General features: G+C 42.1%; 1 protein-coding gene across 5 annotated transcripts; it reads right to left on the bottom strand.

The window, feature by feature from the left end:
* Positions 1–7,113: 7,113 nt before the first annotated feature.
* Positions 7,114–108,910, bottom strand: plpp2a (phospholipid phosphatase 2a). 5 transcript variants are annotated; one of them, XM_048560003.2, is made up of 8 exons: positions 108,893–108,910; positions 85,507–85,865; positions 85,255–85,352; positions 31,992–32,143; positions 29,927–30,201; positions 22,905–22,962; positions 11,612–11,788; positions 7,114–9,889 (listed from the first exon to the last, which is right to left on the bottom strand). In XM_048560003.2, the coding sequence occupies exons 3-8, from the start codon at positions 85,307–85,309 to the stop codon at positions 9,749–9,751; spliced, it is 858 nt and encodes a 285-aa protein (XP_048415960.1). In that variant the 5' UTR covers positions 85,310–85,352; positions 85,507–85,865; positions 108,893–108,910; the 3' UTR covers positions 7,114–9,748. The 5 variants fall into 5 exon arrangements, with proteins under 5 accessions (XP_048415960.1, XP_048415962.1, XP_048415958.1 ...); XM_048560005.1 differs by lacking the exon at positions 108,893–108,910 and adding an exon at positions 85,979–86,155 and having other exon boundaries at positions 85,720–85,865; XM_048560001.2 differs by lacking the exon at positions 108,893–108,910 and adding an exon at positions 85,979–86,155.
* Positions 108,911–115,382: the final 6,472 nt, after the last annotated feature.

The raw sequence follows: 115,382 nt of genomic DNA on the forward strand, positions 1-115,382 counted from the left end.
TCAATTCTGTACAAGGCTGAGTTAGATAAGACAATTGAGGCAAAAATTGTGAGGTGCAGACAGGAAAGTGGACTTGAGACAAACGTTCTCTGTAATTGGTGGGCAGCCACCCCACTGTGATTATCATAGCATTAACTTTCAGTTTCGCAGGTCACTGAAGACATTGCAGCTGGAGAGAAATGACAGGGAGTGTTTCCTGAGACTATAATCAGACGTCAGGACCTTGTGCGAGCAGCAAATGTCCTCTCCTGTTCCTATGTTGTGGTGGCTTTGGGTGTTCATGGCAATGTGAAGGTTAGAAGGGGATATACTTGATAGACCCTCCGTATATTCTCTTCCTATTTCACATTTTAAAAATCAATGGACACAACCGGCAGAGAGTAGAGAAAAATCTGCACACATGGAGAAACAAGTCATTACTTTTCTTGAGCTTCAGGCCTGAAATAGTATCTATAGGAAAAGGAATGTAATCAGAATAAAAGGTTCAAATAAGCAGAAATTAAAAATTCTTTTGTAGACGAAGCCTTCTTGCAACAGGAAAAGAATTGAAGGAATTTGCATCAGCACAGCAGCAATGACTGGGAGCTGCAAATATGTTAAGTGCATAAAGATAGACACATTAATCTATTTGGAAAGGCAGCATTACTGGCAAAGGATGACAGGACAGCTATCAAAAAGATGGAATTAGGAGGAGGGAGAGAGCTGGCAAAAGCAATAAAGGTAGCCATCAGTAAAGATAAAACAATAATTGGCAACTGTCACACCAAGTCAGATCAAGAAGGGATCAATGGGGAATTATTCAGACAACTGCAAGAATTGTAATGTGGTGATTAAAGGGAATTTCAAACAGTCTGAAAGCAAACTAAGAACAAGTGAGTAGGGAATGAAAACAATAACCAGTCTTATTTAAGGGGCAACGGATAATTGACTCTCATCTCAGTGAAGTTGCTTAGCAGGGAAGACGCCAAATCAGATTTAGCATTTTGCAGATCAATCTTAATGATTCAGTACACGATAGTGGGTGAATAGCTAACTTTTGGTGCAGGTAGAAGATAAATTTGAACATTGATTTGCAGGTGCAAGTGTGGAGGTCTTCTTCGTCTTAGACATCCAGGCAGGGGGTCTCACACAGATTTGGTGGTTTCAGCCCGTTGTGGCAGTTATCTTCATTTTTGTTGCCCAGGTATTCCAGCGGCCTGGCAGGTGGTCTGGTCCAGGAGTGGTGGTCTCGGCCGAGCAATGGCAGCCTTCTTTGGAGAGGCATCGGCCTAATATCCAGTGGCCCAGTGTGGCGGTCTCATCCTGACGATCTTCAGGCTCATCCCATTGTTCCCGAATTGGCTTTTCCCAAGCCCACGATCCATCCTAATGTTACTTTATTTTTATTATTATGTATGACTTCTGTCATTGATGTATGCACCATGGTAGGGTGGCTTATGAAACTTTTCGCTGCATTTTTCATGTAAAACTATGCGACAATAAATTTCTATTCCATTCAAAGTGTACAAAAGTAAAAGCTTGGGAGTGAGGCATGATCTGGATAGATATTTAAATAGGAGCTGCTTACAAAAGAACAGACTATAGAGATAATGTGCTTAATTAAACAAGGACTAACGTCCCTTAATAAAGTGAGCTCAGAGAATGGTCTGAGACCAGACTGTCAACAGTCGACTAAAGATTGAAGTAAAACATTTGTGCTGAAAAAGGCATAAAAAGACAATCAAAATATTACAATCACCGTGGACCCTAGAAAAATCTTCCCTGAGTTGTCTGATAGAAGGCAGGTCCAACTTACAGAGCTGCAAACTCATGGATGCAGCCAGGAGCCAGAGTGGGGACTGAATCCTATGATACTGGCAGTAAGCCTATTTGCATTGGCCATTCAGCCAAACACCTAAGCAGTTTGATTGCTATAGTAAAATTCACTCGTGTGTGTTGCAGCTCAGAGCTATGAATGGCATTGGCAGGCAACCATTTCCCATTTCATCAGATGGCTGACTAGGAAAGTCTCCTGTATTTACTTTCTGCACTTTTTTTTTTACAATTTATCAATTTGTAAATCTGTTTGGCTGTGCTATTAATGTACCTCCTGTGCCTTTTGAGTTCTTGGATGGGACTTGAACCTGGAGTTTCGGGCTCAGAAAGGGACAGTGTACACACTGGGCCACGTGATCTGGCATCTACAGAACTACACAGCTGGCTGCTGTAAGCTAGAACCTCAGTGCTGCTCTGTCATATTGAATGAACTTTCTGGGACGTTTGCTGTCACATCCTCATTCCTGGTGGTGATTTACAGGGCCTTTTTGGTCTCGTTCAGTAAAGGAAATCCATTTGGTAGCATAACAATAAGAGGCTCTTTGACTTAACCAAATAGCTTATTTCATGCTCGCAACTTGGTACAAATTTCAATAAAATGCTAACCTCTGTAACATGTCAATAAGGAAGATCCAGATAGTTGGTGTGACTTCTTCGAGATCCAAATCTATTCTCCCAAGTATATAGGGGCTGGTGCTTACAACATTAATCCTTTCAGGTCCACGTACCACAAGTAACGTAAGGTCATATGGAAAGATTTAAAGCCCCTTCAGCAATCCTCAAGAGAGAGAGATTGTAAAGCATGACGTAGTAAATATATCAAAATAGATTGAAAATGGCAGATTGCAAGGGGAGGGGCAATGGGTCATGGACAAATCAATAAATATGGCATTAGTCAGTATTCATGATGAAGTATCTTCTAAAATATTCCTGTCAGGTAGAACACAAGATGGAAGTGTGTAAAGACCATATTTTTATTTTTTTTAAAATTCTGCCTTTTTGATTAGTCATAGAAGCATACAAATATACAGCATGGAAACTGACTCTTTGGTCCAACTCATCCATGTCAACCAGATATCCAAACTAAATATAGCCCCTTTTACCAGCATTTGGCCCATATCCTTCACAGCCCTTCCCATTCATACACCCATCCAGATGCCTTTTAGATGTCATAATTGTACCACCTTCACCACTTCCTTAGGCAGCTCATTCCATACACACACCACCCTTTGCATGAATAAGTTGCCCCTCGAGTCCCTTTTAAATCTTTCCTTTCTCACCTTAAACCCATGCCCTCTAGTTTTGAACGACGCCACCCCAAGGAAATGGCCAAGTCTATTTATCCTTCCATACTATTGTGATTTTATAAATCTCTACAAGGTCACCCCTCAACCTTCAAAACTCCAAGGAAAATAACCCTCAGTCTATTCAGCTTTTCCCCCTTAGCTCAAACCTTCCAACCCTGGCAACATCCTCAATCTTTTCTGAACCCTTTCAAGTTTCACAACATCCTTCTATTGCAGGTAGACCGGTATTGCATGCAATACTCCAAGTGGCCTAACCATATGTTCTGTACAGCCACAATATGACCTCTCAACTCCTATACTCATTACACTGACCAGTAAAGGCATTATAAATGCTTTCCTCATTCCTACTTACCTGCAACTCCACTTTCAAGAAACTATGAACCTGCACTCCAAGGTCTCTTTGTTCAGCAACACTTCCCAGGACCTTACCATTAAATGTATAAGTCTTGCCTTGTTCTGCCTTTCCAAAATGGAGTATCTCACATTTATCTAAATTAAACTCCATCTGCCACTCTTGGGCCCATTGGCCCATCTGATCAAGATCCCAATGTACTCCAAGGTAACCTCCTTTGCTCTCTGGTACACCTCCAATTTTGGTGTCATCTGCAAACTTATTAACCATACCTCTCACATTTACATGTATATCATTTATATAAATAATAAAAAGCAGTGGACCCAGCACCAATCCTCGTGGCACACTGCTGGTCACAGGCTTCCACTCTGAAAAGCAACCCTCCACCACCATCACCCTCTCTCTTCTACCTTTCAGCTAGTTCTCCCTCTATTCCACGTGATCTAAGCTTCAGTTTATCTCTCTTGCTGCAACTACCATCCATCACACCCCCTATATCCCGTAAATTCCTCATTGCCTCGAGCTGCCATTCCAACCAAACCATGCAATCCCATAGGATTTGCAACCAAGCGCACATTTCCTGCAGACATAATCATCAGTAACATGGAAACTCTCCGTAATCTCCCACATCCAGCAGGAAGAGCCCATCATTCTACTAAAGGCCATCTTTGCCCCCTTACAATCTATAGACTCAGAAAATAACAGTCTTACTGCTCTAAAACCACTGCTCCAGACTAGGTTAGTACTTCCATTTTATATTTTTAAAGTTTAATCAAGAGACAAGTCTCAATAAAACATCAAAAAGAACCCACTCAACTCACTATTGCAGATTTACAAAAAGGGCACCAGCCACTTAGTTGCTCCCCTGCTATGATCTCCCCACACAGGTTTCTCCAAAGCCAGCTGTGAATTTCGCTGTTTTATTTTTCTTAGACAAACTCCAATGTCCAGAGATACTACTTTTTCCAGCAATTCACTTGCCACCTTGTGCTCACTGGCTTTGTCTTCCTTCCTTCATTTTTTTTTAAAAAAAAGTGCGATTGTTTTGATCATTTTTTTCCACCCAAAGTTCTAAAACAATGCAACAGCTTATAAAACAGTAATTATTGCTCCTAGAATGTGCTGAAATCAGCTCCACTGAAAAAGCCCTCAAAAAAAAGCAGCAGCTATTCCAAACACAACTTTTTCCTGTTGTTCATCTTGATTACCCCGAAATAAAAATCTGAAAGAATTGCAGATGCCATGAATCAGGAACAAAAACCAAGTTGCTGGAAAAGCTCAGCAGGTCTGGCAACATCTGCGAAGGCAAAAAGAAGACAGAATTAAACGTTTCGGATCCGGTGACCCTTCCTCAGAACTGGATTATGCCGAAGATTGACCTGAAATGGGAAACGGGATGTTTTAAAGCCAAGGATTATAGGAGGGATTGCTTCACTTTTTAAAAATACTCCATTGTCAGTGCTGTTTAATCTGCTGCTTATTCGAGCAGCAGGGTATGTTATTGCAGACAGCCTGTATACAAAGTGAGATTTGACTTGCAACCAGTAACTAATGAAATTGTGACCTGTTGTTCATGACAAAGGCCTTCTATTTGCAAACAACTATGTGATTGGCTCCCAGGTAGTAAATGATACGGCCACAAGCCTTTACAGCTCTTAAAGGGCAGGTGGTGTCTCTCCGTAGTTAAAATAAAAATCCCTGCTATCTGCAGAGAGCCTATTTGTTGTAAACTATGGATTTTAATTATAACTTCACAATTTGTTCACTAGTTGCTCTGTGCCTCCTGCAAGACAACTGAAAGGTATGTGAAGAGGAGAGATTGATAAACAGAAAGTCCTGGTAAGCAAGGTTCATCTCGGCAAACATTATGGATAATGCCACTGCACTGCCTCCCTGGTTTTGTTCTCCACCCATGACAGTAATTTTTTGCCTGGCTATGTATATAATTATTATTGAGGGGTTGAAGTTTTACCAGTAGGGTTATATGACAACAGTTCATAGATTCTGACTACAGGTTAATAACTGTTTATTAGCAATTCAGAATTTTGGTCTGTACTTTCTGCTAAAAACAGATAAACTGAGGAATTCTGTATACCTCAATAAAACCTTTAACTTTTAAGTCTGGGAATAGCAGGGCTCACGTTCCATTGTACCACCTCAGTGAGACATTACAGATGGTTGGGGCTTTTAGTTGCTTGACATATTTGCATAAGGCACAGGGTGTTCGAAGCTACACAGAAGTCAGTATTTCATGACTAAGACTGGGATTTAGTGCTCACTACAGTAAGTGTGGGGACTGACAACTTCAGGAATGGTTAACTCCTTGCCACCACTAGTCAGTATGTTTGCAAGATCAACTACCAATTAGATACTGAAGGCACTAACTTGTAAGCCCTATTGTGTAGTTGTGAACCTGGACATGTGACCCTGAGGTAGGGACACTACCACTGTGGCACAAAACCCCATTTGACTCGAGGCTCAGTGGCCCAAAGTTACTGATGGATATTCTTGCCCAGAATTTATTTGGTGTGGTACTAAGAAGAGGATGAGCATCTTCATGCGGCCAACTCACCCAATTAGTTACCCTACTTGTCCCTTCCAGAGACAGGGAATGATCATGCCCTAGGTGTGATTTGATTTTCAGTGATGAAAGGTTCTATAGAACGTAAGCAGTCATGGCCTAAATAAGTTTCATGAGGTTTTGTTACTGCTTCTCTTCTCACATTTACCAATTGAGGCCTTCGTAAAAAGAATTGTGAAGATATGGGTGGGACTACATGCTGCCAAGCAAAAGCTGAAGCTTTACTGTGCCTTGACCTGGAAACTGTACTGAAAATAAATACACTTACCAAACAGAAATGCATGGAAACAGAGGCGAGTGGATGGCAGCGAAGATCTCCATGAGGTAAAGTGTCAGATTTACTGTTACGGAGTTGTCCGAGATCACCTGTTGGTCCAGAAGTTGAACATGGTATAGGATAAATGCTTATCTCTTTGTTTAGGAAGGTACACCCAGAGAACACAGTGGTGCTTTAAAATACAGTATACATGAGCATGAATTTCATTGATGGAGCAATCTTGATAAGTTGAATGATTTAACTCTTGCTACTGTGTTCTGAAAGAAATTCCATTGTTGAGAACCCTGAAAAATTGTGTTATTGTAGGAGATGGTTCAAGCAATTATTCACAATACCAAAACAGCACAAATACCAGGAGATGAGGCAGGTGTACTTGGGACAAACGATCTTATAACTGGATTACTAATGCCAGTTTATCTCAAACGCCTAAGCTTTTTGACTTCATTGTTTAGCACGAGATCATCAACAGGTTAAATGTCTATTTATCGAATAGTAACATCATTGCAAAGAAGCTCCACATTGACTGCCAAGCAAGTGAAAGTGCAGCCCAAACATTTAAATGAACTGAACCAACACAAAAGCAGAGGTGCAAAATTCCCTGAAAGAACTAGTCTTCATCAGCTTCCCTTCAGCAGCCTCAAACCTTGATTCACACTCTCTGGTTTAGCTTTGTAGTGGATTAAATTTGAGAGGTGTGCATTCCCTATTGCATTATAGCCAGACTCTCAAAATTAATCAGAAATAATCCAATTGAGAACAAGACCATGCTACCACCAAGATGTTTTAAAAAAACACTTTAATGCATCATTAATAAAATCTCTCATCTTTATATTGCATTTATAAACATAAGAAAATTTAGAAATTTCACCAGAAATACAATTTTTCACCCACAAACCTAAAGCAACTTTACAATTAATTCAGTCAGCTTGACCATGCTATTAACATTTGAATTGTGAACTTTGTTTTGAAAAAAGGCTGCCTTGAAAAATACACAAACACTTGTGAATATTGAGAGAAATTGCGAGAGTTTGTTTTTACTTATTTGATTTTATAAAAAGAGCTCTACAAACTTAACTGGCTCAAATTTCATATCATCTTGTATATTGGTGAAGTTTAATTCCAGACCTTAACAATTTGTTACAACAAGCTAAATTCCATCTCCTAAATCAGGTTCCTCAATGTCTAGAATATATATGCAAATATATACAAAATACCTAAATTAAGAAAAACTTCAATGTTCAGTTTCAAAATAGAAATATCAAGAGTTTTTTTTTCACACACCTGCAGTGGGTGGTATCAAATCTCGTATGGTTTCATCTGCAACATAACAGTTTAATGTGCCGATATAAAGAACACACGCCCTCTAACTTCCAGATTACTGATGTACTAACTTCATATTTACTTATTTCATATCTAAATGCATAGGGTACAAGCAACGTGGAGCCCATCAATCTTCTAATCTCTCCTCAAATGAGTTGCAGAGACAAGTGGATCATGATTCTCCTTTGGGGTGAAAGACCTGGTACATAGAGGATACAATGGTTGCTCACTGGACACTATCCCTACTGGCTTCCCATTTTTGAGAAACTTTAGCAATTCCATTAAGTGTTTAGAAAACAAACCTGCGATATTTATACTTCATGCAGGAAACCTTGGCAATGTCTCACTCTAGGTCTGGAGCTAATTGGGTGCTATTAAGTCCAAAGTTTTGAAATGTACCTCAATGCTCTGCTGGAGTTGTGTCACGACACAAATGCAAAGGCCTGATACAAATGCAATGTTTGCTCATGAGAATTTTCATATGGTTTGATCAGCAAAAGAGACTTGCTTCATAGGGAATCATTACGATTAGCAGTGAGCTTTGATCTGTTGGCAGTTTGAAATATCCTCGCTGTAACATCATATTGGGTACGTAAACTAGTGTCAGACCATTAAGTACACAAAGGTAATTTAAGGTAAGGATCAAGATGGCTAAGAGGTTTCACTGCCAAATAGCTGCCATTTTCTTTTAATGCAGATATTTCTGTTTATGTTCGAGCTAGTGGTTACGTTATTGCTTGGATTATTCAGTCTCTTGTCTTACAGCAAGGAATTAATCTTTGTTCCAGTTCTCAGTGACTCAACACACTCATTAAAAGGTTAACAGGGTAACACCAAAATAATTTGTCTTGCATGCTTCAGAAGATATTGTTACTTAAAGATACTGTAATTTTATTGGATTACAAACAGTAAACACATCAGTCCTAGATTTAGTACTTGGCAGAAAAAACATTCAGATTAAAGTATGTATTCAAAATAGTTTTAATTAAATTGTAGTTGGGTCTCGTAGTTTCAATTTTCTTCCTTCCTCTCTAAAACTCTGGCCATTGTTGCACGGGTACAAGTATCATTCCAAATTCAATCTAGTCAGTGGGCGCTGATTATTTGCTCACAGAAGGATAGGGATGTCAATGTTGAGTCTAATGTTGCTCATTAGTGATGGCTGTGGGTCAGATAAGCCGTGATCAGGAACAGAAACATTTGGCGGCTTTGACTCATTCCCTGGCTTATCCTGAGCACTGGGATCAAACAGTGCTCGAACATTGCCTTTACAGAGAGCAGCTAGCTCAGCCGAGCCCTGAACAGTGCGTTTCCCTATTGTACTTTGGAGGAAGGGTGGGGCTATTGAAATCTTAACAGCACAGGCAATCTAAGTCTTTTTTTGTTAGTGAATTCTCAGTAAGTCCCTTATCAAATCAATATCTCCCTCAGTGATGTTTCTCGGGCATCAGATACAAATCAGGTCAAGTTTTCCACTTAAAGCATGCAATTGCAAGGAACTTGGCATGTTTCCTCCATATTTGACAGCACATGGAGTTAGCTAGCTCACTAGTGAGGGGAAAACAGAGAAAAATACAGCTGGGAGAGGGAGTGGGGGGGAAGAGAGGGAGGGGGGAGGAATCAGTCACCACTATCCTAGGTCATGAACACAAATCAGCTAACAGTGAGTAGTATTAGCAATCATCTGGTAACAGATTCAGCTCTCCGATTCCATCTACATCTTGCATTCAAAACATGACACAGGACATCAAAAGAATGGATTGTCTTTTTCCTGTTGTTTCAAAAACGACAGACATGCAAATTTTGCAGTATTCCTTTAAAATGAAGGCAAAGTTAATATTTTCTGGCAAGATGTTTTTGCAGTGAATAAACAGCAACATGCTTCATCTGTGAGCCTGTGTCCGGTCTCATTGTTACAAGTATATAAAAAGTAAAAATCAGTGCTCCTTTCACCCCAGAGACTGAAATGTGTTTTCAGTGTTGAGCCACAGTAAACAGAACAAAGTTTAAAAATACGAAGGAAGGAAATTCCAGGTTTCCTTTAAATGCTCAATGGGAAAGCACAGTTTCTTGGCGATGGAATGGACATGTATCAGTCAGGGAATGTGTCGTGTTCCATAGTGATTCATAGGCTCAGTTTCACTTAGAGGAATGTTGGGTTTTCTCTCTGGTTCTGAAGCTTCAGATACCTCTCCAAACAGGGGTCTGTCTTTATAGAAATCCGAAACATATCGCACCTGTTGTGGAAAGGAATACATCAAATCAATAACATTTTTTTTTGGGAGGACGACATCACATACACACAAAATCCAAAAATGAAGCTGTGCTTCTGAGGTCCTTTTTTTAATAGAATCTAGTGTTCGTGAATTATAGTGCAATACTAAATCAAAGAAACTATTGTACATTGCCTCAGATTTTAACTGGCAGGCTCCTTCTGTGAAGTCAGGAAGTTGAATGATCAGGATTTGAGCAGAAAACATCAGTAGGCTTGATTGGTTTCACAGATACATTGATCTCTAGTCCTTTTAAAACTGATTTTTTCTTTTTAATGTCCCATGAAATCTCATTTAACTGCTGTTACAGCAGTATCTAGGCCTCTAAAATTCTAATAAGCAATAAGCAAAGACAAAGGAAGCCACCAGAATTACCAGGATCATAAAGGTCCATTAAACCACTGTCAAAGATTTATATGGCACAGTGTGTATACTCTTCTTACTGCAGTTTACACAAAGTGGGAAGACTTAGTCTTGGAAATGGAGCCAAAATGTTAACTTTGATTTCTTTTTCCTTCACAGATGCTGCCATACCTTGTTGAGTTTTCCAGCAACTTCTGTTTTTGCTTCAGATGAAATTGCATTTGGGGTCAACAGTCCCATGGTCATTGGCTGAAGAAATTAAAATGGGTCACTGATACAGTGTAAACTAGCCAGCCTCAGAAATAAAGCACACCAAGAGCTCAGTGTCAGAGGGCAGTCCTCATCTGGGAGCTGTCTTCTTCAGATGGACCATAACAGTAAGGGAAGAGTTCCTTACTACTTTGAGTAAAGAACAATATGCTGCCTTCACAACTTTAATTAGAGACATTCAGTGCCAACAACCTATGCATCCCCTAGTATATGTGAACCATCCTTAATTGTCACAAGTTTGTATGCTCTTCTTTGTCTAATTATTTAAACTACTACTTCTTAAAAAACCTATCTGAAAATTCTTTATGAATGGTCGACTACCAATATTAGGTAATCATGGTCATTAAACCCCCCAAAATGTAACTCCTGACATATAGGCAGCATCACCTGCACACACCTCTCCAAGTAATATACCATCCTGACTTGTAACTCTACTGTAATTTCTTCATTGTTGCTGGGTTGAATTTCTGAAACACCCTTTGTAACAGTATTACGGGCGTACCTGCGTACCTACTCCCTCATGGATAGTAGCAATTCAAAATATTCATCATTGGAGGCTGGTTACAGACGAACAATGGATTCTAGTTTAGCCAGTGACACCCAGAATCCGTGAACAAATAGAACTGGGAACATGAAATGAGGAGCAAGGATGAGAAGACCTGCAGAGAAATGGGAGTGAAACTATTTGACTAATCTTCATCTTTGCTTCCCAGACCCCAAACATCTTTGCCCTTCTTGCTTTCTCCATTAGAAGTCCTCCATACCTCAAACGCTCTTCATGTGCAAGTTTAGGTACAGAGTGCTGGCAGAATGTTTCACTGGAAAAGGACTCTGCAATAAAAATCCAACCTTTGCTCTCATTTGGTATTTGTACACAAGTCAATAGAAATGTACAGAGAACAGAGAAGGAACTGTCGCCGAATTTTAACACCTGCAGCCGGGACATTAAGAAAATCAAACGCATGCATAAAAACTTAGAATGGGCACTGAAGTTAATACATCATTTATTTCAAAGCCATGAAAGATCAGGACAATTGTGCCTTCAATACTCACAACTAAAATAGCAACGATAGCACCTTGGAGGAATCCAACTAACACATCACTCCAGTGGTGTCGGTAGTCAGAGACGCGGGTATAACCCACATAAATCGCAAAAGCTAGCAGGAAGAACTGGATGGTTGGTCGCAAAAGCCTGGCCCATTTTACATGCAAACGGACCTGCAAATACAGCTATAGGAGAACAAAACAAAATACGTTAATAGAAGTTGTATTTTCTTCCCTATTGGTGAATAAAGAAGTGAACATTTTAACAAATGGCTTTGCAAAGTAAATTGCAACAAGTTAGTACAGTACAGAATCTGCAAATGGTACAGATCAATGAACACACAAACTTGTCATTACAAAGTGTTTTTGACATCCTCAGGACCATCTTGTTATGTAAAACCAATTCACAAACAGTGTGATCAGAATAGAACCTGGTGAGAATGCTCTTGGGGCTCAACTAGCATTATGGGATCTTTGACATCCCACTAAAATTGGCACAACCTTCATTCAATATCACGTGAAAGGCAGCGCTTCCGACAGGATAGCGCTCCCTTGCTACCGCATTGCAGTGTCAACCTAGATTACGTGCTTAAGTCGTGGATCGCAGTCTGGACCTTCTGGCTCAAGAAAAGAAACAATTCCATTGAGACAAGGTTGAAACTCCTGTTTCCTACTGAAACTTTATGACTGCGCTGGAAACATATTCAGGAGCACTGAGTAAAATAAGGAAACAAATAGGTTAACGACTAAAATCAATAAGAATGGAACCTAAAGTAGCAATACAAAGGTATACCAGGCCTACACAGACAAGAATTAGTCACTTGCTCCAATACTGCAGCATTATAAAGGCAAACATCTATTTGCAGTCACCTGTTTTAAAGCCAATACCAGATTTAGTAATTGTACCAGAAGGACACACTGACTTCATGTCTCACAGAAAGGAAAACCTGCACTGAAATAACAAATAGCAACTTATCACTATTTTGAAATCCAAAATTGATAATAAATAAATTACATATCATTTATCACAATACATTAAAACACTTGGTTGGTATGGAAGCCTAAGAAATGAGAGATTAAGTTACAACAGTTGTGCCTGGTACCCATTGTTAAGACCTTCCAGGTTTATTGAGGTAACAAGGTACAGAGTTGGATGAACACAGCAGGTCAAGCAGTCTCAGAGCACAGGAAAGATGACATTTCGGACCTAGACCTAGTGTTCATCCAGCTCTGTATCTTGTTATCTAAGATTTTCCAGCATCTGCAGTTCCTACTATCTCTGAACCAGGTTTATTGAGGTTTTCTTTAATCCTTCACTGGATGTGTGAGATGGAGGAAAGGTCAATATTCACTTTCCATCCACACTTGTTGTTGAATGTAGTGACTGGCTAGGCCATTTCAGAGTGCAGTTAAGACTCAACTATACTGTTATGGATCTGAAGTCAGACATAGGCCAGACAGAACAGGTACAGTTCTGAGGAAGGGTCACCAGACCGTCCCTGGAGGAAGTTAGTAAACCAGATGGGCTTTTACAATAAGTTAATGAAGTTTTCACAGTCACTATGACTGGCACTAATTCTATGGGACAGATGACCACTAAATATGTGGGTTGTTTAAATCCAGAAGTGAAATGAGTACAGGCGTCTTTCTGGTCTAACTAGAAAAGTCAGAAGGAAGAGATTTATTGACATTAAAAGATCTACACTACCACAGAAACCGTTAGATGCACACTAGCCACAGGTCAGTCTCCTATAAGCTCCTGGTTGCTGCTCAAAGTCCTGGTAACATGGCCACATTTCTTAATGCACTCAAAGTGTTAACCCCTTCAGACCACACACAAGTAGTCACAACAAAGCAAGGTGAAAAGCTTGGGCTTTGTTAAAGAGAGACATAATGTTTAACTTTTTTATTCCAGATTTATGAATGGAATTTAAATTCAATGAGATTCTGCAGACAAATTTGAACCTATGCCCCCCACAGAGCATTAGCCTGTACATTTGGATTTGTGGCCCAGTTATATTACCATTACATTGCCATATTCCCCCAACAAGAAAGTACTCTCAACAATTGTAGCAAACACTGAGAATTTAATTAAAATTATAATTAAAGTCAATTAATAAATCACAGCACACAAAGAATGATTTGCCTTAACAACAAAAGAATCATAATCTTAGGCACTGTGCTACTCAGGAACATTGCTATGTTGAAGATTGGCTTCAGGAGTCTAGAAAAATGTACAAACATGTTGGAATGTGCTGTTTACCCACACGTATGCACTCAAGATTTGCTGGCTTTCCATCAAGTTCATACCTTAGTTAAAATGTACTGAAGAAAACAGGGATTCAGGCTTGCCAACAGATTTGATTTATGACCTGGGTTAAATCCAGCAAGAAAATGATTTAAAAAGGTCAATGTAAATGGAACCAAATTCACAACAGAATATATACATCTCGAGCCAATGGGCCAGTTGAGGAAAGCTCCAACCTACATGCGATAAAACACTCTTCTTCCCAACAGTTTGTTAACAACACAAAAAAAAACTTATGTAAGCCCTCACAGAAAGCATACTTTCTATCCCAGGGACACTATTTCCAGTGTGGCAAAAGAAAAATATTGCCCATTGAGCATCTGAAATAAAGCACAGAAAATGCTAAAAATCCTTGGCAGATCAGATAGCATCTGTGAAGAGTGTTACTGTTGTGGGTGAGATCACCAAATCAGGTTACAACCAGTTAAGGGACCAATAATCTTTATTTTTAGAAGTATACCAGGAGTGATCCAGGGAAATTACTAAGAGAATAAAGTAGCAAGATTCCACAGTTTTGAACAAACAAATTTGAACAGTAACACAATCTGCAGTAGATATGGAACTTATCACAACACCCAAAATTAACATATGGCAAAAACATAGATAATATCCTGCAATCAAACATTCCATTGCATCCATGAAATTTCAATTACCACCACAATAGAACCCATGGATTTCTTTGCAGCTTCCCTTAGGTAATAATGACATAAAATTTCTTTATATTTCGCAAAGCATTACCATTCCTCATTTTTGCCAATGTGATCTTCAAACACCTGCTCAACAGCTATTCTGCAATGGACTACCACAACAACAACTCCCTTTCTGGTTGCTCACACTCTTGGTCAAGGGTTCAAGTTGCCCTGGACTCCAATAATGCGCTCCAGTATTTATTCACTGGCACAATTCCAGATTTTCAGTAACAGCCAGATCTGCCCTCAGTGTATTCTCTGAGCTCTAATCTCCAGTCGGAGGTAAACACTTTCTCAGCTGCACTGCACTATTAATGCTTTACAGGCTTTTTCAAGCCTCTCACAACTTCCACTAAGACTGACCATTCAATTTCTTTCACTGCCAGTCAAATGTTCAACTCCTTGCTTTTGAAAGACGTGTAGAAAATATTTATAAGGATTTTGCTGGATTGGAGTGTTTGAGCTATGAAGAGAGGCTAAGTGGGCGAGGGCTATTTTCCCTGGAGTGTCAGTGGCTGAAGGGTGACCTTACAGAGGTTTATAAAATCAAAGGGAGTGGGTAGAGTGAATAGTCAAGGTCTTTTCTCAGTGGAGGGGAGTCCTAAAGTTGGGGGCATAGGTATAAAGGTGAGAGGGGAAAGATTTAAAAGGGACCTAAGGGGCAACTTTTTCATACAGAAGGTGACGTGTGTATGGAATGAGCTGCCAGAGGAGGTGGTGGAGGCTGGTACAATTATAACATTAAAAAGGCATCTGGATGGGTATATGAATAGGAAGGGTTTAGAGGGTAATGGTCCAAATGCTGGCAAATGGGATGAGATTACTTTAGGATATGTGGTCAGTATGGACGAGTTGGACCAAAGGGTCTGTTTCTGTGCTGTGCAACAATATGACTGCTCGATTTCTTCCTTGCAGGACAACTTCAAAAAAAAAAATCAGCACCCCAAACATTGGAGTCGACCACTGTTTCTGTCTGTGGAAACTGTCTCTCAAAAACTGGTCATCAGTGACCTGCGAGCAGTTCTGAGGGACTAACCAAAAAAAAAATTGCAAAACCTTACTCTATTGCAGGGCTGAACTGAAGGTTGCTACCAAACTACACTTGGAAGTTCACGTTCTGAAAGTATCTTATTCTCACAGAATGCACGAAACAGATTTCATCACGAGAGCAACAGTGTTTATATTTCACCTTGATGAAATGAAGGGTTTTGGTGAAAGGATTTCTCACTCTCCACAGATGCTGCCTGACCTGCTGACACACACACACACACACACACACACACACACACACACACACCTTTGCTGCATTTCCATAGTTGTGCTTAATGTCAGCTTGTGAATGAATTTCTGAACGACCCAATGTAATGTTTTCCTCTGATTTATGGAAGATAATCACAATATGCTGTCTATTCAGGGAAATATTCATTAAAAGCCACCATAATAGAAGAAGTAGTAGTAAACTTGAGGAGGTGACAAAAGCCATTAACAAAGAAACATATTGAGAATGAGGGACTAAGACAACTGGTCTGGTGAAATTAAAGGAAAGAAGAAAGTAGGAGAAGTAAATATACAGCTCTTTTCATAATCTCAGGATGTTGGCTGAAAAGGATTTTGCAATTGTGTACTTTTGAAGTGTAGTCCCACAAGCAACAATGAGATAATGATCAAGGAGATAACAGGGACGACAGAAGTAAATACAGAGATGATGCTTCCCCTTATGAGTGTGTCTAGGAACAGAGGACGTAGTCTTAGAATAAAGGGGTGTCAATTGAAGACCGAGGCAAGGAGAATTTCTGTTCTCAGAGTTTTGAGTGTGTCTGCAACTTCTTGCCAGAGAGAGCTGTTGGAGGTAGAGTCTTTGACTATGTTTAAGGCTGAGATTGACAGATTCTTGATCAGTTGGGAAATCAAGGGTTACAGGGAAAGATCAGGAAAGTGAATATGAAAAATGTCAGATCAGCCATGATCCTAATGAATAGTGGAGCAGGTTTGAGGACCCATAGGCCAGTTCCTATTTCCTATGGTCTTATAATAACTGGATCATCTGTCCTGAGGGATGTTCATTGGAGGATAACTGTGGGCCAGGAAATGAGGGAGACCAGCTTGTTCTTTTCAAAATTGCACCAGGGGATCTTTTCCATTTACCTGAGGCAGACGGGGCCTTGGCGTAGCTTCTCACCTAAACAGGTAGCACCTCTCTTGCCACTCCCCAGAAGGAATAGTAGGTTACATCTGCAGAATGTGGCTCAAACCTACAACATTTCTCACTCAAGTGGCAACCGTACTGCGGACAGAACAGCAGTTCACACTAAGAGAATACTATCAAGGACAGAGTTCAAAAGATATCCATAACCCAGCTGATTAAAGGTGGAACAGAGCAAATGTGGCGGGGCTGTTGGTGTGATTAAGAGATATGTGAAGGAGGCTTAAGCTGAGGATGGGCAGTGACATACATTAACTACCCCTCACCCCCATCCCAGGCCCCAAGAAAACCTTCCACATCAAGCAGATGTTCACCTGCACATCTGCTAATATAGTATATTGTATCCGCTTTTCCCGATGTGGCCTCCCCTACATCGGGGAAACCAAGCAGAGGCTTGGAGACCACTTTGTCGAACACCTATGCTCAGTTCGCGACAAACGACTGCACCCCCCAGTCATGAAGTACTTCATCCCAGTCATGAACCGCTTCAATTCACCGTCCCACTCCTTAGACAACATGTCCATCCTGGGCCTCCTGCAGTGCCACGACGACACCACCTGAAGGCTGCAGGAACAGCACCTCCTATTTCGCATGAGAACCCTGCAGCCCAAAGGTTCAACGTGGACTTCACAAGTGTCAAAATCTCCCCACCCCCCCAACCGCATACCAAAACCAGCTCGTACCCGCCTCCCTAACTTGTCCGTCCTTTCTCCCATCCATCGGCTCCTCCCACCTGAAACCCCACCCCCTACCTACCAGCCTCATCCCCACCTCCTTGACCTGTCAGCCCACCCTGAACTGTCCAACCCCATCCTAGGTCCCCACCTACCCTCACCTTTACTGGCTCCATCCCCGCCTCCTTGGCCTGTCTGTCTCCTCTCCACCTACCTGCTCCTTTAGCCATTTTCCATCTGCCTCCCCCCCCTCCCTATTTATTTCAGAATCCCCTTTCCCTCCCCCATTTCTGAAGAAGGGTCCAGACACGAAATGTCAGCCTTCCTGCTCCTCTGATGCTGCTTGGCCTGCTTTGTTCATCTATTTCTACACCTTGTTATCTCTATGCTTATTGTGATTTCTATGCATTGTAAATGTATAGAAATCAAACAGTCAACCTTTTAGAGAGCCATAAGTTCCAAAAGTTGCATCATTGTAATCTGTATCAGAATGACCTAACCCTAGGGTTGATCTGTTATAATTAATTATGTTGGCTAAGTCGATTGGAATTAGAATATGGTGGGAAACAGCATTCCTGCCTCTTATGTCTTTGAGAAAATGACTGAATTCTTGGTAATACTTCAAAAGCAACAGTAGCTGAGTGAGGGATCAGTTACAAACTTTCTGTGAACTCTCTCTGATGTGCACATGGGGTATTGCTTTCTTCTAGATCAACTTGAAAACATAACATTGTACACAGACTATTTCCTCTCCATAGCCCTAATATATTAGGATAACATTGTGCAAGTGTATAAAAGCATGAGGAGCATAGATAGGGTAAATAGTCAAGGTCTTTCCCCAGGACAGGGGAGCCAAATCTGGAGCACACAGGTTTAAGGAGAGAGGGGAAAGATTTAAAAGGGACCTAAGGGGCAACTTTTCTACATAGACAGTGGTGCACGTATGGAAGGAGATGCCAGAGAAGGTGGAGACTGGTACAATTACAACATTTAAAAGGCATCTGGATGGCGATATGATTAACAAGGCTTTCGAGGGATATAGGCCAAATGTTGGCAAATGGGACAAAGTTAATGTAGATGTCTGGTAGGCATGGACAAATCTGACTGAAGGGTCTGTTTCCATGTTGCACATCTCTATGACTCTATCGCATTGAGATACAGACAGCCACTTATTACATTAGTATAGAACACTGAAATTGAGTCATTCTTTAATTACTTAGGATGTAGATATTGTGGGCAAGGCTAGAGTTTACATCAATTTCCTGAAAAACAACGGTGAGCCATCACCTTGAACTGCTGCAGTCCATCTGGGGACAGTACTCTGACAGTGTTGTTAAGCAGAGTGTTCCAGGATTTTGATGCAAGGAACAGGGATTTGTTACCGTGTCAGGATGGTGAGCGGCTCTGGAAGCAGGGAGGCGGGGGTTGGGGGTGAGTGTTCCCATGTACTTCCTATCCTCGTCTTTTCCTCTATTTTCACTCAATCCTTTCAAGATCCTTAGGACAATGAAATTCTTTACAAACTTCAACCATTCCTATTTCCCTATAATCTTGATGCCAGATTGCCATTTTAATCACTTGACCCAATCTGCAGTTGGCCTTCCCCTTCTTCTACACTGTTAAGCTATATATCCCTCGGCTCTCTGATCTATCTTGGTTTATTATTTTTGGAAGACTCCTTACCTCCACAATGCATTTGACTGCATTGTCACTGACAGGTTTTGAGAATTCAGAGTATCACAAAGCAACTGGGTTGTGATTAATCAGAGACAGATGGAAAGACATGACCACATAGGCTGGCAGAGATTAACAGCAGGTTGACTAAATCAAGTGAGACTGCGCAAAATGGACAAGGCATTTTCTTTTTGAAGTTCAAGTTTTAGAACAGCTGAAGACATGAAGGCCAAGTCACAAAGGAAAGCTGGCTCAGCAGATAATTGCCAATGAAGAGGAGCAATTGAGTCCAGCAGCCTGGAAATTATATTGCAGATTTATAAATCAAGTCAGATGGTGAGAATTTTGGCTGTAATTCTCTCAACTGGGATGAGTTTCAAAAAATTTTTGCATAGCTCAGAGATTGCCTCAATCGGAACTTGATGCTACCTTGAAAAAGGAATTGTAAAAGGCTAAGGTCACATGAGTCAAGTCACAAGCTCGTCCAAAAAGGTGATACTGAGGTTCAGGGTAAGTTTGTCCTATGCTTAGCTTCATCATTGATGCTAGCACCTTTCCTGACTTTGACACCAGAAATTCCATCTCTATTCTATTCTCCCAGTCATTAAAAACTTCTCTCAGCCAAGCACTCGGTCAAACCATTTAATCTCTTTCACCATGATTGGCTGTATATTCCTTTATGTTTTTCTATTTATTGCCACCTCTTTGACTATAGAAGTCCAGCCAATTCCTACACTAAAGTAGACAAGAGTGTACAAGTTACAAGTTGATGAAGCAGTGGGCAGGAAAACTGCAACAAAAATGAATATGGACCAGTTGTGAGTTTACAGGCCCAAGCAGAGGCAGGGAAACACTGCATGGGCCTTTGTGCTTTTCTCTTCTGGGGGGCCTTGTCTCTCTTCTTTCAATTTGCTCCATCCCTATTTAACTCTCAGATTCAGTTCAGCACCTTTACAGTGGGTTGTAAGCCCAATAGAATACTGGGGCACAGGTAGGAGAGGCTTTGGCCTAGTGGTGTTATCATTAGACTATTAATCCAGAGGCCCATGTAATGTCTGGGGACTCTGCTTGGAATCCCACCTATGAAGAAGGCATTTAAATTCAATAAAACGAACTTTGGAATGAAGAATATAACAATGACCATTGAAACCATTGTTGATTGTTGGGGGAAAAGCCCCATCTGGTTTGCTCATATCCTTGAGGGAAGGTAACTATCATTGTTACCTGGCCTACGTGTGACTCCAGATCCACATAAATATGGTCAGCTCTTAACTGCCCTCTGGGCAATGAATGCCAGTGGCATTCATATCCCATGAATGAAAAAGAAAAGAGAAACCATTTGGTCGTTGAGTCTGAGCAAGTCCTTTCAAAACAGAAATACAGCCACACCCACCATGGAGAACCACTCCATCCCACCTCAAAAAAAAAATTTTCTCTCTGCATTTTGGTTTCTCCATGCACTTATCCAATTTCGTTTTGAATGCTAATTTAAATCCGTGCCCACCTCAATTTCAGGAAGGGACGGCATTCCAACTCCAAACCACTCTTAACGTAAACATTTCTCCTCACACTGACCTCAGGTTCTTTTGCCAATTCATTTAAATAAAGTTAATTCTGGGTCATCTGACTATCAATGTTTCTGCTACTGGAAACACAGTTTCTATTTATTCATTTAAACCTTTCATAAATTTTATACACCTCCATCAAATCCCTTTGGGCTACTTGGTTTTTAGGACAGCAACCTCAATTTCTCTGTAATCCTTCATACCTTAAACCAATCTAATAAAACTCCTTAAATTTCACATATTTCTGGTGCCTGGAATTGGAAACCGGAGTAATGGTGTGTTTTGGATGTTTTTATATCACGTCCAGTGTAGGGCTCAGGCAAGAATTTGAAACCCTCAACATGGCAACTGGCCAGTAAGCATGGAACCAAACCATGGACCCCTGGAATCCAAAGTTGTGCTGAACATTTCAATTGTATGGAAATAAACAAACAAACATTTTTGAAACCACTTGCAGACTGGAAATATTTTAATTGCCCATGGTACCCGCTGACTTAGAATCCTTACAGTGTTGGAACAGGCTCTTCAGCCCAACAAGTCCACAGTGACCCTCAGAACCTTTCCCCTGTAACTCACCTAATTTACACATCCCTGGACACTACGGTCAATTTTGCATGGCCAATCCACCTAGCCTGCACACCTTTGGACTGAGGGAGGAAACCGGGAGTACCTAGAGGAAACCCAACCAGGCACGGACAGAATGGCCATGTGGACAGTCACCTGAGGATGGAATTGAACCCAGGCCCCTAGCGCTGTGAGGCAGCTGTGCTAATCGCTGAGCCACCATGCCACCCATGGAATGCAATGCCAGGAAACGTGGTGAAGATTGCTTCAATTGAAGCATTCAGGAAAGCATAGGATGATTATTTGAATAGAAGGGGTGTGCAGGGATATGGGGGAAAGGCAGGAGATTGGTACTAGGTAACCTCTGGTGCAGTTATGGTTGGCTGAATGGCCTTGTTCTGCACTGCAACAATGTGCTGATTCTGTGATCATGGCAGATAGGTGCATGTTCATAATATTGTCTCACCTGTTATATACAGGTCTCTTAGCCTAGATGTCTTGTGGTGAGGTGATGGTCAGATTGCCGCTTCTGTCCTACCTTTGATTTCTGGCTCTATCTCCTGATCCCAACTTGTTTAGAAAAGCAAAGCAGCTGTGCACTGGAGATTTCAATGTAGCAAAGTAGCATTATGATGGGAGTGAAAGGGGTGGACTCGCCCCGTTTTAACAGCACTAGCTGCCTGAAAGCAAATGAAAAATGTCCAACGTGAATAGGGGAGTGGATGAATGATGGAACGTGTGGCGTGATAAGTGGCAAGGTGGAGAAAAAAAAATGTATTAAGGTAAACTAAAATTAAACAGACATACAACATGGTTCACAACAAAGTTACGTGGCACATGGGTAGTTGGCACTGATTGAAGGACATAAGTGGTTGCCAGTGGTTAATTGGCTAAGATCAGGAGTGAGGCAGTTCGAATGTGAGAGATTGTATGGTCATTTACATATTTACACAGACATTAGGCTAGGACTTTTCTGCCTGTTCTATTTCTTAGGTAACTATTCAAATAAGTAGGTCAGAACTGTTTGATACTCTCTCAGTCCCGAGAAGCAAGGCTTGCCTATAGGAAGTTCCAACTTTTGGAATCACGGATTGGAATGGAATCCCTACTGTGCGGAAGCAGGCTATTTGACCCAACAAGTCCACACTGCCCCTCCAAAGAGCATCCCACCCAGACCCTTCCCCTTCCCCGGATTTCCCCACATCTAAACCCCCTAACCTAAACATCCATGGACACGATGGGCAATTTAGCATGGGCGATCTACCTGCTCTGCATATCTTGGACTGTGGGAGGAAACCGGAGCACCTGGGGGAAATCCACCCAGACCCAGGGAGAACGTGCAAACTCCAAACAGACAGTTGTCCGAGTCTGGAATTGAACCTGGGTCCCTGGCTCTGTGAGGCCGCAGTGCTAACCACTGAGCCACCGTGCCACCCCAATGATGTGCAATTCTTCCACAATCAGTGTGCCAGGACTTCCATGGGATCTCAATGCACAACTTGCATGGTGGGCCCTGTCTTGTTTGTGTCTACAATATTTAGTTATTGGGAACAACATAACATAAAACAAACAGCTGATTTAATAGAAGCTAGTAATTTCAATGAAGAAATCACATGGCTACTTACTGAAAGAAATACCATGCAGTACATTCCAAACGAGGAGTGGCCGGAATAAAATGATAATCTGCAAAACATGCAACAGTTAGTTAATCTGCTGAAGAAAACAGTCAATATCATAAATTCATATGTAACAGCTAGGGTACAAAACTGTGCAAGCATGAGTCTCCAGCTATTATTATACAAGAGCTATACTTTTCTTAATAATGAAATTACATTAACAAGCCATCAATTAATGCATGGTGCATTTGGAATCTGCAGCTAGAAGTAATTTTGAGCCTCTTTCCAGAAAGGGAGAAATAAGATTCTGTTTTTCTGCCTATCTTGGGAAGGTGTGAATTTATGGTTGGTGCACTTTTCAATGACAACTGGCTCCTCTCCCATTGTCATCCAACATTAAACCTCAATAGGGAGTATTAATAGCCCATTTTACAGTGAGGGGTGTCACAATTTAACCTAATCTTGTTGATGCACATTTGAACAGAGGTCATTGAATAACAGTCTGGAGTTAGAGCTTTTTTTTTTACCCTGCCTGATTCAAGGACATTAGAGTTATTATAACATCACTTCTGTTGCATTGCACCTCAGACCAACTAAATCTGCAGAGACAAAAGGAGGGATCTAACTACAAACATCCTTGAGACACACCTGGATCAGGATCTCTGCATCAGTCCAAGATTTGATTCCATTTGTTGACCTTGGTATTTCAAAAAGGTGGAGGGCAAAGTCTTGCATTAGAGTGATTCTCAACATGGATAATTCTCAGCAACACTCAAATAACAAACCACTTAGTTATATGCGTGGCTGCAGCTCATTGCTCTTGTGAAGACGGCAAATAGGGCTGAACAATCAAAGATAATGGAAACTGCAGATGCTAGAGAATCCGAGATAACAAAGTGTGGAGCTGGATGAACACAAGAGGCCAAACAGCATCTTAGGAGCAGGGAAGCTGACGTTTCGGGCCTAGACCCTTCATCAGAAAAAGCTAATGAAGGGTCTAGGCCCAAAACGTCAGCTTGTGTGCTCCCGAGATGCTGCTTGGCCTGCTGTGTTCATCCAGCTCCACACTTTGTTATTAAGGCTGTATAATCAACGCTGGTTTTGCCTACAAGTCTCAAACTCTACAAGTACAGAAGAGTAAGCTACATGTTTATTCAAAAGCAAAAACACCCTGGATGACGAAAACCAAAACAAAAATAGTGGAATATCTCATTGTCAGACAGCAGCTACACAGATGTAACATTTCAGGTCGATGACCTTTCACCAACTAAAAAAGCAAGAGTTTTTAAGCCAGTTAAAGACAAAAGGGGAAGGTTTGCAATAGAAGGGAGGCCAGACGAGACTAAATAAAAGATTCTAAGATGCAAAAGCCAAACAGTGGCACCAGATATAATGAAGAAAAATAGTTTCACCCACATCAGGTGTGATTTTTTGCATAAAAACTATCACAGTGTGACATGAAGAAATAAAGAAAGAACCAAAAGAAGAGCAATTCTGTAAGACAAAAACAAAACTACACATAACACAGATGATGTAGGCAGATGTTATGATCTAAGCTTGTTGAACTCAACATTAGCCCCAGAGATGAAATACAAAGTGCTGATTGTTGAGCTTTCATTGTGCCTCACTGGCAGTAGTAATGATATCTGCACGGAGCAACTTTTCAGTTGAACGCGTTGCTGTAAAAAGCTCAGCACAGCCTTTATTTCCCAGAACATTGTCAGTTACTTGGAAACATCAGACTGTTGGCTAGTTACAGCCTTCAGAGGGCAGCTGTTGGCTGTCTTAGGCAAGATGCTGGCCTTGTAATCCAGGGTGACTGCCAAGTTCGAGTGGGACATTTTTTTTAAGAAGCATTTGTGCTGTGAATGAGATGGAGCCAGGGTGTTTAATCGCAAGTAGGTGACTGTAGAACACGAAGCCTGAGACAAGGTCAATACAATTGGGCAGACTCAACAGCAAACAACAAGGCAATTGATTCACTTGCCAATTCGGCATGAAGTCATCTCTAAAGTGCAGCTTGAGCCTGGTTGGGGCTCATCCTCTAAGTAGAATCTTGTAAAAGTAACTTGCATATCGTTGAAGACAGGCAGTTTGTAAAGTTAAGCTTTCATTACTTGATATCTGTTCAGAACAGTGACGCAGCACAAGGCCAGGAATGCTAGAAAGCACAAAATAATTGCAAATTCCTGTTGATTCATTAACATAGTAGAACACAATCCTTTGTGGATAATTGACAAAGCAATCCCAAATTATTTTCCCATCGATTAAAGTCCTTGAAGCATGGCCTATTGAATGCTTTTGGTAGAGTGGTAATGTCCCTACCACTGAGCCAGGAGACCCAGGTTCAAGTCCTACCTGCTCCACAGCTGTGTAGCAACATGGTGGAGCCAGCTGATGTGGCCCAGCCAATCCACAAGGACACTCCCATGGAAAGAAATAAAAGTGTATGTTGAAGCTTGACCCAATAAAATGCAACTTAAAATAAATGTCTGCAGGCTGACAGGGACAATAGAGACTGTGCTGCTCAACATTACGAGATTGACCAGGCTGGCAATGGAATTAGCTCAAGATTTGAGATCAGTTGAATATAACGAAGGGCCCTTAATGAATGCATGAATGCAGATATCAGCCAATCTAGTTAAATGCAGAGCGGACAGGCTTGGATGATGGTACCATTTCCTGGAACAGACTTTAGGAGTTTAAGTAAGGCCATCTGGAATATCCCACCCTGCTCAGTATCTTCAATCTTGGCTTAAAAGCAAGCCCCAAGAATGTCAGTTTCAGACATTTTTTTTGCAGGTAGATTTGGAGATCACCTGTACACCAAGTGACTTGATCCCTCACATTGAACAGTGGGGTTGAACAGTGGGGTTGCTCAGTGGTATTGTGTGTGGGCTTCTCCAAGTATTCTCCATGGCTTCAAACTTTCCAGAATCAGAGCAAAAATACTGTACCACAAAAAGGCAAGTAGGATGTTCGAGTTATGGACCTGCAGTAGTTTGTTGGACATTTTTATTTAACACTATTTTCTTAATCAACCTGTTCAGAGATGTTATTACACACCTGCATGCAGTGGGACTCAAGGGGAAATTCATTTCAGTACTTTAATTTATCTTTAACCCTCACCTACATTAACCTTTGCATGTGATTTTTACTTAAGCATTTAATTATTATTAATACCTTAAAGGACTCTTGAGAGGCAGAGGTAGTATCCCAACCAGGTGGCCTAGGTTCAAGCCCTACCTGCTCTGGAGATGTATCAGATCTGAGCAGGTTGATTAGAAAATCTCAGAACAATTCAGGTCTAAATTACACAATAAATGGCAGAACTCTTCAGAGCATTGACCTATGTGGGATCTGAACGTACAGGTCCACAGATCTCTGGAAGTGGCAACACAGGTGGATAAGGCGAACAAGAAAGCATAACAGCACACTTAGAGATAGCAAGGACTGCCGATACTGGAGTCAGAGATAACACATTGTGGAGCTGGAGGAACACAGCAGGCCAGGTAGCATCAGAGGAGCAGGAAAGTTGACGCGTCAGGTCGGGACCCTTCTTCAGAAAAGGTACGCTTGCTGTCATCGACTGAGGCATCGAATATAAAGTTGGAAAGTTACATTACAGCTGCATAAAACTTTAGTTAGCCATATTTGGAATACTGCATGCAATTCTGGTTGTCACACTACCACAGGACATGGATACTTTGGACAGGGTGCAGAGGAGATTTACCGAGATGTTGCCCAGCCTGGACGGTTTTAGTTGTGGGGGCAGTTTGGAGAAACTCTGATTGTTTTCACTGGAAGGGTGGAGGTTTAAGTGCAGTCTGATAGAGGTCTACAAAATTATGAGAGACATAGATAGAGTGGATAGTCAGAGGCTTTTCAGACAGTGAAGAGGCCAAATACAAGAGAACACAGGTTTAATGTGAGAAGGGCAGGTACATGAGAGAAGGTGGGGAGGCAATTTTTCATCAAAAGGGTGGTGGGTGCCCAGACTGCACTGCCAGTGGAGGTGGTGGAGGCAGGCACGTTAGCAATGTTTAAGGCTTTTTTGATAGACACATGAACAGGAGCAAACAGAGGGATAGAAGCAATACATGGGTAATAAGTAGTGGGTCTAGGTAAGGATTAAGAATCTGCGCAGGCTTGGTGGGCTGAAGGGCCTCTTCCTGTACTATATTAAATTGAAAAATAATACGTTTGTTTCAAAGACTAAAGTTGTGTGTCTGGTTTATTTCAAAACTGAGCTTCATTGAAACGAAAAATAAATGAGACTACTTTGGCCATTATCCAAATACTTGGCTCATGCATCACTGAAGATCAAACCAAAAGACTGTGGATGTAGGAAATCTAAAAAACAAAATTAAAAGCACTGGAAAAACTCAGCAGATCCAGTAGCATCCGTGGAGGGATAACTGGAGATAACATTTCAAGTACATTTCAAATCTTGATTTTTCTTCAACACTGACAAACATTGTGAGAAAATGCCTTAAATGAGTTCATGACACTTATGAGAAAACTAGATTCATGACTGAACTTCTTCACTATTGAAGTCCTTCAAATTGGACTTGGATTGAGTAGTTGGTGGGGAGTAAGCCTGGAGTGTGGCACTCAGCTTCCAATGTTTAAAACATCACAGACAATCCTGAAAACCAGTCTCTGAACAGGCAAGGATTTTCCTGACTGAAAAGAATGATCTCTTTGGCCTTTGGAGCATCCAGAGCAGACTCGATGAGCCAATTCTGTTCCTGTACCTTTTCTGAAGTCACAACTGTCTAAATTCCACCAACACCCCTAGTTTTTAAAGAGTCAGGGGTATGGCAGGGAATGGTGAATATTGGTGAATGTTGTCCCGTTTTTTTCTGGTGCCAGGCAAGTACCTCTGGGTACACACTTCATAGCTGAAAACAGAAACTCCACTTAAGCCAATTTCTCAGCAACCTTATTTGGAGACTCTTAAAATTTGGTGGGAGATTGTGTGTGTTTGTCAGACATATGACTGACCCAAGTAGTAAAAATAAAGGCACACTGTGGACTGGAATTGAGACTCCTGAGCTGCAGAGATCTAGAATTCAGCCACTAAACCACTGATCCAGTATTTACAGACAAGACAGTACGTAAAGATCAAATTGTACGACGATTTCAACATCACGGAGTATGAAATAATCGAATCCAATACGAAAATGTATTGAATTCACTTCAAGGAAAGTATAAGGTATTCATTGTTCTTTCCATACAAGCTGCTCCAAAACTATGCTCATATGACAACAAATTTGATTGGGCAAATATGCACAGGGTCAAAATTAACCAGTAGTATTTCCTAACAGAGGGGTGTACTAATGGCCATTCAAGCGGCAGAGGTGGAAAAAAAAATATGGAACTGGTCCCAGTGAACAGGATTAATATGTTGGCAAACTAACATCCTCTATTTCTCCTGAGGCCTTTTTCAGACCATTCTTACAAAAGGCAGTGAGAAATATCAATTACGACATTCATAGCTATTGAGGCAAAGGAATATAATCAGTTCATATTCAGAATAAATGGCAGAAACAAGTCAAAGACACCAACAGTTTCATAATGGACCAGAACTTGTACAATACATTACAACATTTTCCCACAAAGCCAAATTTAGGTTCAAAAACAAAGTTGCTGGAGAAGCTCAGCAGATCTGGCAGCTTCTGTGAAGGAAAAAACAGAGTTAACGCTTTGGGTCCGGTGACCCTTGTTCTGAGCTTCTCCAGCAACTTTGTTTTTGTTCCTGGCTTATAGCAACAGCAGTTCTTTTGGTTTTTATTCCAAATTTAGGTTGTTTAGTAAAAAGATTTACTAATACTTTGAAGCACCCAACACCATAAGATATTAAAAATAGAAATTGCTGGAAAAGCTCTGCAGGCCTGGCAGATACAGTCGCCAAGCCTGCTGAGCTTTTCCAGCAATTTCTAATTTTGTCTGATTTACAGTATCTGTAGTTCTTACGGTTTTAGCTTATATTTTTTCCCTTTCATAATAGCCCCTGTATGTGTGTTGGAATTTGAATTCAATATTAAATGTGGAATAAAAAGCAAGCATTCCATGAGGCCAGTGACAAATCCAGAGTCCAAACATTCCCAATTTGAATGGTAAGTATCACTGTGTTCTGAACTTAGTCAATTCTGATGCAGACTAACCTCCTAATGTATTATTGTAACCTATGCAAAACTAACAAGATGACGGACTGCAGTTTTTCAAGAGATTAAACGCTGTGATAATCTACTCAAGTATTATTGGCTGAATGTTAGTTCTATGAAAGCCGATTAATGGAAGTGACCAATGTCCCAAAAGAAGCTTGGAAGAATCCTTTTACTTCGGTGATCATGGTGTTCACAATTACAATAGCATATCAAATACAGCCGAACATTTCCTTTCTAAAATGAGAAAGACTCCAAGTAACTGGGAGAATCCGAACCCTGAGTGGAAAGGATAGTTATCATCTAAGCTGGTCTGTGTGGATTCGTTTGCAATCCACTGCTATAGACCCAACAAAAGGCTGACAATTCTTCTGCCTGTGCTGAAAAGCTAACTCAAGGCTCAGCATTTGGTAAAATCAAACTATTTCCTTTTTTAGATAACAAGGTGTAGAGCTGAATGAACACACCAGGCCAAGCAGCATCAGAGGAGCAGGAAGGCTGACGTTTCAGGCCTAGACCCTTCTTCAGAAATGGGGGAGGGGAAGGGGGTTCTGAAATAAATAGCGAGAGAGGGGAAAGTGGACAGAAGATGGATAGAGGAGAAGACAGGTGGAGAGGAGGCAGACAAGTTAAAGAGGCTGGGAAGGAGCCAGTAGAGGTGAATGTAGGTGGGGAGTTAGGGAGTGGATAGGTCAGTCCAGGGAGGACAGACAGGTCAAGGGGACAGGATGAGGTTAGTAGGTAGGAAATGGGGATGATGGTTGAGGTGGGAGGCGGGGACAGGTCAGGGAGGCAGGGCCAGTGTTGGGTTATGGAAGGAGCAACATTTTACTGTGGCTTAAATATTGATGAGCTACTTACCTTGCCTCTGCAACATCTGCAACTGGCCCTGTGCAAACAAATGACTGGACGTACTGTGAGCAGTTCACCAATGACATGTTAGGTTTACACAACGCCAAAAAGCTTGGCCGAAGACGTCCAACGGTGTATTTTGCAATGTCAGTCAATGACTGGCTCACTGAAGCCCCAAACACGAAGGTTCCTACCACCTTGTACAAAGCAGCCAAATAGTTATTGAACTCGGATCTTGAGTACAATAGTTTTAGGTGAACCATAAATGCTTCTCCAACAGTAATCTAGAAAAAGAAAAAACACACACGTGAGGTAAAGCGTGGAACATGACTTTCAACAGTTGAGCAAGATGTCAGAGAGTCCTAAAATAATACAACAGTAATGGAATGTGCATGAAAATCACTGATCAGAGCCTCCCCAAAATCTCACCATCTTGATCCATTCAAAGGGAGGGCTCCCTGATTCAACCAATAGTTTGTGTGGAGCCAGATGATCCAGTACAGTGACAAGACTGCATAAGGTGGCTCTGAGCTTGGGAGAAGTTACACCAACCAGAGACCGAGACAGCATCAATACTAATGACAGCTATCCAGATGATGCTTTGTCCTCTTGCCTTTAAATGTTCACCCACCCATCCCTCTTACTCTAAACCCTAGTGAATAAATTGCTACCACTCATTAGAAGCATGCTAATTGCTGAGTGACAGCCAATTGGGCTGTGCATCAGAGGGCAGGAGGGGTTGTTTGAACTTTCCTAAAGCAAACTGTAAGTACCTTTTTGTAAAGGAGAGGAGAGAAGAAAGGGACAAAAAATATACAATTTTTAAATTCATTCACAGGATGAGGGCATTGCTGGCTAGGCCTGCATTTATTGCCCATTCCTAATTAGCCAGAGGGCAGTTCAGGGTCAACCACATTGCTGTGGGTCCAGAATCACACGTAGGCCAGACCAGGTGAGGACGGCAGTTTCCTTCCTTAAAAGGGCATTAGTGAACCAGATACGTTTTTCTGAAAATCAACACTGGATTCACGGTCATCATTAGACTCTTAATTCCAGCTATTTATTGAATTCAAATTCCACCATGTGCTGTGGAGGGATTCAAATTCAGGTTCCCAGAACATTACATGGGTCTCTGTTAAGAGTCCAGTGATAGTACCACTAGGCCACTGCCTGCCCACAAGCCAACAGTCAACATTGATGGGCCTTTCTTTTGTTGAACTGTACTGATATCAATAATTAATTACAGCAGTTGGCTTGTGATCTTTTTTATTGATTTGCAAAAGACTAGCCAAATTGTACACAGTTTAAAAAAAAACCCATACTGTTCCCAAATTCGATGCATCACATTCAATTAACAATGCCTTTCCTTCATATCCACTTATTGATCACTATTGTCCTTTAAGGATGTAAATCTGCCACCCTTACCTACTCTGATGAACACAATCTGGTTGGCTTTTAAGTGCCCTCTGGAATGGTCTTGCAAGGGACTCAATTCAAAAGTACTAAAAGCTGAGAAACACAGTTTGTCTCAAAGAGCCCACATCTCATGGAAACAAAATAAAACAATTCTTGAAGACAAAGCCTGGATTGACAGAGTCTCTTATATTTCTATTGTAGGGGTAATCAGAGCCACATCCACCGGAGGTCACCAGACAATGATCAGAAGCAAAACGGTTGTCTACTTATTTTCACTTCTTTAGCCCAGGTATGACAATGGCCAACTGCGATGCCACAGTGACCTGTGACCAAGGTTTAACTAACACAGCGTTACGCTAGCCTGAGTTCTGGACCTTCTGGCCCACTTAAAGCTCCATACCAACATTTTACTTTCTTTATTATGATGTATGACCTTTTTTTGATTGATACAGGCACGTTTCATTGCATTTTTCATATAAAAAGTACATGTGACAATAAATTCCAATTCTATTCTACTCTAATGGATGCTTATCACCACTGAGCTGCAGGGAGTAGCTGCCAGATTTTCAAATATTGTCCAGTGAGAATTTATAATTGATTTGTGTAAAAGAATGCACTCCAGTGGAATTCATAACAAGTAGTAAATGCAGTCACTTACAATGATGATGCAGACTGGAATAATAACTGCTGCCATCAGCCAGTGTGAAATGGTATCCTTTTTATATGGATATTTTATGCTGTCATCATTGCAGTAAAATCCTCGCATGTTTGGTTTACCCTTTAGCGTCAATATGACAAATGGTAATGATGCTGTGGACATAACAATGAAAAAGAGTCAAAGGATTATTGGAGATGATTGTGTATTCTTGTCCAGCATGACTGCAGTACACAGGTAAACGGGTGAAGCCCTGTATCATCACCTCTTCAGAGATGTACTCAGACATGATGTTGTCAAACTCTAAGTTTAGCACATGCACACTTCAGTAAGATCAGATTGATACTCGGGTAAGAGAACATTAACAGGCTTTAATACACCAGAATTGTATACAGGAGGTGATGAGAAAGACCACCTCTGGGACCCACAGGCTCAGGCCTCAGTTGCACGAGGCCTGGCATTGCAACGTCAAGGCTTCTTCCATCTACGCTCAGCAGCTATTCTTAGGTCCCAAAGTTAACCCTTTTCTCCATATGAAGTGGTTTTGCCACCATAGAGGCACTAAACACTGGAGTGGGTAAACAGTCCAGTCATAAGTAACTACTGAGCAAAGTAAAACAAAGCAAAGCAAGATTCTGTGTCCAGGAGACATTTATTTTCATCAGTATGTGCATGTCAGATGGAGCCCTGCGCCAGCATTGTCCCTACACTTGTATTATACCGTCATTGCAAGACCTAAGCCAATCACACAAGTTTAACAGATGCAGAATCTCTACCCCGAATCCCCATCCTCTATCCAGCTGTGTCTTCATCAGCATCTCAGTAACACTACGACCTCAATCGAAACACATACTTAACAACATGAACACCCAGTGGTGGGTCATTTCTAAAAAGAAGTGTTAACATAACACTTTTCACAATGTTTACAACATTCTGAAACATTCCTGGAGGAAACATGAGAGCCACATTTCACTCACAAGAATGTACAAATAGAAGAAATAAACTAATGGCCGATTGTTGTTTGGGATAGCAGGGAGAACACGCCAGCTCTTAATCAAAGTGCGTCAGGGAACCTCATGGAAAGGACAGGTGGAGCAATATCTAAATTTGAAAGATATCACCTCCAGTTTGGCACTGAGCCTAGGTAATGTGCTAAAGCCTACAACTGACTGTCAAGGTGAGAATGCTACCACTGAACAATACCTGACGCACAAATTTCCCCATGATTTTTCTACCATGACAAGCATGGCTTAACCTAGAAGCAGATGGATTTAAACAAAAATAATTTGAACCATAAAGAGAGGCTGGTATCCATTTATGAAGTCACCCTTTATTTACATGTGCACCGCATATGACTCTGACCAGTCAGCTCAAAGCCAGTGCCTGGACTGAAGAGACCTTCTGAATCCTCTGTTTATACCTGTCAGCCAGGGCTTTCTGATTGGCCCAGGTTAACAACCCCACAATCAAGAAGCTCAGACAATGAGATTCAGCTGGCCCTGGTTCTAATCATTACAACCCTTAGAGACAGGAACCAGGAAGGTGAGAGCAACATGAAACTCGAAGGAAGTCAGGAAAGAGAAAGTAAAAATTAGAGTCTGTGAAGACAAGCAGCTATAACAGAGCAGATTTAGAAGAAAGTCAGGTCACTACTCAGCGGCACCAAATCCTTGTGAGAGTGTGTGCTATTTTCATGATTTTACTAGGCAGGAGCAAAACCCAAGACCAAAAGAGCAACCTTACAATATACTATACAACAAGTTATTTTCTGGAAAAAGGAGACTACACGACTGAGGATTACATTACATCTCCACGGTTGGTATCGGTTACTTGTCTGAAAAATGAGATACTCAGATTATCTGAGACAATACAGAACATTGAGACAGTCAATGCAAGTGGAGATTAGTTGTTCAATATCACCAGAGACTTCTGCTCAAAGAACATTTAAAAAAACAAAACACTGTCGGAATATAGGAAACCCTGGCAATGTTAAGAAATCGTTTATCTTGGATCCATTTCATGATTTATATTGACAACTTTTCAAAGTTTACACATTTCTGGAATGGTCTTCAAAGCCTCAGTTCAAAAAAAAACAAGACTCTGCACAAAGATTTATACAGTTGTTCCTTAACAGACCTCAATGGCAGGCAGTTTGAGAACGCCATGGTAAAACTAACAGTTTAGGATTTGTCTTTTCTATTGTCTGACTTGATCCTAAAAAATACTGCTCATGTATTTTCTGGTTGAACAACAGCTCAGTTTTAAGATTCTTATCCTTGTTTTTAAATCCTTGCATGGCTGCACTCCTCTGATCTCTGCACTCCTCCAATTTGGGCCTCTTGCATGGCCCCATTTCCCTTCATTCCATCATTGGCACCGTGCCTTTGGCTTCACAGGCCTCAAGCTCTAGGAGTCCCTCCTCAAGTCTCTGCATCTATTTCTCCTCTTTTAAGATATTGCTTAAAACCTCGAATCAAAGTTTCAGATACATTCCAATATTATCTCATATGGCCCTTTGTTCAAAAGCTTTGGATATTTTGCTGTGAAATGCTTTAGGATATTTTACGATAAAAAGAATAAAACAAAAAAGAAGAAAAACATTGTTAAGCAGTAAGTGGATGCAAATATTTTTATAACTTTAGAAATGACTGATTGCAGTGTTATGAGATCATGCGCTATGGTTAGCTCTGGAATAATCTGAATTTTTAAAAAAATGGAAAAAGACATTCACAACAGGTCACTTTAAATCAAAATGTCTGGAGAACCCAGAAAGTAAAAAAAAGTCTTCTTCCCTTCAGGAAGAAAATGGATTTAGGGTGATGGCTCTAAGCGAATGAAGGTGACCGAATTTGTGTCTTTGTTAGCAAGAAGGTGAGTGGCAAATGTGCAGTGTGATGCACCTCCCCACTAATGCATAGGTCTCTACTCACTGACTGAAATCGGAACTCCGAGACACCCGAATCAGTCATTCATCCACAAGGTAAGCGCACTAATGATAGCCTTTCCCAATTCTCCAGGCCCACAGAAATTAAACAGGGCACAAAAGAAAATAAAAAAGTACAAGAAAGATAGACATAGTGTTTTGAGATTTGTAAACCGAGAGTAAACCAGTTGATGTGGTGTATATGGATTTCAGCAAGGCGTTCGATAAGGTTCCCCACAATAGGCTATTGTACAAAATGCAGAGGAATGGAATTGTGGGAGATATAGCAGTTTGGATCGGAAATTGGCTTGCTGAAAGAAGACAGAGGGTGGTAGTTGATGGGAAATGTTCATCCTGGAGACCAGTTACTAGTGGTGTACCACAAGGGTCAGTGTTGGGCCCACTGCTGTTTGTCATTTTTATAAACGACCTGGATGAGGGCGTAGAGGGATGGGTTAGTAAATTTGCAAACAACACTAAGTTCGGTGGAGTTGTGGATAGTGACGAAAGATGCTGTAGGTTGCAGAGAGACATAGATAAGCTACAGAGCTGGGCTGAGAGGTGGCAAATGGAGTTTAATACAGACAAGTGTGAGGTGATGCACTTTGGTAGGAGTAACCGGAATGCAAAGTACTGGGCTAATGGTAAGATTCTTGGTAGTGTAGATGAGCAGAGAGATCTCATTGTCCATGTACACAGATCCTTGAAAGTTGCCACCCAGGTTGACAGGGCTGTTTAGAAGGCATACAGTGTTTTAGCTTTTATTAATAGAGGGATCGAGTTCCGGAACCAAGAGGTTATGGTGAAGCTGTACAAAACTCTGGTGCGGCCGCACTTGGAGTATTGTGTACAGTTCTGGTCACTGCATTATAAGAAGGATGTGGAAGCTTTGGAAAGGGTGCAGAGGAGATTTACTAGGATGTTGCCTGGTATGGAGGGAAGGTCTTACGGAGGAAAGGCTGAGGGACTTGAGGCTGTTTTCATTAGAGAGAAGAAGGTTGAGAGGTGACTTAATTGAAACATATAAAATAACCAGAGGGTTAGATAGGGTGGATAGGGAGAGCCGTTTTCCTAGGATGGTGACAGCGAGCACGGAGGGGGCATAGCTTTAAATTGAGGGGTGAAAGATATAGGACAGATGTCAGAGGTAGTTTCTTTACTCAGAGAGTAGTAAGGGAATGGAACGCTTTGCCTGCAACAGTGGTAGATTCGCCAACTTTAGGTACATTTAAGTCGTCATTGGATAAGCATACGGACGTACGTGGAAGAGTGTAGGTTAGATGGGCTTCAGATCGGTATGACAGGTCGGCACAACATCGAGGGCCGAAGGGCCTGTCCTGTGCTGTAATGTTCTATGTTCTATTTGATTGACTGGGGTTGGGTTGTAGATGGGGGTAGAAGGAGGCAGGAGCTGCCCAGATTGAACACTCTGGATTTCACAAAATCTGCAATTGGATTAAAACCTTATACATCTTGCCTCAAGTATCTATTACTCTCAATATTACCCCATGTTTTGACATGAACTGTGTCAAGTAATCTAGTTACATAGTCTACTGGCTCAATACCGATGAACATTTTACATTCACTTGGCGTCCTGGCCAACATTTCTCACTATATGCCAGACTGGAGGAGGAGACTTGGCAGATCAATTGTTACTCAAGTCCAAACCTTATATTTCTTCTGTTATACCAGCCAAGACCAGCACTAACTAAGAATCTAATCTCACTCAGAACCTCTAGTAGCATTACCCATCAAGCGATACTAGTAATCACTAGGCCATCGTAGGGAGGAATCAAAATGAATCTATTTTTTAAAAAAATGTACGATCCTGGACAACGTGAATGTAAACATCGATAGAAAAATCGGTTCTGATAAAGAACCTGCACCCGAGTTGTTAACCTGAGCTTCTCTTTAGACCCCTGTGAATGCCCAAAAATGCTTCTTCCAATTTTCAGCAATTTTCCACCTTCCCATTCAGTAAGTCCTTGGAGAAGGATGTAACTTTTCTTAGCATAAGGAAATTGCGGATATTGTAATGCAACAAGATTGGGAAGACTCGAGCTGAGGGAAGTGAGGCAACATATCCTGACTGTCAGTGAGGGTGTTATATTTCAGTGTAATTAATAAATCAAGAACCGAACCACATTTGCGGAAATAAAATTCACTTTTGGGGGGAGAAAAAAAAGATCAGACTGGAAACAGAAACTCTCTGTCTATCTCACAGACATTAATTCTTGACAGGAGACAGGAGTGCCTCCATTAATATGACGAAAGAATTGGCAATTAAATACTCTCATCACAAGTTTCCTTCTTTGCACACTGTGCTCCTACATCTCGGTCACGTAGATGTTGCTTCACATTCTCCACTGAAAATGATCTAATACTTCTGTTCCAGTAAAATTGCTTGCTATTCCAGTTTCTCAGCTGTGAAATACACTGACCAGTACACAGTATGAAACCTTGATATCTTGATCCAGTTCATCTCTGGCTTATGTTATGACAACGTGCTAAAAATTAGCCTTAGCCAACAAATTCCAGTGTGGCAGGAAGGATAAATCAGTTAGAAACCTGTCCCTCCTAATTGTTTGTAACTACTATTAAGAAGTCATGATGTGGAGGTACCTGTGTTGGGTTGGGGTGGACCAAGTTAGAAGTCACATGGCACCATGTTATTGTCCAACAAGTTTATTTAAAATCACAAGCTTTTGGTGTGCTGCCCCATCAGGTGAAGTCACCAGATGAAAGGGCAGCACGCTGAAAGCTTGTTACCTCAAATAAATCTGTGGGACTATAATCTGGTGCTGTGAGCCTTCTGACTTCATCCATTAGGAAGGATCACACATTTAACAACATGTCTAGAAAATTTATCTCAACAACAAAAATTTATTCTGCTTTGAAGAAAGCACAGGCCCAAATTGGTCTCTAAGTTCATCACTGACTAGCGTTGGATGCAAGTTTCCAGGATCCCATCTGATTCAAGAATCACATTTTGCATAACCCTAACCACTCTCCCCTACATCAAAGACATTGCCGAAACGACTGCCAGACTACTCAGACCTCTTGGCAGCAGGGTAGCCCACAAACCCACCAACACACTAAAACAGCAGCTAATGAACTTAAAAGACCCTATACAGACAACAAGCAAAACGAACGTCATCTACAAAATACCTTGCAAGAACTGTGACAAACACTACATTGGATAAACTGGCAGGAAGCTAGCCACCAGGATACATGAACATCAACTAGCCACAAAACGACATGACCCACTATCACTCGTATCCTTACACACAGATGAGGAAGGACACCACTTTGATTGGGACAACACATCCATCCGAGGACAAGCCAGAGACACGCACGAGAATTCCTAGAAGCATGGCATTTCAACCGGAACTCCATCAACAAACACATTGATTTGGAGCTGATCGACCATCCTCTGAGAAAAAGAACAGGAAATGACATCACCAACCCAAGGAAACCTAACCAGATAAATAGAAAGCGGGACATAACACCAGCGCTTCGTCAGAGGCTTACTGTTGATGTAACTAGAATGGTGATGAAACGTCTGGGAACAAACCTTCAAGCTCAGTGAACCAGCTTACATCTGGAACAAAATAAAGACCCACTCTCTTGTGGGCTGAGAGGAGGAGAGCGCTGTGTTGGAGGTGAAAGGAAGACGTTGGGTTGGCTGTGCACCCTTGCGACCAGTGGATCTTAATGCTGGCTTCGGCCTAACGCTGGTTCAGGGGAGCAGCCAACCTGCAACGATGGCTGCGGCAAGTGCTCGTGCCCCAGGTCAGGGGGTCCGGAACACCATCCGTGTTTCCGTAAAGAAGGTGGATGAAGGTGCACCTGTGGACCGCACCTTCTTCGTGAAGAGGGTCCTGTTGGACTGTTGTGGGTTCACTGCTGCGGACATTTACTGCCTGCAGGATTTCCCCGGAGGAGGTTTTTACGACGTGGCCTTCAGGAATGCCAAGCTTTGCGAGCGCTTCCTGGAGGTTTTCAAGGAGAAAGGAGGTGAGGGCCCCCTCTCTGTATTGACCGCTGTCCCACTGTTTGTGATGCCAGCATAGAGGAGCCGTATGGTGACTGTACACATGTACAACCCGCATGTGCCAGCAGTTGATGCCCTGACCTTCCTCGGAAGGTACGTGAAGTTGGAGGGGGACCTAACTGACATCATGGACCCCTTTGGCATCTGGACCAGTAAGAGGCAGGTCAAGGTGACGCTGAGGACGGGCGCGGATGGGAACGTCGTACACCCACCATCCAGCTTCGCGATCGGCGGGAGCAAGGGCTACCTGACCTATGCAGGGCAACCTAAAGTCTGCCATGCCTGTGGTAGGTCAGGTCACGTTGCGGCCGACTGCAAAGCCACCATCTGCAGGAACTTCAGGGAGGAGGGACACCTTGCAAAGGATTGCCCACAAGAGAAAAGCTGCAACCTTTGCGGGGAAGCGGGCCACCTCTATAGGGCATGCCCGCAGCGGGGGACCACCTACACCCAGGTCGCCGGCAGGGGCAATGCGGGGCCAGCCCCCCCAGAGGAGAGGAAGGCACCAGGGCCCAGCAAGGACCCCACTAATGTGCAGGAGGGCCAGGTTATGCAGGAGGGCCCAGCCCCGCAGGATGGGCCCGAGACCAGCAAAGCGACCCTGCAGGCCCTGCTCCCCCCCCGACAACCCGGAGTTGATGGAGGCGGCAACAGGCGACCGAGGGGAGTGGACGACGGTCCGGAAAGCGAGGAGGAAGGTGCATCGACGGGCCTAGGAACCGCAACCATCAGGTGGGAAGAGGCAGCTACAGGGGGGCTATAAGAGCTCCTCTGACGAGGGGGATTCGGAGAGGGCCTGCCCGAAGCAGAAGTTAAAGATCTCAAGGGAGAAGGAAAGCAGCACCACGCTTCCAGGTGACGGGAGGCGTCCTGAGGCTCCCTCCGACACCCAGTCACGTGCCGCTGGGACACTGGAGGGCCCCCCGGAACTGCCAGTCAGGAAGGAGGAAACAACGCGTCCCCAGCCTGACCCTCCTGCCTCCGTACTCCCGACGGGGGGATGCCACCCGGAAGGCAGCACGGACGGTTTCCTCAGCCCGGAGAGCGTCCAGCAGTTAGCCCGGGCAATGGGCATGAAGGGACAGATGGAGGGGCTGGACCTTGGACTCGGGGAGGGTACTGCGGTCACTGCCCACAATGGGGGTACGAGTTGCGAGCATTAATGTGCACAGCGTCAAGTCCACCGCAAGATGTGTATCCACGTTGGCCTACCTGACCACCGTCAAGGCGGACCTCCTGTTTCTGCAGGAGTGCGGGATACTGCACCTCGGCAGGTACGGGAAATGGTCAGGCGCCTGGACCTGTGGGCCTTCGATCTGGTCGGGGGGGGTAACAACTGTCGCTCCTCGGGCCTGGCTATTCTGCTGCGGGGGCACGACTTCACCATCTCATGTTCAGGTGGTGGTGGGGGGGGCGCCTCCTAGTGGCTGACGTCACCTACAGGAACGCTCCCCTGAGGCTGATCAACGTGTACGCCCCAGTGGTATGGAACGAGCGGTTGGCCGTCCTGCAGCGGCTTCCACCCCTGCTGGCTACGTCCAGGCCGGTCATCCTGGGCGGAGACTTCAACTGCATCATCGATGCAGATGGAAGATCCGGCGTGGGGACAGCGGGTGGGGGGAGTCAACTGGACGTCACGTCCAGATTCCTGATGGGCACGGTGAAGGACACCAAGCTGCTCGACGTCTTCAGCATCCCTGCAGACGGAACGCAGCAGAGGTACACCTGGTCGCGGCCAGTCGGGTCTATTCGCTCAAGGATAGACTTTCTGTTTGTGTCACGGGCGTTCTCGGTCAGGTCCACCGGTGTTGAGCCGGTGTTCTTCTCCGACCACTACCTCCTGCTGGCCGACTGTCACTTACATGACGACCAGCCGGCCGGCAAGGGGACGCGGAAGCTCAACACGACTCTGTTGACCCCACAGAACGTCGAGGAGCTGAAGAGGGAGTACGCCGGTTGGAGAACCGTGAAACCCCTCTTTGAGTCGCCAGGCGACTGGTGGGAGACGGTGAAGGAGAACATCAAGAGGTTCTTTGTCCTCAAGGGTGTTCGGAAGGCAAGAGAGAGACGGAGAAAGCTGTCGCGACTCCAGAAAAGGGTGCAGAACCTGCTCCTTCTGCAGTTGATGGGGGTCGATGTCACGGAGGACCTCAGTGAGGTGAGGGGCCAGCAAGCCTCGTTCTTCGCCGCGGAGGCGTCCAGGATAATCTTCCGGTCCAGAACCTCAACCTGAGCTACAAATCTTCTCAAAACTCGCTATTATATCATAATGAAAGTGGTTTTCTTATCTGCAATTAATGTCCCTATTTTATGTACGATCATGGTATACAATGAATGTTGTGTAGTAGATTAGCAAAATTGACTGTTCTCTCACATGAAAGAAGTTTTGGGGCCCTGATTAGGCATGAGTGAGAATTTTTTCCACTTGCTGAAATCTTTGGCATTGAGCTCATCCCCTTGTCTACGCATAAGGTTTCTGCTCCCACGCTTTCCATCACCTGTCTTTCCTGTAAGGCCATCCTTGGTATGCTATTCTACCTCTTGCCAGCCAGCATTAATATCGATGCTTCATTCAGCTGAATATAAGCAAATTAGACCAACTACCTGTACACATCCAACTCTAAATGTCGCAACACCAATTTATTTTTCCCAATCATTGCCCAGATGCATATGGTAGAAATCTGTGTAGTGGGTGAAGTTGCAAAACCTTTAATTCTGCTGTTTTTTTTTTGCCAGTCTTTTCAACTGATTAACAAAATACTGAGTTGAAGCCCAAAAAACACCAACGATTTACGTGCTCACTTCAAATAAAGAATTCAATACAAGTTCCACATTTTTATTTGCCTTGAGCAAGGTCTACATGTCCTGAAGACAAGCTAATGGAATGATTGATTATTTTTCTCCTTTGTTTGTAAAGTAGCTTCCAGCCCTTTCTACCATGTTATTCAGTCAAGACATAATGCTAAAGGTGATTTTTTTTCTTTGCTGGTATATTTCTATTAACTACAATTCATGTTTACTCATGTCTACTTTAATACCCAATGTTAGGAATATATGTTCCATCATTTGGCTCTGCCAATCGGGGGTTTTGCTTCTGTATAACTGCTGTAACCTTTAATCAAAATACTCTGGCCAGTAATTCTTGATCACTACACAAGATTATGGTAAATCCATTTTCAATTTGAGCAGTGATTTGTTTGGGGAAATCATTTAACATTTTTAATTTGCACATTTCCGGTTTTTGTTTGCAAAATGTTTGTTTTTTTCTCCCCCCGCAGAAGAATAGGAATTGGTTAGTGACAAGGCCCCAAGTCCTGCTCAGAGTTATCCCCTGCTTTGTTTGTGGGATAACAGTGGTAGAATTTTCTGTCAGTCAATCTCTCATTTATAGTAATGCAGAAATGGTGAACGCAATTGGATGGCACGGTGCCTCAGTGGTTCGCACTGTTGCCTTGCTGCATCAGTGACCCCAGGTTTGATTCCACCCTTGGGTGACTGTCTGTGTAGAGTTTGCACATTCTCCCAGTGTCTGCGTGGGTTTCCTCCGGCGGCTGTGGTTTCCTCCCACAGTCCAAACGTTAGGTGGATCGGCCATGAGAAATGCAGCGTTACAGTGTGGGAGTGGGACTGGGTGGGGTGCTGGCCACAGGGTCGGTGTGGACTTAATGGACCACATGGCCTATTTCCACACTGTAGAGATTCTATGATTCTATAGTAACACATAAGGAAGGGCATTAAATCCACCTTGCTTTATTCATCTGGGATGGATAATGGGACTGCATTCTGTCTTTTTCGGACTGGAACCTTAAACCCCACCAGCTGGCTCCGAGAGTGTACAGCACCAGTTGACTGCATTTCATAGCCCACATCATTTAATTCTTCCCTGCCGCCATGACCACACCCCAGATTTCTGATATACATTTTGCAGTGTTGTGTGTCTGCTTGAAATTCACTAACAAATTGCCAACTTGGTTCTGTTTTTCCAAGTTGGACATTGGGATTTGACTGTTTTGCAAACTTGAATTCCCAGGTGTTTTGAAATAACTTATCAATATTTAATCTTTCACTCAATGATTGCAAGTTGCGTACGTTGACTCTTATCGGTGCAAAGCTGCAATGCACACGTTGCAAAATGTGACGGATGTGGACGTGAGTTTGCTCGCTGAGCTGGAAGGTGAGTTTTCAGACGTTTCGTCACTTTTTTTTAATTTGAAAAAATATACTTTATTCATAGAATGTATAAAAAATAAAACATATTTATACACCTACCCAGTCATGCAAGCCGCTCCGGGTTACCCAGGGGGTATGTACACCAACTAAAGGCAAAAAAAAAAGGAAAAAAAACAAAGCAAAGAAAATGCCCCGGCAGTCGTCACCCCGCACAGTCCCAATTGGCCCCTTGACCAGTGGGGAAGGTGCCAGCTGGGCCCAGTTACCAGATAGGGCCCTTTTTTCATACGGTGGTCTTTCCCCACCGCCCCTTGGTGGCGGCTGCCCCAAGCTTTAGTGCATCCCTCAGCAGGTAGTCCTGGACCTTGGAGTGCGCCAGTCTGCAACACTCGGTCGGGGTCAGTTCTTTCAGCTGGCAGACCAGCAAGTTGCAGGCAGACCAAAGAGCGTCTTTCACTGCATTGATGGTCCTCCAGCCACAGTTGATGTTGGTCTCGGTGTGCGTCTCGAGAAACAGCCCATAGAGCATGGAGTCCTGCGTCACGGAGCTGCTCAGGACGACCCTCGACAAATACCACTGCATCCCCCTCCAGGCCTCCTGCGCATAGGCACACTCCAGAAGGTGGTGATGGACAGTCTCGTCACACCCCGCCCCCCGCAGCCGCCTCGAGGACAGCGTGCAGTGGTGCAGAGATTCCGGGCATGCATAAAGGATCTCACTGGCAGAGCCCCTCTCACCGCCAGCCAAGCAATGTCCTTGTGCTTGTTTGAAAGTTCTGGCGATGAGGCATTCTGCCAAACAACTTTGGCAGTCTGTGTGGGGAACCACACGATGGGATCCACCCTCTCCTTTTCCCGAAGGGTCTCGAGGATACTATGTGCTGACCACTGCCTGATGGCCTTGTGGTCAAAGGTGTTTCCCTTCAAAAATTTCTCCACGAAGGACAGGTGGTACGGGACGGTCCAACTACTCGGAGCGTTCCATGGCAACGAGGCCAGGTCCATCCTTCGCAACACCGGGGACAGGTAGAACCTCAGTAAGTAGTGACACTAGGTGTTTGCGTACTGAGGATCTACGCACAGCTTGATGCAGCCACACACAAAGGTAGCCATCAGGGCGAGGGTGGCGTTCGGTACGCCCTTTCCCCCATTTTCCAGGTCTTTGTACATGGTGTCCCTGCGGACCCGGTCCATCCTCGACCCCCAAATGAAGTGGAAGATGGCCCGGGTGACCGCAGCGGCGCAGGTCCAGGGAACAGGCCAGGCCTGCGCCATATACAACAGTACCGAAAGCCCCTCGCACCTGACAACCAGGTTCTTGCCCGCGATGGAGAGGGACCGGAGCGTCCACCTGCCCAGCTTCTGCTTCAGTTTGGTGATACGATCCTCCCAAGTCTTAGTGCACGCCCCAGCTCCACCAAACCAAACACCCAGCACCTTCAGGTAGTCTGTACTGACGGCGAAGGGGACGAAGGAGCGGTCGTCCCAGTTCCCGAAGAACATGACCTCGCTCTTACCCCTATTGACTTTGGCACCCGAGGCCAGTTCAAACTGGCCGCAGATGTCCAACAGCCTACTCACCGACCGACGATCGGTGCAGAAGGCGGCGACGTTGTCCATGTACAGGGAGGTCTTTACCTGAAGGCCTCCGCTGCCTGGGATAGTCACGCCCTTCAGGCTCACGTCCTTCCTGATGGATGCGGCAAAGGGCTCCACACAGTACATGAACAAGGGAGGAGAGCGCGGGCAGCCCTGCCTGACTCCAGATCTAACAGGAAAACTGTCTGATTCCCACCCGTTGATCGAAACTGCGCTAACGATGTTGGTGTAGAGCAGCTGGATCCAATTGCAGATGCCCTCACTGAACCCCAATTTGGAGAGGACGTCCCTCATGTAAGCATGAGAGACCCTGTCGAAGGCCTTCTCCTGGTCCAGGCTGACGAGGCAGGTGTCCACCCGCCTGTCCTGTACGTAGGCGATCGTATCCCTGATGAGCGCGAGGCTCTCAGCGGTCTTCCTGCCTGGCACAGCACAGGTTTGGTCAGGGTGAATCACCGACTCCAGGACAGACCTGACCTGGTTGGCTATGACCTTGGCCAGGATTTTGTAGTCCACGTTCAATAGTGAAATGGGATGCCAATTCTTAATTTCTTGCCTCTCCCCCTTCCTCTTGTAAATGAGGGTGATGATGCCCTTCCTCATGGACTTGCACATTTCCCCTGCCCAAAGCGCACTATCGTACACCTCCAGCAGGTCCTGGCCGACCAGGTCCCACAGAGCGGAATACAGCTCGACCCGTAAGCCGTTGCTCCCGGGAGTCTTATTCCTCTCCAAGGACTCGAGGGCTCTGGTCAGCTCGTCCAGGGATATCGGCCGGTCTAGCCACTCCCTTGTGCCGTTGTCTAAGTCCTCCGTGATAGACGACAGGAACGACTCGGAGGCCATGCTGTCTGTGGGCTTCACGTCGTGTAGTCCGGCATAGAAGGATCTGCTGATCCTCAAAATGTCGGGCCGAGACGACGTCGCCGAGACGACGTCACCGAGCCGCCGTCCTCCTTCAGCCGGCTAAGCACAGAGCTCTCTTTGTGCACCTTCTGAAAGAAGAAATGCCAGCACGTCTCGTCCTGCTCCACAGAGCGAACCCTGGACCGGATGGTGTTATGTCCCGCTTTCTATTTATCTGGTTAGGTTTCCTTGGGTTGGTGATGTCATTTTCTGCGTTGGTGATGTTGGTCATGTTGGTCACCAATGCAGGAAATGACATCACCAACCCAAGGAAACCTAACCAGATAAATAGAAAGCGGGACATAACACCAGCGCTTCGTCAGAGGCTCACTGATGATGTTACCTAGCATGGTGATGAAACGTCTGAAAACTAACTTTCCAGCTCAGCGAGCAAACTCACATCCATTATGATATAATATTCATATCACCTGTGACTCCCCACTTTAAAATCCCCTTCCATTGCCACACTGATCTCAGCCAATGGCGTCGCATTTTTCCTGTTTATAGATTGATGAAAGCTTTGAGAACAAATGCTCAGAATTCACCACATTGTCTGCAACACTCTGGTCTGAATACTGACCTCAGCATTTAGCCGTGTTCTCATACTGAGTCTGTTTGAATTTTATATTGGCGTAAGATTTTTCCTATTCACCTCCTTTCTTTCTGAGCTATTCTTCCTTTATTATTTCAAAGTTTTAGCATTTCTTCCTAATGCTTGCTGTGATTGGTATATTGCACCTTTTCTCACAATTTCTTTTTAAGACAAAGAAACAAACTAAGCTAGAAAAATATAATTACATATCACCCAGCTTCTTTTTTCTCAGTAAGAATGAATCTGCACTCAAAATGTAGATAGTTCTAATCAAATGCTCAGACTATATTTTACTGTATTGACTGTAAAATACAAGTGACAATAGATCATTCAATATGTTATGAGACAACGCTTCAGCAAGTGGGACTTGAACTCAGCTCAGAGGTAAGGACATTATCACTGCACCACAAGCAGCCTAAAAGCGAAAGGAGCAGGATTTGAACTCAAACCCTTAGAAAGAGCCAAGAATTCACCCTGGTCTTCAGAAAGACAATGAATGCATTCCTTGTATCTAGCGCCTTAGGTCTCACAGCCATGTTGAGAAGTTGCCACAGCCACTGACTCCACTATTAATGGGACTAATTTTAACCTAACTAGCCTATTGGAAAACTGGTGGGACTGGCTTTACACCCTCCCAATTTTTCTCTCCACTGAAGTCACCAGACAATTAAATTTGGGCAGGGTGCAAAAGCTGCATTTCATCCCATCCTGAGAGCTCCCTGCCTAGCAAGTAAAGCAAAAGACATTAAAATACTGCAAACACTGGAGGGTTTTCAGCATCAGTTATATTTTGTTTTTATTTGCACTTGAAGAGTCATTTACAAACTGACTTCACAAGAAGAATTTTTGTTTAAAAAAATCATGAATTTCACAACAAATATCAAGATAAAGAAAACATCATGTCCAAAGAAATTAAGCTGTTCTAATATAACATGTAATCTGTAAATTATTTTGGCAAGGGAAGGAGAAATTGCTGGGAATTGGAACAAGAGAAACTGCACATCCTTTAATACCCTCAACTTATTAAAATATATTTTGATTTTTTTTGTTTCATGATTTAGACAAGGTCGTTTTTTTGAGACAGAAAAACCTGTCATCGCTGTCCTGGAAATGGCATCTGAAATGTAAATAAAATGCTGGGAGCGTCAATTGGCTGACTGCCACCAAGTGGCACATCCTGTTGTCGAACTGTTAAAAGATCGTCAGAGAGAAAGCGCAAATATAACAGTGAATTCTCTTGACAGTTAGTCACAACTGATAGCATTTTAAGTGAGAAGGCTTGCTAAGGTCATAGTCAAATATTTCCTGCACAGGAAAACGTTACTGATTTCTTCCCCCCCCGCCCCCCCATCCCAATGGAATTATTTGCCACAGGTCTTTAAATTGGTAATATTTTGGGTCGAATCAAGTCTAATGGAGTGAAGCAAACCAGGATCATGGGGCTAGGAAAGGCAACAAGCATCACTGGGTATATTGGAAAATTGCACCACGCCCTGCACAATCTTCTACTCCATAGACTAAAGGCTGGATTACTCATTAATCTAGAACGAGTGAACCGGTGTAAACAGCGACAGAGGGATACAAAAAGGTTATCAGTGTCCGTCAACAGGTGGCGAGAAATTAGGCAACGTTCCTACACTTAACTTCTCAGGTGACTCCCGAAGTCCAAAGACGCACAGAGTGAAGAGAATTACATCCAGAGAGGCATCACTAACTACACGCAACTCTCTGAAAGACCCCAATGAAAGCAAAATACTGCAGACACTTGAACTCTGAAATGAAAATAGTAAGTGCTCAACAAATCTGGCAGTATCTAGGACAGAAAGGGAGTTAATGCTTTGTGTCTGATATGGTCCTTCTTCAGAACACCCAAGGTGTTCCGGTTCTGAAGAAAATGTGTGGTTTTGGAAGAAAAAGTCATGTTCGACTTGAAACATTAACACTATTTCTCTCTACACAGACACTGTCAGACTCGCTGAGTTTCCCCAGCGATTTTAGTTTACTTTAAAAAATCTTTTTCTGCTCTGTTTTATTTCTCCCTTCTAACCAACATTACATCCAATTTGCTTTGCTTCCCGAGTTTCTGAGTCCTTTACTGAGATGGTGTCTTGTTAAAAGTTTTTGTGAAGTTTATGCACACTGTAGCCATGGCAAGTTGATTTACCATTTTCTTCACCTCCTCAAAGAGCTCGATGAGATATTCTACATATAACTATCTTTATTCAGCAAGTCACAACTGCATCCTCAAATCACATTGTGAAAGCACAGGTTGGTTCAAAGATATAGACAGGAAATAAGCAATGTTGCCAACCCATTAGGTGGGGACATCAGCTCCTTTCGTCATAGCACAGACAGAAGGATTGAACATTTTTTTTTAAGAAAGGGATTGTGGGCCTTGAGAAAATACTTTAGTAATCTTATCACTTGGGTGCAGCACAATTCATAAAAATCAGGCTTTTTAAAAATAGCTGTACTTCGTGATCACTGAAGTTTGAATGGGCTGCACCTTTTACAAATACAAGCAAGCTCTGGAAGCAAGGGGAATTGTTAGTTTATATGGTCAACACGCGAAACCTTAAATGAGGGAGTGGTTACATTATACATCACACATTTAAATGACAAGATAGGCCAAGAGGGGAAACACATGATCAACAGCAGGTTTTACTGTAGTCAAAAGGTCAAATGAACTGAAAGAGAAGGCAAGGCAGGGAACAAAGCTGCATTTCTACTATAGCAAGTAGTTCCTTCACTGGTTTGTACTCTATAATCACAGGGACGTGATAACATCAACATCGAGATCTTGGGATTAACCCAGTCAAGCCGAGATCAAAGCAGGCATTAAAAAACAACAGAACTACTTAGCGTAGCAATTCCTCAGCTCTGGCAATCTCAGCCATTTTGGAGGGCATGAAGGATATTGATGTGTCAGTGTGTTTTCAGCAGGGTTATAAATTGGAAAAATCCTGCAGCCAGCTTCCTGGTAGCAGACAAGCAGGGATGGGTGGAATCAGCACCGCCGGCAGGATTAGAGTCTCTCCCTAGCTGGGTGTAGGAGGCCCATGCCACCATAGAAGCCACAGCCAACATTGCAAAGGGGATCTTGCCACGGTCCAAAGGCACCACGCTGTGACAAGATCAATTTAAAACAAAACGGGTTTATTAAAAAAAGTTAACAGATGAGGTGTATTGATTCTGAAGCCCTTATTTGCTCTTGTACCCAGGGCCAAGACTGTTTCTCTGGTTTCCTCCAACTCCACCTTTAACCAGGTCATCCAGGGAGTGGGAGGGGGAGTTGAAGTGGTTCGCGACTGGAGGTGGTGTTGTCATTTGTCACAAACAGAGCACAGGTGCTCTATAAAGTGGTCTCTGAGCCTCTGCTTGGTTTCCCCAATGTAGAGGAGACCACATCGGGAACAGCGGATACGGTATACCACATTAAACAGATGTTCACCTGCACGTCAGCTAATATGGAAGGTTTTCTTGGGGCCTGAGATGGAGGTGAGGGGATAGGTGTAGTGGCAGGTGTGGCACTTCCTGCAGTTACAGGGAGAGGTGCCGGGGGTGGTGGGATTAGTGGGGAGTGAGGAGCGGACAAAGGAGTCACGGAGAGTGTGGGCCCTAGGGAAGGCATATATAGGGTTGGGGAGGAAAATATATCTTTGGTTGGTTAGATTCCCTACAGTGTGGAAACAGGCCGTTCGGCCCAGCAAGTCCACACTGCCCCTTGAACATCCCACCCAGACCCATCCCCCTATAACCCAAGCGCCCCTGAACACTACGGGCAATTTAGCATGACCGATCCAACTAACCTGCACATCTTTGGACTGTGGGAAGAAGCCCATGCAGATACGGGGAGAATGTGCAAACTCTGCACAGACAGTTACCCGAGGCTGGAATTGAACCCAGGTCCCTGGCGCTGTGAGGCTGCAGTGCTAACCACTGAGCCACTGTGCCATCGTTGTGGGGTCAGATTGCAGATGGAGGAATGATACATTGAATCTGGAGGTTAGTGGGGAGATCCGTGAGGACGGGGGGATTCTGCCTTTGTTTTTGTTGTGGGGAGGGGTGTGAGGGCTGAGGAGCAGGGAATGCAAGAGATGGCCGAGAGCATTTTTTCAACTACTGAAGTGGGGGGTCATTTAGGTCCTTGAATAAGAGGACATTTGGGATGTTCGGGAGTGGAATACCTCATCTTGGGATCAGATGCAGCAGAGATGGAGGAATTAGGAGGAGGGGATCGCAGTACTGCGGAAAGGTCAGCAAGAGGTGGTGTAGTCTAGGTAACTGTGGAGTCAGTGGGCTTGAAATAGATATCAGTTTCAAGGCAGTCACCAGAGATGGAGACAAAAAGGTCCAGGAAGGAGAGAGAAGTATCAGAGATACCAGGGGAACTTGAGGTTGGGGTGAAAGGTGTTAGTGAAGTTGATGAACTGTTCGAGCTCCTCGTGGGAGCACGAGGCGGCACCGATACAGTCATCGATATAACTGAGGAAGAGGTGGGGTTTAGGGCCAGTGTAGCTGCGGAAGAGGGACTGTTCCACGTACCGTATGGAGAAGCAGGCATAGCTTGGGCCCAAGCAGGTTCCCATGGCCACTGCCTTAGTCTGTAGGAAGTGGGGGGACATCCTCAACACTATAAATCGGTCAGAATCCAATATAGAGGTACGAAAACTGGGCAAGTATTGCCATTGTTGTCAGAGATAAATGCAGGGAGCTTCCAAACAAATCCTAGGGATGTGGCTATTTTTACAATCAGTGACGATAGTGAATAAATAGAGTCCATAGGCTTGTATGTTGTTGGCCTGTTCTTTAATGATTGTTCACATTTCAATGACAGAGTTAAAGCATACATCACATGTTGGCCCTAATCTGTAGCTGCAAACAAGATCTGCTGCTTTAACTCAACAACACCCAGTTTGAACTATAATCGTGCTGAAACATGTTAGCCTGGCCCGTCCACACCCTTTCAATAGCAAACCAATCCAACACAAATATCCTACGTCTGAACAGTGTCACCCACTGAACGGGGAGTTTGATTTTCTGGGTGTACCTCTATAGCCCTGAGAGATGTTGAGCCATGTAGAGTGGATTGAAAGATGCCTTGTAGGTCAATAAAGTTACCTTGGGAGACTCAATCCCAGACCTTTTGACTGGCACCATACTTAAAGACAACACATGCCCCAATAGTTACAGAACTCAATCTAGATATTAGTAACAATCAGAAATAGAAAGGACACCTCACATGTTTGGACAGATATGAGATGGTTGATAAATGGAAGATTTCAGTTCTTCTTTTCTCTTGTGAATTTTTAAATCTGATCTTTTTCTCAGAAGGCCAAAATTACGCATTGCTAACATTTACCCCAAATTAATTCCTGTGACCTTCTTCTCTACGAAGGGAAATGATGGCATTCAGGGTCACAGGGAAAAAAAATGACAAAAAGGGAGGATTAGAAACCAGACGTTAAAGCCATGGCAATACATCAGTGAAGAACAGATACCTTCACAATGTGGCCAAAGAAGTTAAGCACCAATCTGCAAATCCTTCCAATTCTTAGCAATCTCAGGCAGTAAGAACAGGAGAGTTTCCTGGTCAACTATCTGATCAAAAGCAAGTTGGAGCCTCTACCATCATTATCCATTGCTGTGAGACTGTAGAGTGAAGTAAAACTCCATGTTGCCACAAAAGTGTAGAGTCCAAATGAACAGTAAAAGATCACCATTTTAACAAATGACTCAAAACAGAATAAACCTCACCAAAAGCAAAATATTTCCGGTGCTAGAAATCTAAATTATGAACCACTCAAACAAGTTGGGCAGCATCGAGGAAACAGAGATAGTGTTAACGTTTCAGGTCATCAACCTTCACAAAAATATGAATTAGGACGACGCCACTTGGACCTCAAGGCAACTCCTCAATTCAAAGAAAAATCATGGCTTGTTGGATTATTCTAAATTCCTGTCTAACCCAGCAACATATTCAAACCTTCTCCGCTTCCACTGCATGTACAAACTCCCTAAAATAAGGAGAAATACTGTAAACACTACTCTAGATGTGGTCTCACCAATACTCTGTATAAATGAAGCATAGCTTCTCTACTTCTGTTTTCAATTCCTCTTGCAATGAACAGTAACATCCAATAGATTTCCTAATTACTTGCCACAAATGCATACTAACTTCCCGTGATTCACGTATGAAGACACCTAGATCTCTCTATATGTCAGATGTCTGCAATCTCTCACTATTTCTGCCTGTCCTATTTTATTATAGAACCCCTACAGCGTGATATCAGGCAATTCAGCCCATCAAGTCCATACTGACCCTCCAAACAGCATCCCATCTAGACCCACTCCTCCTTACTTTATCCCTGTAACCCTGCAATATTCTTCAAACCAAAATGGAATTATATATTACACTTCATTTGCCAGATCTTTGCACACTCACTGAATCCATCTACATTTCCTTACTGCCTTATGTTCTCTGTAACTCACTTCCCTACTTATTTTTGCATCATCAGCAAATTTAGTCACAATACCATAGGCATTTATATAAAATTTCTACCAAGTTGAGCCCCAGCTCTGATCCATGTGACACACCACCCAGCACATTTGACCAACCTAAAAATGGCCCCTTTATATCTGTTTCATATGATCCAGCCAAAGTTCAATCCATGCTGATAGGTTGTCCCTCAATGAACTTTTATTTTTCAGCAATTACCTTTCATGCAGCACTTTATCAAATACCTTCAGGAAGTTAATGGGTTTTTCTTTTTGCACGAGCTACTTTGTCAAAACACTCCAATCAGTTGGTTTATCGGGATTTCCCTTGTTCCTGATTATTGAATTTTCCTCAGTGGCTTGCTATAACCGCTTCTAACATTTTCTGAAGATGATGTTAAGCCAGCTGTAGTTTCCAGCTTTCAGTCTTCCTCTGTTTTTCAATGAAACAGTTATATTCAACCATCTTCTGAGGAAATTTTGCAAAATTAAAACCAATGCATCAATTAATTTCACCAGCAACTTCGTTTGAGATCTCAGCATGAAGTCAAACTTGGCCTGTGGCTCCAATTTGCTCAGTACTTTTTCCCTGGTGATGGCAATTTTCTTTTGTTCCTCCCTCCCTTCATTTTCTGCGATGTTATTTGTATCCTCTCCAGCTAAGGATGACTGGTTTGTGATAGAGAACATAGAACAATACAGCCCAGGGATGGGCCCTTTGGCCCACAATGTTGGGCTGAACATGATGCCAAGTTAAACTAATCCCTTTTGACTGCCCTTGGTCCATTCCTTGCATATTCATGTGGTTATCTAATCACCCCTAATGATATCTGCCTCTACCACCTCCCCAAGGATTGTGTTCCAGGCTCCTGCCTCTGTCTAAAAAGCTTCCCCCCATCTCACCTTAAATGCATGCCCCCCTAGTATTAGGCTTATAGAATGACACCACAGTTTGGGATCAAATCCTACACCAGCTGAGGCTACCCTTCTCCACTACCCCCTGGCCTGAGGTGTGGTGACCCCAAGATTAAACCATTAATAGTCTTCTCCATCTAATGACAGAGCAGCACTATGGTTTTCTGGAACTATGACAACTTTACCAGTGAAGGTCTACGCAAAATATCCGTTCAATTCTTTTGTTATTTCCTTTTTCTCATTACTAATTCCCCAGACTCATTTTCAATGCTCATTTTGTTAACTTTTTTGTTTAAAAAAGGTCTCTTGAGAAATGCTCATGTTTATATTTCTCATTCATTTTCTCTTGTGTTCTAATGTTTTCCCTCCTTATTTGACTTTAACTCATTCTCAGATGTTTTTCATATTCTGTTCAATTATCGGCGCTGCCACTCATCTCAGAATAATTATATGCTGGTTTTATTCCTTTAAGATTGATACTATTTTCAAGCTTTTTTAGTTAAATCACAGAGAGGAGGCCTTCCCCTTGGAATGTCTTGAGTGGGAACGCAACTATATATATGCTGAGATACCCCATCTAATATCTATCATTTCTATTGACGTACCTCTTCACCTAATTTGCCACTTCGCTTCAGCTAGCTCTGCTTTCACCCCCTCAAAACTGCTCTTACGTCAGTTTCAGATACTGGTCTTAGACCTAACCTTCTCACATTCATCAGCAAGTTTCATGACAGCTGTGATGCTGAATGAAAACAATGGACAAACTAAGCATCTTGAAATTTTGTTTTTTTTGTCAAAAGGCCACAACCATTTCAGAAAACCAAAAGCATGATAAAAAAAAACTTCCGTGTACTAGGTTTTGAAATTATTTCCACTGAAAATCTTAACTTAGAAGAACATATAAAAGACACATCCACTCTCTGATGCCTTGTTAAAAGCAAAAGAGGGACCTACATAAGAGCACAGACACATTCTTCACCAGTTGTCCTTTGTACAAATCTGCTGACAGCATTCAATAATAGTTCCTATTCATTTTTATAGACATGCACATTGGTTTTAAATTCACACTGTTATCAGCATAATTCTTTCCTGGAAAAATAGCCCAACTATATTTCTAAATACTCCAGTTCTGATAGGAGGGAACTCTTACACGAGAAGCAGCACAGAAATTAAAGAGACACAAATTTGGAAGTAAAGACTTGTGCCTGTTAATAGAAAGAATTCTCCACTCATTATTTCGTGCAGGCAGGGACAAGAATGGCCTGCATTCTGCAGTTGACAGCAAGTCTCTCAGTACATGCCGTCATTACTAGCATGGAACTGACAGCAACAGTGGCATCCAGAATTAAATGTAGAAGTTTTGATCAGTGCTCCCTAGCTCCTGCACCTGAAGACCTCACAAAAAAATAGAAGTCTTGAGAAACAATATGATATGACTAAAACTTATTTATTATTTTTGTGTTTTTGGCCTCACCATTAAGGTATGCCTTCTTGAAATGAGGTGTAACTGCATTTTGCACGTTATGTCACAACTACTATTGAACAGCCCCACTCGGCCTTGAAAAACCAATGCTATTTTTGTAGAATTGCAAATTCTCCCTTGTGACAAATGATGTTATTGGTGCAGAGATAGCAGGAACTGCCGACGCGGGAGAATCAGAGATAACAAGATGTAGAGCTGGATGAACGCAGCAGGTCAAGCAGCACCAGAGGAGCAGGAAAGCTGACGTTTTGGGTCTAGACCCTTCTTCAGCTTTCCTGGTTGTGTGATGTTATTGGTGCAATTGTTTTTTTCTTGAAACCATTTATAATATTTCAGCTTGTACCTCAACCCCAAGTACATGTGGCAAGCGTTATTTCATACGGTCTGTAAATGTTTGTTAAAAATGAAGGATAATCTGTGCTTTACACAATCCTATTGTGTAGGAAGTAGGAGTCACAAATACAGCTCCTTTATTAAAGTAGAGAATGAGGCATTTAAAGAAAAAGGAATCTACATGCCAGTTAATCGCTTGCATGAAAAATGTTAGAATTTGACATTAAAAAAGTGGTTATAGCTGGACACTGGAAAAAATCTCAAAGATAGTCAATAACAGTCAGCATGTATTTGTCATAAAGAGAAATCCTACTTAATCAATTAGAGTTCTTTGACTATGTAAAATGCACCGTGGATAAAGGGAGCATGTAGATAGTGTACCCGGGTTTCCATAAGGCACTTCAGTGCCACATAAATGGTTATTGTGCAACAGGAGTTCATAGCACAGGGAGGTAACATATGGGTAAGGGCAGAAGACTGGTTGGGCTGGAGAAAACAGTGTATAAATACATTTTTTTTTGATTGGGAGGATGTGACAAGTGGAGTCCTGCAGGGGTCTGTGCTGTGGCCTTAGATTTTTACAATTTATGTTACTGATTTTGATGAGAAAAGCAAATTTGACAATGATGTAAGGACAGGCAGGGAAGTACGCTATGAATAGGACACAAGGTTGCAGATAGATATAAAACATGACAACTGGTGTACAATGTGGGAAATGTGAAGTTGTTTATTTTTGCAGGAAGAATAAAAAAGCAGAGATTTACAGAAATGGAGAATGACTGCAGGATTCTGAGAGTTAGGTGTTTTTGTGTACGAGTCAAAAGTTAAAGTGCAGGTACAGCAGTTGATTAAGGCAGTAAATGGAATGCTAGCTTTCTTGGAAGAGTAATTAAACACAAAAGGTAGGAATGTCATACTTCAGTTATGCAGAGCATTACAAATGTTGTCAGGGTGGCACATGTCTTTTGGAACCTTTTGTCTCAGGAGTCAGCAGAGGCGGAGTCATTGAATATCTTTAATGTGAAAGCAGATAGATTCTTGTTAGGGAATGGAATCATAGTTTACCACAGAGATAGAACGGAGCATGGAATTCGAAATGCAAAACAGATCGACCATAATCTTACTGAATGCAGGCCTGAGGGGGAAAATGGCAATGGCCAGTTCCTAATTCACATCTTCATATGTTTCATTGCTTCAAATGCCAAAAAACATCACTGTCACTCACTAAAAGAGATGCTCTTTAGCTGGTGACAGAACGAATTTGATCTCAGAAAAAGGTGAAATCCTCACCATAGAGGTTCAACAATCTGCCTAGAAGCTTGCTTCACGATCAGTGGTACAACCATTACAAAACTTTGGTCATTTCTGCACCTTTCCTTCACATGTTTGTACAAATGAAATATAAAAGGTGTGCACACACATGCATGGACACAATAGAGTGGCTTTTATAAGGAAAATGCAACAGATATCTTTTACAAGGCAATTGCCAAGCCAGCTTGTTCAGAGTTTACTAATAATGAACCAATTGCAAAATTGAGTAGGAGGATTCCTTTACTGCATTTTCCTTCATTACAAAAGTAAGCACAGTTAAAAACAAAAAGTCAATTGGTGATAAAGTGCTTTTTGATTTGGATGTGAATATAGGAGGTATGGTTTGTAAGTTTGCCAATGACATCAAAATTGGTGGTGTAGTGGACAGTGAAGAAGACTATCGCGGAATACAACAGGACCTTCAATGGATGGGACAATGGCCCACAAAGCAGCAGATGGAGTTTAATTTGGATAAATGGGAGGTGTTGCATTTTGGTAAGGCAAACCAGGGCTGGACTTATATAGGCTAAGCAGGCATGGCAAATGCAGTGTCCTTAGGATAGGGAAGGTGGGGTGGATCTGGAGGGGGCTGTTATTCACAGGGTTGGTGTGGACTCGATGGGCCAAATGGCCTGCTTCCAAGTGTAGGGATTCTATGCTATTCTTAATGCCAGAGCCCTGGGAGTGTTGCCAAGTAAAGAGGCCTATGGTTGCAGGTACACAGTTCTTTGAAAGGGGAGTTGCAGGTAGATAGGGTGGTGAAGATGGCATTTGGCACGCTTGTTGTCATTGGTCAAGAGCATTAAATATAGGAATTGGGACATCATGCTGTGGCTGTACAGGACATTGGTGAGACCACTTTTAGAATACTGCACTCAGTTCTGGTCTCCAGCTGTAGGAAAGATGTTGTTAAACTTGAAAGGGTTCAGCAAGATTGACAACAATGTTGCTCAGGTTGGAGAGGTTGCTTAGGGAGAGGCTGAATAGGCTGGGGCTATTTTCCCTGGCACATCAGAAGCTGAGAGGTGACCTTATAGAGGTTTATAAAATCATGAGGGTCATGGATAGTAGGTAGCCAAGGTCCTTCACCCCTGCCGGGGTGGGGGAGTCCAAAACTAGGGGGCATAGGTTTAAGGTAAGAGGGGAAAGATTTCAAAGGAGTTTAACGGCAACATTTTTACACAGAGTGTGGTGCATGTATAGAATGAGCTGCAAGAGGAGATGGTGGAGGCTGATAAAATTAGAACATTTAAAAAAAGGCATCTGAATGGGTACATGAGTAGGAAGGGTTGGTAGCGACATGGACCAAATGCTGGCCAATGGGACTAGATCAGCTTAGAGCATCTGGTTCGCATGGATGAATTGGACTAAAGGGTCTGTTTTCATGCTGCTTGACTCTATGCTGAGATCATGAAAGAGACTATACAAATGCAATCCTTCTTTGCACTTATAAAGTGCAACAGAAGTTTAATTACAAAAGTCCTGAAGAATGATGTAGCCCAAAGTCTTAAAATCCTTTGAAAAAAATCAATATTTTCAGTAAAACCTTTGGGGTCACTGAATTGGATGACTTAGCTCCAAAAGATGATTTCCAAAATTTTTAAAAATCAAGATATGAACAGGATAGGTATCCCCTGAAGAAATAATTCAGCTTGCTTTTGAGCTCAGAGGAGGGCGAAAGCTGTCTGGTGGACTTGGAATTTAAAGACCCCATTCATGATCGATTATGTAGTTCAGAGTGACAGAAATACTCCAATTTTCTCTTAAGCTGTAAGTAGCAATTTCTAGAAAATTGCTTTTGGGCAACTGAGGAAGGGTTGGGAGTTGTGGATATCAATCAGACCCTACACTGCCTGCTAATTCATTGTGTTCAACTGGATATTTTTGCGTCCTGTTTTCCAAAGTGAATGTTCTTTAAAGTAATTTAAAGAGTACAGTATCTGGGAGTCAAGTTCAAAACAGAGATCGAGAAGAACAAACGAACTTGCACAGTGTGCCTTTCACATCCTCAGGACACTCCAGAGCAGTTTACAGCCAAGTAATTACCTTTGAAGTATAGTTGTTTTGTTGGAAAATGTGGCTTAGGAAGGTCACACAAACAGCAGTAAGGGAACAGAAGGGTTGTTCTGTTTTAATAGTGTATGTTAAGTAAGAGCTCTTATGCTCCTCTTCGAACAGTTCCTGTTCTACCACCAACGTGACACTTCCTCAGGAATGCACAATAGCCTCTCAGTACTGATGTGTCAGCCTGGATATGTGATCAAGTTCTGCTTTGCCCATGAACTGTCAACACCAAGAAATTGGGAGCGTATTATAATCTGAGCCAACCAGCAACAAAAGGAAAACAGGCCAGACAATTTGGAAACGAAAATTCTCTCTTTTGGTCCAGCAGGCACTCTAGGAATCAACTGAAAACACTTCTTTCCTATGGACATGCCAAGGAAAAACAAATCAGGGAGTTCTGAATAACAAAGCTGTGGGATAACAGATCAGTGAATGGAGTCATTTCTCCTGATCAGAAAGTTGGGCGATTCAATTGGTTCAGCATTAGATTTGGGCAAGAAAAGTTAGGAATTTCAATCAGAATAGGATCGTCCCACCTAAGATTTTGTCCTGAGGCAGAGTAAAATATTAAAGCTGAGGTACTGAGTAGCACTTTCTTACGAAGAATCAGTTGACCGCTGGCCAACTAAAGACATTTCACACATCCTGATGGAGACTTGCTTGTGGGCACTATCCCTCCTTTAATACCTGTCAGGTTACATAATGACCTAAGACTTGGGAGGAATTGGTCAGTGCTTCTGTCAAGAAAGGATGCAGGATGGGAAGTGAAGCATTCAAACGAAGATGAAAGACTCTTTGATCATACCCATAAGGAATGGCAACTTGGGATTTGTCGTGTTGTGTCATACTATTAAAGCTGCAGTTACAAAGCAGCATTTACAGCACAAGCATACGCACCAAGATAGCTTTGGGCTGAGTTGTCTATGTTCTACACATGCTCATTGAGAGTCAGAGAATCATACAGCACGGAAACAGACCCCTTGGTCCAAACAGTCCATGCCAAACATCATCCCAAACTAAACTAGTCTCACCGGTCTGCTCTTGGCATGTGTTCTTGGAATACATCACTGTCGGAATGTGGGCAAGAACAGGCAAAGTCTCTTGCTATTTAAATCTTGTCATTAATTTACTCCTCGAGGAAGTTGACAATTACAGACTTAAGAAGTACCTTTATGTAATCCCATTTATTACTTGAATATGTAGTTGAAGGCCAACAAAGAGAAGGGTGAGAAATCATTGATCTGTAGAAAATTCAGTGCAAATTCTGTACATAATTTTATTTTTTCACCCTTTCAATATTCTTGAATATGTTATTGTATTCCTAAAAAGAAAAATATAAAGTCTCCACTCAGAACTGATGACTCTGGGTGGATGTGGATACAATCTTGAAGATTTCATGAAGTATTTGATCTCACACCTTCAACTGACTCGCCTGATGTTTCCCTTAATCGGTCACCCTATGCATCCACTCTTTTCATAATGCCTGCACTTCCCAAATAAAGAAACACTCACACCCAGTGAGACGAATGATTACAGTGAAGCATCTTTTCATTTCCCAACTTTAATGTTTATCAGTAGAAATGATGTTGAAGTGTTTCAAGAATTTTAATAAAGAAAGTCCCCTTTAGATTACTTCTCCTTTGTTACCTCAAAGCAATGCCTGAGAGATTAGGAATGCAAGTGCAAGGACAATTTTGGAGCATTAGCAAACCTATGTACACACACAGACACACACACACACACACACACAGACACACACACACACACGGCTTCCATCAGCACTGATCACAAAAGGGAAAAAGATCCTGTAACTCCTGTTTGAGGGAAAGTGCAATGTAACCACTCAAAATGCAAGTCAGCAATACAGATTGCAACATCAAATTGATATATTTAAATTTTATATCAAATTGATATAAAATAAATCTATTTTGTCAGTGTGCTACAATTTCCAATCACTAAACTACTGTAAAGTACATCACTGTAGAAGGGATTGGATTCCACTGTAGTGAATGCATTGGTGACAAATACACATACTTACCTTTCATGTTATTATTTCCTCACCATCCCCAAATATTAACGCTACCCATTAGACAGTAATCTGAAGGATTGATTCAATTACTGGTTTTTACAACCCAGGAAAAACCACCAGATATGAACACTGGGCATTACAGATTAGGTTGCATTTGTCCTCTGAGTGCCTAGAGCCAAAATACGAAAATGGTCAGTTGGCCTTCTAACCTCATCCTGCCTCCGTGACCTCTCCGTCCTCCCCAGACTGACCTGTCCCCTCCCCACCTATACTCTCCTCTATCCATCTTCGGTCCACCTCTCCCTCTCTCCCTATTTATTTCAGAACCCTCTCCCCATCCCCCTCGCTGATGAAGGGTCTAGGCCCGAAACGTCAGCTTTTGTGCTCCTGAGATGCTGCTTGGCCTGCCGTGTTCATCCAGCTTCACACTTTGTTATCTTAGTTGACAGAGGTACTGGCAAATAACACACATGGTGTAAGCAGACACCTGCCAGTTCCAGTAAGGAAGCAGGGATCACTGGGAGGGAATGTGAAACAATCCTGAATGCTCACTCGTGATTATTTGCCTCTGGTCAATCAGACAAATCAGTTCCAGAACATTCACAGCACAAAGACATGGAATCAACCATAAGAGAAAAGCATCATGTTGCTACTGTCTCCAGTCTGCAGTTCAAAATGAGAGACTGCAGCATGTATGTTGTTGGGTCAACTCTGGAATGCAAATCGAAATTAATTCCAGCACATGCTATTTGAATAAAGGTACAAATTAATTTGCACTTTAATGTTAACTGAAAACTGCTCATTTATGTAAAACCTTTGATATTTCACATATTTAATAAAATATTTTTACTTGCTTAGAATCCCTTGAAATCTCATTATGCCAAAACAGATGATCCATGTGGCTTCCAAGGTCCTCATTGGAAAAAAAGAATGACATATACTGCAAGGGAGAAAGGGCAAGTAGTGCATGAAAAGCCTAGTTCTAAGTCACACCGGCCTGTTTCTGGAGCAGTGCCACAATGAAATGACCCAACTGTAGAGAAAACAAACAGACAAACTCTTTGGCAAAATATCTTAAGGCTTCTTCTTAGGCACAAAATAAATACAAGTTTGTTATTGCTCGAGATTACTTACTCTTTAAACATGCTCCTCTATACAAAGAGAAGTTCAGGAGGAATTACTTCAATAGATCATTGCTGGCCTGTCCCTTCTCACTACCTAGTAAGGACTGGGCCCTGGACTTCCACTGATTGGTCCAAGTTTATAGGCAAAGTATTGAAGGGATTTGCTATTGCCTTCTGCAGAATGGCTAACCAGGAAACTCTCCTGCTCTTACCATTTGCTACCAGACACATTGGAAGAATTTAGAGAGGCTCATAATTAACCTGTCTGGCCACAACTTCCGTGGCCAACAAGTCCAGCTGTGGGACTCAAACTCAGGAGGTTCTGGCCCAGTAGGCAGGGGTGTTTCCACAACATCACTTGACTTACTGCTGTACTGTACACTCAACTAGCCAAAAGAGAAACTCACAAACTGTTCAGCACTAAACATGTGCAAGTGAATGGTGTGTGAGCCCATTCAGCAGCCCAGCCACATCTGAACCTAGCTTCACCATGTGCGTTACACAGCAGTAGAGAGGATTGACAAATATGAAATATTTTCTCTCTCTAATGATGAGCAAGCAGCACTGGAATTAATTATAAACCACACCGACAACCCACAGCCTACCAAGCTGCTATCTCAACTGGCATTTATTGCCTCTGGATGGGACTGGGAGTCAACCTGAACAATGAGTCGTTGAAATACACTGGTTCCCCTGCACTGCCCACTGAATTCCACAGGACTGCCTCAGATAGAGAGACAGACAGAAAGATACACAGAGAGACACACAGAGAGAAAGGATGGGAGATTTTGAAATCCAGGAAGTCACACGAGCATGATTACATCACCAAGTCGTACCCACTGATTCCAGCTTATTACAAGGCAACAGATATCAGAGAACAGGACAGATTCTTTTCACCAACAATGCTGTTGTGTAATTAACCACACAGCTATATCAAGTAATCATCAACAGATGGAAGTCCTGAAGCACTAGCTTTCTTCCAGATTCAGATTTCCTGTGCCTACTGTGATATTGCTTTGGGCTGGACACCTCACCACTTATGGATAAATCCAAGAAAAACAAGCTTATATTAATAACATTATGTGGACATTCATAACTTAGTACCAGTGTGTTCTCCCTCAGGTAACCCCTTCCTAGAACAGACTGACTTGGAGAACTTGCTTGTGTCTGTAAAAAGTGGGACATATGGAGAATGCAATGTCATTAATTTCCAGGGAATTACATGTGAAAAAGTATCATTCCTTTGCATTTAAATGCTCAAACTAATTTACATGCAACCGCATTCCAGAAGCTCCTCTCATTCTGTGGTAGTGAAGACGGAGACGATAGGACATCTATTGGCATTAGAGCATTGTATGGCAACTGGTCTTTCCCAAGATTGCAAGAAACTAACGAGTTGTGAACACAGCCCAGTCCATCACCCAAACCTGTCTTCCATCCATTGACTCCATCTATACTGCCTCAGGGGAGCAATGAACATAATCAAAGACCCCTCCCACCCTGCTTGCACTCTCTTTCACCCACTTCTGTTGGGTACAAGATATAAAAGTTTAAATACAAGCACAAACAAACAGTTTCAAGAACAGCTTCTTCCTTACTGTTATCAGACTTATGAATGGACTTCTTTAATGTTAATGTTGGTATCTCTCTGCAGCTGTAACACTGTATCCTGAACTCTGTTCAGTTACCCCGATGCACTTGTTTAGTACGATCTGCTGTGAAGTAGGTAAGACAACATTTTTCACTGCACCTCAGTCCACATGTCCATGATAAATCAAATTAAATCAATCAAATCTCCAAGCTCACTGGATCTTATCCATGTGAGTAGGTGAATATAACCCTCAGATACAAGCCAAAAACTTATCAGATCCAAGCACAGCTTTTTCTAGTTTGAACTTGTGCTTCTGAAGTACTGGGTTGATTCTACGTAAAAGTTCTGTTAAGTTTATGATAAATACCAATAGTATCAAGTGGTAGAGGAATAGGCATAGAGGCAGATCCCTTGTCATGATGTGCTTGAATGGTGTAGCGGACTCAGACTGAATGCCTTCCTCCTATGTTCCTACATCTTTGACATTCCCTCTCTGTAACTTCATTTAAAGGGGATTAAAAACCTTACATTTCCCTATTTCTCCCCCACTATCTGATCCCATGTATTGAAGCACCAAGTCTTCTGTGTTGTCTCCATCGCCTGATTATTTGCTTTATACCGCAGAAACCAGAATAGGGCACTGGATCTGTAAAGTGTTACTGTACTGAAGAAACTCTGTCCTCAATTAGGTGAGAATTTAACTTAAGATCTCCTCCAAGTTGTAGCATAATGTTCAAACTACACCAGCAAGCATACTGCTTGCTTCATCCCATCCTACATACTTCCAAGTTATCAAAAATACCCTAAAGGATGTGAACAGGGCAGTATGCAGATCTAGGTAGAAGTTCAAATCAGCTCTGAAATGCAAGCCCACGTCTGTAATTCTAAAGAGCTCATGCGCACAAATTTAACAAATTAGTCTTCAAAATGTCCACATTAGTGGACAGATACAATTTTTTTGTCGGGGGGGGGGAATAAAAATACTTCAAAACGAAGAAAAGGAACTCTTTACTAAACTTATTTAAAATGGGCATCATTCATCTCTCATCTAGTTAGGCTGTCACCATCAACTCATTGATGTCTTTTGCCCATCAGCCCAATTTACATTCATACAGCATCTTTAACAGAGCAAAACATTCTAATCTTCTCTCACAAGACAAAATATGATATCAAGGTAAAGGAAATATTTGGACAAATGACCAAAAGCTTGGTCAAAGAGGTAGGTTTTAAAGCAGCATCATAAAAAGAGAGTGTTTGAGAAGGTAATCTTTGATCTCCAGGCCTAAATGATAGAGACCACAGCTGCCAATGGTAGTGCAAAGTAACAGGAGCATGTACAGCACTCTGACAGGGCTGTGGACTTAGAGGAGGTTCTTATTAACATGCTAGCACTACAATTCAATACCAACATTAGGTCTTTCTCTGCTCACAAATTTACCAGCTCTCAGTAGATGCACTTACTACTCTAGGTGGTCAAACAATCCTGCCAAACCTGACAGCTAAATTCCAGTTAGATTAAAGCACAGCTCAAACCCCTAGGACAGCAGCTTCAGTGATAAACCAAAGGTGGCATGGATTTTGGTGCAACTGCAGACAGGAACCAAGAGTCCAAACCACTGTGAAACTTCAATGTCTGGCTTACATAATATTGCATCGTGGTGTCTGCCAACAGTATAAACCTCTGGATGTGAGTTTGCTCGCTGAGCTGGAAGGTTCGCTTTCTGACGTTTCGTCACCATTCTAGGTAACATCATCAGTGAGCCTCCGACGAAGCTTCGTACGCTGCTTTTTGTAACCTCCGTTGACACAGCTCTGGATGGGAGCACATCCAACTTCAAGTAGTCAGAGTTTAGATGGAACATTCTACATTAGCATGAGCGTGTCTCTGACAGGTATACTAACTGAGACATAACACAAAATAAATCCCAAGGAAGGCCAGAGGGTGGCCACAAAAATGTATCTGATTGGCAATTAATTGGATTGTGTCTCCCAGTTTTTCTAGTAGTGGGTGGGACCTGTGACAGGAATGTTAAATCCAGTCCAGTGTTGACATACTCTATCATTAATAAAAGGCACAATAGACAGCAGTTTCCTCCAATTCAAGCAAATAATTGCAAATGGAAAACAAATTTCACCGAGGTCTTTTACGTGTGAATAAACTTGCACAAGGTGATAAATGGCTTACTTAGCGGCAAATAAAAATCCAGTTGTGAATCATGACAAGAAAATATTATTTCAGGTCACACTATGCATTTGAGAAAGGAAGTGTTTTCAGGATGCATTTAACACATAGCGATTGGCAGGGAGTTAAAACCCTGATTCAATCCAGTGGTTCCTCAATAGTGCATTAATTGCTTAGCCTTACATTGTATTTATGCCACAAGGACCCATTGACCAACCTGCCCTGTCAGTCTTTTCTTAAAACAAATTAACTAAATCTGGAAGATGGAAAATAAACTTCAGCTAAGCTTTATTGCACAGCCGTTTTCCCCTTCCCCTACTCCACACTGTTAGGCTATCTACAAGACGTGACTGCAAGACAAATCAGAAAAGAAAAAAAATCATACTTTGTCTTTGGTGTCGGTCATGACTCAGTTGGTCATACTCTCCTGTTTCTGATACCAAAGGTTTTGGGTCCAAGTCCCACTCTTAAGCTTAAGCACATACAATTAGTCCGATGCTCCAATGCAGCAAGAAGGCAGTGCCGTACTACTGAAAGTACTGTTTTTGTTTTGAGAGTTACCAAGGTCCAACATCACAAAAAAAAACAAGAGTGCTCACTACTACATTTTTGTTTAAAGATTGACAGGTGCAAATTGGTCAATGTATTTCCTGCAACATTTCAAGATGTGCAGGTTAGGTAGATTCGGTCTGTTTCCGTGCTGTACATCTCTATGTCTCCAAATCAGCTGGACAATCAGGGACAGCAGCACAGTGGCTGCCTCCAAATGCCAGGGATCCGGGTTTGAATCCACCCTTGGGCATCTGTCTGTGGAGAGTTTGCACATTCTCCCAGTGTCTGTGCTGGGTTTCCACTGGGTGCTCCAGCTTCCCCACAGTCCAAAGATGTGCAGGTAATATGGATTGGCCTTGTTAAGTTGCTCCATAGAGTCCAGGGACATGCAGGCTAGGTGGATTAGCAATGGGGAATGCAGGGTTATACAGATTAGGGTGAGGGGATGTAGGTCTGAGTGGGACACTCTTTGGAGTGTCAGCGTGGACTCAATGGGCTGAATAACTTGCTTCCACACGGTAGGGATTTTTAAAAAAAAATCCCTCTAAACAAAGGCCTGTTAAACCCCATCACTTTAAACATCCATTCTTAAAATGGACAATAATCACATGCATTAGAGACAACATAAATTTTACTGGTTCCAGTATCTTTCATGCTCCGTTTATTTCTGGCACAGAAGTTATTTTACTGGCTATGTTTAATTATTTAAAACCTCATTCTTAATCCTTCACATAAACTCAGTACGTAGAAAGAATGCAAAGATTATCAAGCCCACAATAATTCAACCCATATCTTTATAACGGTGCTAACTGAGACTTTGCAATATATTGCCTTGTCCCTCAGCTTTTATTTTACATGGAAGAGAATAAAGATATCAAAATAAAACAAGGAAATTGATTTATTATTGAAAAACAGCATCAAAATTTAAATTGTCCACTATCTGGCTGTCTTTAATAAGATATATTCTTTGGATGTTTTTTCATCTCATTAAAATTGACTTGGCTATAATTTCAAATTATGGGATGGAGGTTCTCATAGAACAAAATAGACATGATTATAGACAATGCAAAGTGCCACCACACAAGAGGAACTAAACTTAATAACATTTAGTTTTGTTAATGTTACTGTATATACTAGCCATAACTTATAGGACCCACTTCCTTCATAAACACTCCTACTGTTAGCAGTGGTGATTGCACCAGAACATGGGAATCAAAAAAAATTAATTCAAAATGACTGCATTCAGTTGTGTGGGGAAGAATTTTGCTAATATAAATATTTACATTTTATTAAAATGGTGAAGTCTCTAAGTATTCATAACAGGCAAGTTTTCGGTCTTTAAATGTTTTGGATTTTGAACTGGCCTACTTCCCTGGTCTTGCCCCATAATCACAAATTTTAAGTGTTGAGAAGTGAGGTGGGAGGTGGTCATCATTACGTCTACATTAATTGTACTTGTAAAAGAAACAACTGCAGCTGGTTTCGAGCTAAAGAGTTAAGTGTAAAGAACCATGCTTTTGAATTCATGAATTCAAATTTGAATATGTGCTTTTGAATTCTTACGTTAGTAAATATTTCAATTTCAGGATTTCATGGAATCATCTTTTGTAAATGGCCCTTGTCTCTCCTGCTCCTAAAAGCATTAATTTCTTTTAAAGGTTTATACATACCATGCAAAAAGCAGCATGGAAAGGCTTTCGTTGACATCGTGTCTTTCCCAATCACAAAATACCTCAAAAGACTTCACAACTGGTGAAATATTTTTGGAAGTGTAGTCATGGCAATAAATGTGAGAAACATGGCAGCCAATTTGCATACAGCAAGCACCAAAACAAATGTGATAACATTCAGGTAACCTGCCAATGGGATGTTGATGGAGGAGAAAACATTGGCGAAGGCACTGGAGAGGGCACCCTACATTTCTTTAAAACAGGGCGGTGAGATCTTTAATTTCCCTATGAGGAGACAGATTCTGACTCGGAAAATCACTACAATGGGTTAATTACTCATTGCAAGATTGTTGATCTCAAACTTTGTGCACCTTCTCCACAGATGTAACATTTTATTCGTAGATACATGTGACAATAATAAAATCCAATCAAGTTCCCCAGGATGAAATATATTTAGAAAAAAACTTGAGGTCTAATGTTTATCACATTTTCTTGAAACTATCCTGAACTAATGTAGATAATTTCCAGTTGATGAGATATCAGCAGTGAAGGCATGAAGAGCAGAACGTCCTGATATACTCATTTCCAAACAAAACTGACGAGTCAGCAATTCCTGCAGATGTTACTGCCTCCGCAAAGAATATAAAATATTACTCAAATCTTCAGCAAAACTGAACATTTACCAGAATTTGGATGAGTTGTTAGCTCTGTTTTGTATCTCAACATTTAAAAAAAAACACCACTCATCAACTCTCTTTGAAGTTAAAGTTTTGCAAACAAATGCATCCAAACGCCATATACGAATACAATTCACAATAGAGAACAGATGTCAGAAGTACAATGACAGCAAATCCAACAGCTCTGGACCTTTTTTTGCATGCAGAGATATATACACATACACAACAGGGCAATATGGAAAAAAAATCTCAAAATGGACACGGTTAATTGAACCGAGGAAACCAACACATTTTATCTTCTGATCAAAAGAAACAGCTTTAAGTAAATGAAAGAAGCTATTCAAAAAAACACTTTGTTCAATCAGAATTCCACCTCCATTGCTCAACAACCACAGCCACATTCTGGCTCGTTTTTAGCCTAAAGGCCCAACATCTGCAGCTATCCTGTTGCTGAACACCGCAAGTTCAACTTCCAGATATTTCTCTTTCTTGGATTGCTTGATGCAATGGGAAAATCCATTGCATTTGGTCTGTAACCTTTAGCATGCCATGTACGACCATATTTGTCCCACATATCACACTGGTTTAAGTTTCATTCTGTACTCAGGGCCAGCACGTGGCTCAGGCAGTAGCATCTGCACCGTGAAGTCAGAATATTGTGTGTTTGAGGTTCACTCCAGCAACTGACGTTCTAGCGCAGTACGGACTTCTGCATTGCTAGCGGTGCTCTCTGTCCTCTCTAGTCAATATTAAAGATTCCATGACATTTAAAACGTAAGGGAACTACTTCAAGGTGGTGTCTGTCTCGGCCCATGGTATCTCACTGTGTGACTGGGTCCTGCCCAGACATGTTCAGGAGACACCAGGCAGAGAGACTGGGAAAGTAGCATCTTCAGCAATGGCATCGCGGCCCAATGCAGAAAGAGCAAGTTGGTGGCAGAGGTCTCTCAGTACCTGTGTTGCCGAGAATAGACAGCTGAGGTCTCCTGGACAGCGAGCTGAGCAGAGGACTCAAAGACTGTTAATCTTTTAGCTTAATTCCCTTACTTTTCTATTTAAAAGTAAGGGCCTTAATCCTAACTATTATTGTATGTCTTTCATCTTCTACTTTTCTATAAAGGTAATGCTTAACTTTTTAAGTCTGTTCTCTTACTATTTCATAACTGAGCGTTTTTGTACCTTATTACCTTTCTACATAAGATGGGACCATGTAAGGTGACATTATACACTTTTCACTTCACTTCTGTACTCGACTACACGAGACAACAGAAATTCTAAATCTTAGCCAACATCTGGCCTTCAAAAATCACACAACTTATCTGTTCTTTATTACATTAGTGTCTATAGGAGCTTGCTACTTGCAAATTGGTTCTGTCATTGTTTGTTATGGGAACACTGGATCAGGAGTAGGCCATTTAGCCCCCTCCAGCCTGTGCCACTATTCAATTAGACGGTGGCTGATGTGTTCACAACAGTAACTGCACTTCAAAAGCAACTGGCTACACAACACCTTTGAGTTCTTGTATTTTGAAAGGTGCTTCATAAGTACAAGCATTTTTTTTGTAGAAGCAACGTTGGCTTCAAATATTAAATTATGCATATAAACCAACGAAAAATGCATGTCCATCATGGGCCTCCTGCAGTGCCACAAGGATGCCACCCGAAGGTTGCAGGAACAGCAACACATATGCCACTTGGGAACTCTGCAGCCCACTGGTATCAATGTGGACTTCACCAGCTTCAAAATCTCCCCTTCCCCCACCACATCCCAAAACCAGCCCAGTTCGTCCCCTCCCCCCACTGCACCACACAACCAGCCCAGCTCTTCCCCTCCACCCACTGCATCCCAAAACCAACCCAGCCTGCCTCTGCCTCCCTAACCTGTTCTTCCTCTCACCCATCCCTTCCTCCCACCCCAAGCCGCACCTCCATTTCCTACCTACTAACCTCATCCCACCTCCTTGACCTGTCCGACTTCCCTGGACTGACCTATCCCCTTCCTACCTCCCCACCTATACTCTCCTCTCCATCTATCTTCTTTTCTCTCCATCTTCGGTCCGCGTCCCCCTCTCCCCATCCCCCTCTCTGATGAAGGGTCTAGGCCTGAAACGTCAGCTTTTGTGCTCCTGAGATGCTGCTTGGCCTGCTGTGTTCATCCAGCTCCACACTTTGTTACCTTGGATTCTCCAGCATCTGCAGTTCCCATTTTTTCTAATAAAAATGCCCAGCTGGTCTTCCGGTGTCTTACTGAACAAAGCTGCACTTTCAGATATACCACCCTCCAGATGGGAAGATATTGATTTGTAAAAGTGCACAGAAATTAACCCCACAAGCCAAAACTTATCCTTCCCCGAAAATAAATTATCATTGTTGGTGGGAGCTGGCTGAGTGCAATTTGTTGCGTATTTGCTACTGCAGTGAGTACATTCAAAAATATGTCAAATCAGTATAGCCACAGACTGCAGGTCATGAAATTTGCTATGCAAAATTCAGGAACTGATTTCTTTAAAGGATGTCTGCAGCAATTGATATATTGACACTCCATCTTAAAGCATGGCAGCAGAACAATTCCATAAACAATGTCCATGGGACATCAGATCAATCTCCACCTTTGATTGCAAATCACTGGCTGGCACTGACTTCATTATAAACATGCTCTTCTAACTTGCATCCCAAAAATGTTAGAATTTTGCAGTAATGAGAAAAAAAAATTGAACTTTCAGACATTTTTATTTTGTACTGCTCTCCCAGAGGAAAAACTGAGTTGGGAATGATTTTCTTTAAAAAAAAGAACAAAACCATTCTGTGCAGTATGTGCTCTAGTGCCACTTCACTACCACAGGAAAATGCAGCAATCGAATGCATAAGTTTTGGTATCTCACGTTCCAAGTGGGAAGCTCCCAAATTCAGATATAGGCAGAGCACAAACATGATCTGAAATAAAACAGTTGCAGATATCAGCCCTCAAATAACATGCAAGAGAAGCAGCAAATATATAGGTTAAAGCCACTGGAAGATGTGCTGATATGACCACTGATGTGACTAACTCTAAACTGATAATTTATTAACCTACACTAATGACAATTTTCTTCAACCTTAAACCGTTGAGCATGTCAGTGAAGAGGTGAATATAGAACTCAAAAATGATCCTCTCTTTATTTTAGCTGCTCACAGAATTTGTTTAAAGCTGCACAAAATTTGTATGGGCCATTGTCAACAAAGCCCAATGTGCGTCAGATAGTGCAGAGTCGAAGATTAAATTTCTTGTCTGATGCACATGCTCAGTTTTGATCACCAGTTGAATGTAACAAGAGATTCACATCAGAGGTTTATATTAATCTGCAGCCCTGGCAACTGCGAGGTCGAACAGTGGGAGTCTTGCATTTAAAAATCGAAACAGCCTTGTAAAGTTTGCAAAATGTTTTACAATGACTCAAACGGAGTCAACCTGAACAAGTGGAAGATTCCAGTAAAAGTTCACAGGATATGTAAACAATACTCCTGCATATTTGAGTGTCAGAATGACATAACACAAGACAGAACCATTTATTGATTCAGGTAGAAATATTTTGTTAAAAGATCCTGCACTGTTTTTATTTAAATCGGTGTAGCAGTGTAATCCACACTGCAACATGTAAAGGGTGTGCTGCAAGTGTGGAGTTGAGCTCACTGCGTCAGATTTTTGTTTCTGACCAATGTTCCCTCATGTTTTCCAGTCAGTTGATAAATTCAGAATAGTCAAAGTTTGAAAAAAATACTGAAAGAAAAGATCAGAAACTCTTCCCAACTCTGAAAACCTGATCAGAGAACTTAACAGTGAAGAGCATTCAGCCCATTGTGTTCATTCCAGCTCTGAGGTAGAACTTTCCAATTCCACCCACTCTCTATACCTGGTACATATGCTGCCTGCTTAAAAATATTTATTCAATCTCCTTTTGAAACTTATTATTGGATATGCTTCTATCAATCATTTGGGCTGTGCATTCCAGATCTTAACTTGCTGTGTAAATAAATGTTTCCTCTCTTCCTACTGCCAATCACTTTAAAGCCGAGTCCCTATTACTTCAGTCTGCTCTTGTAATGGGAATTACTACTGAGGGTCTCATTCTTTCTGAAATACATGTCAATCTTTGTACCTTCACAACGAGAAGCTCAACAGCCTGGAGTAACTTGGCTACCAACCTACTTTTTTTAAAAACAGTTTCAGAAGTTGCTTTAGATAATTTTTAAACTTTGTTTCAAGAAAAAAAAGCAAAACATTTTGCCTTTCCTGGCAAGATAATTGAAACAAGATCCTTTGGCAGAATTAATCTAAGCCACAGATTCCAACAGAAAACTGACCGACCTTGTCTAATTCATTAAGCAGGTACTAAGCAGGCTAAGATTGTACAGTCACAATGGACAGTTTTGGCATTGTTCAACAAAGACCAGAGCATTGCCTGTTCAAACAGCCGGAATATAATTCAAATGAACATAACTGACAGATTTACATAAGTTCACCAAAAGAGAAAATTCAAAGATCCCACTACATTACTGCAATGTCATCAACAGCGGCTCAGTGTGTAATACTTTCACCTCTTGGGATCAGAAGGTTGTGAAAGTAAATTGTGGTCCCATGACTCAAAGGCAGAATCTAAGCTGACATAATAAAATGTGAGGCTGGATGAACACAGCAGGCCAAGCAGCATCTCAGGAGCACAAAAGCTGACGTTTCGGGCCTAGACCCTTCATCAGAGAGGGGGATGGGGAGAGGGAACTGGAATAAATAGGGAGAGAGGGGGAGGCGGACCGAAGATGGAGAGTAAAGAAGATAGGTGGAGAGAGTGTAGGTGGGGAGGTAGGGAGGGGATAGGTCGGTCCAGGGAAGACGGACAGGTCAAGGAGGTGGGATGAGGTTAGTAGGTAGCTGGGGGTGCGGCTTGGGGTGGGAGGAAGGGATGGGTGAGAGGAAGAACCGGTTAGAGAGGCAGAGACAGGTTGGACTGGTTTTGGGATGCAGTGGGTGGGGGGGAAGAGCTGGGCTGGTTGTGTGGTGCAGTGGGGGGAGGGGACGAACTGGGCTGGTTTTGGGATGCAGTAGGGGAAGGGGAGATTTTGAAACTGGTGAAGTCCACATTGATACCATATGGCTGCAGGGTTCCCAGGCAGAATATGAGTTGCTGTTCCTGCAACCTTCGGGTGGCATCATTGTGGCAGTGCAGGAGGCCCATGATGGACATGTCATCAAGAGAATGGGAGGGGGAGTGGAAATGGTTTGCGTCTAAGCTGACACTCCAGTTCAGGACCAAGAGAATGCTGTATTGTGGGATATGTTGCCTTTCAAATGAGATGCACAGGAAATTTTCGTAGAAGCCTATAAAATTCTAACAGGACTAGATAGGGTTAAGGCAGCAAGGATATTTCTGCTGACCAGGGAGCCTCGAATCAAGGGCCACAGTCTAAGAATACTGGGAGGTTATTTAGGACTGAGATGGGGAGCCTGTGGAATTCTCTGCTACAGAAAGTGTTTGAGGCCAAGCAGTGAGTGCTCTTAAGAAGGAGTTAAAGGTCTTAGAACTAAAAGGGATCAAAATATTATGAGAAGAAAACTGGAACAGAGCACTGAGTTAGATCACCAGCCATGGTCAAATTGAATAGTGGAGCAGGTTCATAGAAACTCCTCCTCTTTTCTATATACCTATGCTAAAACCATAATTGCCTCACTTTCCTTCTTTAGGTGGACACAGAGGCTCCCATTGCATTACCTCAAAAGGAGGAGGAAGGGCATTTTGCCTGATGCCCTGGCCAATAATTTTTTCCTCAACCAACGTCACAAGTAGAAGGCTCACTGGATGTAAGACGTTAATTCTGAATTCTCTACATAGACACTGCCACACCTGCTGAGTTTCTCCAGCAATTTCTGCTTTTCTGTCACAAACACTGACAGACTGATTATTATAACACTGCTGTTTGTGGGGTCTTGTATAAATGCATGCTGTTGCCACTCAGTTGAAAACGTAATGATTCAGATGGTTTATGTTTCTGCTGGTCTCTGAATCTGTTGCTGGAACTCTAACCCCCATTTAACCCTATAATTCAGAGAGGTGCTCCAGCATATTCGCCGCTCCACGCAAATTGGGTAAAGACACCGCTGCTGTAGAACAACTTAGAAACAGACTCTGTATTATTAATTTGCATACACATACAGAAAGGAAAGAGAGATTATGAATATCAGCTCCCATTTGCAAAATGATCCACAGAATGAGTTCGAGTTCATATGCAAGATGACTACACGGATAGACCATGCTTGTGGGATCTTAAAGGTGCCAGATCTGTAGCCCTCTTGTCTCAAAGTCAGAATATTGTAACTCCTGGGACACCTGAACTTCATGACAATACCACTGGATGGGATCGTGTTTGGATGTTAGACCAACAACTCCAACTGCCTTCTCAGCTGATCATGGAAGATCCCATATGTCTAAGAACAGAAATGGATTTCTTCCACTGTCATGGCCAATACTTCATGCTCAAAACCTCAACAGAAAAACCGATGCTCTGAGCACCAATAAGTTACCATGTTTCCACAGTTTTCAAAATTCTTTTAGAAATGACTCCCTGTCTAAGAGAAACTGATTCACAGAAAGCAAGTAAATCACTCTAGAAAATCAAGTTATTTCTTGAAAGTTGCTGTTTAAGGCAACTGGCATTGAACTGATGTCAATAATTCAATCACTGAAGCTTGTATATCACCAGAGTCAAGAAAAGTCACAGCAACACACCCATGTGATTCAGTAACACCCATGTGATTCAGTAGGCTAGCATCCACTGTTCACAAAATGCATCATTCATATTTTAGCATAAAAAGTACTTTGTGCAATAACTCCAAAATCAGGTCCCTCAATAGTGACAAATGCATCCGTGATTCCATTAAGTATATCACAGTTAGACATTCACCAAGTGCTTTTGGTTAAAACAACAATGGTCTGCTCCAGTTTGAATCATAGGTCAAGTTACTACAGTACAAGCTCCCTGTACAAGCTCAGACATCTCACAGTGTGTAGATATACTTTAATTAGTTTATATCAGCTGAAAACCACATTGCTATCCAGCAAAATGATCAAAAGAGAGGGAATTCAGTGTGAAGAACTCAGAACAGCCTTTTCACCTTGGCAAGCGATATGCTCACAGTAAATACAGAACAAATAAATTGCCAATTATTTTATTTCATATACATGCAGTAAGGTCATTGATACAGTGACATCTTTCAGAGTTATGCAAATAGTGCAACATGAAGAAGGACATTTTATACCAGATTTCCAAGAGACCCATTAAAGTATTAATGCACAAAATTATTTTTTTGTCACAAAGTTAACATAGGCCAACTATGAAAAAAATTTAGGAAGGCAAAATTGTAAGTAGATAGCAATATGGGCTTAATTTTAACACCTCATGCCTGTTTTCTGCCAAACAAAAAGGGCAATTAAAATGTAAATAAAAGGGATTTATTATTCACTTAGTTTCAGTGTTGAGCTGGTTTACTGCAATTCCAAATGGCAGGCGGCAGGGACACCTAACTCAAATGGTCCAGTTCCTCTTCAAAAGTATAGATCTGGCTCTGGTGCCAACCCAACTTGTAACTCTAACCCAAGGGGTGAAGCTGCAGAAGGACAAATTCTTCCATACCAGGCAACTAAACAAACAGAACTGCAGCCAAGGCCATACGCAAGCCAAAAGTACACTTTGAACGTTCCTTGAGAGCCAACGCACCTCCAGAAATTTCTGAAGGAAACTTTGAGCCTACTCTGGCCCAGCTTGATCCCCATACTTCCCTGCCCCCTCCCCAAACCGCTCCCCCCTCACCCCCCCAACTTCACCATTGTCACCACTACCCCTGCCTCTCCCAGGCTTCCTTCACTAACTGTGATATGCTTACAACACTTTGATGGGATCTGGACATTTTTGGCAGGGATAACATTTATTGTCAATCCTTAAATGCCTTTGAAAACAGTTAAGAGCTAGCCACATTATAAGAATCTGAAGTCACAAGTACACCAGGCTGAAAAAAGATGGCAAGTGTCCTTCCCTGAAGGACAATTACAAACAAAACTGATTTTAAAGACTGTTGTTGAAAGTTTTGTGGCACTATTACTTAGATGAGTGTCCAATTGTAAAATTTTCCTACAGTTATTTACCAAGTTTAAAATTCCAGCTGCTCCTGTGGTGGGTCACCCACACTTCTGGATTACTAACCCAGTTACATTATCACTAACTTTCCATTCATTCACAATGTCCTCCACAGAACACTTACCATATGCTTTGGTCCGTAGCCTTGGGTTACGGACAGGAACCTCCTGCTGCCCAATTTGAGTGGTCATGCATATACTCCACACCAAATTAATGGCTGGTTTCAGAAGGAAGCCAGCAATTGGGAGGGATTTTAAAACATCTGCCATAATTCCCCTCAGGATGTTAAAAGTGAGTGCAGCGTTTCAAAAAAAAATGGACGGGATTTGATGATGTATAAGCTAAGCAAGCCCATGTTAAACCATATAAGACCATGTTAAACCAAATTCTATTCACTGAACAGAAATCATTAGTTCACTTTAGAAAGTTTGCTTTGGAGACAGGATTCATGTACCACCATAAGGTGCATATAGTTGTCTGTTGGAGATCAAGGTTTCTCTATAAGGACCCCCATATCTTATTATCATTAACCTAGGTAATTAAAAAAGATGCACTTGGGTTTTGCTTAGGAGGAGCCACAGCTGGTTCTAAACTGCTAAAAATATCTTGCATTGTCATCTAAATCATAATGGAATTTATAGCAGCTGTCAATGAAAAATTAGAAGAAAATAGTAACTATTGATGTAAGGGATTATATCAGTTCACAACTCCATCCAGGCCATGACTGAACAATTCATATTAATGCACATGAACATAACTAGAAACTCTAGTCAGCAGTAAAGTTACAGTTGGCAAGATGATCATAGAAACACAAGTGTTGCCATTTCAGCCTCAGGTCTGTTTCACTGTCAAATTAGCACAAGGTTAATCTGAATCTCAACTCTGCCTGCCTACCTTAAATGTCCTTTCCTACCAAGAATTTGCTATTCTCATTTCTGAAGTTTTCAACTGGTTGAGCCTCAGTAACAGCCAGAGGAGTGTTTAGAGTAGCATTACAGGATTTAAATGCTGCTCCAACACAGTGAATGCCAGACATTAAGTTTTTGTAAAGAAATTCACAATTAAAAAAAAAAAAAAAAAAAATTCGGTCATCACGTTCAAAGCAAGCTTTACAAATGAAACTGAAGAACATTGATCACAGGGTGCTCTATAGGGCACCAATCTGTGCAGACACTGGCAATAACATGAAAAACACTTCCTTCTTCAATGTTAACATCTCTCACTTTGACGAAATTCAAACATACATTCAAGCACAGACTGTTTCATGTTTTAGAGGCTAAACAAACTGGGAATCTAAAAATCTGGGGCCGTGTTGGCAAAGGGGAACTCTCCTAACATGTCAATGCAATCTCGAACACCTCACCCTTCTCGACCTGCCTGTATATCAAAGTATCATACTAAAGCTGTCTCCACTCTATTCCAACCAATAGACATTACCATTGTTAGGTACTCTTCTGCTTATTGACAAATCTTCTTTATGCTACAGAACAAACTGCTGTTTAAAGACATGAAGAGAAAAGAGGTGTTCAAAATTAGTTACCTGCTGTCTAATACTGAAACCGAATGTCAGTGAAGGTGAACTGCCAAGTAGAAATTAAATTTCTTGCTGATGTGCAGACTCATCCGGGGAACAGTTCCATGGGCACTAGCCAACTTTCTGTACCTTGTACAATTGGACATTCTCCATATGCGCTCAGTCACACTGTCAGCGCACTGAAGACAGATGGGATGCAAGGACAAAGGGTTGATTTACCCTCTCTCTAACCAGGATGATGTGACCAAATTTAAACACAAGTTATTATGCTGATTAAAAATTTAGGCAAGGTTTTGTGCCACCCAGGGCAGAAAATCTGCCAATCTGAACTAAAGAGGCACTCACAAAAGAAAACATCACCATCAGAAAGGAAAGAGGAAGGAAATCAACTTTTCACAAAACAAACATGAACTACATAATCACCATGAGGGTGAAAAAACATAACATGCATGTGTATACCACTTCTCACAAGTGGACACCCCAAGATGCTTCACAGACATAAAAGTACATTTGACGTGTAGTCACCGGTCTGATTTAAGAAACAAACACATACTCCACACACGTCAAAAAAAAACCCCAGAAAACAGAAATACAAGTTCGCTGCTGTGTCCGGAACAGTACATGTCAGTACTATTATTGCTGAAGGTGGAGGAGTTATAAAGGAGCATTGTTGGCATTTTGATGTTGCTTACTACAATTGCTAGGCACCTATCATCTGCTGTCACTGTGCACATGTTTTGTGTTAATTACATTGGTCTAATATAAAAAAATCCAGCAAGACAGAGTCAATTTCTGTCCATTTCTCATTTTAAAATAAAAGCAAAAACTTCAAAAAAAGTAAAAAAAAATTATTCTCAATTCATGGGCATACATTACCACAATGAATTTGCCTTAGAGTGACAATATGATAATGCTTCATGGTCAGAGATATGCCCATACAAGTCACCTTTACGAGTGAAGAATAACTGATATAAACTCCTAGACTAGATAAAATCGAAGAATGCATGCAAGGGAACTCAAACAAAAATATCGAACATGTAGAACCAAATGCTGAAGCCTTGTTTCAAAAAAAAAAGGTGCAGTAAAAAGTTAATAGTTTCTTTTGCTCCAGCACGTGACATGGGGCATGACCAAGACATGACGTGAAACTATACACGATTTAGTAACTGATGTACTGTTGAGGTGCCATAATCATTGTTATATTGGTTTTAGCTTCTATATCGTGGGAGATGAGGGTCACGTAGTACTGAAGAATGCAACTAACTTAGATTACACTTTCTGGTATCTATGCACGTTCATTATACCACAGACACTTGAACATCTAGGCTCAAGCCCTGTACTGTAGCATGTTCCCTCAGCATGTCATATTGCAAGAGAATGCAGGTCAGTAAGATGGAAGTAGAGACTATTGCAATACATAATTACACAAGCATGCCGGTTAAAAGATATAGTGTAAATCTGCAATGAGACATAACACAACAGCATGATCCTACTCTATACACTTAGCATTTATGGGCTGAAGCAGTTGCAGTTTTGAAGAGATTTTAAACTTTCATACAATTCAGAAATCAAATGCCTTTGAGATTTGAAGAAAAGTGGCTGCAAACGATAGAGGAGGCTTTAATTACAGCATGAAGTACAGTGCCTCAAACTCAAATCTAATTAAGAGCACTAAGTGGTACTTCAGATTAGATTAAAATAGATTCCCTACAGAGTGGAAACAGGCCCTTCGGCCCAACAAGTCCACACCGTCCCTCGGAACATCCCAGCCAGGCCCATCCTCCTATAACCCACACACCCTTGAACACTACAGGCAATTTAGCCTGGCCAATCCACCTAACCTGCACATCTTTGCACTGTGGGAGGAAAACAGGGAACTCGGAGGAAACCCACGCAGGCACGGCGAGAATGTGCAAACTCCACAAAGACAGTTACCCGAGGCTGGAATCGAATCCGGGTCCCTGGTGCTGTGAGGCTGCAGTGCTAACCACTGAGCCACCGTGCCACCCCCAAACCCTCATGGTATTTCTGAAGTCTATTTATTTGGGCATTAAAAGTTCAGCCTATATTTGTTTCAACTGTGTTCCCTAAAATATATACACTGTTTAATTACCGGTATTGCTAGACTGTTCATACCTAGAGCCAGTTGAGTTCAGTGCTTTGGACGAGCCCTGGAGAACTGCAGTTCAAGCTTTGCTAGAAACATATTGTAAATACGGCACTGATACGTTAATACTAGCCACTGATACGTTAATACTAGCCACTGAAATGTAAATATACTATCAAATGGTGGCTAACTTGCAGGTTATTTTAAATAATTTCTATTTCGAAGCTTTTGCATTCCTCTGAAAATGGTTTCAGCATCATTTCAACTTGAGTCAAATATTTTTCACTTATAAAGTCATGTTGTGAGCTGCTAGTTTACATTCTGAAACCATAAAAGGTTTGAAACTTCAGATAAAAATATCGGACCACTGTACTTGTCTATATTCAATCAGACTCTTAAGTAGGTGGCTTCTCTAGCACAGGACATATAAAAGTTGCCTTAATGAGTAGTTGCTAAACTGATTCTCAGTATGGTTTCATGAAAAAGATCAGAATGATTATGAACATTGAATAGTACCATGAACCTGACTACCCTAATTTCCTCTTGCTACAAACAATTTTATGAGCATTAGCTTGAAACCCTGAAGTTTAAGTGATTGAGCAACTTTAAAAATTCTTATCCTCACTTGCAAATCTGTCATGGTCTTGTGTCTTCCCATCATTAGTCTTCTCCAATCCCATAATACTATCAGTACAAACTGACGCAAATTAGAATAAATAGGCCATTTGGGTCTCAAGTCTGACTGCCATTCAATAAGATTATGGATGGTCTGATTATTCCACATAATGGACAATTCCCAACCCCCAACCTAATAACCTTACATTCCCCTCCTTCTGTAATTTGGCCTCTTAAAATTGTAATGCTCCACATTGGTACGCATGTCCTGAGAAGCTTCGACTCCAACCTCTCCACCACCCTCCTTGCTTTGTTCCTTTAAGTCACGTTTTAAAATCTACCCCTTTCACCTAACTTTTGGTCATCTGAACTGGTGTCATGCTTTGTTTCATAATTTTCCTGTGAAGCCCCTCAAGATGTTTCATTGTGTTAAACAGTGCTGTAAGTCATTAGTTAAACTGCAGACTTCAGCGGTTCAAAATACACCTTAGCGGTTTCAGTTTGATATCAGTACAAGTCTAAATATCATTACTAATCTGCTTAAACATGTTATGACAAACTACAATGGCAGACTGGTCGTGAATCCAAACTTTGGGTCCAGAGATAGTGACTTTACTCCTGCACCACAAGATACTTACAAATCTAATTACAGCAATGGATAAAATAAAGTTGTACTACTGCTGACCTTGCTAATTTCATGTTAATGGTGGCCCTTAAGTGAACAATGAACACATTAGACCAACACATGAAACTTCTACCATACCAAAAATTAAATGTTTCCAATTCTATACTTTGTGGATTAAACCTATTGTGTACATTTTAAACCTTTGTCTCTGGTAACAACTAATTGAACTTGAATATGTTTACAGATAAATTCTTTTTAAAGATCGAGGGTTCAGTAGTGGGCACTACTTCAGAACGGAAGCACTGTCTTGAAGACCCTCCTTGAAGCCATTTTGGGCAAGACACACTAGGATCGACTTTGATAGCTTTTTCTACTCCCAGTAAATTGTGTAGCAAGCAGCTCTGAAAGCTCAGACCCAGCTACGCAAGCAGCTGAAAGAGACAGCTTCACCAAAAGCGTGTCATTAACCTCAAATCTCAACGCATTCTACACAAACACAAGCTTCTCCACTTCCAGCGGGTAAACTTCACAATCTTTGAGCGTTTACATCTGCAATTTGATACTCATCAACAACTGCATTGCATTTCAAGACATTAAAACTCAAACTCTAGTAGATTTTTTATTTGAAATTATATTCAAAACGGCAGAAATTATCATTCATTCTGCTAACCCTAAATTAATGTCATTGGTTTAGAAATGCAGATGGTTTCAAAATCCTGGTTCTGATATTACAACTTAAATATTATTGAAAACATACTTAAATAGTTGTGGCTACTATTAAGTATTATTATCGGATGATCTGCTCCAGCTTCAGGCAAAAATCCAAAATGCCACAAAAAAGGAAAATAGACTAAATTAAAAAGGCTCAAGTCAGGATAATGGTGGAAAATTCTGCCTGATTTGTGCAGCTGTAAATGGCTCTCAAAGCTCAATACCATCCACAGCAACGCAGTCCGCTTAACTAGTAGCCAATTTATCACTATGACAGGAACATACCTGGTTGCAAATGCACCTAAACAATGTATCAACAGAGTAACTAATGACTTCCACCACTTAGAAGGGCATGGACAGCAGGGGCATGACACAAAATCACTGACTATCTCAGCTTTTCCATTCTTAAATTGTTGCCGGATCAAAGTCCTCCAGCTTCTTACCTAACAATGTTATGGAAGTACCTGCACCATGTGGTATGCAGTAACTGGAGAGTCTAGATCACCAATAGCTTGAGGACAATGAGCACAAGCATTAAAAGCTGACCATGTCTCTTACTGGGCTGCAATTTATTTGCTTCTTTTAAGGCCAACTTTAATTGTTTAAGAGGTTTCAGGGAATAGGTTGTGAACTTTGAGCACTACTTTAGCCAACATTCTCTACTCGCTCAATCTAGATGTATGTGTAGATAAGATTACCACCAGTCTGCCTGTCCTGGTGACAGGATCCTAGCTGTGGTCCCCTCTTCAAGGCCATAATTCTATCATTCACAAGAGAAGGAGATAAGGTGATGTAGACCTAAAATGTTAATTCTGCTTTATCCACCACAGATTCTGTCAGATCTGTTGAGGACTCTGACAATATTTTTGTTTATTTTGTATTAGAGATATAGCACTTGAGTTTATGACATAGCACTATTACAGATACCAGTTTTTTGCACAAGCTCTTAAGTTTTAGTGAAGACAACTTTGCAGGGTCAACAGGGCTATATTTGCCAGTGTCATTTCTGATGTTTGGTTGTTGCCAAATAATTCATCCAGTTTTATTCCTTTATTGCCTTCCTAGAATTTGTTACAATTAAATGGTGGTTTCCTTCTCTTTAATGTAAGAAACCCTCCATCCTTACCTGGTCGGGCCTTAATGTGACTCCAGACCCACAGTAATATTGTGGACTCTTAACTACTCTTAAATGGTCAGGTAAGTTATTCAGTTGTATCATTTCTTAGAAAGACGAATAAAAAAGAAACCAGACAGTGCATCAACTGAGGCAACAGAATGACACGGGCAAACACAGCCCTGACAACGGCTCCTCGTGGACGTGTGGGGCTGCTGCCAAAACTGGGAGAGCTATCACAGTCTCCTCAGGCAGCCCCTTCCAAACCCATGACCACTTCCATCTAGAAGGATAGTGGCAGCAGATATGTGGGAACACCACTGCTTGCAAGTTCCCCTCCAAGCCACTCACCATTCTGACCTGGAAAAATATCACCATTCCTCAGTGTCATTTGGTCAAAATGTTAGAACATCCTCCCTAACGGCATTGCATGAATGAGTTAATGAACCTTTACTTTGCTCTTGTCCCAGTCCAAAATGTTGGGGGGGTGGGGGAGTGAGGATACCTGACGTCAGGGCTGGGAGTCGCTCCACAGGAAGTGGCACAAACACAGGATGCTCCTGAGTGGACAGAAGTTCAATTCAGGCCAATGGTTAAATCTACAATTCACCCAGGCAAAACAAAACAAAAAAAAATGCCTTTTCCTCCTCACTTCCCCTTAAATCTTGAATGCAGAACATTTGAAGAAAGTGACTAAAAATGGACTGCAGTGGTTCAAGAACCCAACTCACCCCCATGACCTCTCAAGGATAACTCGAGATGGCTAATAAATATTGGCTCAGCCAGCAACTCTCAAGTTCTGTGAATCAAAACCAAATCACAGCATCTTCCAAAACATTTCCCAATGTGACTCTACTTCATGTTAGACCCCAAAGAGAAAACTGTGGGGAAGGAGAGTGCTTTGAGGTAGTTTTGGGGTGTCCATGAGATTTATCAGGTTTGTAGGGGGAGGGGAGGCACGGCTCAGCTCGACTTCATTTGCTTGAGGGCAAGGATTACTCAGGCTTGGGTCAGCATTTGTCAACTAACAAGGGTACTTTTAAAAGAACAGAGCGCCATCAAACCACCCCAAGGCACTTGGCAGCCAGAGGTCCTTACAGTCGGCACAGGGAAACTTAATACAATGTGTCAGCAACATTAAAACATCTTAAAGGCAATGTCCCAACAGCCACAGTCATCCAAACCCCCACACCCAACAAATTCAACCACATACTTTATGCTGTCTCAGCTTTAAAAGTATAAAGTCCAACTCGGACATTTGAACGGACAATCTCTCCCACCATGGCAACCCGCAAAACAAATGAATCTTGCTGCACCGCCGAATCTATATGTGCGCATATATTCCACAGCATTGGAGAAGGCAACAGCCAATTCACTTTGCGTGTGTGTGCCTTTAAATAAGACATGGGTCCGCCTATACTGCACTCCCTTGTGTTGCGAGGAAAAGGCTGGAATGTAGAAACACGCTGTTTCACTAGTTCAGTGACCTATGTATATCTTTTCACCCAACTCACTCACACTCTCCCCATGAATGCAAAAGCCCCCGCCCACAGACCTGGGTAAATCCACAATTTAAAGCCATGCTTTGCATATCCAAATAAATTACAAGGAGTCTCGCGGTGGGGGAAAATAGTGACATTTTCCACCGATAAACTTTAGAAATCAACAGCAAGCCTCTCGGTAAATTGTTACGAGCTGCACAAAAAAAACACATAGACGCTTACCCACAATCACACACAGGACATCCACCAGGACGAAAACAATTCTTTTTTCGAACATCCTGACACGGAAAGGTTCACAATTCTCCCAGGGCCTCCCGGAGCTATTTCGATACAGATATGAAGAAAACAAAAGAGGCTTAAAAGAACAGGGAGTGGAAACAAACTATTTAAGATCGCGCATTCACAAACACAGCAAACAACACACAAACAGCAAGCTGCAACCTGAACTTCCAGTTCTTCCGGAATCTTAAGTACCTGTCCCGATCTGCAGTGCCTCACGGACTAATGTTGGATTTTGTTTTTTTCCCTGGTTGCCTGCTCTCTCTCTCTGCTGGTCACTTTCGCCAGGACTGAAATTCGCACGCTGGAACTGAACAGGAGCTGCTGCTTTCTCCTCGCTAGCGGAACCCACTCGCTTTGTCTTCCACCTCTGCACGCACACACAATTGCATGAATGAGTTAATGAACCTTTACTTCTCTCTTGTCCCAATCCGAAATGTTTTTTTGGGGGGGTGAGGACATCTGACGTCAGGGCTGGGAGTCACTCCTCAGGAATTGGCACAAACGCAGGATGCTCGAGTGGATAGAAGTTCAACTCGAGTCGGTGGTTAAACCTACAACACATCCAGGAAAAAAAAACGCAAAAATAAAAGCCTTTTCCTCCTCGCTTCCCCTTAAAGCGTGAATGCAAAACTTCTGAAGAAAGTGGCTACAAGTTTTCTCTAACCTTCTGCAATTAGCGGTTACAAATGTCGTACCCGGTACTGGCTGCACCTTAATTTCAGTCCAAAGTCTAACCATGCCGCACTTTCACTGTGTTTTGGTTTGAAAATGACTCTGGAGTCTACCAGTACATCTGCAGAATATTCGGAATCTACGTCCATCGGTCTTTTCCGCATTGACGTGCCTCTCTTCACCGCCACCCCCTTCTAATTTTCTATGTGCATATTTATAAAACAGATTGGCTTATCTAAACTTGCCACTCAACCATTGCGCACTTTCGCTCAGTTTTGCATTGTCCAGCTCCTCAGTCTCCGGTGGGTTATTTCATTGATTACAAAAATGTTATTCGTGGCTAAATAAATGTATAGTAGGAATGTGGGACTTCAAAATGGGACCGAACGAAGTTTGCCCTCAGTATGCTTACCTTCTATTCTCTTTTGCTTGAAAACTATGCTTGATCTTCTCTCCCTCCTCCAATTTTCAGTCACAAATATTGAGGATTATAATTTTTTTTTCATTCCGTGGGATGTTGGTGTCTCCGACAAGACCACGACTTGTTGCCCACGTCTAGCTGCCCTTGAACTCAGTGATTTGCTCAACCAGTTTAGAAGGTAGTTAAGTCTACCACGCTGCTGTTTTGGTCTGTAGGCCAGATTGAGTATGGGTGGTTAACTTCTTTCTTTGAAGAGTTAGCGAGCCAGATGGGTTTTTTTAAAATGGCAACAGAAGGTGGTTTCACAGTCACCATTACTGACATTAGCTTTCAAATCCAGAATTATTTATTGAATATAAGATTGATCTGCTGCCATGGAAAGAACCAAAATCATATCCCTAGATCATTAGACTGGCTCTCTGATTATCAATATGGCATCATTTCCTTTCTCTCTCTCTCTATACTTACATGTATTATACACAGATTCAAAACTCTGCCTAGCAATTCAGCATTCAGTTTACTATTAAAGCAAAGCTGCACCATCAGAGGTATTGCACTTTTGAATGATGCATTAAACCCAATCAGAACACATTGCCAGCGGAGGTGGTAGACGCAGACACATTAGCGTCATTTAAGATATATCTGGACAGGTACATGGATGGGCGGGGAGCAAATGGACACACACCCTTAGAAAATAGATGACAGGTTAGACAGAGGATCTCGATTGGCGCAGGCTTGGAGGGCCGAAGGGCCTGTTCCTGTGCTGTAATTTTCTTTGTTTGTTTGTTAGTACTTCTCATGTGGATGTAAACTGATATCATTGTCACTATCTGGAGTAAGGGGCAGCATAGTGGCTCAGTGGTTAGCACTGCAGCCTCACAGCACCAGGGAGCTAGGTTCAATTCCAGCCTCAGGTGACTGCTTATGTGGAGTTTGCATATTCTCCCCACGTCTGTGTGGGTTTCCTCCCACAGTCCAAAGCTGTGCAGGCTAAGTGGATTGGCCATGCTAAATTGCCCACAGTGTTCAGGGTTGTGTGAGTTATAGGGGAATGGGCTTGGGTGGGATGCTCCAATGGTCAGTGCAACCTGTTGGGCCGAAAGGCCTGTTTCCACACTGTAGGAATTCTAATTCTAATAACTGGTGAGTTCTTCTGCTGCCTTGAATTTATTACTGAACCAACTCCTTCAAAAAAAAAGATAACCCTGTTTCTGAAACCACACTAAACTGGCTAGTGTTTTTACCCAGAAAACAACTGTCACCAACATTTCATTGGCTGTGAAACAATTTAGGGCATCATGACAAGGTGCTATATAAATGCAGTCTTTTTGTTCATTAACATTTCCTACAAACACTCTTTCTTGAGTCATCCAGCTTCACACTTTGTTACCTCTTTCTTTAGTGTTTGGTTTGTAACTGGGTTGCATTGTGTGGCATTGAATCCTAGTGATGAGGATCACAGTAGCTTTGATTCTGAACTATGCAGGTACCTGACTGCAGATTGGACACTAGTGAAGAGCCATTATCGAGCGGAGATTTCTTCCCGCTTTATTGCCTAGCAATCCCCACAGAAAGTGTGTGGATGAACACATGACCAGTCAGCGGTTGTTCACATGGATAATAATCAATTCTTGATTATTCTAAACCAAAAATCAAGCTAATGTCTTTCAATGTTTTCTCTTTCCTGTTGTAAACCCATGTAATATAACATTCCAGGACACCTGCTTCTTGAAATGCAGTGGTTTAAAATTACAGTGGCTGAATGACTGACTAATTAATTTTTAAACTCCTTAACAAAAACAAACTAACACCCTTATGCCACTATTTTGAAATGCAAACTCTTAAAAAATATACATAATACATGTATCTCACATACATTCTGTCAGTAACCTTAAAATTTCAATTACCATAGTATTAACAGTTCAATCCTGGTGCTGTGTTTATGCTAACAAACAGAACTATACTGTAGAATATTGTAGTTATCAGTGATGACTGATCGACCTGTTAGACATATTTTTTATCTTCTATGTCTTCTATTTTGCTATGAAGAATTCCTGCTTACTCAGGTTGTGGGATTATTAAGTAAATAGGTTCTGACTTAACCCTGAGTGATAATGAACACCCTGATCAAGACATTGGGTGATGATTTAAGAATGCCCTTCCTTATAGTATTCCTTATGGATAGAGTTTGTGGGGAAGGAGTGCCATAAAATAAAGAGGGAAAGACTCCCCTTCGAGGGGCTTTTGAATATAACAATAAAAGGTGGCAAGGGGCAATCAAAATGATAAAGATGTAGAGAGCAAGCTTTGATGCAAGTTTTGATGCATGTGTACTGGCCATGTTAGAATTTGAGTTGCTGAATCGTTGTGGAATCATCACGGACAACTCAGAACCTAAGGAATACAGTGTGTCAATCAAGTGATGAAAATAAGAAAAGCAAACATCGAATTATGTCATGACTAAGATTCAGTGTTCTGCTCCCCTCCAGGATGTGAGCTTCAATTTCACCAGATATCAAAGTCTCCAATCTGCTGGCATGAGGGGTCCTAAATGAACAGAATTTGCATTATCCTAATTCTGTTCTCACAAAGAGTGCTACATTCTCAACACAAGACTCCTCTTAATAAGGCACATATGGTGCTAAATTGATCACCTTATTCTGACAGTCCATAGGAATGGTGAAGGTGGGAAGTGGAGAATCGAAGATAGAAATATCTAGATTACTACCGGTGCCACGAGTTAGTGAGAGCAGGGTAGAGCACCTGATTTAGTGGCTGGGGAGCTGGTGCAAGGGATAAAGATTCACATTTTTGGGTCATTTAAATCTCTTCTGGGATAGATGTAACCTGTTTAAGAAGAATGGGTGCACCTGAACTGGAAGAGGACTAATATATCGACAGGGAGATTTGCTAGAACTACTTGGGAGGATTTAAGCTAGAAAGGAGCGAAGGGTGGCACTAAGGGGGAGAGTGAGGAAAGACAGCTGTCGGAGACTGGTGCAGTTGGGAAAAGAATCAAGTCAAACATTCAGGGCAGGCAGGAACAAAGCAGAGAATGAGATAGGACTGATAAATTAAACTGTACTTATTTCAATGCAAAAGACCTAGCAGGTAAGGTGGATGAACTCAGGGCATGGTTGAGAACATGAGGCTGGGATATCATAGCAACTATAGAGACGTGGCTCAGGTATGGACAGAACTGGCGGCTTAATGTTCCAGGGTGTTGATGCTATAGGAAGGGTAGAAAGGCGGGGGGTGGGGTGCAGTGGCAAGACACGACAGGCAGTGATAACAAAGTTTGGAGCTGGAGGGACGCAGCGGAGCCAGGCAGCGTCAGAGGAGCAGGAAAGTGGACGTTTCAGGTAGGTATCCTTCTTCAGATGAAGAGTTCTGACCTAAAACGTCAGCTTTCCTGCTCCTCTGATGCTGCCTGGCCTGCTGTGTTCCTCCAGCACCACACTGTTATCTCTGACTCCAGCATCTGCAGATCTTGCTACCAGAGGACAGGCAGTGGTGTTTTTGATTACAGATAACATTACAGCTGTATTTAGGGAGGATTTTAACTTTCCAAACATAGACTGGGACTGTGATAGTGTTAAGAGATTGGATGGAGAGGAATTTGTTAAGTTTGTACAAGAAATGTTTCTGATTCAGTATGTGGACGTACCTACTAGAGCAGGCGCAAAACTTGACCTACTCTTGGGAAATAAGGCAGGGCAGGTGACTGAGGTGATAGTGGGGGAGTACACTGGGGCCAGCGACCATTATTCTATTAGTTTTAAATCAGTGGTGGAAAAGTTAAAGTTCTAAACTGCCGAAAGGCCAATTTTGACGGTATTAGGCAAGAATTTTCAAAAATTGATGGGGGGGGGTGGGGTGCAGATGTTTGTAGGCAAAGGGGTGGCTGGAAAATGGAAAGCCTTCAAAAATAACATCACAAAGAGTCCAGAGACAGTATGTTCCTGTTAGAGTGAAGGGGAAGGCTGGTTGATGTAGGGAATGCTGATGACTAGAGAAATTGAGGTTTTGGTCAAGAATAAGAAGAAAGCATATGTCAAGTATTGACAGCAGGGATTGAGTGAATCCCTAGAAGAGTATAAAGGCAGTAGGAGTATACTTAAGAGGGAAATCAGGAGGGCAAAAAGGGAACATGAGATAGTTGTGGCAAACAGGGTTAAGGAGAATCCAAAGGGATTCTAAAAATACATTAAGGACAAAAGGGTAACTAAGAAGAGAATAGGGCCCCTTAAAGATCAGCAAGGCTGCCTTTGTGTGGAACCACAGGAGATGGAGGAGATACTAAATGAGTATTTACATCAGTGTCTACTGTGAGATGGAAATGGAAGATAGCGAATATGGGGAGATAAATAGTGATATCTTGAAAAATGTATATATTATAGAGGAGAAGGTGCTGGATGGCTTAAAACGCATAAAGGCAGATAAGCCCCCAGTGCCTGATCAGGTGTACCCTCGATCTCTGTGGAAAGCTATGGACGTGATTGCTGGCCCCTTGCTTAGTTATTTGTATCATCCATAGCTACAGGTGAGGGGCTGATATGATGCTACTATTTCAGAAAAGTGTTAAGGAAAAGCCAGAGAACTATAGACTGGTGAGCCTGACATCGATGGTGGGGAAGCTGTTGAAGGGAATCTTGAAGAAGAGGATTTACATATATTTGGAAAGGCAAGGACTGATTGGGGATAGTCAACATGGATTTGTGCATAGGAAATCATGTCTTACTAAATCAATTGAGTTTTTTGAAGACATTACAAAGCGGATTGATGAGGGCAGAGCTGTGGACATGATCTATATGGACTTCAGTAAGGCATTCAACAAGGTTCCTCATGGTAGATCGGTTAGCAAGATCAGATCATACGGAATACAGACAAAACTTTCCAACTGGAAACAGAACTGGCTTGAAGGTTGAAGACAGAGAGTGGTGGTGATGGAAGGTTGCTTTTCAGATTGGAGGCTGTGACCAGCAGTGTGTCACAAATGTCGGTGCTGGATCCACTGCTTTTCATCATTTATATAAATGATATGGATGTGAACATAGGAGGTATGGTTCGTAAGTTTGCTGATCACACTAAAATTGGAGGTGTAGTGGACAGCAAAGAAGGCTACTTCAGAGTACAACAGGATCACAATTGGTTGAGCTAGTGGGCTGAGGAGTGGCAGATGGAGTTTAATTGAGATGAATATGAGGTGCTGCATTTTGGAAACACAAATCGGGACAGCAATGACATACTTAATGGTAAGGTCTTGGGAATGTTGTTGAATAAATAGACCTTGGAGTGCAGGTTCATAGCTCCTCAAAAGTGGAGTTGCAGATAGATAGGATAGTGAAGAAGGCATTTGGTAGCTTATGTGCAGAAGAGCAAAATTACAGGCCATCAAACCATGATAGTCACTAAGGAACTGCCTGGGAAATTCAGAAGGAACTCTTTTGCACACAAAGTGATGAGAATGCAGATCTCACTACCATTGAAGCTTTTAATGTGAAGGGTATGAAGGAAGACAAAATTAGAATGGCATTACAATCAGTTCAGACATGAAGGTCTTGTTCCTGTGCTGTACTGTTCTATGTTCTATGAAATGGAGGGCTAAACTGATAACTTAGATAGGGAAGAATAGAAAGACCTTCAAGTGGAGCACAAATATTGCCATGGACTGATTCAGCTGAACATTAGTTTCTGTGCTGTGGGGTTTATGAAGTTCAATGGTTAATGTGTGAGCACAATAGAACTAGAGCAATAAAATCCACAGCCTGATGGATCGATGCTTGCATTTACTTATCCTAAAGCAGCACAGCCTCACTTTGTAAAGTGTCATGAGGAATTTTGGGGTGTTTACTTTGGTGCAGGGTAATATTAATAGTCTGCTCAGTCACAAAATGTTCCAGTTAATTATACAGTGGATGCTGATAACCTTGTGAAACAATGAATAATTTCCTGAAAAATTTATTGGCATTGAAAGATGGATAATTAAGAAGTTCCTACATTTTATTGTTCACATGTGATTCATGTGGATATAATGGTCGCTGAATTCTAGAAATTTCCTCTTCCAGGCCATTGAATGTCTAGTCTACGTGGCTCGGTTATTAACCATGGAGAATTAGTAGGAAGTTAACACTGACATTGACCTGTGATGAAAAGACAGTCACACACTAAAATAACTTTGCCAGTTGGGACAAACAGTGAGCCTACACTCTATAGATCATCCTTATCAAAACTACAATAATCACCACACCTTTAAGGAACACATTCTTTACAGATACGTCATTTTTATCAAAGAAAGAAAACATAATCTCTAAAAAGACACAATTAAAGATAGAAACTGTGGCATTAAAGTCCTATATTTTGAAAGCTCAATGGCCACAATAGCAATGGATAAATTAATTCACTCACAGCAACCTCTGCAGATGTTTGTCTCACTGTTAAATTCATGGAGAACATTTTTTAAGTGTCTTGGATAGTTAGCTGAAACAGCCATGAGGCTTTCTATATTTGTGCACATGGAGTCCAATATTCTGGGCTACACAGTCATAGGTTCGATTTCTGGACTATTTTCCTTACATTTGATCATAAAACCTCTGGTTGGAGGACTTATTATAATAGGAGCAGTTGAAGACTCTGGGTCTGTACTCAGTAGAATTTAAAAGGTTGAGGGGACATCATTGAAATTTACATAATACTGAGAGGACTGGATACGGTGGCCATGATGAGGATGTTTGCTCTCAAAGGAGAGACAAGGACCTGAGCATACAGCCTTAGAGTGAACTGAGATGTGAGAGGGAGAGTGGAATTTCTTCAGCTTGAGGGTGGTTAATCTGTGGAACTCATTGCTTCAGAAGGCTATGGAGACTAAGCTATTAAGTGCATTTAAAACAAAGATAACTAGGTTCATCATTAGTAAGGAGATCAAGAGCTCTATGGAGAAGGCAGGAGAATGAGATTGAGAAGTGTAAAGGGATCAAGAGTTCTAGGGAGAAGGCAGGAGAATGAGATTGAGAAGTGTATCAACCATAATCGAATGGTGGGTCAGACTTGGTGGGCTGAAAGACCTAATACTGCTCAGGGTGGTACAAAATTAAGTCTTTCAGTGGCTACAGTGGTTAGCACTGCAGCCTCACAGCACCAGGGACCCAGATTTGATTCCATCCTGGAGCGACTGTCTGTGTGGAGTTTGCACATTCTCACTGTGTCTGTGTGGATTTCCTCCAGGTGTACCAGTTTCTTTCCATGGTCCAAAGATTTTCAGGTCAGCTGGATTGGCCATACTAACTTGCCCATTGCAGGTCAGGAGGATTAGCTACGGAAAATGAAGAAGTGGCGGGGGTGGGATGCTCTTTGGAGGGTTGGTGTGGATTCAATGGGCAGAATGGCCTGCTTCCACGCTGTAGGGATTCTATGATTCTATGTCTAATAGGTTAGTGGGAGAAAGAAATTCCAGGGTTTCCCACTTCTGATCAATGATATCTGGTGGAAAAGTATGCAGGATTTAACTTGACTTTGATGTCATCTCGGGACAAATGCTCACCTGGCTCACATATGGGAATATTAAAAAGAATTGTTGGCTGTGCAGCCGCTCCAACTTGTTCTGATCTTCTGTTGGATATAGAATCATGCAACCATGGAATCAGAATCCTTGCAGGGCAAAAAAAAAGACCTTTCAGCCTCTTTCCTGGACACTGGAGTCTATATCTCCATCATCTACCTCAGCATTCAAATGCTTGTTGTCCTTATCTACAAAGATTCATCCAATTCAGTTTAGTCATTTTTAATTGATGTTTCCTTCAGCTAAAATAGCGTTTCAGCAGTGCGAGTTACAAATTTCCACCACACTTTGTCTGAAGCAATGCTGCTTGAAATAACCCTTTAAAAAACTTACTCTAGTTTTTTAAGACTGTGCTTCCATACATTACACTTCCCCACAAAAGGAAATAGTTTCTCTCAGTCCACCCTTTGATCATCTCAAACATCTCAGTTAGATCATCTCATAATGTTCTAAACTCAACGGAATACAAGCTTCGTCTGTGCAACCCGTCCTCATAATTTAATCCTTTTAGCCCTGTGTTATTCTGGTGCATCTGTACTCCACCATGCTCATCACTTGGCTGAGGGACTACAGGAGTTTGGTATGATACCATCAATGACTTCAAAAGAAGAAGGGAGAAAGCTATCGGTTATAAGTTAAGCATAGAGGTTTGTAGCTATTATAGGAATGTCTGTAAAATCTTAATAATCAAATAATACATCATTACAAGTCTAACCTCGTTTTCTTCCCTAAATTCTTTGATTACATCATTGTTTTTTGCTCCATTCTGAAGCTTCTCACACAGCATGACAGCAAGTTCCCTAACCAAGACCAATTCTTTGTTGACTTGATGTTGACACCAATCTAATTCAAATTGCAAACTTATTTTTCTCTCTCTGCTGTTGCACCCATTGAAAGGAAACCATTTGTAGAATAGACCGCTTTAATTTATCAGCTACAAAAAGATTGCCTTGTGTTCTGCATTGTCATTCTCTGATAGAAATTGTGTGATTTGTGTGTTAATAATAGGGGTACTGATTAAAAAAAGATTCATGCTTGAATAATGTCTTTCAGATCCTAAGGCTATTCCAAAGTACTTAACAGCTAATCATTTACCTTTGACGTGCAGTCACTGTTGTAATATAGGAAACGCAGTAGCTAACTTCTTCACATTTAACACCCACATACAAATTCAATTACTGCCCCACTGAGCTCATCTCCACTTACCTTGGCTCTGTCTTTCCCCCCCTGCTCCAGGAACTCCCCACTTACATCTGGTACACAACCCATGCCCTCCACCTCCTCCAAGACTTTTAATTTCCAACTCCCAACAACTCATCTTCACAATGGACATCCAATCCTTGTACATTTATATCCCCCATGCAGAAGACCTCAAAGTCTTCTGCTTCTTCTACTTCCGCAGGCCCAATCGGTCCCCCTCCACCAACACTCTCATCTGCTTAACAAAAATTATCCTTACACCTCCCACTTCCTACAGACTAAGAGGGCGGCTGTGGTCACCCGCATGGCCCCAAGCTATGCCAGCCTCTTTGTAGGATATGTGGAGTAGTCCCTTTTCCACAGCTACACTGGCACTATCTCCCACCTCTTCCTCTGCTACATTGATGACTGCATCAACACTGCCTCGCGCTCCCATGAGGAGCTTAAACAGTTCATCAACTTTACTAACACCTTCCACCCCAACCTCAAGTTCACCTGGACCATCTCCGATATCCCTCTCTCCTTCCTGGGCCTCTCTGTCTCCATCTCCAGTGACTACATCGAAACTGACATCTATTTCAAGTCCGCCAACTCTAACAGCTAACTAGACTACCACCTCCTCTCGTCCAACCTCCTGCAAGAATGCGACCCCCTACTCCCAATTCCTCCACCTGTACTGCTCCCGGGATGGAATGTTCCATTCCTAGACATCCCAGATGTCCTCGTATTTCAAGGAGCGTAACTTTCCCCTTCCAATGATCAAAAATGCCGTCAACCGCATGTCTTGGGTTTCCATCACTTCTGCCCTCACATCCCCTCCCTGCAACAAAAACAAAGACAGAATCTCAGTTGTCCTCACATATCACCCCACCAACCTCTGCATCCAATGTATCATTCTCCACCACTTCCACCACCTACAATCCAACCCCACAACCAAAGAGATATTTCCCTCTCCACCCCTATCTGCTTTTCTTAGGGACCGCTCACTCCATGACTCCCTCGTCTGCTCCACACTCCCCACTAACCCCACGACCCCCGGTACCTTTCCCTGCAACTGCAGGAAGTGATACATCTGCCCTTACACCTCCCACCTCACATCCATTCAAGGTCCAAAGCAAACCTTTCATATCAGATAGTGATTCACATATACATCCACCAACTTGGTCTTCTGGATGTGCTGTTCCTGATCTGGCCTCCTCTACATCAGTTAGATCAAGCGTAGACTCAGAAACCATTTCAAAGACCATATGTGCTCTATTGATGACAAAGAACATCTTCCAGTCGCCAACCATTTTAACCACTCCTCCCACTCCCTTGGTGACATGTCCATCCTGGGCCTCTTCCAATGCCACAATGACACCACACGCTAAGTGGAAGAGCAATACCTTATAGTCCACCTCGGGAGCCTGCAGCCCGATGGCCTGATTTTTCCAGTTTCAAAATCTCCCCAACCCCAGCCTCATCCCATGACCAACCCTCCCTCTCATCCCTGCCTCCTTGACTTCATACAAGCTGTTTGTCTTCTCTCCCACTTATCCACCACTCCCACCTCACTGACCAATGGCCACTGCTCCCTGCCTGCACTCATCTATCACCATCCCACCTACCTTACCCAGACCCACCCCTCCTTCCTCTACTTATTTCTGAGCTCCCTTCCCCCTCCCCCATTTCTGAAGAAGGGTCCTGACCCGAAACGCCAGCTTTCCTGCTCCTCTGATGCTGCCTGGCCTGCTGTGTTGCTCCAACCCTATACTGCGTTGTCAATTCCAAGATCATCTGTTTGAGTGGTATTGGTTGAGGGATATATCATGGTCAGAAGGGATAATTCTATGGCTCCTCTTCAAAATAATACAATAGCGCCTTTCATATCCATCTGGGACAGAAATTGGGCCTTGGTTTAATGTCCCAATTGTGACAAGGCCGTGGCTTTGGCTGTTATTTCCATCCTTTTTTTGAAGGCAGAGGTACTGAGCAGGCTGGGATAATGTAAATAGCTTGTGAGGCCTTGGGTTTTTTTAAAAAACAGCCCGAATTGTCCAGTGAGCTCACAGATTTCTGTGTTTTTGTTTTTTTCAGTAGCATCAGAAGCTACTGCGGTCTCAGAAGAGTTGGAAGCTTCAGTGAATGTCTCCTGGCTGCCAGTTTCTGAATTTTCTCTTCAGAGATAATGGAAACTGCAGATGGTGAAGAATCCAAGATAACAAAGTGTGAAGCTGGTTGAACACAGCAGGCCAAGCAGCATCTCAGGAGCACAAAAGCTGACGTTTCAGGCCTAGACCCTTCATCAGAGAAGGTCTCGGCCCAAACGTCAGCTTTTGTGCTCCTGAGATGCTGTTTGGCCCGCTGTGTTCATCCAGCTTCACACTTTGTTATCTGAATTTTCTCTTTGATGTTTTTTTCCCTCCTAGATTGAAGAACTGCACGTGAGAATCTGTGTCCAAATTTTCCTCTTTGCCAAGGCAAGTGTTTGTAAGATGTTAATATAGAGGAACAGTTCATTAGTAGTAGTTTCGGTACCTATTATTCTGTTAAGTTTTCCAATAGAGTTAAGTTGTTCTAAAATCCTCTCTCTTGGGTTGTATTTTTAATGACAGTGTTTAAATAGATTATGTTTTGCTTAACAGTGAGTAGTTTAACCAGGCACATTGCATCTGGAATAGGCACTTAACATTTAAAAATAAGAAAAAGAGTTTGGACCTAGGCAGCCTTCTTCAAATATTTGGAGCAGATCTGGTCTGGTCCACAACACAGTTAAAAGATGGCACCTCCAACAGTGCAGCACTCCTGCAGAAACAGACTGGAAGCCTAGATTTTGTACTCAAGTCTCAGAAATGGCAACTCACAATCTTTTGATTCAGAAGAGAGATTATTGTAAATTGAGCCAAGGCTGACAGTTTGTTATTCCTGCTGGTGGAGCTAAGAAGATGTACTTGCAAAATGAAAACAACCTGGTGAATGCAGTCAAGACAGTGAAAGCTTAACGCACCTGTGGTGTGGAGGACCTAGACACACGGCACACACAAACATTGGTCTCAAGATTGTGTTGTTTGTCAGAGTGACATCAATTTGGAACTGATAAACAAATCACTCTAATAGTCTGTCCAATGAGATAAGTATTGTTTACACTGCTGTAAGAGGCAACCCCCACTGTGACAGATGGAAGCGCTCAAACTCAGGAACACGTACAGCTGAATAAAGTAACTCATTAACAACTGTTGCCCAAAGGAGAGTTGAATTGCGAGTTTGTTTGGAGTGTTCCTGAAGGAGAACAGTTCAGCTTGCAAGAAAATTGTGACCCACTTTGCTAATGCAAAATACTTCAGGTTTCTGGCAACTGGAATTGAATGGAACATGTTGCAGATTCTGCACATTCCTATGGGAAGCACAGATTCTTACTGTTTCCCTTTGGCGTAACTTCTGCTCCATATATTTTGACACATTTGCCCAGATTTTAACCCAGCTGCTCAGACAGCAACAGGCACTTACACTTACACTTTTGCAACCCTGCTGATAATTTGACGCAAGATTCAATTTTAAGTTACTTTGTTCAGCAGACATGCAAGACCTGGAAGGTGTTAGACTCTAGCATTAAACATGCACACGAGACCCTTAGTAACGTGCTGAAGGGCCTGACGACCAGTTCAACCCCAAGTCTACACAAGAAAACCCTTGTGGCTTCCTCACCGCAGAAGGCCTGCAGCCAGTAGATCTGGAAAACAAGTTTTTCTTTAAAAAATATATTAGTATGACAGATGCTTGAGAAATGAAATAAAAACTGAAGTGCTGAAGTGAACTGGAGAAATTCATCAAGTCTGGTAGCATCTGTGAAGACAGGAACAGAGTTATATTTAGAGTCATAGAGTTGTACAGCACAGAAACAGGCCTTTCAGTCCAACTCGTCCATGCAGGCCAGGTATCTAAACTTAATCTGGTCCCATTTGCCAGCATTTGGTTTATATCCTTCTAAATCAGATTCAGATGCCTTTTAAATGTTGCAATTATACAAGCCTTCACCATCTCCTCTGGCAGCTCATTCCATACACACATTAACCTCTGCATGAAAAATGTTGGAACTTAGGTCCCTTTTAAATCTTTTCCCTCTCACCTTAAACCTATAGTTTTGGACCCTCTACCCTGAGCAAAAGACCTTGACTATTCACCACATCCATGCCCTTCATGATTTTAGAATCCTCTATAGGGTCACCCCTCAGCCTCCGATGATCCAGGGAAAGTAACCCCAGCCTATTCAGCCTCTCCCAAAAGCTCAAACCCTCCACCCCTGGCAACATCCTTATAAATCTTTTCTACACCCTTTCAAGTTTAACAACATCTTTCTCATGGCAGAGAGATCAGAATTGAAAGCGGTATTCCAAAGTGGCAGAACCAATGTCCTGTACAGCTGCAACATAACATCCCAACTCCTATACTCAATGCACTGACAAATAAAGGCAAGTATATCAAGCATCTTCTTCACTAACATGTTTACCTGTGACTCCACCTTCAAGGAATTATGGATCTAAACTCCACAGTCTCTTTGTTCAGTAACATTCCCCAGGACCTCACAATTCAGAGTATAAGTCCTGCCCTGATTTGCCTTATCAACTTGTAACAGCTCACATTTATCTAACTTCTTCTCCAAGTTACTCACCATTCTGTCTTGGAAAATTTATCTCCCTTCCTACATTGTTACTGGGTCAAAAACCTGGAATTCCTTCCCTAAGGGCATTGTGGGTCAACCCACAGCAGGAGGACTGTGGCAGTTCAAGGAGGCAGCTCACCACCACCTTCTCAAGGGCAACTAGGGATGGGCAAGAAATGCGGCCCCAGACAGAGACACCCACATCCCACAAATGAATAAAGAAAAAAATCTCCATCTGCCACTCCTCGGTCCATCAGCCCGTCTGCTCAAGGTCCCATTGTACTCTGAGATAGCCATCTTCCCTGTCCACTACACCACCAATTTCACTGACACGTGCAAACTTACTAACCATTCCTCCTGTATTCACATCCAAATCATTTATATAAATGACAAAAAGCAGTGGATCCAGCGCCGATCCTTGTGGCACACCGCTGGTCACAGGCCCCCAATGCTTCTAGTCCAATATGATTCTTCTTCTGCCTCCAATTTGATATTTTTTTCCAGTATCTGAATCTTGTTTTCATGATCTTGTTTGCAGTCAGAGCTGAACTTTATTTTGTCATTACCACAAACTCTGGACCAACGATTTGTTTCTTCATTACAACAACAGGAACCTCTTCTCTCAGATGGTAGTGAATCTGTGGAATTCTTCTCTACTGAAGGCTCTAGAGGCTCGGTCTTTAAGGTATAATCAAGGTTGAGATAGACAGATGTGTAATCAATAAGGAGATCAAAGGTGGTGGGGAAAAGGCAGGAAAGTAGAGTTGAGGATTATCAATTCAGCCATGATCTTATTGAATGGTAGAGCAGACTTGATGGGCTGAATGACCTAATTCTTCTTCTAAGTCTTATGGTCTTATTATCAGTCCCTTTTGTGAGATACCATGTTATGATTCTCTTTACTAACTCATTCACAAGTGCTCTGTTTACTAAACAACGTTTCGATTCATTTATTCATAAAACCGTGCTTTTGCAGTACATTTTACACTTACAAGATAAATGAAATTAAACATCCCTTCCTGGGCTGCCAAACTATTGCCGTTTCCTTACACCTTTCCATTCTTATAGGGCCTATGCTGCAAGCTGTGTTTAGACCTGCCTCTGTGTCAAAGGCTACCCCAGAATAAGTGTTAATACCGTAACCTACTCAGAACAATACTATCCCTATTATCATGTCTCCACATCTCACCCAAAACTCGGGCAAGATTACAATATTAATTAGTCGTTAGTAACCATCTCTTGGGACCTGAATAGGCTGCAGGAATTCAAACAGTTTCCTCCACCAGCATGTTCCTACAGACTGTTACTTTTTATCTCTTTGAATTTTTCTTTTTCAGTACCTAATAACACTGTACTACCTATTTCTAACCTTTATTTAGGACTATCATCTTGTACTAATGTACGGATTTATACATTTTAAGTACATATTAAATAGGGCCTTTTAGAAACTTATTATCAAAACAGCACTTCCATGAAACTGCATGAATGAATGTGTAGGAAGGGTCAAAAACAAACAATAGCAAACGAAATCTCACGATAAACCTATGGGAGATCGGTTTAATATTCTCTGTATATTTATTTGGTGCACATATAATTTCTCACTTATTTTGATCATATAAATCTAGTATTTTTGCTACCATTACTAACTCTAAAGATAAAAGGCCTAATACCTCTTAATTATGCAATCTCAGACTGGACAGCCATTCAAATCCCATCAGGAGTAATAGCAAGTCCTTAAATGATCTGCTTTCCCAGGACAGATGTCACACAAACTGGTGTGCAATAGATGCAACAATGTGACAGCATTGTGCTAAAATTTTAATGCACACAAAGGCTGTGTATAATAGCGGGTACTATAAAACTGTACTCGAATTGTGGCACTGTGGATGCTCAATAAATAATATTTTCACCACTGACTGATCTCGGTCATTATTAACACAATCCTACACTTTGTTCCTTTAGCTTTGACTTCCAATTGAGTAAGTAGGCAGCATTTAGCGCATGTAGGTTAGCGCTTTCAGTGATTGGGACGGGTGAGAGTGAGTGAGGGAAGATTTTGCAAGTAATTGTGAGAGTGGTAGGGCATGAACCTGAGGGAAAAGATGCTTACAGTTGCAGAGATAGTATAAGTGTGAGGTAGCAGAGAAAAGGACTTACCCCAGCTGAGTGCAGAAGTTCACAGAACTTTTTCCTTCATTGTTGGACATTCCTTCTGATGCCAGACACTGCAACGATCCAGGTGAAAATCGTGGACCACAAAATGGCAGGCTTGACAGCATAATGTCCTCTGCTGGTCCTGGGGGAAGAGCATATCCAGCCTCTGCACCATCCCATCCAGCAGGACCTCTGTGTCCGTACCACAAAGCACAGCATCAACTTCTCCTTCTCAGCCAGGTGCTTGTCCGGGTGCACAATAGCCTTTTAAAGACGGCACAGGCACCAGAGCTACCAGTAATTCTGGTCAGATATGGTCAGTGCCGGAGGATGATGCGTTGGATCTGAAGGTTAGTTCCTGTGGTTGCCGGAGATGGAAACAGAGACAGAGGTATCGGAGATGGTCCAAGTGAACTTGAGGTTGGGATGGAAGGTGGTAGTGAAGTGGATGAACTGTTTGAGCTCCTCGTGGGAGCACGAGGCGGCACCAATACAGTCATCGATATAGCCGAGGAAGAGATGGGGTTTAGGGCCAGTGTAGCTTTGGAAGAGGGATTGTTCCACGTACCCTACAAAGAGGCAGGCATAGCTTGGGCCCATGTGGGTATCCATGGCCACCCTCTTTGTCTGTAGGAAGTGGGAGGAATTGAAGGAGAACGCATCATCCTCCGACACTTCCGCCAACTGCAATCTGACTCCACTAGCAAAGACATTTTTCCCTCCACACCCTTATCTGCCTTCTGGAGGGACCACACTCTTCGTGACTCCCTTGTCCGCTCCACACTCCCCAGCAGCCCCGGCACTTTGCCCTGCAACCACAGGAAGTGCTACACCTGCCCCTACACCTCCCCCCTCACCACCATCCCAGGCCCCAAGAAAACCTCCAACATCAAACAGATGTTCACCTGCACATCTGCTAATGTGGTATACTGTATATGCCGTTCCCTGTCCCATTGAGGCCTCCTCCACATCGGGGAAACCAAGCGGAGGCTTGGAGACTACTTTGTGGAACACCTACGCTTGGTTCGTGACAAACGACTGCACCTCCCAGTCGCAAACCACTTCAACTCCCCCTCCTACTCCTTAGACGACATGTCCATCCTGGTCCTCCTGCAGTGCCACAACGATGCCACCTGACGGTTGCAGGAATAGCACCTCATATTTCGCTTGGGAACCCTGCAGCCCAATGGTATCAATGTGGACTTCACAAGCTTCAAAATCTCTCCACCCTGACCGCATCCCAAAACCAGCCCTGCACGTATCCGCCTCCCTAACTTGACTGTCCTTTTTCCCCACCTATCCACTCCTCCCACCTCAACTCAAACCTCCACCTCCTACCTACCAGCCTCATCCTGCCTCCTTGACCTGTCTGTCTTTCCTGGGCTGACCAACCCCCACCCTAACTCAGCACCTCCCTTTTCTGGCTCCATCCCCGCCTCCTTGACCTGTCCATCTCGTTTCCACCTATCTGCTCCTTTATCCATCTTCCATCCCCCTCCACCTCTCTATTTATTTCAGAATCCCCCATTTCTGAAGAAGGGTCTAGGCCTGAAATGTCAGCTTTCCTGCTCCTCTGACGCTGCTTGGCCTGCTGTGTTCTGCACCTTGTTATCTCAGATTCTTCAGCACTGGCTGGTCCTACTATCACAGGGTTAATGAATGACCTTGCTTGCTAGATTGTTGAATGAGGGGTATGTCTTGAGAAGAGAGATTGAGCAGTTTAGACCTGTGCTCTAAGAGTTTAGAAAAATAAGAGGAGATCTAATTGAGGTGTAAAGGATGCTAAAGGGGATTGACAAAGTAGATATAGAAAAGATGTTTCCTCATGTGGATGAATCAAGAATGAAAGGTCAGAGTTTTAAGATAACGGGTAGCACCATTTAAAACAAATGAGGAGAAATTACTTCTCTCAAAGGGTCATAAATCTTTGGACTTCATTGCCCCAGAGTGTGGTAGAAGCTGGGACATTGAGTAAATTTAAGGAGGAGAAAGACAGATTTTTAATTAATAACCGGTTGAAGGCTTACGGAGAGTAGGCAAGAAAGCGAAGTTGAGGCCAAGATGAGATCAGCTATGAATATATTGAATGGCACAGCAGACTTCAGGGGCTGAATTGCTGTTCTTACATTCTTGTAGTGAAAGTGCCCCTAGATAGCAGTGCTCATAATATGATCAAAGGTCACATTTAGTTTGAGGGAGAAAGGAATAGGTCCAAGGCTAGTATAATAAACTAAAATAAGGGCCATTATGAGGGCATGAATGACAAATTAGATAAAGTGAACTGGCAAACTGTATTAAGGAATCAGTCAGTAGAGATGCAGTGGCAGACATCTGAGGGGATATTTCATAATACGTAGAATAGTGAATACCTTCCAATCAGAAAGAAAAATTCCAATAGGATGGCCCACCATCAACAATTGACTAAACAAGTTAAAGATTGTATCAAATTTAAATAATGCAAAGTTGGGTTCCAGATCAGAAGACTGGAAAGAATATACAAATAAATAGCAAAGATTGACTAAAGATTATAATGAGAGAAAAATTAGACTATAAAAGGAAGCTAGCTAGAATGATAGGGTAATGATCTGTAAATGGAGAATAATGTGGGGAAATGTGAAATTCTTCATTTCAGCTGAAAGAATAAAAAAATCATTATTTCAAAGGTGACAGATTACATAGAACTCACATGCAAAACGGTTTGGGTGTCCTGGGGCATGAATCGCAAAAGAGTAGCATGTAGATACAAAAACTTATTAGGAAAGCTAATAGAATGTCGATTGTGACGGGAAGTCGAATACAAAAGTGGACAGATTATGCTTCAGCATTCACGAAGGCTCCTTTGACAGTTGTTATCAAACATGTGATCTCTACCCCTAGAAGGACAAGGGTAGCAGATAACACAACCTCCAATATCCGCTCCCCTCCTCACACCAATTGTCTTATAGCCATAGAGTCTTACAGCACAGAAACAGATCCTTCGGCCCGACTCATTCAAGCCAACCAGGTTTCCTGAACTGAACTGGTCCCATTTATCAGCATTTGGCCAATATCCATCTAAACCTTTCTTATCCATGCACCTGCCCAAATGCTTTTTAAACATTGTATTTGCATCTACACATGCTTTGGTATTTTGTTCCATATAGGTACTGCACTCTGTGTGCAAAGGTTGTCCCTCAGGTCCCTGTTAAATATCTCCCCTCTCACTTAAACCAATACCTTCAAGTTTTGAACTCCCCTACCCTGGAGGAAAACAGCTTGGCTATTCACCTTAGCTATACACCTCATGATTTTGTAAACCTCTCCTTATAACTCAAACCCACCAGTCTTGGTAACATAGTTGTAAATCCTTTTTGTTCCTTTTCCGGTTTAGTAACATCTTTCCCATAGCAGGGCGACCAGAGTCGTACACAGTAAATCAAATGTGATTTTACCAATCCCAACTCCTGTACTCAATGCTTTGACTGATGAAGCCAAGTGTGCCAGATGCCTTCTTCACTACCCCATCTACCTGTGACACCACTTTCAAGGAACTATATACCTGCACCCCTAGATCTCCCTGTTTGACAATACACCCCAGGGCCCTACCGTTAACTGTGTAAGTCCTGCCCTGAGTCACCTTTGATATAACTGAACAATGCCTGGTATCCCATCACCAAATCACCCTTTATTTACACATGCACAGTACATTGGCCAAGACCAGCCAGCTCAGAGCCAGTCCCTTAAGTGAGCAGTTTCTGAATCTCCTGTTTATCTTGGTCAGCCAGCGCCCCCTGATTGGCCCAGGTCAATAACTCCAACCAAGAATCTCATAGTCAATGAGATCCATATGGTTCCAATCACTACAGTCTTATCAAAATGCAATACCTCACATTTATTGGAATTAAACTCCATCTCCCATTCCTTGGTCCATTGGCCCAGTTGATCAGGATCCTCTTGTAATCTTAGATAATCTTCTTCAGTGTCCACTATACTATCAATTTAGGTGTCAATTAGACTTACTAGCCATGCGTCTTATATTCTCATTCAAACTGTCCTTTAAATGACAAACAGTATGGACCCAGAACCAATCCTTGTGGCACACTGTTGGTCACAGGCCACCAGTCTGAACAACAACCCTATACTACTACCCTCCGTCTCCTATTATCAAGCCAATTTTGTATCTAACTGGCTCCAAGGTGATCTAACCTTACTAACCAGTCTACCATGAAGAACTTTGACAAATGTTTTGCTAAAGCCCATGTAAACAATGTCTACTGCTCAGCCTTCATCTATCTTCTTGGTCATGTCCTCAAAATACTCAGTCAAGTTTGTGAGACATGATTTTCCACACACAAAGCCATGTAGACTGTCCCTAATCAGTTCTTGCCTTTTCAAATGCAGGTGGATCCTGTATCTCAGAAACCCCTTGAACAACTTATCAACATTGACATCAGGCTCACTGGTCTATAGTTCCCTGGGCTTTTCATTACCACCTTTCTTAAATAATGGCAAAATATTAGCCACCCTCCAGACTTCTTGCATCCCACCCATGGTTATTGATGATAACAAAAATCTCTGATGTGGGCCCCACAATATCTCCCCTAGCTTCCCACAATGTATTAGAATAGACTTGATTGGGTCCTGGGGATTTATTAATCTTTTTATGGTTTAAGACCTCCAGCACCTCCTCAGCATTGCTTCATTTTTTGCTGGGTCAAAATCCTGCAACTCTATTTCTAACAGCACTGTTACCTACTTACTCCCCATGGACTGCAGTGATGCAAGAAGTCCAGTCACTACCAGATTTTGTAGGGCAAGTACAGGCGGGTATTGATGCAGTTAATTCCCACATACATATGATTAAAAGCATAAGTTATACAGGACAATGGTCAGACTACATCTGGAATACCACATACAGTATTGGCCTCCTTATCTAAGGAAGGATGTGAATGCATTGAAAGCAGCTCAAAGAAGGTTTACCAGACCAACAGATCAATTAGTAGGTCTCCTTTTGAGGAAAAGTTGGGCATACTACATTTGCATTCAGAGGTAAAAGGTGACTTGATTGAAAGTATTTAACACCCTTAGGGATCGTGACCACCATGGATATGGACAAGATGTTTGCTCTTGGGGGGATCAAGAACTAGGGATCGCTGTTTAGAAATGAGGGGTCACGCTTTTAAAACGGAGACTGGAAGAAACTTTTTCTCATTATGTGTTGTGAGTTGTTGGAACTCTCTTCCTCAAAAAGAATGTTTTTAAAGATAAAGTTAGGTAGATTCTAAGTCAGCAAGCAGTGGTGGTGAAAGATTAATGGGTGCAGGCAAGAATGTGGAGGAATCAGATCAATCGTGGTCTTATTGAAAAGTGGTCCGGATGAAATTGGCCAAGTGGCCTAAACCTGCTCCTAATTCTTACATTCAAATGCTGCGAGAACTGCTCAGTTTCTACTAAATGTTGATTTATATCAAATGTTTTAGGAGTAGTTTCGTAGAGGACCAACAGAAGCATTACCAGTCCTACCTGAAATTGGTGGGACACACTTGTTCAGGTTACGTCCTTTGTATTTCTTAACCATTGAATTTATTCCTTTCCTTCCTGTCATTGTCTTCTTTCAGGTTTGGGAGACTGAAAGGGAGTTCAGCCTCTAACATGGACTTGTGATCTGGGAAATGAAACTTTACAAGGCATGCCCTTGCTGTTTGACTCGATGTCAAAACCAGAGCAGAAAAGTCAAAGTCTACTCAAACAGTGCGTGAACACTGACCACATCGATGCCTTAATGGATGATGTTACAGTGTGGAAATCATCCAAAACATTTTGGAAAGAACTGTAATTTGCTGAAAGAATCAATCTGAAACTTTAATATAAGTATATTTGGAATCTCTGAGCTGACATCAGCCAATGATGTCGCCTCTAATGAATTATTAATGTTGACAGTTGTGGGTCTCTGCTTTCGTACATGTCCACCCTATGACGCATGAAAAAGATGAGTCTCAGACTAGTTAGTAATTGTAAATACATACACAGCATCCCTTGGGAAAAGTGTCACCACTCGGAAAACTGTTTGGGAAGGCAACAGAATAGCATGCAATCATAGCCAGCAAGAAACTTAAAATGATGGCTTCATACAATCAAATCAGTTGTGTTGATTAAGAGAAGTAAACGTTAAGCCATAAGCTTAGTTCCAACAGTTGAGAAATGTTTATCCTAGTTTTTTCTGTTTTTATTTTAACCATCTTGTGTATCAGAAACCAATAAACAAGGGGATGAAAGATCAAGTGAGCTCTCTGAAGGAAGTATACAGGCTAAAAGCCAAAAAGATTTATGGGGTATGTGTGAAAGGGATAACATAAATCCTACACATTAGAATTGGGATAAATAAATTATTTTGCATTATTAAAAGAGATGTTTATTTACACAACATGGAAAATGTTAGTTTGAAAGGGTGAGACATCCCTTTAATCACATGAATGATTTCATTTCTGAACTTTGGGTATTAAACAAATGTAATATACCTTTCAATCATAATAAGCCAGACATTTATTCCTACATTACTTGATGCTGGTATATTAAGAATCTTCACAATAGAAACCCCAAAACCCCTAGTAAACACAATAAAATCATCTACCGAGGCACTACCAACAGGCTCGTGCTAGAAGCCTATTTTCTGGGAGGTCCGAATTGGCTGCCATGTTCCTAAGTAAAAGACACCCAATTAAGGACAGAAAGGAGAACTTTGGAACAAGAGGTACACAATTTCTAAACACAACTGAAATAGAGTGACTTAAACCTACAGGTTAAGTGTCAAATATTGATTAAATTTCAAAACTATTTTGTGGTGAATAATTCTAATCACAGCACGAATAATGTCCTACAAAAAAATCATCACTTTTGTTGTTAAGTAAAATTTTCAATATTAATCAGATATAGAATGGAGGAATGTAACAGTTACCTTTAAGCAACACTTTGAAGAAAGATAGGGACAGGAAGTGTAGATTTGTCGCTAAGATGGTTCGTGATGTTCTTTTTGGAGTGTGTGTTTGAGTGAGTAGGACCGGGAAGGTTAAGGGAGTAAGGAGGTCCGTGGCTGAATGAACGTGAACTATTTCAATACGAAAACGTGCAAATAGAGTGGTAACAACAGCAATTCATTTGCATATCTTGGCAGCGCTTCTCGCTTGACTGGAATGTGAAAACGTCAGCAGTTTTTTTTCCATCTTTAAAAATGATCCCATTGGAAATCATAGTTCTATTCCCTTCGTGTGTTATTCTAAATTTGTCAGAGTTGAAGTCTTTTACGAGATGGTTTGATTAACGTGAAAGTTAAAGATACAAACAGATTTTACGACTAAATGATATATTTATATGAAAAGGAGCATATCAGTATTTTAACATTGGCATTTTATGAGATGCATAACGACTACGCTTTCATATTTCAATTTAATGTAGATGTGACACAGCGCACATTGATTATTTTTATTGGAATGAGCCCAAGCCTATGTTGGTTTCTGTGTCACGGAAAAATACGAGCACGTTTGGGTTGTCCCTGTGGAAGGAGTGATTGACAGGTTGAGTAGAGTGTACTCCTGTTAAATTCTTCCAGTGTTGTATCAGGTAGCCTATTTCAACCTATTTTCAAAGGCTCTGTTAAACATTAATCCACTCATGGTTAGAAATCGCCTCTTCGGAGCTTCTGTTAATTTCTAGAAAGCCTGACATTGCGTATTTTTCTAATACATGAAAATGAACAAAAGAAAATTACAACAGAACTCATTCCACTTTTTGGCATTCCTGGAGAAATGGCAAGCTTCAATAATTTGTGTAGAGCCCTTTCATTTCTATGACTTAGTATTAAAATGTAATTGAAAATGGATGTGATTGAGCCAATATCCCAACTTGAAAAGTCTCACACTTAGATGAGTGAATATGGTAATATGTACATCCAGCCCAGGACAGATTGTGTTGGTGATGGAGAAATGCCACACTTTTGCAATGCAGCTCTTCTGAGCTTTAAGCTGAGATAATTATTGGCACGGAGTGCTGTATCTATCTGAAAGTGTATGGCATTAAGACTAATTGTGAAAATGAAGTGCTCCTTTCCCACTAATGACCTCAGCTTTATGAATGTGGCACTATGAAGAATAATTACAACACTGGTGTCAAGGTTACTTACATATAGATTAAAATAGATTTTTCTTCAAGAATACATGCTCAACTAGGCTTTGAATACGTTCCATTTGTATGCAAATAATAAAATGCTACCAAATGTGCTAAGCAAATTGAGATATTGATACATTTTTTCATCACTACGAATGATATGAATTTATATCCATGATGTTGCCAGAAGATTATTTTTGTTTTGAGCTGGACCAATGCAGCCAAGTTGATTTCTCATGAAAAACATTTGACAATGGTGGATAGGATAAAACCACTGAGTCAATCCAATCTGTTCAGTATATGACTGTGATGTCTTGCACAGAAACTGAATAAACACTTACCTTTGTCTTGCTGAAAGCCATATAATCTCCTGGAAGAGACAATAAAACCAGATTAAAAACCCAGGCCAATAAAGGAAAACAAATTAAGATAACCACGCGAATTGGATAAGACATATCATCACAGACATTCTGTCCATATTTTACAAACTTATAGAGGTCCGGGGGGGGAAGTGATTGACCATCTTCTGTCTGAATGGTATGGGCAATATTTGGGAAGTTTGAAAAACCATAACCAGAGGATGATTCCATTATTACAGTCTCGATGACAAATTTACAAAAATTAGAAGCTGCTTAGGTTTACAGTTTAAAAATAAGGTTTGTTTTAACTTACCAAGTAGATGATCTTCCTGCTTGGTCCCATTTCAGAAGTAATGTCACCCTTGCACAATAGAAGTCTGGACCACAATTGTTCACTTGTGCTTTTGCAGACCGCATCTGGTGTACTCTAATGAACTCCATTTGGCTATATACACTCACTATTTGAAACTTGCCATGTTTGTGATGGGGAATGCTGTTTGACTGCACTTTTACTTCATCTGTATTCTTACTGTTTTTAATCTGTCTCTTCTTTAAGGCGTCACTCTTTAAATTTGGGCCTTACTCAAAATTAAGTGTTAGCATATTGAACAATGCAATCATTTTAAGACAAATCTTAGGAGAGCTGGTGGGGTCAAAAACAATATTTGTACTTTTAGGTAACCCCTCAAATGTCCCACATCACTTCACAGGACCATTACAAAACAAAGTACAACACTGGACCACATTAGGAGCTGTTCAGCAAATGATTAAAAGCTTTGCAAAATAGGTAGGTTCTAAGGAATATTTTAAGGGAAAAATGCAAAATAGAGAGTTGTAGTGAGGCAAGTCCATGGATTGGGGTTTAGCTAATATAGGCCGTCCCTAATTTATGAACGTCTGACTAGTGCACATTTGTACTTATGAAAGAGATCCCATATTAGTATTAATTTTAAGGATCTGACATGCAAATGTTTGCTCATACACATATCTGCTTTATATTTTACTATATTGTGTTCTGAATCGCATACAAATTGACTTACTAACGTATTGAGGAGTGGAACCTGTTCATGACATGGGTACTGCCTGTAGAATGCATGGCTAGCACTGTGAGGCCATTAAAAATGATGCTCATGAGATAATTATGAAGAACACAAGTGCTTCCTAAAATCATGGAACTGCAGGAGATTACAGATATAGGGAAGGGTAGGACCATGGGTGGAATTTAAAACAAGGATGAGAGCCAAGATTGAGGTACAAGCTGGGAAATATTAGTTTACAGATCACCACCCAACCGTAATTATGATGAGGAGCAATATTGGATTCAAAAAGCTACCTCTGTTTCTCTCTCCACAGATGCTGCCAGACCTGCTGAGTTTCTCTAGCGCGCGGTTTTTGTTTCAGATTCCCTGATCTGTAGTATTTTGTCTTTATCCATTAATAATTGCCTAATTACATAACACCATAAGACATAGGACCAGAAATAAGCTATTTGGTCCATCACGTCTGCTTCACCACTCAATCACGGCTAAGATGTTTCTCAACACCATTCTCCTGCATTCTTCCCATAACCCTTGATCCCCTTACCAATCAAGGATCTATCTATTTCAGTCTTTAAGACACTAAATGACTTGGCCTCCACAGCCTTCTGTGGTAATGAGTTCCACAGATTAATCACTATCTGGCTGAAGAAATTCCTCCTCATCTCAGCTCTAAAGGGTCATCCCTTCACCCTGAGGCTGTGCCCTTGTGTGCTAGTCTCTCCTATTAGTGGCAACACCTCCAGATCCACTCAAATCCAAGCCTGTCAGCATTCTGTAGGTTTCAATGAGATCCCCCCACTATCCTTCTAAATGCCATTGAATACATACGCAGAGTCATCAACCAATCCTCCTATGACAAGCCCGTCAATCCCAGAATCATTTTTGTAAACCTCCTCTGAACCCCTCCAATGTTAGCACATCCTTCCTGACATACAAGACCCAAAACTACTCACAATATTCCAAATGCAGTACAACCAGAGCCTTATACACCCTCAGGTGCACATATTTGCTCTTGTATTTTAGCCTTCTTGAAATGAATACAAACCTTGCATTTGCCTTCCTAATTGCCAACTGAACCTGCATGTTAACCTTTAAGAGAGTCATGAACTAGGACTCCCAAGTCCCTTTGTATTTCAGATTTATTAGGCCTTTCCCCATTTAGAAAATAGTCTATGCCTCTATTCTTCCAATCAAAGTGCATAACCTCCTACTTTGCCACATTGAATTCCATCTGCCACTTGTTTGCCCACTCTCCTAGCCTGTCCAAGTTGCCCTGCAGCCTCCCAGTTTCACCAACACTGTCTGTCTCTCAAACTATCTTTGCATCATCTGCAAACATAGCAACAATGTCCTCAGTTCCTTCATCCAGGTTATTAATGTATAACTCAATCAGGATAGTCAGAACTGCAGATACTGTAGTCAGAGATAACAGTGTGGAGCTGGATGAACACAGGCCAGGCAGCGTCAGAGGAGCAGGGAAGTTGACATTTCAGGCCAGGACCCTTCTAAGAAATGGAGAAGGGCAAGGGAGCTCAGAAGTAAATAGGAGGGTGGGTCTGGGGAAGGTAGGTGGGATGGTGATAGGTCAGTGCAGGTAGGGACTGGTGGGCATTGGTCAGTGAGGTGGGAGGAGTGGATAGGCGGGAGAGAACAAGGACAGGTTGTGTCAGGTCAAGGAGGCAGAGATGAGAGGGAGGGTTGGTCATAGCATGAGGCCAGCGTGGGAAGATTTTGAAACTGGTAAAATCCACATTTAGGCCATCAGGCTATAGGTTCCCAAGGCGGAATATGAAGTGCTACTCCTCCAGTTTGTGAGTGGCGTCATTGTGACGCTGTAGGAGGCCCGGTATGGACATGTCGCCCAGGGAATGGAAGGGGGAGTTGAAGTGGTTCGCGACTGGGAGGTGTTGTCATTTGTCATGAACAGAGTGCGGGTACTGTACAAAGTGGTCTTCGAGCCTTGGTCTCACCGATGTCGAGGAGGCCACATCGGGAGCTGCGGATGCAATAGACCACATTGACGGATGTGCAAGTGAATCCTAGTCTAATGTGGAAATTTTGTTCCATTCCTTGAATGGAGATGAGGGGCGAGGTGTAGGGGCAGGTGTAGCACTTCCTGGGGTTGCAGGGAAAGGTGCCAGGGGTGGTGGGACTAGTGAGGAGTGTGGAGCAGACCAGGGAGTCGTGGAGAGTGTGGTCCCTATGAAAGACATAGGGGGTAATGAGGAAAATATATCTTTGGCTGTGGGGTTGGATTGTAGGTGATGGAAGTGGCAGAGAATGATACTTTGGATGTGGAGGTTGGTGGGGTGATATGTGAGAACAAGAGGGATCTGCCTTTATTTTTGTTGCGGCGAGGGGATGTGAGGGCAGAGGTGCAGGAAATGCAAGAGATGTGATTGAGTGTATTTTTGACCACCGAAGGGGGGAAGTTGCAGTCCTTGACATAGGAGGACATCTGGGATGTGCGGGAGTGGAATGCCCTATCTTGGGAGCAGACACAGCGGAGGCGGAGGAATTGGGAGTAATGTGGTCCCAACATGGACCCCTATGGAACTTTACTAGCCATCAGCTGCCATCCTGAAAAAGTCCCCTTTATTTCCTCTATTTGTTGCCTTCTGGCAGTCAGCCACTTCTCTATCCATACCACTAATGTGTCCCTAACACCATGGACTCATCTTATTTAGCAGTTTTCTATGAGGTACCTCATCAAAGGCCTTCTGGAAAGTGAAAAAGATCACGCCCATTGGCTCTCCTTTGACCAACTTGCAAATTAAGTCCTCAAAGAATTCCAATCAATTTGTCAGGCATGACCTCCCCTTGACAAAGCTATGCTAACTGATCCCTATTTAACCATGCACTTCCAAATATTCCACAATCTCATCCTTAATAATGGACTGTAAATTCTTACCAATGACCAAAGTCAGGCTAACCAACCCACAGTTTCCTGTCTTCTGCCTCCTCCCCTTCTTAAAAGAGATGTGATATTATCTATTTTCCAGTCCTTTGGGACTCTCCATAACTCTACTGATTCCTGAAATGTCACCCCCAATGTCTCTACAGTCTCCCCAGCTATTACCTTCAGAACTGTGGGTTGTAGTCCATTTGGTCCAGGTGATTTATACACTTTCAGACCTTGCAACTTCCCTGACACTTTCTCGTTAATGATGGCCACTACACTCACCTCTGGCCCCCTCACCCTCTTGAAGTTGGCCGGGACTTGCTATTTGTGTATATTAACAATAATTAAGTTTATGAATTAAAAACATTTTCTATTATGAAACTGCAAAAGAGGATTAGTTATTGTATGTAATGGTTATAGACAATATATACGAAACAAATGCTTGTACAGAGCTGGTGTATAATGACAAAGATATGAATGATAGTTAAATGTGGAGGCTTAGACAGTACAGAAGGTGATCATTAAAGCCAGTTCTTTGAATGAGCTATCTAACTGGTTGGCACTATTTCCTAACACTTTACCTGTAGCCCTACAAACCTTCTCCCTTTAAGTAGCTAACCATTTTCCTTTTCATAATTATTGTTGGATCTATTTTCACAGGCCTTACTGTAGTGCATTCCAGATAATAAAAAAATTCTCATTTCTTATTCTTTCCCAATTACCTTAAAGATGGTAAGGACAAAATCAGAAATCACTGGGAAAACTCAGCAGGTCTGCAGTTCTGAAGGAGGGTCACTGGATGTAAAACATTAACACTGATTTCTCTCCACAGATGCTACCAGATTTGCTGAGTTTTTCCAGCAATTTCTGATTTTGTTTCTGATTTCTAGTATCTGTAATTTTTTGGTTATTTTTGTTGACTAAAACCTGACCTAGGGTATGATTGTCAACTGAGACACAACAGCCAGCTCAACAAAGACCCAA

Source organism: Stegostoma tigrinum, chromosome 30, assembly GCF_030684315.1.
Source record: "Stegostoma tigrinum isolate sSteTig4 chromosome 30, sSteTig4.hap1, whole genome shotgun sequence".
NCBI classification, from domain to species: domain Eukaryota; kingdom Metazoa; phylum Chordata; class Chondrichthyes; order Orectolobiformes; family Stegostomatidae; genus Stegostoma; species Stegostoma tigrinum.

Bases quoted from the DNA above. Each gene is read 5' to 3' on its own strand.
- plpp2a (XM_048560003.2), bottom strand. From the start codon at position 85,309: ATGTTCGAAAAAAGAATTGTTTTCGTCCTGGTGGATGTCCTGTGTGTG. The intron at 22,963-29,926 runs GTAAGTAGCTCA...CATGTTTTGCAG, and splicing joins GCAGATGTTGCAGAGGCAAG to ATTATCATTTTATTCCGGCC. The intron at 9,890-11,611 runs GTGAGTATTGAA...TTTCCACAACAG, and splicing joins CTATCGTTGCTATTTTAGTT to GTGCGATATGTTTCGGATTT.